At 40.0% G+C, this 123,820-nt stretch overlaps 1 protein-coding gene across 1 annotated transcript; it reads left to right on the top strand.

Moving 5' to 3' along the window:
* Positions 1 to 2,498: 2,498 nt before the first annotated feature.
* Positions 2,499 to 107,728, top strand: LOC122559088 (RING1 and YY1-binding protein). Its single transcript, XM_087994577.1, has 5 exons — positions 2,499 to 2,586; positions 2,808 to 2,949; positions 96,542 to 96,709; positions 98,488 to 98,583; positions 103,900 to 107,728. The coding sequence occupies exons 1-5, from the start codon at positions 2,499 to 2,501 to the stop codon at positions 104,150 to 104,152; spliced, it is 747 nt and encodes a 248-aa protein (XP_087850703.1). The 3' UTR covers positions 104,153 to 107,728.
* The last annotated feature ends 16,092 nt before the right edge of the window (positions 107,729 to 123,820 follow it).

Raw genomic sequence — 123,820 nt, 5'->3', positions numbered from 1 at the left:
CCCCTTCAACCCCCCACCCCCCCCCAACCCCCAATCCCCAACCCCTTACCCCCCACTTCTCCCCCCACCCCCCCAACACCCCACCCCCCCAACCCCAACACCCCCCCCCCCCCCCACCCCCACCCCCCCAACACCCCCCCCCCCAACCCCCACTCCCCCCCCCTACCCCACCCCCCCTTCACCCCACCCCCCACCTCCCCACCCCCACCGCCCCCTCACCCCCCCCCCCCAACCCCCCCCACCCCCCCAACCCCCCCCCACCCCCCCCCACCACCCCCCCCCAACCCCCCCCCAACCACCCCCCCCCCCCAACCCCCCCAACACCCCCCCCAACCCCCCAACACCCCCCCCCAACCCCCAACCCCCCCCCCCCAACCCCCCAACCACCCCCACCCCCCCAACCCCCCAACACCCCCCCACCCCCCCCCAACACCCCCCAACCCCCACCCCCAACCCCCCCCCAACCCCCCCCCCACCCCCCCCCACACCCCCCCCCCCACCCCCCACCACCCCCCCTAACCCCCCCCCCCCCCAACCCCCCCAACCCCCCCCCCCCCCAACCCCCCCAACCCCCCCCCCCCACCCCCCCAACCCCCCCCTTACCCCCACCCCCCCCTTACCCCCTTCCCACCCCCCCTACCCCTCCCCCCATCCCCCCCCCCACCCCCCTACCCCCCCCCAACCCCCCCAAACCCCCTTCCCCACCCCCCCTACCCCCCCTTCCCCAACCCCCCAACCCCCCCCTCCCCACCCCCCCTACCTCACCCCCTACCCCTTCTCCCCCCCCCCCAACACCAACCCCCCCCCAACAACCCCCCCACCCCCCACTCCCCCCCACCCCCCCTCCCCCCCCTCCCACCCCCCCCCCCACACCCCACCCCCCCATCACCCCCCTCACCCCACCCCCCCCATCTCCCCCCCTCACCCCACCCCCCCTACTCCCCCCTCTCCCCCCCCCCTCTCCCCCCCCCCCAACCCCCTACCTCCCCACCCCCCTACCCCCCATTCTCCCCACACCTCCCTACCCCCTTCTCCCCACCCCCCTTATCCCCTTCTCCCCAACCCCCCCTTACCCCCTTCTCCCCACCCCCCCCTTACCCCCTTCTCCCCCCCCCATCACCCCACCCCCCCTCCATCACCCCACCCCCCCTCCATCACCCCACCCCCCTCCATCACTCCACCCCCCCTCCATCCCCCACCCCCCTCCATCACTCCACCCCCCCCTCCCCTCCCCTCCATCACCCCACCCCCCATCACCCCATCCCACCCCCATCCCCCCTTCCATCACCCCCCCCTCCATCACCCCCCCATCACCCCCCACCCCCTCCATCACCCCCCCTCCATCCACCCCCCCCCATCACCCCCCACCCCCTCCATCACCCCCCCACCCCTCCATCACCCCCCCTCCATCACCCCCCCCATCACCCCCCCATCACCCCCTCCATCACCCCCCACCCCCTCCATCACCCCCCCCTCACCCCCCCATCACCCACCCCCCCATCACCCCTCCATCACCCACCCCCCCATCACCCCCTCCATCACCCCACCCCCCCTACCCCTCCATCACCCCCCCCTACCCCTCCATCACCCCCCCTTACCCCTCCATCACCCCCCCTTACCCCTCCATCAGCCCCCTTACCCCTCCATCACCCCCCTTACCCCTCCATCACCCCCCCTTACCCCTCCATCACCCCCCCTTACCCCTCCATCACCCCTCCATCATCCCACCCCCCTTACCCCTCCATCACCCCACCCCCCTTACCCCTCCATCACCCCACCCCCCTTACCCCTCCATCACCCCACCCCCCTTACCCCTCCATCACCCCACCCCCCCCTTACCCCTCCATCACCCCCGCCTGTCCCTCCTTCTCCCTCACCCCCCTCCCCGCGGTAGGTTTTTTAAATTCCTGCCGGCCTGATTGGCGGTTGCCGGGTCACGTGCGGCGCTCGCTCTCGCTGCGGAGGCTGGCGCTCGAGCCACAGACGGTCGGCTCGCAGCTTCGTTTCGCCCGGGCTCCGGAATCTGGAATCCGGCTTCAGTTTCCATCCCCCAGCCTCCCTACTACCTCCTCCCCTGCCGCCCGCCTCCGCCTCCCCCTCCCTTCCTTCCCTCCCCTCCCCTTTCCCCTCTCCCTTCCCCCCCACCCCCCCTCCACACCCCACCACCTCCCCGCTGCATCGGTGGGGGGGGAAAGCTTGTCGCCCCGGTTGTTCCCCTCCTGCTGGATAGATTCCCAGGCGGCATGGGGACAAGAAGAGCCCGAACAGGTGAGAGACACACACAGAGACAGACAGAGGGAGAGGGAGAGAGGGAGCTCGAGCCCGAGCCCGGCCCAGGGTAGACCTTTAAATGGCGGTGACGGCGGCGGCGGCGGCATCGTGCGCCTCTCCTCCTCCACCTCCGGCCGAGTGTCGCCGGCCTGGCCTTGCCCGGCCCGGCCCGGCCTGTGCTGTGCGGGGCCGAGCAGGGCCAGGCCGGGCTCGCTCACCGTGCAGCGATGGCGGCTGGGCTCGGACGGCAACCAGGGAGGACGGTCGGTTGGGGGGGAACCATCAGCGGCGCCGGCTGCAAGAAAGGGTCTGGGGGTAGCGGGGGGGGTGGGGGTGATGTCTCAGTCTATGTGTGTGTTTGTGAGGCGAGGGGGTGGGAAAGAAAACAGGCTATTTATTTTTTTGTGTGTGTGTCTGCTTCGGCGATGGGAGGTGAGCGGCGCTCGCTCGCTCTCTCTCTCTCTCACTGTTTGTCTGCAGCAATGCCGGAGTCTGTGTGTACATCGAGATCTAATGCTGTTCTTCCTCTTTGTTTTTATTGCAGTTTTTCAAGGCAAAGAGGCAAGCCAAACCTGGCTCCGAGGACGGCTTCTGGGACTGTAGTGTCTGCACCTACAGGAACAGTGCGGAAGCTTTCAAATGCAGCATTTGTGATGTACGGAAAGGGACGTCCACACGGTGAGCGATCGGTTCTCTTTATTTGTTGCCCTATTCTGATTTGTGTGTGTGTGTTTTTTTTGGGGGGGGGGGGGTGTAGCGGTAGTAAGGTTGTGTGTCTGGAAATAATTAAATACTGGCTGAATCCAGACTTGTTGATTTTTTTTGGTGTTGCCCTGGCCGGGCTGCATTGTGTTGCATTTTCTCTCTGTCTTGCTTTGTAATAGAATGGTTATATAATGCACCCTCCTCCACCTTTTGTAGATTTGGACGATCTTTTTAAAAATAACTTACACGGTAGGAATTGGGCTGCCGTGATATTCTGCTGTAAATGGCAGGCGTCTGGACTTGAATAGGATCGTGACTGAGGGGGAGGTATCTGAGAAATGATTTTTTTTGGAGGGGAGGTTTCAGAATGTTAACTCTCCAGCTCGTTGTAAATTGCTGTTATCATTCTCTTGGTTTCTGAGAATTTCACGTCGACGTGAAATGATCAGCTTGTGTTTGGACAGGTTTAAAATTGAATATGCCATTGTAGCTCGTGTGCCGAGGATGGTGCTTTTGTTAATGTTTTTTTATTGCGTAGCGACACAATGTATGGAGTAGTAGTGTGAGGATTTATTTCTCTTTGTGTGTATTTCCAGTTTTATCAGACGCCATAGCTTCAAGTAAATCATTTACCAATGGTTTGAGTAATTCTATTTTCTCAGTGATTGACACAGCACCTCTGAACTTAAAGTGATGAGTATGTGGAAGGTTTTCAGGAATTGCATTTACAAACTTCTGTGATTGTCGTCATTTACGAAAATATTTTTCTGTTCTTTTTAAAATGATGACATTTCTGTACATGCTTCCAGCTGTGAGTAATAATTGACTTTCTGCAGAAATCCCTGTGTGGGCTGTTTATTGTGATGTGGCCGAGTTACGACTTTATCTGACGCAGTGATTGAAACTCATTGTGGGGAACACTTTCAGAAAGTTTTCTGTTTTCTGCAGAAGCAACTGATGCATGAAAAAAATAGCCACAATGCTATAAGAGCCGTAACTGGACAGTATTTACTCCACTATGCGAACAAATACCTTTCCCTGTCTCTTTACATTATTTTGACGCGCTGGATGCACGTTTACTTAATTTTATTACCATTTATTTTTTAAAGTCTTATTGCTGTACTTTCCCAAGTGATGAATGTTGAGGAGTAAGACTTTCTGACTGACTGAATCTGGAAGTGTGGCCCTCAATGAACTGGCGTAGCTGCTATCCCGTGGGACAGTGAGGATGGAGAATGTTGTGTGTAGAAGCGTCACGGTGGAATACATCTTTTTCAGTGCGTTCATTCAGTGCCGCGATACTACAACAATGGTCACAAAAAATTAACCAGCTATCTCCCGGAATTAAATAAAATACGCGGAATGTCCGGGAAGACAGAATTGTCCCTGCTATTATGTATATAACTATTGGGTTTAAAATCGCACAACACCAGGTTATAGTCCAACAGGTTTAATTAGAAGCACACTAGCTTTCGGTGCGCCGCTCCTTCATCAGGTAGTTGTGCTATTGGATTTGTGAGATTAAGTCCTGCATTGCATTCCCAATTACTTTGTAAGTAAAAGCAGCATTTTATATATAAAACTGAAGTTTTGAAGCATTCATGCTGTTTGACTGGGAAAGGCAATGTTATTAATTTGCATTTTTGTATTAATAACAAGTTGCACAATGTGGTACCTTAACATAATGAAATCCCTTCTCCCAACCATTGTAAAATCAAATATGACACCAAGCCACAAATTGCGATGTTAGGTCACAGTGACCAAAAGTTTGTTCAGAGGTAGATTTTAAGGAAAAGAGGAACATGCAATAGTAAAGTAATTCCAGAGCTCGGCGTTCCAGCAGTTTAAGATATGGGTTATCAAATTGGGGAGACATTTGGTACCAGAATTGGCAGGGTCCAGATTTAGGTTTTGAGGCTGGAGTAGATTAGTGATCGGAGAGGGGGAAAAATGTAAAAGGGACCTAAGGGACAAATTTTTCACGCAGAGGGTGTGCATGTATGGAATAAGCTGTCTGAAGAAGTGGTGCAGACTGGTACATTTACAAAATTCAAAGGCATATGGATGGGTAGATGAATAGGAAGGGTTTAGAGGGAGATGGGCCAAGTGCTGGCAAATGGGACTAGATTAGGTTGGGATATCTGGTTAGTATGGGCGAGTTGGACCGAAAGGTCTGTTTCCACGTTGTACATCTCTATGACTGTAAGTGATAAAGCCATAGAGGGATTTGAAAACAAGGATAAGAATTTTGAAATAGAGACATTGCTTGGATAATGTAAGTCAAACAAATGTGGTTGAAGAACTGGAATTGCTGAGAATAACCCAAATTTAATCGAAACACAAATTAAAATTGTTCCCAGACAGGCATGAAGTAAATAAAGAAACACCTGTTTGAATTTGATTAGACCAGTTGGGTATTTCTGGTCCTCTAGGAGAAAGTAAGGACTGCAGATGCTTGAAAGTCAGTTGATAAAGCATGGTGCTGGAAAAAAAAAACAGCAGGTCAGGCAGCATCTGAGGAGCAGCAGAATCGACATTGCGGGCACGTTCCTGAATATGAGATCTGCTCAAAGCGTTGACTCTGTTGCTCCTCTGTTCCTGCCTGAAGTGCTGTGCTTTTTCCAGTGCCACGCTTTATCAATTATTGCTGGGCCCCTTCAAATTTCATGGCTAGTAGATGGAAAATACAGATTGGTCATTTTGAAAAACAATCATGTTATTGAGCATACAATACCTGTTTGTTCTCTCCTTTATCGAATTTAGATTGCGGACTATACAAGGTTAGCATTTTATAAATCTTCCTGTGTCTCAATGCACAGCCTGTCATGCTTCATGCGTTACAACAGTTAGTGTTAAAAGCTTTTAACACTAACTGTTGTAACGCATGAAGCATGACAGGCTGTTTGCATATAGCAGTGCCCCTCAAACAAGCATAATAGTCAAATGATGTTCCTGTGTTGCAAATCACTATTACCAGACAGCGGCGTTACCGCCGTAACTTTTCTTTGAAATGGTGTCGTAGGATATTCACCTGTGTGTAAGAAAGGACATCAGTTTAATGCCACATTGAAAAAGTTGTACTTCTGACAAAGCAATGCCTTCTCTGTATTGCGCTTCCTTTTAGCGAAAGAAATCTGCCATACTTATCTGGTCTGGCCTACATGTGAATCTTAACAGCCCTCTAGGTAAATAGGGATGGATAGTATATGCTTAGCTGGAGAGGCCCACGTGCTTTGAATTAATATATTTGAAACATCAGCCTAAACTTTTGTTCGCTCACGTTTCTGGTTTGGGAATTGATTGGAGACCTGGTGCTACAGAGATTGGGATGATACTGACCGAGGCATGGTTAGCAATGCATATCTAGATTGGAGATGCCAAGGTTGAACCCAGCCTTTGAGCATCTAGCTTGGAGATGCCAAAATTGAACCAATGCACACAACTTGAGTTCTCCACATGCTGAGCTGTGTTCCCAGTGACAAAAAGGGCACTCATTCCCTTTCACTATGAATTCCTCTCTTGGTCACTTGCTCAGGCTGAACTAGACCAAACGGAACTTAGATTTCCTTTTCAGGCCATAGCTAACTTCAAAGTCTACAGTTATCATTTTATTATTTCAGGCTAAGGTGCATTGAGATGTGTTTGTGGACATGAGGCCTAGACTTTGAAATGTATCATCTACCTATGAAGATCTGATGTGGGGACCCTTCATTTCTCCACTCAGCATCATAAGCCATGAAATTGATGGCTAAACTAGTCATCTTAAGATTCATAGAATTCTGATTACGAAATTTCCTGTTATATGAAAGTAATATTGGCTTTGAATGTTTCCTGGGTTAAATAGCCTTGGTCTTGGGGGACACAATTAGGAAGTTTGCAGATGGCAGAAAAAAATTGGCTGTGTAGAGGAAAACTGTAAACTTCAAAATTATATAGATGGGTTGGTGAAATGGGCAGGAAAGCTCGTAAGTGTGCAGTATTGCATTTAGGGAGGTCATAGAGTGAAAGGGAATGCACAGACAGAAATGTACTGTGCGGAGTAGATGAAGTGGAGAGAGTTTGGTGTCAACTGCACGTGTCTTTAAAGGCAGCAGTACCAGTAGATAAGGTCGTAAAAAAGGCAGATGGAATGCTCTCCTTCTTTGGCAAAGTGCGAATACAAAAGTAGGGATCTAATGAAACTGTATAATACACTGATGCCACAGCTGGGGTATTTTGTGCAGTTCTGGTCACCATGTTACAATAAAGACGGCAGCCAATTGGGCGGCACGGTGGCACAGTGGTTAGCACTGCTGCCTCACAGCGCCAGAGACCCGGGTTCAATTCCCGACTCAGGCGACTGACTGTGTGGAGTTTGCACATTCTCCCCGTGTCTGCGTGGGTTTCCTCCGGGTGCTCCGGTTTCCTCCCACAGTCCAAAGATGTGCGGGTCAGGTGAATTGGCCATGCTAAATTGCCCATAGTGTTAGGTTAAAGGGGTAAATGTAGGGGTATGGGTGGGTTGTGCTTCGGCGGGTCGGTGTGGACTTGTTGGGCCGAAGGGCCTGTTTCCACACTGTAAGTAATCTAATCTAAAAAAAAAGACGTAACTGCTGTGCAGAAGATATACTAGAATGTTGCCAGGGCTAGTAAATTGTGAAGAGAGATTGGAGACATTGGGGTTGTTTCTCTTAGAACAGAGAAGACTGAGGGGTGTCTGATTGAGGTGTACAAAATTGAGTAGAGAGTGGACAGGAGGAACCTCTCTATTTCCCAAGACAGAATTCAAAAACTAGGGGTCTGGCTAAATGGTAGAAGGAATGTGAGGAAAAACATTTTTATGCAGAGGGTGGTGAGCGTCTGGAATTTGCTGCCTGAGTTGATTAGTGGAGGCAAATACTGTAAACACTTTAAAATGTAACTGCACTGTAATTGCTCTAAGCTGCAGCACTATGCATCTTGTGCAAGAAGTTTGGATTAGAAAAGGCATCTCGATGTCTTTGTGTCAGCATGGACAAGATGAGTTGAATGTCCTTCCTTTTTATGTGCTGTATCATTTGTGTTTCTAAATATGCTGTATAGATGTCATGTTTAACATGTTTCCTGAGCTTGCTGCTTTTGGCTGAAGCTGCAGTATTTGGTATTCTTGCCCTTCAGTTTGAGTAGAACATTCATCAAAAGTTGCTATCCTCCTTATTCTATCTTAATTGATCCTGCATTATAGCACGTAGAAGAACCTCGATTATCCAACGAGATGGGCGGGCACTATTTTCGAATAATTGATTATTTGGCTAATTGACTTCCTCTGGTGTTCGGTGTTTTCTGTGAAGTCTGCTCCCTGTTCAGGAGATTAAGCAAAAGTACACTGTGCATGAGACCCCGCCCCCTGCCTGCCCCTAACCCCGCCCACTCTCACTCTGCCCCCCTCCCCACCCCCCCCCCCATCCACTCCCAACCCTGTCCACTCCCACACTGTTCAACACCACCCTCCTGCCTGCCGTCCGACCTCCATCCGTGCCCCTGCCCCCGACCCCAGCCTGTTCAGCCTCTTCCTGTAGCTCAAATCCTCCAACCCTGTCAACATCCTTGTGAATCTTTCCTGAATCCTTTCAAGTTTTACAACATCCTTCCGATAGGAAAGAGACCAGAATTGCACATGATATTCCAAAAGTGGCTTAAACAATGTCCTGTATAGCCACAATATGACCTCTCAACTCCTGTACTTAATGCACTTTCCAATCAAGGAAAGCATACCAAATGCTGCCTTCAGCATCCCCTGTGACTACACTTTCAAGGAAGTAAGAACCTGCACTCCAAGGTCTTTGTTCAGCAGCACTCCCCTGGACCTTACCAAAATGCAGCACCTCACATTCATCTAAAGTAAACTACATCTGTCAGTCCTCAGCTCATTGGCCCATCTGATCAAGATTCTGTTTTAATCTGAGGTAACCTTCTTCACTGTCCACTACACCTCCAGTTTTGCTGTCATCTACACTTTACGTCTTATGTTCATATCCAAATCACTTCTACAAATGAGGAAAGGCAGTGGACCCTGTGCCAATCCTTGTGGCACACCACTGGTCACAGGCCTCCAGTCTGAAAGTCAACCCTCCACCACCTTCTGTCTTCTACCTTTTGAGCCAGTTCTGTATCCAGATGGCTAGTTCTCCCTGTATTCCATGCGATCTAACCTTACTAACCAGTCTCCCATGAGGAACCTTTTCGAACACCTGACTAAAGTCAATATAGATCACTTTCACTAGTCTGCCCTCATCAATCCTCTTTGTTACTACTTCAATCAAGTTTGTGAGACAAGATTTCGTTTGCACAAAGCCATATTGAATATACCTAATCAGTCCTTGCCTTGCCACGTGCATGTAAATTATGTCCCTCTGGATTCCCTCCAGCAACTTGCTCACCATCAATGTCAGGTTCACCGGTCTATAGTTATGGAGAGAATGTGATCCTATGATTTGTGGTGCAATGTGAGTTGGCCCTTTTGGGGTGGAGTGAAAAACTTCATTTGCTGTTTTTCTCTAATAAGGACTACAGCAACACTTAAGACATTATGCAATTTTGTTGGAAAGGACTAAGGGACAGTGTAACCAAATATGTTTTCACTGCCTCTAGGTTGATGCCCATATGTTCAAAATTGAGAATCAAAAGGATGAAAGAGTCTTAACTCATTGGTTATAAATTAGAATAGAATTTTAGTATGCTGTGGGGAAAGAAATTGTCAACCTTTATCACTTTGGATGAAGGATGGAAATTGGAGGATGGTCAAGGTATGTTTTATTTGTCATTTTTTAGATCGGGTTATAACTATCAAACACAATTAACCAAAATTTGAGTGATGCTAGAACATATTTTCGAGTTATTAAATGTTGTCAATTGTGTCTTAATTGGTCATGCTCTTGCTTTTGAAGGTTGAAGACTCAAGTTCTCTTGAAGGACTTGAGTATAAAAGTCAAGCTGACACTTTTGTTCACTATTAGCTGGGGCAGTCTTTTGAGTGAGAAATTAAGACCCTGCCAATCCTCAGGTTCACAGAAGCTTACCTGCTGACATTTTGAAGAGGAGCAGGCAAGATGATGCCTGTTGCTCTGGCCAGTATTAAAACCTTTATTCCTTAACGTTACTCTCAGTTCTGGTCATTATTACATTGCTATTTGTGGCACATGGTTATGTGCTCTGTTTCCTATGTTATGACAGTGATTATGCTTCAAAAAGTACTTTGTTCCCAAATATAGAGGTCATAAAAAGTGCTATACAAATGCAAATTTGTTTTTAAATGTACTTTGCAAGCTATCAAATCTGCGTGATTTTTTTCAATTGAGTCTTTGGCTTTATAGCAAATGCTGATTTGTGTTGTGGTTGGAAGCTATTCTAACAGTTGAATTTAATTTCTGTCAATGGCTAAATAATTAAATATTTTGTCCTTAGGAATGAAACAATATAGTTTCACCTTTTTATCTGTTTACTTTTAATTGTAATGATCTCTTTATGTCCTACTCTGCTTTGGGAAATTCTGTTTTGCAGTGTTAAGAAACTTGTTTCTGAAACTTGTTTAAATGAATCACTGAAATTGATCCTTTTATACTGTCATTGTTTAAAAACGTGATAGGTAATAGAAAGTTGAGGGTACCAGCTTTACTACAAAACTAGAATAATGTGGTTGATGTGTCAAAGTGAAATTTCAAATGTCTGCGCTGAGTGTGCAGTAACTTTTTTTTTCAGTACTTTTTAACCTCCAAGGATGTCTTTTGACAAAGTTTTGTTACTTTAATTTCATTGTTCTAGCAAAAACCTCTCTCTTTTAGACTTGGTTGGCATATTCTCAAATTGATTTAAGTAAATTAAAAAAAAAAGTAGATTAGGAAAATCTTTCAAATCCTAGCTGTATGGAAGAAGTTTAAGGAATTGGGCATCCTACTGAACATGGAATAACAGTTTCTTGTATGAATACAATTGAGTGCACATTTTGACAGTGAAGTGTAATTGCACACTGTTCGAGGAAGAGGGCTCCCTGTAGAGTTGAGTGTACTCACTTCCTGTAATATATTTGTAGATGCTATGTTTTTCTATTCAAAGCACTTGACTGTACTCCTTTGTGATCATTTTGCACCTTACCTTGCAGTTTAATTTCTATTCTAGAACTTTCTGATAAGAAATTGAAATTATTATTGTATGTTGCATTGTTTCTTTTCCTCTGTACATCATGTAAGTTCCTTCGATTGATAGTTAACAACTATTTTGGAGGTAATTATGCGTGTAGTTCATCCAGTAAAACCATTTGGATTTTTGAAGTTAGCACAAACATGTTAATTTTAGTGTGCAATTTTTACTGCATATTTCCATTTCTGTTAGACATGAACAAGTTTGTTGGGAAGGCTGGAAACCTGGAAAGAGATTTTATTTGGAATTTCTAAATTTGCTTTTATAAGGCATGTTGGCTACTTGAAAACTTGACAGTGCTATTTTAAAGTTCAGATCATGTAAGAAAAACCAGTGTGATATTTAACCAGTTGACATGGTCATTGAACCCTGTGATCATTATAGATTGCAACTATTATTCCCATTTATTGTCATATCTGTGGTCGACAGCCATTTGAGGATATATTGGATTAAAGAGTCAAAAATTGATTACTATACGTGAATGTTTCCAACAATCTGTATTTTAAAATATTTGACGTGATTTGTGAAACTGGATGTATTTTTGCACCGTGCTGCCGTGGCATTGCTGCAACATTGCCACAGCTACCAAACCTACAACTTCACCTCTGCATGTATGCATATCAAAATTAACTTTTTCCGTGAGATTGTAGGTTTGAATTAACAAACTAACTTTGGTTAGCAGGCACACTTGGCTTTAAGAATTGAATTTGTTCTCACTGAAAAAGATTGAAGCAGAAACTTTTGAGGCAAGCATTTGTTTTCTGAGAACTATAATGGGTACTTCTGTTTACTATAAGTTTTTGAAGAGATTTGTGTTCATAATGAAAACAGCTGTAACCTAGCTTTTCACTTTTACTTGGCATTGCATGGTTGAGGTTCCTTTTGTTCCTGTGGCGTAACTATTATTTTCATGTATTAATAGAGAGGGCTGTTAATAATATGAATATAATTGCTATCCTTAAACTAAAGGTGATCAGGTACAAAAGACAGCACAAAATGCAAGCTCCTAGGTTCTTGGGTGCTACTGTTTTCTTTTCTTTGATATTTAATAACTGCACAGTGTAATTCTAGCAGATTTAAATAAACCTGACCACTTCACTTTAAAATGCATCGACTTGAAATTTCTGTTATTCATGATAGTATGCAGTAAGTTGATACTTGCTGATATTTCTCAGTGCATTACTTTAATGGTAAGACTCTGTGTCAATTTTAACTTGTAAAGCTATATTGAAGTCCATGGAATTATTTGTATCTCCTTCAATTATTTCTGACCTTCACAGGAGTGAATCTACTTCTAGCCTCAAAGGCAGAATTACAATCTGGAAAATGCAGAATCCCTGTTTAAAAATGGAAACCTTCTGAACAAAATATTCATAATGTAAATCTGTTGGAATGCTGGAAGGCAGTCAGGTCAGGTAGCTTTTCTAGGGCTTGTCCACTATTTGTCCAAGTGGGTGGTGTGGTTTTGCACTTCAGGTTGGCAGGAATACACTATGCCAACAGTTTTTATGTAAAATAACTTTATACTGATGTCTCAATTCTCGTTCTGAAATCCAGGGAATCTCAATTTGGTTGGTTCAACTTTCAGACTGCATTTATACCAGAATGCACAGAAAGGCTATGGGTGTAGTGTAAATCTGCACAGTAAATACAATAACCTTTGATGTTTAGAAGAGCTAAAACAGCTGCCTGCCCTAAAGAATCGGACCATCCATAATATAGTGTGATGCACAGATATATTTTAATGAACGAGGTGCCATTAAAATGTTCTTTCAGATCAATTTAATATCTTAGATTTGTATAGGTCCCACTCAACGTTTTGGATTGATGCAAATTGCATGATATAAAAGGATAAAATACTGGAAATATGAAATAGGAAATGAGTATTGAGAATGCCCAATGAATCAGGTACATATGTGGAGAGAGAAATTTAATGCAAATGATGGACATTTCATCAGAACTGAAACAAAGTTAAGTTGCAACAGGCTTGAAGCAAGTATGGAAGTAGGGAAAAGAAAAAGGCACTGGACAGAAAGCAGATAAGATTAAATGACAATGGCACGATAGTACAAAGTTGAAGGGATACAAACATGAATGAGCTTGCTCTGCCATTCGATAAAATTGTCTCGATTTCCACATTCCCATCAACCCTCGAAACTATGCTTTATTTCTTAAGAATAGAGGGGAACCTCAATTATCCGATTGTGACGGGCGGGCACTATTTGGTTCGGGTAATCGATTAAACGCCTTATCCCTAGGGCTCGGAGTTTTTAAAGTCTGCTCCCTGTTCAGGAGACAAGGCAGCAGCACACAGCGCACAAGGCCCTGCCTCCTAACCCTGTGCAACACTGCCCCCAAAACTGCCCCCTGCCCCCAAGCCTGTCCAACACCGCCCCCAGCACCACCTGCCCACAACCCTGTCGAACACTGCACCCCTGCTCCTGCCCCCGTCCAACCGCCCCCCCCCCCCCAGCCCCTGTCAGACACCACCCCCTTCCACCGCACACACCTGCCCCCTCTCTGGGGCAACCGGAGAGGACACCAACAACAAGATTGCTGCACATGCCTTTGTGGGGTAAGTCTCCAAATAGCGCGTGCACACACGCAGCCACAGTGTGTGTGTCTCAACGTTTTACTGCAGCCTTTTGACCGATTCCACCTTTGCCCTACACAGGGCAATTTTGGAGAGATCATCTGGAGAAGGGGGGTTTAGGGTACACTCCTGTGTAGAACTTCAGGGAAGGTGTGGGAGAGAGAGAGGGTGGGCAGACAGTCATTTGGCGATGGTGCCTGTTTAATCACTATAAACAAAAGAGGTAATCACTGTTGAAAACACGTGTTTGATGTAATGTTTCCATCGGGACTTGGCGATCTCCTTCGGGTAATCCGATTTTCGGATAATCGAGGTTCCTCTTTATCTATTTCCACTGTAAAAGTAGTCAATGACTATACTGTCTTCTGAGGTAGAGGCATCCAAAGTTTCTCAAATTTAAGAGGAAATAAAATCCCATCTTATGGCAATACATGTGATCCCTCATGTCTAAACAGTGCCCCCTAGTCTTAGACTAACTTATGAGTGGAAATCTCCCTTCCACATCCACTTTGTCAAAATTGTTCAGGATCTTGTATACTTCAATTAAATCTGCCCCTTTTAAACTCCACTGGAAACAAGCTTAATCTGTCCACTCTTTTAAGACAACTTGCTCATTCCAGGCATCAATCATGTAAACCACCTGAGTTGCCTCCAATGCGTCTGCATCCTTCCTTAAGGAGATCAAAGCTGCACACTATATTTGCGATGTAATCTCATCAATGCCCTCTATAACTGAAGCATAACATTCTCCCTTTTTTATTTTAATTCCTCTTTGTAATAAAGGATGATATTCCTGTAGCTGTATACCAACTTTATTTTTCATTCACCAAAACATCTAGACCCCTTTGCACTTGGGAATTCAACCATTGTTCTCATTTGAAGCAATAATCTGATTTTTTTTTCCTTCCTGCCAAAGTGAATAACTTTGTGCATTTTCCCACAAAGCGCATATGTCAGATTTTTGTCTACTCATTTTCCTTACATCAATTTGCAACCACATATCCTTTTCACAACTTGACTACCTGTTTGTGTCATCTGGAAATTTAGCTACCATGCTTTCGTTACCTTAGCCAAGTAATTGATATAAATTGCTTTCAAACTAAGGTCCCAGTACAGACCCTTGCAGGATTCCATCCGTCTCATCCTGCCAATTTTTAAATAAACACGCTGTTTTCTGCCAGCCAGTCTTCCATCTATGCTAGTAATCTGCCGATGCTGAGTTCTTAGTTTGTGAAATAAATTTTATGTGCATATTATCAAATATCTTCTGTAAATCTAAGTGCAATACATCTACAGACTCTCCTTTATCCTCAATGTGTGTTATTCCTTCAACGAACTTAGGTAGCTTGGTTACATGTGATTTCCATTTTACAAAAGCATGATGTCTTTTCCTGATTACCTTGAAGCGCTAATTACCCAATTATGACCTCCATAACTGATTCTAAAATCTTTATCATGGCAGACATCAAGCTATTTTCTGCCTCCTCTCCCTTCTTGAATAGATGAGTTAAAAAATGTTGGTTATCTTTGAGCTTGAAGGAACCTTTCCAGAATCTAGCAAATTTTGGATGACTTTACATCAAAGCATTAACACCATTATCTTATTAGTCACCTTTTTTTTTGAAAGGCCTCTCGACTGAAGTCCATGAGGATCCAGGGCCTTGTGAACTTGCATAAAAAGGGAGCAAGAGAATGGAGGCCCTGGAGGAATATAGGAAGTGCAGCGCGGATCTCAAAGCATTTAGGAGAGCAAAGTTGGTGTGTCAAAACACTGGTGGACAAAATTTGGGAAAATCCCAAGATGCGAGTGTATCAAGGAGAAGAGGACCAAGTGGGTGATCTTTGCATGTAGCAGAGAGACTAGTGAGTCTAACATCAGTGGTAGGGAAACTTTTGGAGAAAATAATGGAGAAAATTAATCTCCATTTAAAGAGGCAAAGTTTGATCAGGGTAGTGCATGACTTTGACACTTCATACTTTAAAAATCTGGAGGAATTTTTCGAGGAGGTGAACAAGTGTTTGGGTGAGAGTATGATTACATTAGATTCCTTACAGTGTGGAAGCAGGCCCTTCAGCCCAACAAGTCCACACCGACCCTCCGGAGAGTAACCCACCCAGAGCCATTTCCCTCTGTCTAATGCACCTATCACGACGGGCAATTTAGCATGGCCAATTCACCTGACCTGCACATCCTTGGACTGTGGGAGGAAACCAGAGCACCCGGAGGAAACCCACGCAGACACGGGGAGAATATGCAAACTCCACACAGAGTCACCCGAGGCTGGAATCAAACCTGGGATTCTGGTGTTGTGAGGCAGCAGTGCTAACCACTGAGCCACCGTGCCGGCATAGTAGTGCAGTTGATGTAGTTTATATGGATTTCAACTAAGCATTTGAGAAGATCCCACATGGGAAACCTTTTAAAAGGTAAAAGCTCGTGGAATCCAGGGTAACTTGGCAAATTGTATCCAAAATTGGCTTAGTGACAGACGACAGAGGGTAATGGTGGAAAGCTGTTTGATTGGAGCCTAGTGTACAGTGATATATCATAGGAGTCAGTGCTGGTTTCATTATTGTTTGTGATATTCATAAATTATGTAGAAGAGAATGTTATGGGGAAGGAGTGGGTGGCAATGATAGGTTTTGTGATGAGACAAAGATTGGCCAGGTGGCTGACAGTGAGGAGGATTTAAACAGATTGGTCAAATGGGTAGCACCAGATTAGTGGCAGATGGGGTTTAACCTTGATAAATATGTGATTTACGCCCTTTGGAAAAAAAAGCAAGACAAGGAAGTGCACAATGAATGGCAGGAGAATAGGAAGCTCAGAGGAACAGAAGGACCTTGGGATGACTATCCATAGGTCCCTGAAAGTGGCAAGACAGGTTAATAGGTTGGTTAAGAAGGCACATGGACACTTGCCTTTTATTAGTTGTGGCATAATTATAAGAGCAGGGCGGTCATGTTGGAGCTGTACAGAACTTTGATTAGGGAGCAGCTGCAGCATAGTGTGCAGTCGTGGTCACCACAAGATAGGATGTGATTGAAATGGAGAAAGTGCTGGTAAAGCTAAAAGGTCTTAAAATTGATAAATCTCCTGGCCCCGATGGGTTACATCCTAGAGTTCGGAGGGAGGTGGCTGAGGAAATAGTGGAGGCGTTGGTTGAGATCTTTCAAAAGTCACTGGAGTCAGGGAAAGTCCCGGATGATTGGAAGATCGCTGTTGTAACCCCCTTGTTCAAGAAAGGATCAAGACAAAAGATGGAAAATTTTAGGCCAATTAGCTTAACCTCGGTTGTTGGTAAAATTCTAGAATCCATCATTAAGGATGAGGTTTCTAAATTCTTGGAAGAGCAGGCTCGGATTAGAACAAGTCAACATGGATTTAGTAAGCGGAGGTCGTGCTTGACAAACCTGTTGGAGTTCTTTGAAGAGGTGACAAGTAGGTTAGACCGGGGAAACCCGTTGGATGTGGTCTACCTTGACTTCCAAAAGGCCTTTGATAAGGTGCCACACGGGACACTGCTGAGCAAGGTGAGGGCCCAAGGTGTTCGAGGTGAGCTACTGGTATGGATTGAGGATTGGCTGTCTGACAGAAGGCAGAGAGTTGGGATAAAAGGTTCTTTTTCGGAATGGCAGCCGGTGACAAGCGGTGTCCCGCCGGGTTCAGTGTTGGGGCCGCAGCTGTTCATATTATATATTAATGATCTGAATGAAGGGACTGGGGGCATTCTAGCGAAGTTTGCCGATGATACAAAGTTAGGTGGGCAGGCAGGTAGTACTGAGGAAGTGGGGAGGCTGCAGAAGGATCTAGACAGTTTGGAGGAGTGGTCCAGGAAATGGCTGATGGAATTCAATGTGAGCAAATGCGAGGTCTTGCACTTTGGAAAAAAGTATACAAGCTGGACTACTTTCTAAACGGTGAGAAAATTCGTAAAGCCAAAGTACAGAGGGATCTGGGAGTGCTAGTTGAGGATTCTCTAAAGGTTGCAGGTTGAGTCCGTGATTAAGAAAGCGAATGCAATGTTGTCAATTATCTCAAGAGGATTGGAATATAAAAGCACCATTGTGCTACTGAGACTTTATAAAGCTCTGGTTAGGCCCCATTTGGAGTACTGTGTCCAGGTTTGGTCCCCACACCTCAGGAAGGACATACTGGCATTGGAGCGTGTCCAGCGGAGATTCACACGGGTGATCCCTGGAATGGTAGGTCTAACATGAGGAACGGCTGAGGATCCTGGGAATGTAGTCATTGGAGTTTAGAAGATTAAGGGGAGATCTAATAGAAATTTACAAGATAATACATGGCTTGGAGAGGGTGGACGCTAGGAAATTGATTCCGTTAGGCGAGGAGACTAGGACCCGTGGACACAGCCTTAGAATTAGAGGGGGTAAATTTAGAACAGAAATGCGGAGACATTTCTTCAGCCAGAGAGTGGTGGGCCTGTGGAATTCATTGCCACAGAGTGCAGTGGAGGCTGGGACGTTAAATGTCTTCAAGGCAGAAATTGATAAATTCTTGATGTCACAAGGAATTAAGGGCTACGGGGAGAATGCGGGTAAGTGGAGTTGAAATGCCCCTCAGACATGATTGAATGGCGGAGTGGACTCGATGGGTCGAATGGCCTTCCTTCCGCTCCTATGTCTTATGGTCTTATGGAAATTCAACTCGGATGTTGCCTGGGATGGAGTATTTCAGCATTGGATAAACTTGGTTTGTTTCCTTTCGAACAGAGAAGGTTGAGGGGGGACCTGATAGAGGTGTTTAAGGTAACGAGGAGCATGGATTAGGTGAATACAAAGCATCTGTTCCCCTTAGTCCAAAGGTCTTAACAACAAGGGGGCATAATCTTAAAGGCAGGAGATTTCGAGGGGATTTGAGTTAGTCCCTTTTTATTAAATTCATGTTTTTTCTGATGCAACTGCCAATGCCAGTTTCTGTGAACAACAACCAAATTTGTTAAACACAGTACAGTACAAGCTTTCTGGAGGAACTTTTAACACACACCTCGCAGGCTTATGGCGTCATGGCAAAAGTTCTCCCCGAACAAAGGAAACAGTCCTTTCTTTACATCATAGTTAGTAATGCCCACAAGACAACCCCCAGCCTTTCCCCCATATCACATGCCATTCACGACACAATACAGGGACCATTTCATCCTCAGAAACAATGCAATGCAAATCATCCCTTAATGGCCAGATCTGGTGTGAATTGTATTTTAACTACAAGAGTAGTCAGAATTCCAACTATAATGTTCTTATTGATTTCTGAATAGGGGATGCAAATATAAATAGCTCTGAATGGCAAAGAAATGGCCATGAAAATAGTTCTGGATAATAGATGATAAGGTAATTTCTTACAATTTGTCTGTAAGTCAGAGGCATCCCACCCTAGCCTCAGGGCACCCAATTTCCTGCGGGTCAGCAGAGCAAGTTAACTCTTTCATATTACACTTTTTGCCTGCTGGGTGGTGGGGGTCGGGACTGCACTGTGTGGGAGGATAGTTGAGGTAGGAAAACTCAAATACTTGGATGAGCACTTGAAGTGTCATAACATTCAAGATTATAGGCCTTGAGTGGAAAAGTGCAACTTGTGTAAGTAGTAGTGTATTTCTGACAGTACAGACTCTATGGGATGAAGGGCCTCTGCTGTATGATTCTATGATCAATTTACTTAGTGCTGTTTCACTATATTGCAATTGCACCACGTTCCCCCCCTCCTTTGCATCTCATGATTTGCAACTATTTTTTATCCTCAACCCTGAAGACAGGTGACACTTGTTAACTTTATCTACCACTCCTTCTTACCACTTAATTCTCTTTTGAGAGAAATAGTATTGACTTTATTTACTGTTTCCTTTTTAAATGTTTGTGAAACAATTGCTACTCCGTTTTACATTTGTAGCTAGCTTTCTCTCAATCTAAATTCGCTCTCTGCATTAATCCTTTAGCCATTCTGTGCCATTCCTTATCCTGTCTAATCACAAACCTGTCGGTCGTCTTAGTGCAAATATGTACTTTATTCATAACTTCGTAAGTCGTCAGAGGCATATAAGGCTATGGGCCTAGTATTGAAAAATGACATGAGAATAATTAGATGGTTGTTTTTGACTGGTTTTGCACTGAAGGGCCTTTTTAATGCTGTCGATCTCTGACTCAATGATGGATCTTTCCATTAGCATTTTCCTTTACAGTTGGAATGTACTTAACTGTCTGCCCCGCTTCTCTATTTATTAATCCTCTAGCTTACTATCCCAGCTCACTTCAGCTCGCTTAGTTATTACGCCTGCATAGTTGCCCTTAACTTAAAAAACTTAAAATTTTTAAAACCCATTCTTTTCCTTTTCAAACTGAATGTAAAATCAAACACCTAGTAGTTGCTACTACGTAGGGGTGCCTTTATTCTGAGATCTTTAATTGTTTCTGACATATTACGTGGTGCCAAGATCAATATGCTAAGACTAATATGACGCATTTTCTGGCTGGCCTCAGTATGGAGAGCTTTAAGAAACTATTACAAATACATGCTGCAAACTCCTTGGCTCGGCAGTGGTTATGATTTGAACAGATTTGAAAAAGTTGAATACATTGAGTGTTGAAGGCTGCAAGTGCCGAAACAGCAGTTGCATTGCTGTTCCTTGAGTTGATATTGAGCTTTATTGGGATAGTGTAGGAGGCAGAGATTGGGTTAGGGTGGAAATCAGATTTCTAGACAACTGGAAGTTCTGGTTCAAGGTTGTAGTTTGAATCTAGGTATTTGTTAAATGGTCAAAGATTGTGCGAAGATTTGTAGCTCGGGTGCTCGTTGTTGTGGTTCTGTTCGCCGAGCTGGAAGTTTTTGTTGCAAACGTTTCGTCCCCTGGCTAGGCGACATCATCAGTGCTTGGGAGCCTCCTGCGAAGCGCTTCTTTGATGTTTCCTCCGGTGTTTATAGTGGTCTGTCCCTGCCGCTTCCGGTTGTCAGTTTCAGCTGTCCGCTGTAGTGGTTGGTATATTGGGTCCAGGTCGATGTGTTTGTGTTTGTGTTTGTTGATGGAGTTTGTGGATGAATGCCATGCCTCTAGGAATTCCCTGGCTGTTCTCTGTCTGGCTTGCCCTATGATAGTAGTGTTGTCCCAGTCGAATTCATGTTGCTTGTTGTCTGCGTGTGTGGCTACTAAGGATAGCTGGTCGTGTCGTTTCGTGGCTAGTTGATATTCATGTATGCGGATTGTTAGCTGTCTTCCTGTTTGTCCTATATAGTGTTTAGTGCAGTCCTTGCATGGTATTTTTGTACACTACATTCGTTTTGCTCATGTTGGGTATCGGGTCCTTCGTTCTGGTGAGTAGGGTCGCAGTAGTCTGGCTGTCAGTTCCGAGATGCTCCTGATATATGGTAGTGTGGCTCGTCCTTTTGGTTGTGGTATGTCCTCGTTCTGTGGTCTTTCTCTTAGGCATCTGTTGATGAAGTTGCGCGGGTATCCGTTTTTGGCGAATACCTTGTATAGGTGTTCCTCTTTTTGCAGTTCTGGTGTACTGCAGTGTGTTGTGGCCCTTCTGAATAGTGTCCTGATGCAGCTTCGTTTGTGTGTGTTGGGGTGGTTACTTTCATAGTTTAGGACTTGGTCTGTGTGTGTGGCTTTCCTGTATACCCTTGTAGTGAATTCTCCGTTTGGTGTTCTCTGTACCAGAGAATGGGAGTTGGCTATCCTTTTCTTCTTCTCTCGTGAATCGGATTCCTGTGAGTGTGGCGTTGATGATCCGGTGTGGTTTTTTTCTATTTCCGTGTTTTTAATGATTACAAACGTGTCATCGATATATCTGACCCAGAGTTTGGGTTGAATTTGTGGTAGGACTGTTTGTTCTAACCTTTGCATAACTGCCTCTGACCCGATACCCAACATGAGCAAAACGAATATAGTGTACAAAATACCATGCAAGGACTGCACAAAACACTATATAGGACAAACAGGAAGACAGCTAACAATCCGCATACATGAACATCAACTAGCCACGAAACGACGCGACCAGCTATCCTTAGTAGCCACACACGCAGACAACAAGCAACATGAATTCGACTGGGACAACACTACTATCATAGGGCAAGCCAGACAGAGAACAGCCAGGGAATTCCTAGAAGAATGGCATTCATCCACAAACTCCATCAACAAACACATCGACCTGGACCCAATATACCAACCACTACAGCGGGCAGCTGAAACTGACAACCGGAAGCGGCAGGGACAGACCACTATAAACACCGGAGGAAACCCCAAAGAAGCGCTTCGCAGGAGGCTCCCAAGCACTGATGATGTCGCCTAGCCAGGGGACGAAACGTTTGCAACAAAAACTTCCAGCTCGGCGAACAGAACCACAACATTTGTTAAATGGACTGTAGCAGTTCAAAAATACAGTTCACCACAATCATATTGAGGGCAACTAGAATGGTAATAAATTTTTGCCCAGACGTGAAAAACTAGATCCTCTGAATAATATTTAATAAGTATTATCCGTTTCTTTCTTTGATCTGCCAATGATGCAATGAAAATTGTCTCCTGCGAAGTGAATGTAATATGTTTATTTTGAAATGTAAGTAAAACATGTCTAGGAGTGAACGGTTGGACTGTTTTAAGATACTGTTGTACATAACGCATTTGATATCACATTGTTCAAACTTTATTGCAGTAGCTTGATATTGACTCATCCCTGTGTTAGTATTTATGTTTTTGTTTTTAAACCTAGATCTTTGCTTATATGCAAATTTAGTCACCAACAATTCTTGTGCCCATCTAAGCAGATTAAGTGGTCCTTGAGAAATTCAAGAAAGAGAAAGTACTTCAATTTACATTAGAACTTCCATGAACGCCGATAGACTTGAAGTGCTTTATGGCCAATATAGTTTTTGAAGTGTAGTCATGATGTAAGTTAGGGAAACATGGATGTCAGTTTGTTCCTAGTAAGATTCAAATATCAGCATGCTTAATGACTGTATAAACTGTGTTGGTTGTGGGATAAATATTGAACAGCAATATTAGTGTCTTAGACTAACTACCCAGCTGTTACGTTAAGAATTAGTGGGAAAGGAGGTGACTCATCTGTCAGATGACCCATATCTTTGGTCCATTTTTGGTTTGCTTTGGTGCCTGGAAGTTTTTGAAGTTGCTAGCTAATTCAGTAATCTGGCTACTTCATTTCTTGGTCAAGCAACATTTTCCCGAACAATGATCTCTCAACGTCATTTCATACAGTTAATAAGACTTGTACGTTTTCACTGATATGTCTTAGCTAGTTTAACTGCATGCCAATGATCTTTTTCCTCTGCCTCAAGGAATTACTCAATCTGCTTGTGATATGCTTTCTTGTTCTAGTGCTGTTTTTTTTGGATTTGTCTCTGTGCCATACTTTTCTACCCTCCAGGAACTTTGAATTGGCACGCAACCTCCTTTTTGTGTACCAATTCCAAACTGTACATGCTTTTTTGTTGCTGCTAAACAAGGTGGTTTCTAACTTTTTGGTATATTGTATTCACAGTTAAGTTCTGTTTTATTGTCTTTAAGCCTTGACAGCAGTCAAATTGTCGCACTTCAGCTATCTCAAATTGAGAGGATTCACTTTTGTCCCTGTAGAAGTGTATGTATCTGCTTAACAATTAATCTTGAATTCTTGTTTATAGCTCCTTGCAAGTGATATTGGATCCTGTCGTAATCTGCTGTGCCTCCTTTTGAAAGGTGGGAAATACACTGACAGAACACATATTTAAAAGCTAAAACTATGGTTCATTTGTAGATAATTTATATGTAAAAAATTGCATTAGATATTTAATTAGTACAAAAGGGTTAAAGCTCTGTTTTGGATTGTGCTTCTTGAATTTAGTGCTTGGTAAACCTTAGCTGGGTAGCATTGTGTTGTTCTGTGGCATTTAGTCTGAACATAAATGGTAGTATTACCTTGCATGGTATGCATTATTGAAGTTCTTGAGTTTTTGTTTAGTATGTTTTGCACTTCAGCTTGTAATCCATATTCCATTCAGTCAACATTTTAACATGGAATGCTGTAATTTTACCACCTGCCAGTGGTGGGAATTTATCGAGGAAGTGGTGAAGTAGTGGTATTGCCTTTGAATCTGTTATCCATAAACATAGGCTGTAGCTCTGGGAACATGTGTTTGAATCCCACCAAGGCAAATTTTCAAGTCTGAATCAAATTAATAAATCTAGAAATAAAAGCTAACCTGAAGTTGACAGAAGAAATTGCAGTTAAACCCATCGGCTCACAAAGACTTCAGAGTTTAGATTAGTTGTGACTCTAGATCAGGTTGACTCTTGACCACCATGCAAAATGACCTAGTGAGCCACTGAACTGTATCTAACTGCTACAATGTGTTTTGAAAGAAATTAAGCCAAATCAACTAGCCAGCATTGACCAATGCAGCAAAAACAACTGTGTAGCCCTGTGGCTCTGCTTATGTCAAAATTGAGAGAGCCGTCCCACAGCAACAGTATGGCAATGTCATTCTCAAGGAATCATTCTTGGCTGTGTCCTGGATACCAGATCATCGTCGCGAGTTCTATTCCACTGTTAGGACAGGGATGACAGCACAGTGGTGTATAGTTATGAGAGGATTATCCTGGGATTCTTCAACATTGGCTTCGTGAAGTCTTATTGCATCCATTCCAAGCACAAGGAAACTTCATTTCCCAGCTCGAGTTAGGACGTCCGTGAAGTGGTGTACTATTGGCAACTGCAGCAGAGCTGTATTTGATCACAGTATGTAACTTCATGAAGTGATATAATTCCCCACTGTAGAACAGAAATCTATTGTCCTGTACTTGTACATGAAATATACAGTAAAATATTCCATAAGTAGCCCTACCATAGCACTTGTATTAATGACAGAAGTCATACATAATATTAAAAAGTAAAATTTAAGACAAAGTTCAGTTAACTGCTCCTGGGCTTGAAAGGCTGATTAAGGAATGATGAAATACCCAGAAGATGCAGCCAGGACAAGACCACTACGCTGGGCTGCTAGAATCCTGGCGGGAATCCTCTTCCAAAGAAGACTACCAAGTCAGCCAGAGACGACCACTCCTGGACAAGATCGCCTGCTGGGTCACTGGGATATCTGGAGACTGACACTGAAGAGGACCACCACGCTGGGTTGCTGGAAGTCACCTCATCGCTGAGACTGGGCAAAGCCTTCTGCTGAAGCCATTTTGAAAAGGTAAGATGAATCTGGATAATAGCAATAATATCTGGAAAAAGCATTTTTTTGGAAAAGCAGAAAGAAAGTTTCTTTTACTTTTTTCTATGTAAATGCAGACCTACTAGATGAGCTCTGGGCTCCTGGGCTAAGGAGTCAGCACACTGTGCTGCTACTCTGCCACCATCTCTATCATTACCGTCAAGCAAAAGGTCAAGACTGCTTCAATGGAGTGTGCAGGAGGACACGCCAGGAGCACCAAGTGTTCCTCGGTGAGATGTCAACTTGAAGTCAGCATAAGGCTACTTGCATGGCAAGCTGCATAGGCAGCATGTGATAGTCATGGCTAAGCAATCGCAAAACCAAAGGTTCATATCTAATATTGGAATCCTGTCTCACATGAATGGTGGTGGGTAATTTCAAAGGTTTTTAATTGTAGCTAGGAAAAGATTGATATATAATCTGAAGGGGGGGGGGGGGGGGGAGGAGCGGGGAGGAGGAGAAGTCAATGATAAATGGAGCCCAGAGACACATAGTCGGACAGATGAAAGAATGGGTAAAGGTCAACCTGGGAGAATCAGTAGTTGCTAATGGGGACCATTAGTGGCTGCCCATGTATTAAGGTCTGGTGTGTGGGAATTGGGGTAAGGGTGTGGGAGAAGGTACTCACTCAGGCCCTAAAATTATTGAATGCTATATAGAGTCTTGAAGGTTGCAGGGTCCCAAAGCAGAAAATAGGATGCAGTCAATGCTGACCATGTGGTCTGCTCTATAGTGGGGACATGAATGCAAACTGGGTGATCGTTTTGCAGCACACCTATGTTCTGTCTGCAACAATGACCCTGAGTTTTCTATTGCCTGCCACTGCAATGCACCTCTGTCTTCCCTGGCTAAGATCTTCACCTCAGGCTTGATGGCATACTCCAGCAAACTCCGCCAGCTCGAAGGACAGCATCTCATTCATAGTATCTTTAGAAATGCTACATGAATGATCCATCTCTGCCTTAAGGTGCTGAGCATCACAGATGGCAGATTTCAGCAAACTGAATTGAATCTGTGATATGAAGGAATGGCTGAAGACTCTGGATACTGCAAAGGCCTTGGGCACTGTCAATGTTTTCAGCAATAGTGCTGAAGACTTGTGCTCCAGAAATAGCTGCATGTCGAGCCAAGCTGTTCTAATACATGTGCAACAATGGCATATACCCACCTAATGGGGGGAAAACATGTTGCTGAGGTATGTTCTGTTTGCAAACAAGAAAACTCTGACCGGGTCAATTTTCACCCAATTCGTCTACTCTCAATGATATGGAAAGTGATAGGTGTTGTCAACAGTACTAGCAAGTGGCACTTCAATAGTAAGCTCCGCTTTGCTTAATTTGTATTCTTCGAGGAGAAAGTGAGGTCTGCAGATGCTGGAGATCAAAGTTGAAACTTTATTGCTGGAACAGCACAGCAGGTCAGGCAGCATCCAGGGAACAGGAGATTCGACGTTTCGGGCACAGGCCCTTCTTCAGGAATCTGTATTCTACCAGGTCTATTCAGCTCCTGATGTCATTACAGCTTTGGTCTAAACATGGCCAAAAGAGTTGAACTTTAAGGATAACTGCCTTTGACGTAAGCCAATATTTGACACTGTATGGTGTCCAGAAGCCCAAGCAAAACTGGAGTCAATTGGAAATTCTGATAGGAGTTGTGCCAACCACACAGAAAAATGGTTGTGGCTGTTGTAGGTCAGTTATCTCAGCCATTTGCACCTCTACACGAGTTTCGCAAATAGCCGGAATATTTGCCAATGATTGCAAAATGTTCTGCATCATTGATTTAGAAAAGTAGTTTGTGTCTAAATGCAGCAAGACTCTGACAGTTTTTATACTCTGGCCAGTAATATTTCCTCCATACAAGTGCCAAGCATGGGCAAATCTCCAATAAAGAATCCAATGATTGCTTCTTGCCATGACCATCACTGAATCCCAGCATCCGAGGGAGGTTACCACTGACTAGATGCTGAACTGAGCCAGCCATATTGAAGACAATGGCTACAAGAGCAGGCCAGAGGCTGTGAATTTTGTACTGTGCAATTCACCTCCTTACTCCTGAAAGCTGACTTCCATCATTTCCTGACGCAAGTCAAAAGTGTGATGGAATACTCCCCAGTCGCTTGGATGAGGACAACTCCCAACAACACTCAAACTTGACAGCATCCCCACTCGTGTACCAAATCTAACACCTTTAACATTCATTCCCTTTACTGCTCAGTTGCAGTGTGTACCATCTACAATGTCCTTTGCAATAGCTCACTAACGTTGCTTAGTGTCTGTGACATCCATGACCTCTACTACCTAGAAGAGCAAGGGCAGCAGATGCTGATAGTAGTATTCTCATGTAAGTTACCCCCTCCAAGCTTCTTACCATCCTGACTTAGAACTGTATCATTGTTCTTTCACTGCTGTGACAATAATCTGACACTCTCTCCCTAATACACTGTACATCCAGAATATGGACTGCAACAGTTCAAAATGTCACCATCGTTGTAAAGGTATTGGGGAGATCCTGTGAATAAAAAAAAAATCAGAAGTTACTTGTTATCCCACAGTTTTCATTTTAAATGTGGATATTGGAAGCTATGTCTGAATATGGGCTTCCAAATGGGGTTGCATTGGATGTGAGAGCCCTGGTCTTGACTGTGTTTATATGCACTGGGACCTTATCTGAGTATTTGTAATGCAGATGATAAATAAATTGACACGTTATAATTTGATCCCTTTTCACAATTGATTATATTGCAGGTTTATTGTATTTATGTAATTATCAATTTTAAAAGAAGTTACATAATCATGTGGTAGCTTCAACCTGTAAGTGACTGAACAGGTAGGCCAGATGGTCATGAAAGCATGTGGCACACTTATTATTTAAGGATAGAATATAAACTTGTGTGCAAAACACTGTTTAAACCATAATGGCATGCACTTCTAGTCACCACAGTTGCACAAGAGAAGGTACAGATTAAATTTCTGAAGATATTGCTAACACTGGGACCTGGCACGAGCGGTCAGACCACGTGTGGATGTCCCTGCGCTCAGCTACTGCAATGTAATGTTCATTTGTAATTCGTTTAACTACATTTTATTTCTAACCTTATTCTTTAAACACTGAAGTAATGCAACTGCTTTTTTAAAATTCCTCTTTATACCAAAGATTTGCATCAAAGATGGTGCCATAAGAAGAGACGTTGTATAGGATACAATGAAAATTTTACATCTACACTTGGGTACACATGGCAATAAAAAATAGTCTGTTTTATGTGGGTAACAGCTGGGAAGTTTACAGGAGATATGAATGGAGATTTTTCCACTTGGACTGATGGGAAAGGCAGAAACACTCCATGATTTTAAAAAGTACTTGGATATACACTTGAAGTGCTGTAATCTCCAAGATTACAGACCAAGAGGTGGAAGATGGGGGTCGGGTGGATGGTCATGTGTTAATACAGACACAAAGGCTGCCTCTTGTGCTGTTAATTTCTATAATTCAGTGATGTTTGAAATTTTTGAAGCTAATTTCTGGTATATTTGGATGTTTTGTTTCTTTAGTGAAATTGCCTTTGGGGTTGGGGTTTGAATGATGCACTTAGCATTGTTTATGCACACAAGCAATAGTCAAATCTCTAATGTGAATTAATTTCTTGAATGTAAGGAAATTAATACACTATTTCCCAAAGTTTTAACGATTCTATTGTATCAGGTGAAGTGCAATAGAATTCCAGTGCATGTTTGTTGAGTTTATTCTTGGTTATTGGTCTCCTATATAAAAAAAAAACTCAACTTTGTTTCTTTTTAGGTTTTGCTCAACCTGGTTGAATCTAAATTAGAATGTTTCATTCAGGAAAAATGAATCTTTTACAGTAAACTATTAAAGGAAGATTTCGATGCTGGATTGAAATGGTTCTATGCAGCAGAAGATATTGACATTAATAATTTGGGATATGTTTTGTCCATTTTTCTGGAGCAAATTTAGTAATAGTATTGGCTTTGTTCCTTGTAAGTTGAAGACTATTTGTAAGTGGTTACTTTGCTAGCCTGTTGGCTAAAGTGTTGGACTATTTAATGAGCAGGAAGGATAGTAACCAAAAATGGCATACCTCAGAATGAAACCTGTCCTTCGGCATTCTCTTTTTTTTTCATTGTGGTACAGATTTTTAAGAAAATCCTTTTTTTTTCCTGGATCATTAAATGATAATTCTTCCGCTACTGATAATGTTGTAAAACATGCGTGGAATGTAATACCGATAATTATGCTATAGCATGCATTTCGTCTACACAAATTTGCTGTAATGTAATTGACAAATCGAGGGTACTGTTTCTAAAGCATGATTTTTAAAACTTTTAGCTATAATGCGATTGTATCGCCAACACTAAGTGCTATTTTTATTGTGATTTTTATATAGTGTGGGGCTCGCACAAGAAAGCGGTGGGGCAGTATTGGGCAGACTGCGGGGGCAGTGTTGGACTGGGTGGGGGGGGGTGGGCAGTGTTGTGGCGTGGGTCGTTGCATGCTGTGTGCTGCTGCTAGTCTCCTGAGCGGGGCGAAGACTTTTAAAAAAAACTCTGAGCCTCAGAGGAAAGGCATTTAATCAATTAACCGAATAATCGATTATCCGGAAGAAATAGCGCCCATCCATCATGTTCGGATAATTGAGGTTCCCCAGTACAGATATCTGGCAAACATCTTATGTTGTCATGAGTGTCATGCCACTGCCAGTTGTATAAACATCAAAATTTTGGGATCTGCAGATATTTGTTAGAAAAGCATAGCACAATTATTTAATTGGTCTGAAAAAGTTCAACTATGTTGAACACATTGCATTACATAATTGCAGAACATTGATTTTTCTGAAGTATATTGCAGTTTTTCTAAAATAAGAAGTTTACATGATTTGACATTCAGAGATGCCAGAAGTGATCAACTTTGAGCAATTAATGGTATGAGGCACCATTTCTTGGGTATTGGTAGTTGTGTGTCTTCTAGTTAAAATTTAAAACCGTGCAGTTTTGATCGGCCTTCTCTCGTTTTGGAATGCAGATTTCTAATTTGTAAAGATCTTCATTTCTGAGCTGCAAGTGTAACTGAACTAATGATGTTATGTAGATTGCAGGTTTTTGAGCATCATTACTTGCGTCCATGATGTCTTATGAAAAAAGTGCTTAATTTTCCAGTCTGTTTATTACAAATCTATCTTTTGACCTGGAGATTTTTCAATTCCAAATAATTTTTTGCTTCAATCCAAATAATCTTTTATGTTCCTCAATATAAAGTTAACAACACTTCCTTGTCAAGGCATTTTCATTTTAAGATTCTGAAGATGGAGGAGGACAAGTCTTTTTTGTTTGCTACTGCTCGCATTAGTTTCTACTCTGACAAGTAAAATCAAAGTTTATAACATGTCCACGGTTTTTGGGAATGCTAATGGTGGACAATTGGAAAGATGGCAAATAACACCAGAGCTCATTTAAAAAGCTTTCATTTGAAGCTTATGATCTACTCTTCAACCTTTATCACAATACTGAATAGTACCGAAAGAAGCAGTTTACTTGCATGGGATTCATGTTTATCCAAGTTTAGACAGGAAATACTGCCTTTTTTTGGCAATTTGATATAAAAGGCTTATGTCTTGATAGTTGTGCACAGTTTTTCTGAACAGTTGTGTATTATTGGAACCTTCAAGTGGGTTCAAACCCTTTTTATTTTCAATGATAAAGTCACTAATTAAGTAAACTGGAGTCTGACATCCACTTAACCCTAAAACAGAATTATCTGAGCAAACAGTCTGCATGTAATGGGGGTATATTATTCTGCTTAACTATTTGCAAAAAGTCCTCTGTACTCAAACATTTAAAACATTGTACTGAGCAAAAAATGAATCTTTTTTGCAAGTCCCCCACTCAATGGACTTCAGGACTTGGAACATCATGACCCTGATGGACAACCCCAGCAATCACAGACCAGACTGTTGCACTTTTTATTTAGTCTGGGAACTTTATTGCCATCTTGAGCAAGACGTGACTAGTGGGAGAAGGCCAGCTTGAAGACCAAGGTGTTGATTATCCCTTCTGAAAAAGCAAACCAGAAAAAGAATGCTGTCTCTGAAATTTGCTTTGCTGTTTAAAAAATGAACATCTCAAATCCTCCGAGGGGATGAATGAATATGTCATGACCATGTGGCTTACCTTGGCCAGAAACAGAGCATCAGTTGTCGCCATATAAACCCTGATACCAGACTTAACAGATGAGAGAAGAAAGGCATTCTACACCACCTTGAACAATTGCTGTCCCACATTCCCCAGGGAGACAAGTTGACATTGAAGTCAGAGGAGAATGAGAGTCAGGAGGCATGCAAAGCTTTGAAGGAGATGGGGAAACTAAGCTCCAATGCAGTCTGTCTTCTGACAAAGTGCTTAGTACGTGACCTCGTCAGAGCAAATGCTCTCTTCCACTAGAGAAACAAGCAGAAGACCTCTTGGCCACACTCATATTCAATGCACTGGCACTTAATTGACTGCATTGTCATTCAAGCAGAGGACCACCAAGATGTCTATACCACCTGCACCATGATCGCCACCGACGATTGTTGGACTGACCACTGACTAATCTGCTGTACCATCTCCATCAGCAAACCAGCAAAGGCAGGGAACTCTGTTGAAAGAAACTCAATGTTATTGGACTTGACCCTGAGAGAAGAAAGACCGACTCAGGTAGCACCTCACAGCCAGAGTCACAGAGAGCTTACAATGCCTAGTCCCCTAAAGCCACGAGAGTCAGCACCTGCATGGAGATGCTCGATTTCTCAACTAGTAATCAAGAGTGGCTTGTGAACGATCAGGAGATAAAATGCAAGTCTTTCCTGAACTAGCTGCTCCACCAAAACTCGAATAACGAGAAAGAAGTTTAAAGGCAATTGGGGTGCAACAAAGGATTCCAGCTCTCCAAATAGATGGGGGATGACAAGCGCAGAAGACTCAACTTGCTGACAACTACAACATATGCAATTTCTTAAATGCAATCAAAGCCACCTATGATGAGAGTATTCTGACCTCCTTCACTGAAAGCCACAAACCGAATCACTTGGGTTTTTACAAATACATTAAGGACAAAGGGGTAACTAGGGAGAGAATAGGGCCGCTCAAAGATCAGCAAGGTGGACTTTGTGTGGAGCTGCAGGAGATGGGGCAGATACTAAACAAGTATTTTGCATCAGTATTTACTGTGGAAAAGGACATGGAAGATATGGAATAGATGGTGACATCTTGAAAAATGTCCATATTACAGAGAAGGACATGCTGGATGTCTTGAAGCGCATAAAAGTAGATAAATCCCCAGGACCTGATCAGGTGTACCCTAACTCTGTGGGAAGCTCGGTAAGTGATTGCTGGGTCTCTTACTGAGATATTTGTATTATTGATAGTTGCAGGTGAGGTGCCAAAAGACCGGAGGTTGGCTAATGTGATGCCACTGTTTAAGAAAGGTGGTAAGGACAAGCCAGGGAACTATAGACCAGTGAGCCTGATGTCGATGGTGGGCAAGTTGTTGGAAGGAATCCTGACGGACAAGATGTACATGTATTTGGAAAGGCAAGGACTGATTAGGGATAGTCAACATGGCTTTGTGTGTGGGAAATCATGTCTCTCAAACTTGATTGAGTTTTTTTGAAGAAGTAACAAAGAGGATTGATGTGGGCAGAGTGGTAGATGTGATCTATATAGAATCATAGAATTGTCGAGATATACAGCACAGAAACAGACCCTTCGGCCCAACCTGTCCTTGCCGACCAGATATCCCAATCCAATCTAGTCCCACCTGCCAGCACCCGGCCCATATCCCTCCAAACCCTTCCTATTCATATACCCATCCAAATGCCTCTTAAATGTTGCAATTGTACCAGCTTCCACCACATCCTCTGGCAGCTCATTCCATACACGTACCACCCTCTGTGTGAAAAAGCTGCTCCTTAGGTCTCTCTTATATCTTTCCCCTTTCACCCTAAACCTATGCCCTCTAGTTCTGGGCTCCCCAACCTCAGGGAAAAGACTTTGCCTGTTTATCCTATCCATGCACCTCATAATTTTGTAGACCTCTATAAGGTCACCCCTCAGTCTCATTAGAGGTTCCCCATTGGGAGATTGGTGAGCAAGCTTAGATCTCATTGAATACAGGGAGAACTCGCCATTTGGATACAGAACTGGCTCAAAGGTAGAAGACAGAGGGTGGTGGTGGAGGATGGTTGTTTTTCAGACTGGAGGCCAGTGGAGTGCCACAAGGTTCGGTGCTGGGTCCACTACTTTTCGTCATTTATATGAAATGATTTGGACGTGAGCATAAGAGGTATGGTTAGTAAGTTTGCAGATGACACTAAAATTGGAGGTGTAGTGGACAGCGAAGAAGGTTACCTCAGATTACAACTGGATCTTGATCAGATGGGCCAGTGGGCTGAGAAGCGGCAGGTGGAGTTTAATCTCGATAAATGTGAGGTGCTGCAAATCTTAGCAGGACTTATACACTTAATGGTAAGGTCCTAGGGAGTGTTGCTGAACGAAGAGACCTTGGAGTGCAGGTACATAGCTCCTTGAAAGTGGAGTCGCAGGTAGATAGGATAGTGAAGAAGGCGTTTGGTATGCTTTCCTTTATTGGTCAGAGTATTGAGTGCAGGAGTTGGGAGGTCATGTTGCACCTGTACAGGACATTAGTTAGGCCACTTTTGGAATATTGTGTGCAGTTCTGGTCTCCTTCCTAGCGGAAAGCATTTGTGAAACCTGAAAGGGTTCAGAAAAGATTTACAAGGATGTTGTCAGGGTTGGTGGATTTGAGCGAGAAGGAGAGGTTGAATAGGCTCGGGCTGTTTTTCCTGGAGCGTTTGAGGCTGAGGGGTGACCTTATAGAGTTTATAAAATCATGAGGGGCATGGATAGGATAAATAGACAAGTCTTTACCCTGGGGTAGGGGAGTCCAGAACGAGACAGCATAGGTTTAGGGTGAGAAGGGAAAGGTATAAAAGAGACCTAAGAGGCAACTTTTTCACTCCGGGTGGTATGTGTATGGAAGAGTGGTGGAGGCTTGTACAATTGCAACATGTAAAAGGCATTTGGATGTGTATATGAATAGGAAGGGTTTGGAGGGATATGGGCCAGGGGCTGGCAGGCAGGACTAGATTAGTTTGGGATATCTGGTCAGCATGTTGGACTTGTTCCTTCAGTCCAATGACTCTGACTTGACAAAGATCAAGAGGCAACCCACACATGACAACATCTACAACCAAGATACAGTCTTTGTAAGCCCTTTAGACACCATGTAGCAACACAGTATTCATCGCCATCTTGGCCTGCCTCCAATCTGCTGAGGGTTGCAAAACCATCTGACAAACAACCACCATCGGAAAATCACGAAGGTCTCTTGCATGGATGGAATCCTTGCAGTGAGGCACTGTTAATACGAACCCACAAATTAATTCTGGAAGGAAGGGAGTATGCTTGGACATCTTGCCAATGCCATAATTGTGATCATCATCAAGAAAGGACACTGCTCTGACAGTAGCAATTACAGAGGGACTAATGAAAACTGTTCAACCTTCACCTCGAGGCAGGACGAAGATCACCTTCACTTCTGGCATCAAGTTATAAGCCTGCATCCGAGGTACAAACTGTTTTCGATGCATTCACCAAGGAACTATGAGACAATAGACCTCAAACTAAGCATCTGGTAAACAAAGATTCTGTATCAGCTTGCTTCCGTCAGACAACCCATCTAGACAGCCTGTTTTGGTGTGAGCAGAAATTGATTGTAAAATCCAAAATGGACCCCTGTGTATCCTTTGAACCCCTGAGGAACAGAGCATTGAAACTAAAGACCTCAAACCCAGCAGCAGTCTCCTGACCTACATGGCACCTGTGGTCCACACTGTCCTGAGGCAAAAGAAAATCAGAAACATGAACCATGTACAGCAATTACCTCAAATCCTTGGAGAATTATTACTTTGCAAAATCCTGCAAATCCACTGCCAGAATAGTCAGACCAGCATGAGCGCCCCCTCTCAGGCCAATATCTTAACAATCGAGGCACTGATCATGTGTGATGGGTGTCCATGCTGTTTGCATGTCCTGACATAAGAATCTCTGAGGGGCTTTACTCCAAGTTCTGCAATGATAAGTGATCATTAGGAGCGCAGAAGAATTCGATGTGAACACCCTAATGCTGCCCTAAACAAATACTACAACCCCACTGACACAGGTCACTTGCCCTCGAACACAAATGAAAAAGGAACCACTTTGTGCCTCTCTGAAGGGAACATGTGGAAGCCAAGTGCAAATAGTGGAAAGAGTCTAGAATCTAGAGCATGACACTAACTGCCCCACGTGTGGCTGACTCTGCATCTCCAGGATTGGTCTAATCAGCCACCGCAGAAACTTTATTTTTGCTCTCTTTGCTCCTCTTTCCCCCCCCCCCTCCCCCAAAGTGGAAGAAGGTTGACCTTGACCTTAAGGGGTTGCCTAAGATGGTGGTGTTTTCCATTCTGGCTGATCTGAACTTTTGGGACCTGCCTCCTTGACCTAGCTTGTAATAAAAGTGAATATACAGAGGAACCTCGATTTATCCGATTATCCGAAGGAGGTCTTAGGTCCCAATAGAAACACTAGGTCAAAGAGTTGTTTCAACCCTGATCACATCTTTTGTTTTAAGGTACAATGATTTAAAAATGAACACTGCTCACTGAAATGTGCCGAGAACAGTCCAGGCACCATCTCCAAATGACTGACCTCCCGCCCTCTCTCTCCCTCCACACTTTCCATGGAGTGCTGGACAGCAGTGTACCCTAAAACCCCCTTCCCCAGATAATCTCTTCAACATTGTCCTGTACAGGGCAGAGGTGGAACGAATCAAAATGTTGGGTGTGCGCGCTATTTGGAGATTTACCTCACAAAGGCGGCAGCGGTCTTCCTGTTGTTATACAGTCTGGTTGTCCCGAGGGGCGTGGGGGGGGAGGCGGTCGGGGATGGGGGTTCTCGCACAGTGTGCTGCTGCCTCGCGTCCTTAACGGGGAGCAGACTTCCCAGAAAACTCCAAACCCCTGAGAAGACCGATTTAACCGAATAATTAATTATGTGAGCGGAATAGTGCCCGCCCATTTCGTTCAGATAATCGAGGTTCCTCTGTACTATGCCTCCACTACCCTGAACTAATTGGAAGTATGAGGTGCTACTGGGGATCATAGAAATCTTCCAATTAGAAGAAACTGAAGGCTTTTCACACTGTTTGACCAACTGGCTTTGTCATTCAAGATGATCATGGCTCATCTGATTTGTGTCATCTCAGTTCCACATTCCTACTTCGCCCAATAACTAGATTCTTGACTTGCTGTAATTCTACCTCTTCCATGCCCATTTAATAATTCTACCTCCACTATTATTTGGGGATTGGAGTTCCAAAGAGTTAATGATTCTCTGAGAATAAAATAAATTCTTCCTCACCTCTGTCCTAAGTGGGGCATTTTATTTTCAACTGTTTCCCAGGTTTCATATTTCCCAGAAGATGTAACCCTTTCAATATCCAGCTTGCCAGGTCCCCTCGATGCTGTGATCAGTAAGATCACATCTCTCCTCTTTCTAAACCCCAATAGATATGAGCCCAAATTGTTCAATCTTTCCTTGCAAGATAGCTTCTGCCCAATCCCAGATACCAGTCATGTGAATATTCTCTGAGCTCATTAATGGATGTAAATCCTGTATTTGGACACCAAAACACTGCAGTATTCCAGGTGTGACCTCACCAATTATCTATACATCTGTGTCAAGTTTTCCCTACTTTTGTATACAAATTATTCCTTGAGTTTACATTGCCATTCAGCCAGATTGTGATTGAATATTCAATTTCTGCTTTTCCTGATTTAACTTTGCATACCCTGCTTATCAATAACCTATCTTCCTCTGCCATAAAAATATTGAAAGTTTCTACTTCCACCTCCTTTTTAAGAGCTCCAAAGACTAGAGATCCTCTGAGGAAAAAGAAATGTTTTTGAACTATGATTCCTAGTTTTAGATTCTCCCAAAATAAGAAACATTCCTTCCACATCCAACCTATCGAGATCATCCTTTCAAGACTCCTCACCAAGGATCTTGTTTCAATCAATTCATCTCTTATTTTCTAAACTGCAATGGGTACAAGCCTCACCTGTCCACATTTACCTCATTAACGACTCACCGTTTCAAACATTAATAAATCTTTTCAGAACCTCTTCCAATACAATACTCTGTGCTCCAGATGTGGTTTCACCAATGCTTTATATGATTTGAAGCAATAACCATTAAAGTTTATACTTAATTCCTTTGTATTAAAAGATAGCATTTAGTTGTCTTTCCTAATTACTTGCTGGTCCTGCATATTGATCCAGAGCCCCCTCTGTCACTGAGCACTTCAGGTTTTCACTATTTATCGTAAATAAATGTTTCCCTTTTTATTCTTTCTTCCACATTGTACTCCATTTTGCCAGATCTTTGCCTGCTTAACCTATCTCATCCTTTCATAGCTTGCTTATTTGAACATCTTTGCATAATCCACAAATTTAAAAATGTTGTTCTGTTCAGCAAAGTAATTTTTTTTAATTTCTAAAATGTTGAGGCCTTAGCACAAGTGCCTGTGGCACACACTCGTTACATCTTACCCCCAAATGGAAAATGACCCATTTATGTCATCTCTATGCTTCCTGTTAGCTCGTTTCTTTTCCTTAGGTGCCACACCCAGACTGAACAAATAAAACTGTGAACTGATGCACACAGTTGAGCACTGAAAATCTGAACAATTCAGTCAATACTATACAATATGCATGGTCATCAAGCATTCTTTGTTTGTTAAAGATTATGGAAATAGATGCCTAACCTTGTTTCCTGTTAGCTAACCCATGTTATCTTTACATGAACTTACATTTTTCATAGTAACTGTTGACCTAATGCCATTTTGCCTTCTGGAAATCAAAGTACTGAATATCCACCAGTTCCTTTTCATTCAAAGCTCATGCTGCCATTTAAAAGAATTCTAATAGATTGGTTTAATATGAGATTTTTGTTTGACAGAACCATGTTGACTGTGCCTTATTATCTCTAATTTGTCCAAATTCCTGGCTGTTGTGTCTTTAGCTTCAAACATTTTCCCTGTGACAGATGTTAAGCTAACTTGTCTTTAGTTTTCTGTTGTATTTCCCGGCTTTGAAAGGAGGAGTTATGCTAGGTGTTTTCAAATCTAATAAAACCTTTCCGAATCTAATGAATTTTGCAAAATTCAAACTGTGTTAACTATGTTAACAACCACTTTTTTGAAGATGGCAGGATTAAGTCCATCAGGATCTTGGACATTTCAAGCGCATGGTTTGCTCAGTACTAGTTCCTTGGTTGCTGTAATTGTGTTCAGTCCACATTCTCATTGTCTCTTATCTCCTTTTCCGCCCCCCCCCCCCCCCCCCAAAAAAAAAGGTGAACCCAACAAGTTGGTGGCGGAGGACGAAGCTCCACCTCCAGCTCATCCGCTCCATCTGTTTAGATTAGATTAGATTACAGTGTGGAAACAGGCCCTTCGGCCCAACAAGTCCACACCGACCCGCCGAAGCGAAACCCACCCATTCCCCTACATTTACCCTTTACCTAACACTACGGGCAATTTTAGCATGGCCAATTCACCTGACCCTGCACATCTTTGGACTGTGGGAGGAAACCGGAGCACCCGGAGGAAACCCACGCAGACACAGGGAGAACGTGCAAACTCCACACAGTCAGTCGCCTGAGGCGGGAATTGAACCCGGGTCTCTGGCGCTGTGAGGCAGCAGTGCTAACCACTGTGCCACCGTGCTGTTCTTTTCCCTTTTCCTTTTCTTCCCCCTTAGTGCTTTGTTTTTGCTTCTCCTTTGTCTCCTTTTTTTTTCAACTCCCAGCCTCTGGTGTGTGATGACTCCCAACTGGCTCAGCATCCTCCTGGTGCGGTGTGGAGCCAGGGCCTGGTGCAGATTGGAAGCTAGGTATCAACATGCTCCGCTGTACTGAACTTTTACTTATGTAATGCTGGACATTTTATTTCAATATTTTCTAAATCTTGTATCTAAAGAAAGTATGCCTCGGAACCTTTGTATCTAAGTCGGTGCTGTAATTGGTGGTGTATAAACTTTTCACTATACTCATTGGGTATTCCATTCTCTATTTTCTATATTGTCTCTTCTCTATTTGCTATCCTCTCCCTGCACACCTGCCTGCCTCCCTGTTTTCACACCATCCGCATTGTATGTCCTTAGCAAAGGTAGGAACAGAGATCTTACATCTGGCTCCTGGCTGTTTCTGTTTACATATTATTTGCAAATTTAGTGTTAAGCTGCAGCTGGACCATTCTGAAAGCTGTTACCATGCTGAACGTGCATGCATCATTGTCAATTTAACTGAACACTGTTCCTAAATGGTGATGATGTCACATGCGTTACTTAGTTTCACTTGTCTTCTGCTTCCTCACCCTCCACATATACACCCCATTGCAACCATCATTTTGCCAAACAAACGGCTGTTTTTTAAGTGCATTTTCAGTACACCGCCGAAAGTAAGGTAGTTTTTATACATGTCAAATTGGACAAGTTGACAATTTTTCACTTTTCCATCTGCCAAATTATGTCCCCTTATTTATTGCTTTGTAGATTTTTTTACTCCCTGTTCAGAATATGTTTTTCTATTTTTCTTTGTGTCGTCAAATTTAATGTCAATATGTTCAGTCCCTTCATCTAAGTTATTGATAATGTGATAAATAGTTGAGGCCTCAACATTGATTCCTGTGGTAAACCACTTGTCACTTTCTGCTAACCTAAAAGCTATTCCTCTTTGCCCACGTTCTACTTCCTATTAGCTGACTGCTAGATATTCTGTCCATGCTAAAGTTATTCTCTGCACGTTATTTGAGCTCCTACTTTGCATAGTAACCTTTGTGGCACATTGTCAAATGACTTCTGGAGATCTAAATAAAGTGCATTCATGGTTTCCTCATTACATTGAATAAGTAATAGTCCATGATCAATATTTCACTTTGACCAGTAGTAGCAGCAAAATAATCTTGAAAAGAAAACAGGAGAAGTTGAAAGCACTTGCAATATCATAAGACTTTTGGCCAGTGTTGACTGGTCTGCTGTACATATACAGCATTCTCTCAAGAAAGTAAACTTGGGAGACTTGTTAAGGCCAACTGATGGAGCACTCTGCAGTGTGGGAGACAAGCATGCACATTTGTGTGTGCACACGTGTGCACACAATACAATGAGCTAACAATAGAAATCCATGTGTTAGAATGCTGCAGTTTTTATTCAAAATATCTGTTTCTGGAGAAAACTTTGCAAGAATGTGGATATAATAAGCACATTTGTTAAAAGGCTGAATGCATGTGAAATAGAGAGGATACTTAAACTGTTGCTCATTGTTCAGTTGTAACAAGTCACTTTTGCATCATAGAGTGCTTTCAATGAATTTCCACCTAGAGTGCACATATTTGCTCTGGATTGTAGAAAGGCAAATAACGCATTCATAGGAGAACTAAATCGTCTGGTTACAATTAAGCTGTTACTTTTTAGGCATCTTAGTTTCCTTTCCATCTTTTCACTGGCACAAATGTTGATTGGGGTTAACAAGACTTTAAGGCAAAAAAAACAGCAGATGCTAGAATCCAAAGTAGACAGGCAGGAGGCTGGAAGAACACAGCAAGTCAAGCAGCATCTAGATGCGACGTTTCAGGTGTCATCCTTCAAGACTGGGGGTGGGTGTCGGGAGAGCTGCAGACAAAGGGGATGATGGGGGCCGGGTGTTGAAGTGGAAGTAGGTCAAGACAGGTAGAGAGTACGACCTGGTTGGTTAATGGGAGGAATGAATCTGGTTTATGGCAGGGAGGAATGCATAGGAGGGGCTGGGAAGGGAGGTTATTTGAAATTGGAACACTCAATGTTGAGTCCTCCGGGCTGTAGGCTGCCCAGGTGGAAGATGAGGTGTTGTGCCTCCAATTTGTGATTTGGTTTGTTATGGCATTGGAGGAAGTCAAGGATGGTCATGTCGGGAAGGGGAATTCAAATGGGTGATGACTGGGAGGTTCGGTCGGCTCCTGTGTGGCAGGGTGAGATGCTTGGTAAACAATTCCCTGATTTTACCTTTGGTCTCCCTAATTGTAGAGAAGACCACAGTAAAGTAGGTTGGAAGAGAGGCAGGTGAACCTCCTGTCTCACCTGGAAAAACTGTTTGTGGCCCTGGATGGAGAGGTGGTTGAAGAATCAGTGTTTCGAAAGCAAGTGCTTCCAAATAAACCTGTTGGACTATATAACCTGGTGTTGTGTGATTTTTAACTTCGTCCACTAGGCCAGCAACGGCTCCTCCAAATCATATATTAATGATGTTAAGCTCACTGTGGGCATATTCTGTCTTTGAAAAATATTGGTAACATGTTTGTTATCCATGAATCTTGTTACTAACCCTTTTTTAACAGATTATTAAATTTCACATGTTGGTGTCATTACCGGCCATTTAGATTCTTTTATAATATGAAGGTTCAAATGTAAGGAATCCTTTTTGTTCCACTGATCTGGACTGGATGCAATACTCGGTTATGTAAGAGACCTCAGTTTTCGCTTTTGGAACTCCTAAACTGAAATAGAAGTTGGACTACTATAGTGAAAAACCATTGGAGTTATGTAACACATGATTTTCAAGTTACAAATTGTTGAGGTCTGTAATATAATGTTGCTATTTGGAAACAGTAAAATGGGGCATGTGAGAATTTTTGAGTTCAGGAAATTCTGCCTGACAAAGCCCTCTGGTTGAGCTTGGTTAAAAAAAAAACTGAGTGCCAAGAGTAGCAGTGTGGGAAAAGGGGGGGACCTTTATAATCTGGATTTTTAATCTTCAGAATTTTTGGGGAAGAATACACAAAATACGCTGGAGTCTCCACAATCTAGTGTAGTGCATATTTCACTGTTCCACTGATCAAGTTACATTTGTGTCCAGCTCCTCAAAGTTTCTTTATCTGATCTGATAATACAGTTTGGTGTCGCCAACTTTTGCATTTCTAGTGAACTAATGGTCCTTTTTGCTCCCACCTGGCATTAAATGCTTGCTCATTAACTCTTAAACTCTTAAGCATGCATGCAAGCAACAAATAGTATTTAAATAAAACCGACACATCATAGGGAACAGACATTGTATAAACCTGCTGGGAATTGAATGTATCTCTTCATTTCAGCACTTACCTGCCTTACAATCAAAGATCCAGATGTAGATCAGTATTGATCATCTCATCTCCTCTTTAGACAAGAGATGCAGCTTTTTCTTAGAGAAACGTATAATGTAATATGGTTCATATTGATTGATCGAGTTGTAGTTGAATAGGAAAGAGGCAAATTAAAATGATGTTGTGCTTCTGTTATATTGGGAGAGCACACGGCTAATTTGGTGCCGGTACAAGGTAAAATTAGAGCTCCAGTTCAGGAACTGGTATCCATAGAAGAAAGATAAGGTGACGCCAATTGAACTAAAAAAGACTGGCCAAATTAGTATAGTGAATGGGAAAATTTGTCTTCTGCGTCCAATGTACAGGCTGAAATGGGATAAAATACAAAATTTTGTTGGATATAATGATTTTGAAAATCAGGGGTGTGTAGATGAACTAAAATTGAATTGGTAATTGGCTTGGGTCAGGGATAGGAAAAATGAAAAAAGTGGTGCTGGGCCAGGTAGGACTAGATTGGGTTGGGATATCTGGTCGGCATGGATGGGTTGGACCGAAGGGTCTGTTTCCATGCTGTGCATCTCTATGACTCTACTGTGGGTAATAGAAACCTGAAATAAAACCAGGAAATTTATTTTTTTTTCAAAAGCTATTTTCACTGGGGAACTGTTCTGCTGGGAAGGTAGATGGGATTTGGTTTCATCAGTGTTTAGATATGGTGTCATTGCTGACTGATATACCAGATGTAGAGTATAATGATGGATTTTAATGCACTGATTCTCCAGTTTAGAGCTCATCTTTTGATTAGTTTAGTTTAATCTCTCAAAGTCAAATATAAATGCACAAAATAAACTGAAATATTTTAATGTGAAATTCAGCAATTAATGCTGATGCAAGAGTACATGAGCTCCATGATTTTAACATCTGACCCAGATTCAGCTTGTTCATATCAGACTGTACCAGAACTTGCTTTTGATGATCCTGAGGACCTGGATAAGCATCAGGCTCTATTTAACCCTCCACTTACCACTTGCTTTCCCTCACAACCTTTAAGTGTTCGTATTAAGGGTTTTTGTGGCACAGTGTTGATGTCCCTACCTCAAAGCCAGTAGGTCGGAGTTCAAGTTCCACCTGTCCAGAAGTGTGTAATAGCATCCCTGAACAAGTTGATCAGAGAATATTTGCACGTGTGCCTAGATAGCATTTTTGTGATGGATTCAACTCCATGTACTATTTCCCCTTATCCATAAAATATTGCATATCCCAATTCAGCTCCTGCTGGAACTCAATCCTTTTTTTCATAGTGCTATAACCTCCAGCATGACCGTGTCAAGTTCTTCTGTTCTTCCCGTTTTGGCCCAACAATTCCTCCCTTTCCATTTAAGCTTCAAGCATTACCTCAACAGTTCAGGAAGTAGAGAAGGGGGGAAGCCAAGTGTTTTCAATGTTTTTTTTTGTTCTAACCTTGTTTTTCATGAACAGCATTGCTTCACTTCTAGGAAGCAGATCATCTCCTATATTCCATTTTTAAAATAAGTCTGAAAATAAGACTCCATTCATAAAGTTGTCCAATCAATTCATTTCATAGTGTTTTAATACCATGCACTAGAATGTTTCAATGAGTCCAGGTTTTAACAGTTAAACGATTATTGCAGCTTGGTTGAAAAGCAAGCAATAACAATAAATTTTTCATTGGGAAATCACAACAGTTTAGTTTGCATTCATGAGTTTTACTTACTGTATGTTGGTCAAATCACTTTATTCATGAAAACTGAACATAACTTAAGGCCATCTATTATAGTACATCTAATTGCTTTTTGGGAAGATAGAGATTAGCTGCTGCCTTTAATTGCTGCAGTCCATCAAGTATGGGTACCTATGTAGTGCTATTTAGAAGGGAATTCCATGGTTTTGATCTAATGACATATCAGGAGAATTAGCATAGTTCTAAGCCTGAATGGTGTACAGCTTCAAGGGGAGTTGCAGATGATGTTCCCATACATCCGCTGGCCTTGTGCTTCTAGATGGTAGAGCTGTGGCTGTGGTGCATCATATAAGTATGCATCAGCGATTGAGGGAATGGAGTGCCAACAAATACTGTAAATGTTGTTGAGCTACTTGAGTGTTGGAGATCCTGTCATCCAGGCAAGTGGAGAGTATTCCATAATTTACCAGATTTTATGGGGGGGTTGGGGAAAAGGGCAATGAGTTTCTAATTAAATATAGAATTCCCAACCTTTGACCCCTCAAATGGAGGCAACCATATGAATATTAAGTTTCTAGTCAAAGGTAAAATGTAAAATGTTGTTGATTTTGATATTGCTCAATCCTCTATGTCGAATGGTGCGCTACCAAATGATTGTCAGTGTTGCCTGACACTTGTCATTCCAAGCCTGAATATCGCCCAGATTTTAGCTGAATGCAAGCATGATCTGTTTCAATAAGTGTGAAATTGTAAGCGCTCCTGAACATAGTGCAAAGGTCAGTAAATATTCCCACTTCTAGTCTTTATCATGGAGGGAACATCATTGAGGCAGCTGAAGATGACTGGACCCAGAACACTACCCTGAGGAACTCTGCTCCATTAACTAAGGAATCACTTTGATTAAGTAAGTGATCTTTCATTGGGTTATAGTTTGTTGTTATAGCAACGCACATAGGTTTTTCTTTCCACGCTTGTTAGTCAGATCCATGTTTCTTCTCTAAATGTGGGTCTTTTTCTCACAGATCTGTGCTGTAAGCAAGATCAAAAAGAATTATTTTGTATTGGTATTGAACCAAATAAGTTTTTGTTTCGCACTTTGGTTTTAATGAGCAGTATTGTCTGCATGTAGTTATTTAGTGACAGTTGGGGAAAACATAACTAGCTCCTAAATAACTCAGTGGGAGAATGAGACTGTACAGTGGAAATCCTTTATTGTATTAATAGTGGGGGGGGGGGGGGGGGGGTCAAAGACTCTAGATTTAGGAGTCTTTCTATGCTGGGAAAAACTGGAGTTATAGTTCACATATGAATTCTCCTAAAATTTGGGATATTTTTGTTTTTCCTTGTGTTACCATGCCGGCTTTATTGATTTTAGAATAGTTGATTGAAGTATGCATATTGTTTTTGCAAAAGGGAGAAACTCTAGTGAACACCATATTGTGATTTTAATGGTAGTCAGTGGATTGGGCACCTTGCAAGGATTAAATGTCAACTATTGCAATTAATAAATGGTTAACAGCTGACTTGGCTAGCACTAGTTTACACTTTTTGATTAAAGTTACTGTCTACATTTATTGCAGCTTGTTTTGGTGTGGAGGGCTCTATTGATTACATACTGTATATTCTGTATTTTTCAGACTTACAGTACTGAACCCAAGTCAGTTAGCTGTACATCTTTGACTTGAGCTGTGCTCCGTTTATGACAATTATCTGCAGAGGTGTTGAATAGTGGTCTTCGAATTTTTTAAGACAGCAGTGCCCTTAGCTGCAATATGCATTACCCGAACCTTTGGTCATGTTTTCTTTAGTGGCCACCAAATACCATTTTCAGTGATCAGATAACCATAAGTTGGAGTTGATCATAATTGTTTGCTCTGTTTTACTCTGCACTGCAAAATTAGCCAGTGATTTTGAATTAATTGGATGGGTTTCTTTGAAGGTGAATTGTTATAAGTTGTTGTGTACATCTCGTAGTGGCTGAGTTAAATTCTTTTTTAATCTGACAAGTGCTGCTCAGCAGAGCCAGATGTATTCTAATAATTGCAGGAAATGAGAGTTGGCAAAGTGACAGAATGGTGCCCCCAGCACACATTTTCCACGTCTTTGGCAGCAGCGTGTACCTTCTATTTGACTTTCTATATTTCCTGCTGTAGATGCTTCATAGATATAAAGTTAAATATATGAAACTTAAGTGTTTGTTTGTATTCTGCATTCTTGGACCTGGGATTCAGTATGGACTGCATTTCATATCCAAATAAATATTTCAATTTTTTTTCTCTTAACACCCCACTTGCTATTTGTTTGTGGAATATCTTTTTGTCAAATACTTGGACATGTTGGAAGTTAGTTTGGTGATGTTTTGATCTTGTTGTCCCAATTGTTTTGGGGTAATATCCAGTTGCTATTTGAACTAGGCAAATGAGAGGAGTGATAAGAATCTGGCTAAATAGATTATTTTTTTAAAACAAAAGTTACTGAAGATATATTTTACTAAGCATGAACACACTGCTGTAGTCTTGTGTTTGAACAATAAAACAATAGTTTATCAACAGAACTGAAGATAAACAAGAGAAATCTACACTTCTGTTCTACCACAGATTCAAAGATTTTTAAATGCAGGGTGAATAACCCAAGCTCAATTTGAACATAAACCACTTTTGAATCGGAATCAGTGCACCTTGGTACAGCTTATACAAGCATTGTTGGAATTTTTAGAATATCTAGAGATGTAACTTCAGCAAGACTCAGTCCAGCTCATTTCCAAACAAGAGATTTTTGAAAATTCTTTGGGCTCGAACTTGAAGGTAGTCCCCAGGCTGCGCACAGGTTCTATTCTTGAGTCTGTTTGCAAGTTGATTTCTGCACAAGTCAACACAGCAGAACAATGTGAAGCAACCGTTTGAAAGTACGGAAAGTGTATGTTGGATCTTTAAAATTTATACCTCTGTGTTCTAGCGCTCGTAAGTACGGGTGTTCCTAAATGGTGGTGGGGAAAGTACTCTCCCCAATTAAAATTTCAATTTGTCTGGAACTGTAGCTACAGAGGAACCTTGATTATCCAAACGCAATGGCAGGCATTATTTCGTTCGGTTAATTGATTCAATGCCTCTGTTCTGGGGCTTGGAATTTTCTGAAATTTCCTTTTTCCCTCGCTCTGCCTGTCTTGCTCCCTGTCTCCGTCTCAGGGTTTGTTTCTGAGCAGACGCAGACTTGTGTGCAAGGGGCCTGCACCATTACTGAAGCCCGCCAAATCAGGTCAATGGGATTGACACAGCAAGCATTTGCTAAGTACAGTCCCTGTTCACTGCGTGTGACCCCACCCCCGAACCCTGTCCACCCCCGAACCCTGTCCACCCCCGAACCCTGTCCACCCCCGAACCCTGTCCACCCCACCCACTGTCCGACTCCCCCAATCCTGTCCACCCTGCTCCCGTCTGATTTCCCCCCCCCGCCCAAACCTGCCACCCGTCTGCTCCACCCCCACCCAGATTCTGTGCCCCTGCCACCCATCTGCCTTCCCCCATCCCCCAGCAGTAACACTGCTGCTGCCTTTTGGGGGGAGTGGTGTTGAGTCGCCAAATAGCATACCTACACATATGCACACCTTTTTACTGCGACGTTTTGTCAAGTTCTATCTTTGCCCTGTACAGGACAATTATCTGGGGAAGGGGGAGTATGTGTTCAGGGTACACGTCTGTTAAAGGTGTGGGGAGGGGGAAGGGTAGTCCATCATTTGAAAACGATGCTGGGACTATTGTGTAGGACTATTGTCGGCAGCATTTCAGTAAGCCGGGTTCATTTTTAATCATTGTAAACAAAAGGTGTGATCAGTGTTGGAAACACCTCTTCGACGTAATGTTTCTATCGGGACTTTGAGATCTTTGGATAATCTGAAATTTGGATAATCGATATTCAGATAGCCGAGGTTCCTCTATAATTATTATCACGCTCCTGACTTGGCTTCCTTTCCGTTTTACAGTATCCCTGATAATGCTTCCCCTTTTTTTGTTTGAATTTCAAAAATTTGAGAGTTCACTTCGGATCTATCCCAACACACTGTTAAGGCCTTAATGAAAGCTCCTTTGGAATGCTGCTAAGCATATTTTAGTTCATTTCAACATTTTGGAGCTTGATATTCCTCTCCAAATGACTTTGCAGCACAGACTAAAAACTTGGAGTCAGTATGGAAAGTTCTCCCCAGAACCCTCTGTTAAATTTCTTAGGAATTCTGGGTAACTTCATTTCACTTGGAGTTATGAGTAGTGTTTTTTAAAAGCTAATTATTACGTCCAAATGCACAAGCTTGCGTGTTAAAAATGGAATTCCATGAATCAAAAGTTGCAGTACATTTTATAAATGCTAGAACATGCAGAGGTATAATTTTAAAGCTATGTCATGCAAAAATGTCCCGTACTTTCAAACAGCTGCTTTACATTGTTCTGCTGTGTTCTGATTTGTGCGCAAATCAATTTGCAAACGGACTCAAGAATAGAACCTAGGCACAGACTGGGAACTACCTTCAGTTCAAGCCCAAAGTATTTAAAAAAAGGTCTGTCTTTTGGAAATTAGGTGGACTGGATCTTACTTGAGTTGCATCTTGAGATTAATATATACAGGTTGTTATGCTATAACACATTTAATTAATACAAATTCACTATAATGTGATTGACGAATTGGGGCTATGGTTTCTATTGTGGAAATGTTTAAAACTTGGGTTGGCTGTAACATGATTACTTTGCCTGTTTCTAAAGTGCAATTTTTCTCTAATGTGGAGTTGCACAAGAGCTACCTGAACCCATATTTCATAAAAGGATTTCTATTCTAGATCCAGTGAACAAACATCAAAACATTTATATTTTCTGATCTAATTACATAAATGTTTCCTTCTTTCATTACTTGGAATATTTGAAGTTTGCTTCAGCACTGATTCTAAGATCTGGATTGGTTGAGACTTTCTAGTGTTTGTGATGGTATATGAAACTACATTCAGAAAACTACTTGAATTAGTTTTGTATTCTGAGATTTTTGAAGGGTAAAAAAAAATCTGATATTTATCAGAAAGGCAAAATTGAGGCAAATGATCCTTTTTGATTTTCCTTGGATGTCAGTGAGCACCTGTCAGTGTTTAATATAATTAGTGTTGTTGTCATAAAGTGTTTCTCTTGAATAGCATGAACAAACAATGTGTATGGTCGTCTTGATTCTTATCGTCAAGGAGATGATAAAATCAAGGAATTGATAGAACAAAACGTTTCATTCTGTTAGTTCAACTTGGAATATCTGGGACTTGAATGGTGGATCAGGCTTGAATGGTTGAACAGATTGGTTTCTCTTATGCTTCTTTGCATTGAGTTGCTCCATTTTCTTTGAGTGCGGGTGCATTGGGAGAATAGTTAGGTCAAGGGATGTTAGGTGTGCATGTGGAGAGTTCTGTGAACTCGGATCTCACTTTGTCAATAAAAAAAAGCAGTAGCCAAATATTCCCAACAAATAAGTGAATGGGGCATATTGATTGTGGTACTGATGGAATACAGGTCACTGCTATAATGTAACAATTATGTTCCTCTGCAATCTCACTCGATAGAAAATTGCACTGTAGAAGATTGCTATACCCATTCTGTAGAAAGTTCACGTTATCCACAACAGCATCCACGATTCGTCAATCACATTACAGCCAACTTGCGCTGTTCAAACCTGCGTTATAGCAAATGACCTATAATGTAGATGCGCATTTTGCATATCTATACTGAGAATGTTTCAGGGTGTGAGCAACATTCTCTTTCAAATAAGGAGACCAAAATTATACACTACTCAGATGTAATCTTACCAATAACCTGTATAACTGGCAAACCTTCCTGCTTTTACGCTCCATTCCCTTTTCAATAAATGCCAACAATCCATTTATCTCTCTAATCATGTGTTGTATTTGTTAACATTTTGTTATTCAAATGCCAGGATACCCGGATCCCTCTGCACCAACAAGATCTGCAATCTCTTCCCACTTAAGTAATGTACTGTTTTTCTCCTCCTCTTGTCAAAAAAGGTTAAATGGTGAATTTGTCCCCTATCAGTATACTTTTCTTCTTAATGCTAAGATAGATAGAAGAGCAAGTTGCCAACAACGAACCTAGCTGTCATAAGTTTTATCCCTTCATCCAAGACATTGATTTATGTTGGAATCCGCTCAGACCCAGGACAAATCACTGTGGCAGTTAACTGAAATCACCCATTTATCTATTCTCTCTACTTCCTGTTAACTAACCAGTCCTTTAACTATTAGTGTATGTAGTAACCTCTGATGTCATTTTGCATCAAATACCTTTTGGAGATTCATATATACTCCACCCTCCGTTTCCCCTTTATGTACATTGCTTGTTACAAAGTCAAGAGCAGCAGATGCATAGGAGCACTGCTGCCTCTAATTTCCCCCTATGGTTGCACACACTCCTTATTTGGAACTATATTAATGTTCCTTTAACAAAAACTAGATGAAAATTCTGGAGTTCTTGCCAAACAGTATTATGGGTATATCTTCACCATATGAACTGTAGTGGTTCCAGAGGGCAGATTACAGCCATCATCAAGGCAATTAGAGGAGGAGAATGGGTGCTGGCTAGCCAACAGTATTGGTAGAATTTTACATGAAGATATTGAGCAAGTCACAAGTCTACCATTATCTCATTGAGTTTGAGGAGCTGAGTTATCTGTTTTGTTCCTATATTTTTATAGAGGGGAGGTGGTGTAGTCAGCTTGGGTTTTCTGTGGTAATGTTAGTCATTTATATAAATGATTTTGGTGAGAATATAGAAGGCATAGTTAGTAAGTTTGCAGATGACACGACAATTGGTGGCATAGTAGAGTGTGAAAAGGGTTTTCTAAGATTGCAAAGGAATCTTGATCAAATGGGTCAATGGGCTGAAAAGTGGCAAATGGAGTTCGATCTGGTATTGCATTTTGGTACAACAAAGGTAAAAGAGTGTATTGGGTAGTGTTGTAGAACAGTGGGAACCGGGGTTCAGGTGCACAATTCTCTGAAGTTTGTGTCATATCGACAGCGTGGTTAAAAAGATGTTCGGCATGCTTGCCTATTTTTTGAGTTGTTTAGGATGTTACATTGTGGTTGTACAGGAGAATGGTGAGGCCTCTTCTGGAATACTATGTCCAGTTCTGGTCATCTAGTTATAGGAAGGGTATTATTAAGCTGGAGAGGGTTCAGAAGAGATTTGCCAGGTATGGAAGGTTTGAAGAAAGGCTGGACAGGCTGGGACTACTTTCACGAGAGAGGCAACCTGATAGAAGTTAATAAAAATAACTAAAGATAGAATTAATGATAGTTGTCTTTTCCCTATGTTTAGGATTTCAAGACTAGGGGGTATGTTTTTCAAGTGAGAGGAGAGAGATTTAAAAAAAGACATGAGGAGCAAACTTTTTGCACAGTGGTTTGTGTGTGGAATGAACTTCCTGAGGAAGTGATGGATGTGGATACAATTAGAATGTTTAAAAGAAATTTGGATAAATACATGAATAGGAAAGGTTTGGAAGGAAATGGGCTGGGAGCAGGTAGATTGGGCTTGTTTAGTTTGGGATTATGTTCAGCTTGGACTAGTTGGACCGAAAGGTCTGCTTCCGTGCTTTGAGTCTCTGTCTGACTCTATGTTGATCTCTTTTGAACACTTTGTTTAATGTTGATGCGGAGGTGTCGATGTTCGACTGGGTTTGGCAAAATTAAAAATCACAGCACCAGATTATAGTCCAAATAGGTTTATTTGAAAGTACAAGCTTTCGGAGCACTGTTGTTTAAAATTGCTCTAATGCAGGAGATACAGAAAATACCAAGGATGTATACCATGATTCACTGGGGTAGTGTTGGAAATTGGGCCTCTATATTCCTGGAGTTGTCGCAAATGTGGGATAGCTACCTATCCAAAGTCCCCAATTTACCTGACTAACTGATCAAAAGAAAATGCTCATCAGATTTCTACTCACTAATACTCATGACTTGCTTGTCTTTAAGATGGGACAAGCAAACAAAATTAGGGAAGCACCGTTAGAAAAGAGGATAAGACACCAGTCTGGAAGGGAAAAAGTCAAAACGACAGTTTTAAAAGGGAGAAGAGCAGACAAAGGAAGCACATGGTGAGGACAGTGCAAGAGAGAACCTGCACAGTTACTGCCTTTGCTGTTTTTGAATTCATGTGTCGCTGGACATCGGAGTGCATGTGGGAAAATTAACAAACAATGAATTTCACAACCAATCTTGGAGGAACCTGTTTGGGCGAAGTTCACAACACAATCAGATAAGCTAATTGTTTTAAGTCTGTCCAAGGGAGGGGCTGTATTAGTGAGTACAGTGGGTTCTTTCTTGATTATATGTTTTTGGAGATAAGTCTCTTGATTAAACTTAAAATATAAGCCATAGCTATTAATTTAACCTGGTGCAGTATTTTGTAGAGGAATAAGACGGTGTTATTTTCTGGGTCTGTAGATTGTGAAGGAGCAAAAATGGCCTTTGCAGTGAGATGTATTACTTGTCAGATGTGGGAGTTTAAAGAGAGTTTAAGCGTTACTGCGGACTATATCTGCCATAGATGCTATTGATGTGAATCTTATCAGATCGAGTGGATTGGTTGGAGAGACAGACAGAAGCGATGAGGAATTTGCAACAGCAACAGGATGTGATGAATGGCAGTTATAGGAAGGGGGGAAAGTCTCAGATACAGTCACACAGATGGGTTAACTCCAGGAAGGGTAAGAGAGGTTGGCACCTAGGGCAGGAGTCTTTTGTGGATATACCCATTTCAACAGGTATACTGTTTTGGAAAATGTAAGGGGTGATGGATTCTCAGGGGAATGTAGCACGAACAGCCAAGTTTCTGGTATTGAGACTGGCTCTAATGCAACGAGGGATACGCGGGTTTCAAGAGATCAACTGAGTTAGGTGGTTCTCCAGTCCGAGGTACAGACAGACATTTCTGTGGCCAGGAGAGAAAAAGCAGAATGGTTGTCGTGTTTCCCTGGTGCCAGGATCAAGGATGTCTCTGAGAGGGTACAGAAAGTTCTCCTGGGGGAGAGGGGCCAGCAAGAGGTCATTGTCCACATTGGAACCAAGGATATAGGAAGGGAAAAGGTTGAGATTTTGAAGGGAGAGTACAGAGAGTTAGGCAGAAATTTAAAAAGGAGGTCCTCAAGGGTAGTAATATCTGGATTACTCCCAGTACTATGAGCTAGTGAGGGCAGGAATAAGAGGATAGAGCAGATGAATGCATGGCTGAGGAGCTGGTGTATGGGAGAAGGATTCACATTTTTGGATCATTGGAATCTCTTTTGGGGTAGACGTGACCTGTGCAAGAAGGACGGATTGCACCTAAATTGGAAGGGGACTAATACACTGGCAGGGAAATTTGCTAGAACTGCTTGGGAGGATTTAAACTAGTAAGGTGGGGGGGGGGGGTGTGACCCAGAGAGATAGTGAGGAAAGAGATCGATCTGAGACTGGTACAGTTGAGAACAGAAGTGAATCAAACAGTCAGGGGAGGCAGGGACAAGGTAGGACTAATAAATTAAACTGCATTTATTTCGATGCAAGGGGCCTAACAGGGATGGCAGATGAACTCAGGGCATGGTTAGGAACATGAGACTGGGATATCATAGCAATTACAGAAACATGGCTCAGGGATGGGCAGGACTGGCAGCTTAATGTTCCAGGATACAAATGCTACAGGAATGATAGGGAGGCAAGAGAGGAGGGGGAGTGGCATTTTTGATAAAGGATATCATTACAGCTGTGCTGAGGGAGGATATTCCTGGAAATACATCCAGGGAAGTTATTTGGGTGGAACTGAGAAATAAGAAAGGGATGATCACCTTATTGGGATTGTATTATAGACCCCCTAATAGTCAGAGGGAAATTGAGAAACAAACTTGTAAGGAGATCTCAGCTATCTGTAAGAACAATAGTTATGGTAGGGGATTTTAACTTTCCAAACATTGACTGGGGCTGCCATAGTGTTAAAGGTTTAGATGGAGAGGAATTTAAGTGTGTACAAGACAATTTTCTGATTCAGTATGTGGATGTACCTACCAGAGAAGGGACAAAACTTGACCTACTCTTGGGAAATAAGGCAGGGCAGGTGACTGAGGTGTCAATGGGGGAGCACTTTGGAGCCAGCGACCACAATTCTATTTGTTTTAAAATAGTGATGGAAAAGGATAGACCAGATCTAAAAGTTGAAGTTCTAAATTGGAGAAAGGCCAATTTTGACGGTATTAGGCAAGAGCTTTCAAAAGCTGATTGGAGGCAGATGTTCGCAGGTAAAGGGACGGCTGGAAAATGGGAAGCCTTCAGAAATGAGATAACGAGAATCTAGAGAAAGTATATTCCTGTCCGGGTGAAAGGGAAGGCTGGTAGGTATAGATCGAGTGAATCCTTAGAAGAGTATAAAGAAAGTAGGAGTATACTTGAGAGGGAAAGGAGGGCAAAAAGGGGACATGAGATAGCCTTGACAAATAGAATTAAGGAGAATCCAAAGGGTTTTTACAAATATATTAAGGACAAAAGGTTAACTAGGGAGAGAATACGGCCCCTCAAAGATCAGCAAGGCAGCCTTTGGGTGGAGCCACAGAAAATGGGGGAGGTACTAAATGAATATTTTGCATCAGTATTTACTGTGGAAAAGGATATGGAAGCTATAGACTGTAGGGAAATAGATGGTGACATCTTGCAAAATGTCCAGATTACAGAGGAGGAAGTGCTGGATGTCTTGGAACGGTTAAAGGTGGATAAATCCCCAGGACCTGATCAGGTGTACCTGAGAACTCTGTGGGAAGCTAGAGAAGTGATTTCCCGGTCTCTTTCTGAGATATTTGAATCATCGATAGTCATAGGTGAGGTGCCGGAAGACTGGAGGTTGGCAAATGTGGTGCCACTGTTTAAGAAGGGTGGTAAAGACAAGCCAGGGAACTATAGACCGGTGAGCATGACCTCAGTGGTGGGCAGGTTATTGGAGGGAATCCTGAGGGACAGGATGTACATGTATTTGGAAAGGCAAGGACTGATTAGGGATAGTCAACATGGGTGTGTGCGTGGGAAATCATGTCTCTCAAACTTAATTGAGTTTTTTTGAAGAAGTAACAAAGAAGATTGATGAGGGCAGAGCAGTAGATGTGATCTATGTGGACTTCAGTAAGGCGTTCAACAAGGTTCCCCATGGAAGACTGATTAGCAAGGTTAGATTTCATGGAATAAAGGGAGAACTAGCCATTTGGATACAGAAGTAGCTCAAAGGTAGAAGACAGAGGGTGGTGGTGGAGGATTGTTTTTCAGACTGGAGGCCTGTGACCAGTGGAGTGCCACAAGGATCGGTGCTGGATCCTCTACCTTTTGTCATTTACATAAATGATTTGGATGCGAGCGTAAGAGGTACAGTTAGTAAGTTTGCAGATGACACCAAAATTGGAGGTGTAGTGGACAGCGAAGAGGGTTACCTCAGATTACAACAGGATCTGGACCAGATGGGCCAATGGGCTGAGAAGTGGCAGATGGAGTTTAATTCAGATAAATGCGAGGTACTGCATTTTGGGAAAGCAAATCTTAGCAGGACTTATACACTTAATGGTAAGGTCCTAGGGAGTGTTGCTGAACAAAGAGACCCTGGAGTGCAGGTTCATAGCTCCTTGAAAGTGGAGTTGCAGGTAGATAGAATAGTGAAGAAGGCATTTGGTATGCTTTCCTTTATTGGTCAGAATATTGAGTACAGGAGTTGGGAAGTCATGTTGCAGCTGTACAGGACATTAGTTCGGCCACTGTTGGAATATTGCGTGCAATTCTGGTCTCCTTCCTATCGGAAAGATGTTGTGAAACTTGAAAGGGTACAGAAAAGATTTACAAGGATGTTGCCATGGTTGGAGGATTTGAGCTACAGGGAGAGGCTGAACAGACTGGGGTTGTTTTCCCTGGAGCGTTTGAGGCTGAGGTGTGACCTTATAGAGGTTTACAAAATTATGAGGGGCTTGGATAGGATAAATAGACAAAGTCTTTTCCCTGGGATCGGGGAGTCCAGTACTAGAGGGCATAGGTTTAGGGTGTGAGGGTAAAGATATAAAAGAGACCTAAGGGGCATCTTTTTCAGGCAGAGGGTGCTAAGTGTATGGAATGAGCTGCCAGAGGATGTGGTGGAGGCTGGTACAATTGCAACATTTAAGAGGCATTTGGATGGGTATATGAATAGAAAGGGTTTGGAGGGATATGGGCCAGGTGCTGGCAGGTGGGACTAGATTGGGTTGGGATATCTGGTCGATGTGGACAGGTTGGACTGAAGGGTCTGTTTCCATGCTGTACATCTCTATTACTCTCTGAAGTGCTGAGTTGTTTCCTTAAATTCCTACCATTTCTTTGCAGTTAATACGGATGTTTACACACTGATGCTCTCTTTAATTCACTAATTGAGAAGGTATCTTTTCACTATCTTTTAAGGTATTTTATGCCTCCTTTTTAACAGGAGATTTGTGGAGAAAGGTGAGTGGAATGTAGCAACCTGTCAGTAGAGATTTTCTGGTACCTCCACCGGGACAGGGACTGAGTTTTTTTTTCTGGATTCTCCTTGCAGGCTAAGTGTTTCTCTGCTGCACTGGTCCAATACCAGCCACTATCACCTGGCCAGGAGCCCAATCAAAACATTATCAAGCTCTGCGGTGTCAGATATTGCTCTCACGATTCCATGGGACAGCAACATTGTATCTAATTCACTACATGCTCCACTAAACGTTTTTTAAAACTACAGCTGTTTCTTTTACATTTCTTTGTTTAAAGTAGTATCTTCCTTATTTTCACCTGCAGTCCAAAAATAAAGACAATAAAATAATGTGCTTACATGCCTCAGTGTTGAGACGAAGCATCATTTAAAAATAAAAGAAATGTGACACACAGAACCAAAATGAGACTAGCATATATTTATCCTCGTTATCCCTTTTTACAAGTCTGAAGAATCTTCTCTCCATTTTTAAATGGTAAAATAATTATGATCAGTATTGATTAATACTGAATTACACTTCAAAGTGTTGAAAAGTTAGCATTACTACCAAAGTTTGTTTTCCCATAATGGAGTACTTCCTCTGATATTGGTTTAATTTCTTGGAAGCTAAATCTTTCACACTCACTCGTTTCTCTGTACCCAAATGACCATCTCGCAATAAGACTGTACCTACTCCAAGGTCACTAGGATCAATTGCCATTTTAAAACATTTGAAGTCAGAGGCACCCAACATAGGTTTATTTATTAGGATTGCCTCCAGCTTCTCAAAAGGTTGCTTGGCATTACACTGATTATATTATTTTTGTCTGTTTCTGTGACAGATTTGCAGTACACCTGTTGTGCTGAAATTAGGCATAAATTTCCTATAAAATTCACACATACCAAAAATCTTGATTCCGTGTTCAGTTTTAGGAATGGGGAATTGTATCCGTGTCTTCACGTGCATCATGCTTGGTAAATCTTGCCTATGTCCTTTGATATACCTTGGGTAATTTAGGAATGCTTTTGCGAAATCACTTTTGGACCGATTTGTCATGACACCAACTAATCACAATTGCTTCAACAGATTTTCTAATTGCTCCCATGCTTTACTAGATATTGTTATGGTTCTGTTCGCCGAGCTGGGAATTTGTATTGCAGACGTTTCGTCCCCTGTCTAGGTGATATCCTCAGTGCTTGGGAGCCTCCTATGAAGCGCTTCTGTGATCTTTCCTCAGGCATTTGTAGTAGTTTGAATCTGTCGCTTCCGGTTGTCAGTTCCAACTGTCTGTTGCAGTGGCCGGTATTTTGGGTCCAGGTTGATGTGCTTATTGATTGAATCTGTGGATGAGTACCATGACTCTAGGAATTTCCTGGCTGTTCTCTGTTTGGCTTGTCCTATAATAGTAGTGCTGTCCCAGTCGAATTCATGTTGCTTGTCATCTGCGTGTGTGGCTACTAAGGATAGCTGGTCGTGTTGTTTCGTGGCTAGTTGGTGTTCATGGATGCGGATCGTTAGCTGTCTTCCTGTTTGTCCTATGTAGTGTTTTGTGCAGTCCTTGCATGGGATTTTGTACACTACATTGGTTTTGCTCATGCTGGGTATCGGGTCCTTCGTTCTGGTGAGTTGTTGTCTGAGAGTGGCTGTTGGTTTGTGTGCTCCTATGAGTCCTAGTGGTCGCAGTAGTCTGGCTGTCAGTTCGGAAATGCTCTTGATGTATGGTAACGTGGCTAGTCCTTTGGGTTGTGGCATGTCCTCGTTCTGTTGTCTTTCCCTTAGGCATCTGTTGATGAAATTGCGCGGGTATCCGTTTTTGGCGTATACATTGTATGGGTGTTCTTCTTCCTCTTTTTGCAGTTCTGGTGTACTGCAGTGTGTTGTGGCACAATTTCATCAACAGATGCCTCAGGGAAAGACAACGGAACGAGGACATGCCACAACCCAAAGGACTAGCCACGTTACCATACATCGAGCATTTCCGAACTGACAGCCAGACTACTGCGACCACTAGGACTCATAGCAGCACACAAGCCAACAGCCACTCTCAGACAACAACTCACCAGAACGAAGGACCTGATACCCAGCATGAGCAAAACCAATGTAGTGTACAAAATCCCATGCAAGGACTGCACTAAACACTATATAGGACAAACAGGAAGACAGCTAACAATCCGCATCCATGAACACCAACTAGCCACGAAATGACACGATCAGTTATCCTTAGTAGCCACACACGCAGATGACAAGCAACATGAATTCGACTGGGACAACACTACTATTATAGGACAAGCCAAACAGAGAACAGCCAGGGAATTCCTAGAGGCATGGCACTCATCCACAGATTCAATCAATAAGCTCATCGACCTGGACCCAAGATACCGGCCACTGCAACGGACAGCTGGAACTGACAACCGGAAGCGACAGATTCAAACCACTACAAATGCCGGAGGAAAGATCACAGAAGCGCTTCACAGGAGGCTCCCAAGCATTGAGGATGTCACCTAGACAGGGGATGAAACGTCTGCAACACAAATTCCCAGCTCGGCGAACAGAACCACAACAACGAGCACCCGAGCTACAAATCTTCTCTTAAACTTTACTAGATATTGCTACACTGTCTAACTAAACTGTGCCCTTAGATATTTCAGTAACAACTTGCTTTGTAAATCTTTGGAATGTAACTGGGGTATTTTAAAACTCACATGGCAGGCCTCGACATTGCCTTTGTCACACCAAAAAAATTATATCAAATATTTCTTTAGCCCTGATATTAATGCCAGTATTTCTGCAGTAGATCAATTTCCAAAAAGAAATGAGGCATTGCTAGCACTATCAGTACAAAAATCTAAGAGGAACTGGGTAAAAATCTGTTTTCATGACTGCATTTACTTTTCTGTAATTAGTGCAAAATCTAGTTGATCCACGCAGCCACCACCAGTGAACTCAATGTGTTCGGTTAGTTTCAATCAAATGATTCTTTGTTTCCACCTGAGTTTGCGTCTTGGGCTCAGCCAGTATGAATGTTGCTTTATAGATGCTGCCTTTCCCCCTCCCTATGTCCATATTGTGTCTAACACAGACCCAGATGTATCTTTGCAGATTGCTTCAAAGCTCCTAAGTAACCTCACTAGACCTTCCCATTATCTTTTGATTAAATACTAAAACAGTGTCTAACTGTCCCAATATTACGGGAAGTGATGATCTAGTGGTGTATCACTGGACTGTTAATCCAAAGACCCAAGTTCAAATCCTGCTAAGGCAGATGGTGGAAGGTGAATTCAATAAAAACAAATTCTGGAATGAGAGTCTAATGATTGTCATAAATCAGTTGATTATTGGAAAAACCTACTTGGTTCAGTCATGTCCTTTAGGAAAGGAAACTGACATCCTTGCTTGGTCTGCCCTGCATGGACTCCAGACCCACAGCAATGTGATTATGTCTTAACTGGCCTCTGGACACACAAGGATGGGCAATAAATGCTAATCTTGTCAACATTGCCCTCCTCTTGTAACAGGATATATTTTTAAAAATCCACTTTTGGTAAGTTGAACTTTGGAAGGAGAAAGTGAGGTCTGCAGACGCTGGAGATCAAAGCTGAAACTTTATTGCTGGAACAGCACAGCAGGTCAGGCAGCATCTAGGGAACAGAAGATTCGACGTTTCGGGCACATGCCCTTCTTCAGGTTTCCTGAAGAAGGGCATGTGCCCGAAACGTCGAATCTTCTGTTCCCTCGATGCTGCCTGACCTGCTGTGCTGTTCCAGCAATAAAGTTTGAACTTTGGAAGGGCCAATTTGTGAACAGTCTTTGTCATCCAGCCACTCCTACCATCTTACACATTTCTTATCTCTCTCTGATTATATTTTAACATTTTGTGACATAACTGATTGCCGTATATACTTATGTAAAAATCAAATTTTTAAGACTTTTAAGCTGAAATTAGGGGTCGACTATTATAGGAGTATTGTTTTTGAGGGAGTGAAATTCATGATTGGTATGAGTCAAGAAATGGACAAACCAGAGCCAGATCTCTCAATAAAATAATAAACAACAAAAGGAAAAAAGAATTATGGCCATTATTGAATATTGAGCTGCAAAATAACTGTCTCTATTCTGCCTGCTTTGGTACTGTCATACCGTATTCCAGTTACCAGTATCATAAAGTGCATGTAGGTTTACACATGTACAAACGTTAATAGGCATACCAGCAGGTAATCAGGGCGTCACATAATTTAATACCGTAATTTACTGGTATCCTACTGATATTCTGAAGCATGGTCATCAAAAGCCTACCATAGAGAGTACATATTTACCATAGCTTGCTTCACCATATTAACACTCTTACCGTATAAACAGCTTCGTTCTGTAGTTTATCGTAAATGCCAACACTTCAAGCTTTCTTGTACCATAATGAAAGTTTGAGGTAACTATGTGGTATGGTCTGGTCGTATCCAAGTACTGTAGAGTTTATGACGATAGCGTCTCCATATTGTAAACAAATACAGCTCAGCTTTACCATAGGGCTACATATGTGGTCAGGAAGAGAGCCCTGAAAAACTAGTGTCATTTTTTACATGAGGTATATGAAAAGATTTGTTTTTTTTTTTGGGCCACAAGTAGGAGGTTGACTTTTACATGAGATTGACTTTGTCACGAGTATATATGGTATTATACTTGCAATCAGTATTATTTCGCGAAGTCACTTTAACAATCCTCTGATTACTTTGTACACACCACTGAGGTTCATCCTGTAAAAGTCGTGATATCAAAACATCATCCCCCTGTATGAAATGTTCTAATTGTAACATGTTTGCTTGCCCTGTCCTTCATTTTGGTTTGTGGTGTTTTCAAACACTCATATGTTATCTTGCATGTTTGTATGAAATTCTCTTTGTGGGGGGAAAAAAACACATCCAACATTAGAGGATTTAGTTTTCTGCTTTAAGAACATTTTAAATCCATTTTAATGGATCACTTACCTCATGGCCATTAATCAATTTGAAAGGATTAAACCCATTAGATTCAGTTGGGAAATCTCTGGGTAGCAAACAGGAAGAAATCTTAATCCTGTGTATTCGTGACAGTATGCTTTAAAAATTGTTCTGAGATTCTGGTGTATCTCCAAAGCTCTGTGTTTGCAGATGTGTGGTGACTTCAACTATTTAGTCTCAAAAATGCTCATTATGACCTGGAACACTCTTGACATAAGTAAGAACCCCAATTGGATTGTATTTGATTTTGGTAAAGAGTAAAATGAGGATTTTCCATTGCTACCTTTTCTGTATTTGTCATAAAGGAATAGCTTTTGGAAATCAAGTTCTCATGTTTGTAATTGTGAGGTTATACTGACATGTCTCTTTCCTTTTTGGTAATGGTCCTGCATAATTTACCAACACTCTACTGAACTGGTTCTTCAAAACTTCTATGAGTATTTATGGTGCTAGTTTGATTAAATATTGAAGTTTCTCTATTACCTAATATGTATAACGTTTTACATGTTGAATTGAATCTTCTCCTTATGAAGTCTGGGCCACACAAAACACCTGTTTCCTGATAATGATCTGTTTCCTAAATTTTTTGCCATTGGAATTTCATGTGCTACTTTATATCTCCTTTACAATATCTAGGTGGTAATACCATCTAATAAACAACTGTCTGTTTCTTGTCTGCAGGTCTGTAAGAGTGTCTCAATTTATAAGAATTTTGTTTTTAATGCAGTAGCTATCTGGAACTAGTTCAGCTTGTATGAACTGTCTAACTTATTTGAACTCTGGATCTGTTTTCAGAATTTTAATTAATAAGACCTGCTAAACACTTGTATTATCCTCATGAATAAGGAAAGTTTTATCCTGTCAAATATTTGCCTCCAGTGATAAAACTTCATTTAGCTCTTTTTTCCAGAGACATACAGCACAGAAACAGACCCTACGATCCAACCAGTCCATACTGACCATAATCCCGATATTAGTCTCGCCTGCCTGCGCTTGGCCCATATCCCTCCAAACATTTCTTATTCTTATACTTGTCTAAATGCCTTATAAATGTTGTAACTGTGTCTGCATCCAGCACTTCCTCTGGTAGTTCATTCCACGCACTAACCACCCCATGTGTCTTTTTTAAATGTTCCTCCTCTCACTTTTAAAATATGTCCCATAGTCTAGAAATCCCCCACCCTAGGGAAAAGACATCTGCCACTCACCTTATCTACAGCTTTCATGATTTTATATACCTCTCGGGTCACCCCTCAACCACCTCTGTTCCAGTGGAAAAAATGTCCAGCCTACCCAGCCTTTCCTTCTAACTCAAACCTTCCATTCCCAGCAACATCCTGGTAAATCTCTTCTGAAAGCTCTCGATAGGAAAAATACTGTCTAACCTCCTTTATGCTTTCTGTGATTATACGTGAAGGTATAATTATCGCTCTGGTCAAATCGTTAACCAAATGTTAGTCCACTTTGTCAATGGTTATTATTTTAAGAACTTTTATAACACTGGTCCAGGGAATAAGTCACATTTCAATTGCACTTCATGCAGTGGAACATCCCAGTTATGACCACTTTGACTTTCATTGAACTTTCTAGAGAGAAAAGTAAATCCTTCTGCAGCAAAAGAGTTTAAGAAGTGCCTGTATCCCTTAAAATAGTTATGGGTTCTGCTGCTTTGTTTGAAGTAAAAAGAATTATCTTCCCTTGAACAAAAGCCCATCATGTCTTTAATATCTATTAACCTCTTCTGTACTCAACAGATCTTACCTCTAGTTCCCCATTTTCATTAAATCTACAATTTGTTCTGTGGTATTTCATTGAGTTCTGTATAGAATCATTCTTAAGAATAAAATAATTCTCATGAGTTTCCCCCTCAACCTTCAACACTTTAAGTGAAGGCTTATTTTAGTGGGAGCCCTTAGGCCTTAGGTTTTGAGGATGGAAGTGAAAACCATCCTTTCTGATCTGAGGAGATTTTTGGGCGTTCCAGCAGTCTCCTTTACCCTAGCTATTTGCCTTTCCTTCACTCTCCCAATATCTCAATTCTTCTCCAGCTTGTGGGTGACAAAAAAAGTGGTTTAGCTGCTGCCTGTCCAGTAGTTGCAACTCTCTGATCTTCAATATGGGTTGCTATTACATAAAGTAGAATGTTCATGGTTTTAATTCTTAATGCCTGTATCTATAATTAACTAGTCAAATTCATCATGGGTTTGTTCAGGCTGTTCCCCTAAAATTCCAAAACTTTTGCTGAGTGCTTCATGAAGTCAGGCACCATGTATAGCTTAATGAAGCACAAAATTCATGTCAATGTCTAGATTATCTTTGCCCAGTTAATTTGTATTGCTATTTTCTCAAATGTCGTGAATCGTGCCTCCACATTCTTCAGTTCAAATTTAAGCAGTCCAAATTTTAATTTTTCTGTAATGGACTTTAGATTATGACCTAAGATTGTTCCCATTAGATCCTGCATTGCTATCTCTCTCATAACTGTAATTTAAACTGGTATTTTCTATATTTTTTCTCCTATTTTGCGATTCTAATTCAAGCTTTCTAGCTTGCTTTGTCTTTATTCCAAAGGATCCCAGCAACAAGCCTCCAAAATTTGTCAAACCCAGCTGACCATTCTTAAAGTTGGAACAAATATGCAAAAACGTGTTCAATCTATTCATAGTCCTCAATTTACCCAACTGCTGAACTCCCAGTTGAAAGAAAGCACTGACCAGTTTTCTGTGATTAACTGTGATTTTATTATGATTCTTTCTATAGCCAATAACAGTTAGGAAATACAAATTACTAGCTTACAGTTCTCTTTTAGAGATTGGAGAACTCAACTTTGAGTCCTCTGGCCTATAGGCTGCCTGGGCGGAAGATGAGGTGTTGTTCCTCCAATTTGCAGTCTGATTCGCTGTGACAGTGGAGGAGGCCAAGGATGGTCATGTCGGAAAGAGAATGGGAAGGGGACTTAAAATAGGCGGTGACTGGGATGTTTGGTCAGCCCCAGCGGGCCTGGCCGAGATGCTCGGCAAAATGTGCCTTGAGTTAAGTTTGACCTCCCCTGATATAGAGATCACATTGGGTACAGTAAACTAGCTTGGAGGCGAGGCAGATGAACCTCTGTCTCACCTGGAAGGACTGTTTGGGGCTCTGGATAGAGGTGAGGTGGAGTGCTGTCCGTTTTGCATCTTTTACAGTTGCATGGGGGAGGTATCTGGGGTTTGGGTGTTGTCGGTGGGGAAAGTAGCGCGAACCAAGGATTAGTAAAGGGAACGGTCATTGTGGAAGGCAGAGAGGGGTGGGGAAGGGAAGATGTTCTTAGTGGTGGGGTCTAATTTTGAGTTGGCAGAAGTGTTTTAAGAATGATACATTGCACTCCCTTCCTGGCCCCCTCCCCCTCCCTTCCATTCCTCTGATCAGCCCACCCTTCCAGCTACCAACTGCATTCATTCCTCCTATCGACCAACCAGGTCGTACCCTCTCCACCTTCCCTCTTTATCTGCAGCTCCCCTTACACCCACCCCCAGTCCTGAAGAAGGGTTGCACTTGAAACATTGACTTCTCCACCTCCTGATGCTGCCTGGCTTGCTGTGTTCTTCCAGCCTCCTGCTGGTCTGTTTTTCTAGTCCACAACTTTGGCAGTTTAGTTATAGTTGATATAATCGGTAGCCTTTATTTTATTTGAGTTCCGGCGATTTGTTTAGGATTTAACGACAGCAATGAAATACATCATAACTTGTTTTTTTTTGCAAAGGTTAAAATGTACTTTACCAAGAGGTATGAATCTATACTAATTTGATGTATTTGTCTATATATTCTCCAATTCTCATATATTTTAATGTCTTAAATGGTCAGTAGATATCATATACTGGTATGATGTTGAGGAAAACCATAACTTTTAAAAGCAAATTCAAACTTTGCTGCATTCTTTACAGAGTTATGACCCAAGGTTTTAGGCTCAAAACAAAACTTACACTATCCAAGAAAAAAATAAATCAAGTAAAAAGTTTGTATTTTCAGAAACACTCATTCTTCAAAACCAGAAATCTTAATTCCATACTACTCCCCAATATGGCCGGTATGTGCAAATCGTTAGAATCATAGAATCCCTACAGTATGAAAACAAGCCATTTGACCCGACAAGTCCACACTGGCACTGAATATCCCACCCAGGCCAACTTATTGTATTGAGATTTTTTTTGTCACTTTGCACTGGGGTTGACTGAGCTTGTGTGACCTGATCTGTCCAATTTTTGGATCCATTTCTCCTTCCCTAGGTCTCCTGCTCCGTGATATACATACACATACACACACACACACACACACACACAAACACTTGCTGCCCTGAGCCACCCGTGTGCAGCTTCTACTCCTCTCTTGCTTGCTATGTTCCTTTTGCCACCCCCCTCTGCAGCTTTCATTTAGCTGTGAAGGTTCAGGAGATGGACAGGGTGTCAGTAGAGAACTCCATTGCAAACTTCTCTCCAGCCCAAAAAAAGTCTATTAACCACTGTACTCTCTTTCTTATCATTCAGCTAATTTTGTATCTGTGATTCCATGAGTACTAACTTCTCTCGTTAGACTATTGTGTGATTTGGATGTTGATATACACATAAGCAACGTTACTCTCATCAACCCTTTCTATTACTACTTCAAGAAAAATACTCCAAGTTAGTTAAGCACAGTTCTGTTTAAATCCATTCTGGCTCTCCTTATCCACAATTGTGCATGAAAAGTTACCAAATCACAGGAGTAAAATCAATCTGGAATTGGTGGGCTTACCCTTGCATGCTTTGAATAAAAGCATAATGTTTGTAGACCAGAGGTCAGCCCAAGTCTAAGCAAGGCTGACTAAGTATGTATGGCCAATGCCTCTGAAATTTCTAGTTTGTTTTTTGTATATTTGGATGCATCCTATTTGCCTTGTCAAGTTTAAGTAAAGGCATTATATTTGATACCACCTCCTTATCAATTTGGGACTTATTAGTGACTTAATTCCCTCCTCTTTCACTGGTGATGCTATTATGTTCTTGTCTTTTTGCTTAAGCTGAAATTTACAGGATTTGGTGTTCTGATATGTTTCTGCAACATATTAGGTTCACAATTGCATAATTAATGTTGGAAGTTACTTAAAAGGTGTATGATGTATAGAATCACAATTGAAGATAAATTTGTCATCTTTTTTGTTGAAGTATTAACAAAATACAGGAAGACAGTAAGATGTAAGTGCAAAAGTCAGTCATTCAGCCCATTGATCCTGTGCTGCTGCTCAATGAGATCATGGCTGACCTGACAATCCTCAACTCCACTTTCCTGCCTTTTCCCCCAGGGATTAGGGGGAAAGTGCAGATCAGTGGACGTGTTAGATCAGCCATGATTGTATTAATTAGCAGAGCACACTCAAGGGGCAGATCAACCAACTTCTATGGTTTATGGTTTAAGCCCTTAATTCTCTTTCTGATTAAAGAAATGTCTATGACAACCTTGAATATACTTAATGACCTAGCCTCAACAGCCCTCTGTGATTAAGGATTCTACAGATTCGCAATAAGAATCCTTCCATACTTGGCATCAGCCTTATGAACCTTCACCGTACTGCCTCCAATGATTATATCACCTTGTCTTTGATAAGGAGCGCAGAGCTGTTTTTCATTATTCCAACTGTGGTCAGACTAGTGGTTTGTATAATTTTAGCAAAGCCTCACTACTTTAATACTTCAGTCCCTTTGAAATAAATATCAACATTTCATAAGCCTTTCCTATTACCTGCTGAATTTGGATGCTTTTTTTTTTGAGAATTTTTTTATGATTTGTGAACTCCCAAATCCATCTGTACCATAGCTTTCTGCAAATGTTGTGGGATGTAATTGAGTGAAACTGGCCTGTTGTTGAAACTGACCATAATTGTGATATAAACTCCATCTTTGCAGTTGAAACATTACAACCTTCTGTTATGTTTCAGTTAATAATGTGAAGAACTACTTTTTCAACAGTGTGAAGAGAATATGCCCCCATTCCTCCAAAACCACAATCTCTAATTTAACTATATCCTAAATGAGGTGTCACTGTTTAAGCATCTGGCTTGTGGAAAACTGAGGTGATTTGTGAAAACGTCATGATTACTAAGACAAATTATATTGTTCCCTGTGCTACCATAAGAATTCATTTTCAATACAGATGAACATTTTTCCATGTCTGCCTCGCCGTTGTATCATCGAATCTTTGGGAGGTAAAGGAAGGAGATCAACTTATAAGTTTTTAACTGTGTCATTGTTAAGTGGATTGCAGATTGGTTTTGCCATGTGTGAAGTTGTCATACAATATTGTGGTACTTTGCTCATGATTTTCCAACAGTAGTGGCGAAGACATTAAGTGTAAAAGAGGGATGGAATTTTTAAATGCAGATTCAACTGCCATTGTACATTCTGTGATTGAGTGTCAGTACCCAGGCTGTGCACGTTTTCCTTGAAACCTTCGTAAGTGTATAAACAGCTCAGAGAAAATACCACAGATGCTCGCGGTCTGAAATTTTTTTAAAAAGTTGCAGAAACCTATCGGGTCTGGCAACATCTGTGGAGAGAGAAACAGAGTAATGTTTTGAAATCAGTGACTCTCAGAACCTGAGGGAAGAGACATTGGACATGCTCGTGCACTCTTCTCCCCCCCCCCCCCCCCCCCGTCCCCATGTCTCTCACGTACTCACCCTTTGCTCTCGCTATCTATTTGTATAATACATTTTAAAAGTGATGCTATAAAGTTATGCTATGACTTTAAGGTGTATTTTGTACTTTGTCTCAAGTAGAACAGTTTGCTCAAAGCTAATAAAGAAAACAGCTTTTGAGGCCTTGGGTTTTCTTAAGGTGGAAGAATATAAGCACCCTAAATGAATGGGATCAAACTCCCAAGAATTAGGAGTTTTAGTTTTCACTTTCAGACCCCGGGGTCTATGTTATGAAGATGTGGGTGTACTGTACCTTTTTAATAGGGTTAAAAGCTGGTAGAGCTACCTGACAGCACCACATCTTCTCAATAAGATACAATATAATATGTGCTCCAGCTACTGGGGTAGCTAGGGTTGGTGGTTGCCTAAAAATGACAAAACAGATTCGAATTAGGCCAATCAGTTTAAATTATACCCCGAAAAATATCAAACTCCAATCCAGTTGAATTTGGTGTATTGACAATCTTAAAAGCCAATGACTCAATCTGATGCTTTGGGGTATAAGACTGGGGAAAATTGAACAGTTGAGAGGAGAACTGCCAAGCTACCAGCATGTAAAAAGGCTTCCTGAAAAATAGCTCTCAAAGTACTTTTATCGATCACTAACCTTTGAAGCAGAATCCCTAAGAAGAAAAGAAGTCAGGAAGATCCAAATAGAAGAACTGAAAGCTGCCTAGTTTTGAGCTGAGATAAGTTGCATTTTGTAAATCTTAATTGGGAATTTTATCAGACTAGTATTGTGGAAGGGAAAGATAAATAGGTTAGAGGATAGAGTTGTAAATAGTTGTTAGTTAATTATTCTCTCTTATACTTTAAGAAATAAAATTAATTTTTGCTTTAAATAATTCTTGGCTTCTGATTTTCACAGATTACTGCATGGGCTAAACCTTTTCTGTGTTGCTGGTTTTAAATTAAGCAGGAGAGTTTACCCCTTGTCGTAACACCTTGAAGCTGAATATGGAATCTCTTATTTCCCCTCTCTTACAGCAAAAAGCAGGGATTCTCTTCCTGTTGAAGTTGCATGTGAGACAATCGACTGAGTTTGCCTTTGCCAAGGGATGTTATTATATTGGAACAGTTGGTTAATTAAGAATTTTGATAGTTAAACTAATATTTTTCTTCTGTCTATTTTAATTGTAGTGTAAAAATAATGTTTTGCTTAAAGTCGAGTAGTTTGATTAATTTAATTGCATCTGGAAAGTAATATGTTACACATAGCCTAAACCCTGACTTTTTCTTATTTTAAAAGCTATTTTAGTATATTTTGAGGGGATTTGGTCTGGTCCATAACAGAATGCTGCCAGGCCTACTGAGTTTCTCCAGCACTTAGGACACATTTTTCACTGGGCTCCAAGATTTTGTCAGATTTTTAAAACTAAATTAGTGGTCTTTATAGGCTATCCCAACTATCTGGGAAGATGTATACTTTTAACAACAAAATTTAATTGCAGTCGTTAGCTGAAAAGCTGTTATCTTTTGTGTTGGTGATGGTCTCATGGTTGCTGCCATGTTGATAATTCAAATAAAGAATGTTAACATCAGATTTCACAGTCAGTGGTGAAGTAAAACTGCTTGCTACTGACAGTGATAAATACTGTCCATAAAGATCAAATGGTCATCATGGCATAGATCTCCTTCCTGAGAACTGTTTAAATCTGTGAGCGCAAGTTGAGAGGGTCTCGGACATGCAGTAACAGTGATGTCAACAAGCAGGATAAATATCCAATCACATTGAAGAATTGTCTCTGCAAATCAGGTAGTTTAAAACTTTGAAACCCTTCAATTGGAAAATTTGTAGGTAGTGAATGTATTTTTATGGTTAAGATAAAAGCTAAGATGCAGGTAAATTTAAATTTTAAGTGAGAAATTTGACATTTCACAAAAACAAAAATGGCTTATTTGGCCAGTTGAGGGTGTTTGGCAGTGATTGTGCAATTAATAGTGTTAAAACATGTCTCTTTCTAACTGATTTTTGCTGCCCAGTTGAGTTTGAGTGGAAGTTTACAATTGTCACAGATTTAACAGTTTAAAATCTGGGAACACCCCAGTCCTTTAAAAAGTATAGATTGGTAGATGACAGCTTTTGAAAGTCATCTTCTGTATGTGCTGTGTGCTGACTTCTGAAGGTGCTGTCACTTTCAACTAAGTAAATGTGGTGATGCTGACAGTGTCACCTAATTACTATTGTGAAATCAGGGCCACTGTTTGTTGACTGACATCTTGGCTTGCAGTTGACAAGTGCTGTCTTCTGGAAATATTGAATGAAAAATAAGAATCAAGAGTGTAAGGATTCTTGCAGTATGTGTGCATTTCCTTTTTTAAATGCAAAAAACCTTCAAGCACCGGGTTAGCTTTTTAGTCCTAATTTGATTTGGAGTAATGTTTGATTGCAGTGCTATCTTTTTTTTCTCAAATGCAGATCTTAGTGAGTCTGATGTAAAATTTAAGCACAGGAAAATCCAGTTGTTTGAATAACCTAAATCTCTCGGCATATCTTTTGCAAATTCTGAGACTCTGGCTTGGTTTTGAATTTTCAGTCTCTTCCAGGCTGAGCTTCTGCATTGATTATATTGTCACCAAAATAGCTCAACATATTGGTTATTAAAGCTGTTTACATTGTTGTAGATATTGATAGTGCTTTTATGGCAGGGTGCAAGTTGGAAAATACAATATAGTTAAAAAGTAGCATGTTTCATGCAGAAACAGCCAATTGTATTGGAAATGTCATTGCAATGTGCTTTAATAATATTTTACCTATCTTTGTTAAAGGCTTGTATTTTTGTCCTCAACCTACCCCTCTCCCCCGTCTAATCACTAGGGCAAGGATTAAATTCAAATCTTAATCCTCTCAGAAATTCCATGTTTGTGTTTTTATTCTGCCACAGCATAGCTTTGAGATTTTCTGTTCTTTGTCAGGTGGCACGCTTTAACATTAAGCCTCATCTGCAAATTGCTATTTATGGTCTGACTTCTCTTTTTTGACTTTGTATTCTGGTCTTATAAAATGACAAAAGCCGTTTATGTGCTTTGCACCAACCAGTTGCTTCGAAGATAGTTACATTTAGTAACTGATCTAATGATCTTTTTCTGGATGTCTAGGTAGACTGAGCTGAGGTTTGGTACATGCCAAAAAAAAAAGTTCCAGTAATACTTGCAGATTTCCATCTAAAATAATGTCAGTGCCATTTGAAGTTCTATGATATTTTTAGGCTTGATACTGAAATGTTGAAACAAGTCGCAGCTGGGACTGCAGGTCATTCAATACTAACTTCTGGTTCTGCACACCTGCTTCACTTTAGTCCTTGAACATGGACCAGATCTAATGTACATAGCTTAAGAACTTCACTCTTCTCTAACTGTCCCTGAATAAAACACCCAGGAACCTTTCCCTTTTCTTTGTATCATAATGTGTATAGCTCAAGACTCCAGCACACACATTCTGAGCCAAAGTCACTTGAACTACAGATATTTAAATTCAAATACAGTTGCTTGGGCTCACATTGGTGTCTTTGATAGTGCTTCCAAATTCCTTTCCTCCTGTGACCCCCATTTTGGTAATTGTCAGTAGCAGTTGCATCTGTGGGGTGGCAACCTATGAAAATCAGGGAGTGTTGTGTGGACATATAAATTTGATCTCTGATTTAAAAGCCTACACAGTTATTAGCAATTGTTCAGAGCTCCATAGCAGCCATTGCTGTTTTACGAATTAGAGTTCCAGTTTTGGAAATGTCACTTGATTTGTAGTTTTATCAATATATTTATCAAGCTGATCTCAGCACTTTAGACTGAATTGCATCCCTGATTTGAGTTGAAACTTGAACCCAAGTTTGGAGAAAAGGGGGGGAAAAAGTGTGAAAACTGATCACCTGCATGTTTTCCTAGTTAATGCCTCTGGTTTTCAGCTCTAAATTATTATGATCTCGATAGAGGTTGGTACTTGAAATTTGAACTATCAGTTAGGAGCTAATTAAAAAAAAATACATGGAGTTTCATTCTTAGATATATATGGATATATATTTGTACCCAATCTGCTCAGACATGTAATGACACCTCTGGAGCAGATGAAAATTTAACATAAGAACTGAGCAGGAGCAGGCTGTCTGGCCCTTTTGATACTTATCTTTTCATGGACTCAGCTTCACTTTTCCGCGCGCTCATCGTATCCCTTAATTGTTTAAAAAAACCTATCTTAGCTTTAAAAATGTTTACTGAGGTCGACCACGTCACTCTGCAAGGAATTCCATAGATTTACAACCCTCTGGGTGAAGAAGTTCCTTCTCAATTCAGTCCTATATGTGCTCCCTCTAACCTTTTTGAGGCTATGCCCTCTTGTACTAGTTTCACCTCTACTCCTATCATATCTATTATGTGTTTCTATAAGATCCCCTCCAATTCTTCTGAATTCCAATGAATATAATTCCAGTCTACTCAGTCTCTCTTCATAAGTCAACCCTCTCAACTCCAGAATCAACCTGGTGAACCGTCTCTGCATCTCCTTTGGTGTCAGTACATCCTTTCTCAAGTAAGGAGACCAAAACTGCACACAGTACTCCATGTATGGACTCACCAGCACCCTATACAGCTGCAACATAACCTCCCTGCTTTTAAACTCAATTCCTTTAGCAATGAAGGACAAAATTCCATTTGCCTTCCTAATTACTTGTGCCTGCAGACCAATCTTCTGTGGTTCATGTTCAAGGGCACCTAGGTCCCTCTGCATAGCAGCATGCTCTCACTTTTTACAGTTCAAGTAGTAATCCTTTTTACTTTTACTCCTACCAAAATGATGACTTCACATTTATTAGCGTTGTATTCCATCTGCCAGACCTTTGCCCAGTCATTAAAATATCAAGCTGAGATGTTCCTTTTCAAATTTTCATAGTCCTCTGCGCACTTCACTCTGCCACTCATCTTAGTGTCATCTGCAGACTTTGACAAACATGTGGTCCCGAACTCCAAATCATCTATATAAATGGTGAATAATTGCGGTCCCAACACTGATTCCTGAGGCACACCTTTAGTTACTGATTGCCAGCCAAAATAGCGCTCATTTATCCCCACTTTTTGCTTCCTGTTAGTCAACCAATCCTCTATCTCGGCTAATACTACACACATAATGCCATGCATCTTTATCTTATGCAGCAACCTCTTATGCGGCATCATATCGAAGGTCTTTTGGAATCTAAGTACACCACATGCACTGGGATCTCCCTGAAGTCCATCTTGTTCATAATATCTTCATTGAATTCCAAAAGATTTATTAAGCATGACCTGCTCTTCATGAACCCATGCTGCATCTACCCAACGGGACAATTTCTATCATGATGTCTTGCTATTTCTTCCTTGATAATAGACTCTAGCATCTTTACCACTACAGAACTTAGGCTGATGGGTCTGTAATTGCCCACCTTTGTCTACCTCTCTTTTTAAACAGTGGTGTTACATTTGCTGTTTTCCAATCTGTTTGGACTGCCCCAGAGTCAAGCAAATTTTGGAAAATTACTACCAGTGCACTTGGTATATCTCCCGCCATCTCTTTTAGTAACCTGTGATGCATTCCATTAGGACACTGAGTCTTGTCTGTCCTTAGCTCCATTAGCTTTCCCAGCACTACCTCTTCCATAATAATAGTCTCCAGGTCCTCACCTACCTTTGTCTCTTCGTCAATTACTGGCATGTTATTAGTGTCCTCCACTGTGAAGACAGATACAAAATACTTATTCGATGCCTCAGCCAGTTCATCATATCCTGTAACTAAATGGCCCTCCTTAACCTCTAAATAACCAATGTTTACTTTTGCCATTCTTTTTTGTTTAAATATTTATAGAAACCTGGGACTTCTAGCCCAGAGGTAGGGATACTACTACTTTGTCATAATGAATCTGTCTTCAAAGAATATCCAATTAACAGAAAATGACAGCAATTTCTATCTTGTACTTCCAACCCAATAAAGCAATGAGTCTTCCTTTTACAACCAAGACTTAGTGGCAGGTAGACTTCAACATAGGTTTGATTTGTTCCAAAATATAATCTTATAAACCAAAAGATACAGTTCTAAAACAGCATAATCTTGGAAACTTCATAACTGTCTCACAAATTTCACTAACCATCTTGTTTTACTCTTCAACATTTCTGCTTTTCTTTGGTTTGACACAATTGAATGACTTGTGTGTCTGAGGGCAGTTAAGAGTAAACTACATTGCTCTGGGTGTGGAGTCACACCACCATACTGGGTCAGTAAGGCAGGTTTCTTTCATGAAAAATGTTTGTGTGATTCAGATAACATTTCAACTCTTGCTTCTGGAGCAATAGTCAAGGCTTCTGGATTATGAGTTCTGTAAAATTGTTGTTATGCTATCAAAGTTGTAAATGTATATTATTTTAACAGAAAAATGAAGAAGCTGTGCTCTATATAGCATCTTATGCCAGTATCACCACTTAATGCGATCATGGCTGATCATTTGCTTTAACTGCAGGTTCCTGTTTACTGCCACATTCCCCTCTGCTGTGAGAGGTCTAAAATCTGTCTTGTCACCCTTAGTATTCTAAAGATTCTTTTGGGAAGAAATTTCTTCTCCTCTGTCCTAAATCCTGCTATCCTGAGACTGTGTCCCCATGTTTTAGATTTTCCCCTCCAATAAAAACAAGGTCTCAGTAACTGCCCAAAAAGTCCTGTTTAAAATACTGTAATGCTTAAAAAAAATCTACCAAATAGACATAAAGACATTTGGTAAGATATTTGAATAGGAAAGTTATGGAGGGATATGTGCCAGGAGCAGGCAGTTGGGGCTAGTAGTTTAGTTTGGGATTATGTTCAGCATGGACTGGTTGGACTGAAGGGTCTATATCTGTGCTGTATGCCTCTGATTCTATCATTACCATAACCGCAGTTTACTCAATCTCCTCACCTGGCATCCCTCTTCTGCTTGTAACCAATCTAGTGAACTTTTGCTGCGCTTCTTGCAAAGTATGCATATCTTTCCTCAACTTGGAAAACCGAACCATGCACTGTATTCCATGCATGATTTCACCAAAACCTTGCATTTTCTCACTTCTTTTACTCCAAACCTCTTGCAGTAACATGCCATTTACCTTTCTAATTGACTGTTGTATCTGCATGCTAATGTATTGTGTTCCTTGTCTAAGTACACCAAATTACCTCTGTACCTCAAGCTTTATAAGTTTTTAAAACTATATTAAACTTAGTGCAAAAATGAAAAAAGCTCCCACTTACCCACATTATACTCCAATCTGCAACCTTGTTGCTCTGTTCATTTGACTATATTTCTTTACAGCCTCTGTTCTTCTCACTGCTTATATTCTGTCCTGATTTTGTATCATCAGCAAACTTAGACCCATCCATGATATCTGCAGCTACCTCTTCTACCACTTCCGGATGGAGTCAGATGGTCTTGGGGATTTTTTGGCTTTTAGCCTCCCGTTTCTCCAAATTGTTTTCTCTGCTATTTTAACTTCTGTTCAAGAATTAATCTGTATGCAAGAATTGAGTTTATAATTGATATATTTTCAGCCACATTGGAGAACGGAGTTTCTTGTTTAAATTCGGTCGAGGAAAGTACCTTTTTTGGATTACAGCTTTTCAGATTTGGATATTTGTTTCAGAAATGGAACACAGTGATGAATCAATTTGCAATTCTGAAACAGATGAATTAGACTGTATAGATCTCTTAAAAGTTTGGTGCAATAATTTATGGTCCAAGAGCTAGTTACAGACTCAACACTAGCATTTAGGCTGGAATTGCTTTGTGTCTTTTCACCTGAATTTGATGTTTTGAGAAATGATTTGGAGATGTTGGACTGGGGTTGACAAAATTAAAAATCTCTCAACAACAAGTTAGAGTCCAACAAGTTTATTTGGAGGCACTAGCTTTCAAAGCACTGCTCCTTCATCCAACCACCTGATGAAAGAGCAGTGCTTCGAAAGCTAGTGCTTCCAAATAAACCTATTGGATTATAACCTGGTATTGTGATTTTTAACTTTAGTTTTGAGAAATGTAATTCTCAGTATGCATAGGAAATGTACATTGCTCCTAATTGCGTAAAGGTCCAATTCTAAAGTGTGGCAGTGTTTGTGAGAGTCTTGGAATCGTGCCAGAATACCACTGTAGAGTTATTCCATAATCCCAGGTTGTCTTCTGTTTCTTCTGCCCCTTTTTAATGAAGAGGCATTCAAGATTTGTGTAAAGATCAGGGGTAGCACGGTGACTCAATAGTTAGCACTGTTGCCTCACAGCGCCAGGGACTCAGATCCGATTCCAGCCTCTGGCAACTGTCTGTGTGGAGTTTGCACATTCTCCCCGTGTCTGCGTGGGTTTCCTACGGGTGCTCCGATTTCCTCCCACAGTCCAAAGATGTGCAGGTCAGGTGAATTGGCCATGCTAAATTGCCCAGAGTGTTAGGTGCATCATTCAGAGGGAAATGGGTCTGGGTGGGTTACTCTTCGGAGGGTTGGTGTTGACTTGTTGGGCCGAAGGATCTCTTTCCACACTGTAGGGAATCTAATGTAAAAATTTATAGTTTGGGTGCCGGTTGTCGTGGTTATGGGTATGTTTGCAGAGCTAGAAAGATGATTTAGGATGTTTTGTCCCCTGTCTAGGTGGCATCTTCAGTGCTTTGGAGCCTCCTGTGAAGCGCTGCTGTACCCTCTCTTGAATTTATTTGGTTCCGTTTCTGCTGCTTCCAATTGCCAGTTCCAGTAGTTCATTGTAGTGGCCGGTATATTGAGTCCAGGTCAATGTGCTTGTTGATACAGTCTGTGGATGAGTACCATACTTCTAGAAATTCTCTGGCTCTTCTCTGTTTAGCTTGTCCTATGATCACTGTGTTGTACTAGTTAAATTTGTGGTTCCTGTCATCTGTGTGTATGGCTATTAGGAACAGTTGGTCATGGTGTTTAGTGACTAGTTGGTGTGCATGGATTCGGATCAATAGTTGTCTGCCTGTTGGTCTTTTATAGTGTTTCAGGCAGTCTTTGCATGGAATCTTGTAAATTACATTAGTCTTGCATGTGATGGGTATTCCTTTGTCGTGGTGAGTTGTGTTTGAGTGTGGCTATCATGAATCCCAGTGGTTGGAGAAGTCTGGCTGTCAATTCCAAGACTACTTTTAAGTAAAGTAGTGTGGCTAGTGAGTTAGGTCATGGCATGTCCTTGTCACGTTTGTCTGTTAGACATCGACAGATGAAGTTGTGGGGATATCCATTCTTGGCTAATACTCTGTAGAGTTGGTGTTCTTCCCTTCGTAGGTCAGGAAGAGGCATATCTGGAAGTGTGCATATAACTGCACCCTTTTTGGCTCATGGACATTTTCAATTTTGATTACATTAAAAGCATTTTAAAGAAATACTTTGAAGTATTAGCTTGGATCTTCAAATTATATTAATCAAATATTACTCCTAATTACTGTGCAGTACTTTGTCTCTGTCTCTGGAGTGCTTTGGCATCATTATTAAATATTTGAGGCGTTAAGCAAAAGCTCAAAGCCAGTTTGAAGCATTAGTCAGCAAATGGTAGCTTTCCAAAGAGACAACATGCGAGCAGGGCATGTGAAGTCTGCTTTTCTGGATTAGCTGAGGTGGCTGGACAGTTGGTTTGCGATGCAGAATGATGCCAACAAGAGTTGAATTCCCATACTGGCTGAGGTTACCACGAAGGCCTCTCCTGCTCAACCTCTTCCCTCACCTGAGGCGTGGTGACACTTTACTTAAACCACCACGAGTTGTCTCTCTAGAGAGCATCCCTGTGATCTGCTAAGACTATGGTGACTTTACCAATAGTGGGGCAGTAGGCAGTTCAGCATTTTATTTTGTACGTTCTGAACATGTGATAAGCCCGTAAACAAACTTGAGGGAAGCCTTTGATCACTCATGTCAAGTTTTTGAAGATGGATGATACCATATGTGATCTGATCCTGCTTAATATTATAAACTGTGCCTTTACATTAATTGGAACACTGGCTTGAGTTTAATTTCAACCTGCCCCTCTTTTTGTCTGTACTTCTAAGGGGATATTTAACTCCCTTTGAATTGAACATGTTAAGGTGCCCACTTTGTTGACCAGGTGAGAAGGGATGAACCAGCTCCCCTCATTTTGAGCTTTCTCAGTTGGTTGCAATAAATATTTAAGTTCTTTTTGTCACAAACTATATATTTTTATTTCAATTAAAATCTGAGCTGATTTCTTGCCATGAGAATAAGGAACTAATCACAAGGCCTTCCTGAGTTACCAAGAGAGCATATTTATTGCCTGTTAATCCCAGAATTATGATAATGACATGGCATCCAGCATATGTCCTTGTGCAGTCACTTCAATGCATCAATGCATATATCGATGCAAAATGTTAAAAGACGGTAGTGCCCTGTACAGAAGAAAGGTTTTGAGACCTTTTGTAGGTGAAAGGTTTTAAACTGAGACTGTGGTTGATTAAGTGATTTCTTGGATCATTAGCAGTAGTGAACATTGCAACTACCATATATACTCGAGTAATAGTCGATCTCGTAAAAGTTGACTCCGTATTTTTGGCCAAACAACCTGGAATTTCCCATATATCTCTTGTAAAAGTTGACCCTAATTCTTCACAGGTAACAGATCAATGTTTGAGTTAGTGTGCCAGCTGTCACATCCCCCTCCAACTTTCCGGTCGGCCAGTTGTTCCGCTTTGCTCCTTGTCTTCCAGTCCGCAGTCAGTTGCGTTCCGCTGCGGGTTTTCAGAGTTACCATAATTCGTTTTGTTTTTCCCCCTTAGATTCGTTTAGATTCGGAGATGCCGGTGTTGGACTGGGGTGTACAAAGTTAAAAATCACACAACACCAGGTTATAGTCCAACAGGTTTAATTGGAAGCACACTAGCTTTCGGAGCGATATATATTATATAATATATAAATAATCCTTCATCAGGTGATTGTACTGATGAAGGATTGTCATCAGGTGACAATCATCTGATGAAGGAGCGTCGCTCCGAAAGCTAGTGTGCTTCCAATTAAACCTGTTGGACTATAACCTGGTGTTGTGTGATTTTTAAATTTGTTTAGAGATCAGTTGGGCTTCTGATAATGATACGGTATGAATTTTTACAAGCATGAATTTCAGCCCCTCAAAAGTGGTATCTGTGTAATAGTTGACCCCATAAATTTAATCTTAAAATGTAGTCAAAAAATTTGACTATTACTCGAGTATATACGGTATCCATTTTCTCCTTCACTTCAGTCAGTGATGAAGCTAATGCTTTAATTCTTGAGAGAGAGAGAGCCTTTTTCAAATTGTTCAGTTCTGCATTCATTTTTTCATATATTCATTTGTGGGATGTGGGCATTGTTGGCTGGCCAGCATTTATTGCCCCTCACTAATTTCTTTATCTCTGTCTAAAATAACTTGAAATAGTAGCTTGGTGTATATTCAGTCTACTGAAGGTATTTTTTAAGCATGACAATTAAAAGCAAGATTTCATTTCCACTGTGATTGTAATAATGCCAATCAAATAGGACATGATCTTTTACTCTTCTGTGAAACGGTGTTTTGCATTTCAGGCTAAAATGAGAGAACGGTTTTAAAACCATGGACTGCAAGGGTTGTTGCATGCTTTGAAAACAAGTAATTTGATAACTGTTGTGATCGTGGTTACAGCAGTGATTGCAGATGTATTGGAGCTGGAGGGTTGTGTGCAAAATAGAGCTTTGGTTGGCAAAAAGTAACAGATTGATTTGTGGACCAGTGACCAGTTAGCAATGATGAAAGTCTCCTACCTGTCAAAAAATTATATATTTTGGTTCTCAGCTGAATAACTTAGGGTTGTGAACAAAATTCAAGAAGCAATTTAAACCTGGTTTGTTCTCTGCGTAAAATACACTAAGTCTGAAGAAAACCAGTTTATCTATCTTTTAGTTTCTGTAGGGTGTGACTTTTATAAAAGGTATTTGGCTTATTAATTAAGTGAACTAGCCACCCACTGTCTCCTTGCAAACCAGTAGAGTCATCCAGAGATAGATGACTGAGGAGCAGTGTTCTGATCGGTTCAAGAATCATTAGAATCATGATGAACAATACAGATTTTAATGTAAATGTCTTCAATGGTTCATCTGGACTTGTATTTTTTTTACTACTCATCTTGCAGCACAAAGTGATTTAAGTAGTATTTGAATTGCACTCTGTTGATTACGTATTCCTTTCTAAACAATACTAATCTGTTTAATATGTCAGCATCTTCATAATTTGGTCAGCATGTCTTCAGAAGCATGTGCCAAAGAGATAATATAGTGAAAACAGTTGTCAATTTGGTGAACGTGGTTACAGAAAATGCTTGTTATTGAATCATATTACAGTAATGTGGTTTGCCTCAAGTTTATTGAACAACTCCAAGGGCTTTACGTTGTTCAGAACAAAATTATCATAGAATTCTTCGTGTGGTAAAAAGCCAGTCGACCAATGAGGTCCACACTGACCCTCTGAAGAGCATCCTATCCGGAATCGGTCCCCTGCTCTATCCCTATAACCCTGCATTTATCATGGCTAATCCATCCAGCCTGTACATCTTTGGACTGTGGGAGGAAACCAGAACACCTGATGGCAATCCAAGCTGACACTGGGAGAATGTGCAAGTTCTACTCAGTCACCCAAGGCTGGAATTGAACTCTGGTCCCTGAGCTGTGAGGCAGCAGAGCTAACCACCCTTATTTGTAATATTTATAGTACTTATAATATTTATAAATATCATAAACCGCATAGGTACATTTACATCAAGACATTGCTAACCCATCGGAAGTTAATTGGAGCAGATTGTCACTATTCAGTAACCTCCGAGGTGAAATGTCATTTTCTCATTCTTTCTGTGACAAGTGTTTGTTGGCAACTCTTGCTACTGAAAATCCTTGGCACTGGTAGCTGACATTAAATTCAGACGTTGCTACTAATTAGTCAGAGTGTTTATCTAGTAGCTTTTAACTTGCGTCAGGCTTTGCCTAACTATTTCGAAGGAAAAGCCTTGGCCTGGGTTAGCATTCTAGAGCTGCACTTTTTGAGGAAAGACAGAACCAAGCCTAAACATGGCTCAAAGGAATACTAAGAGTGTCTGCAAGCCACCATGTTGTTAAAAAACTGTCCAACCGTTCAAATGTGTCTTTTCCTCCCGTACTCTGTTCTCATTTGACTTAATGAGGCATTCCTACCCCATCTCTTGCCAGAAGTGTTTTAAACGGTCTTTTTTAGTGTTACAATTCTCCAGAATTTTCAGAATTTATCATTAGTAAAGCAAGCATAGTTAGAATTAGAAGGAAAACTCTTCGCTGATTAAGTCATTATTAATGCAAAAGAAAACGTTTTTTTGGCTGCAGGACATCACTACAAACTTTTCTCAGAATAGTGAACTAGGCTCAACCATCTGCTTTTACTGAAGACCATCCTTCACTCATGTCATTGTGCAAAACATCAGATGACATCCCCACTGTGTTCAGCACCTGTTACCACCACTCAGATACTGAGGCAGTTCATGTCCAAATGCAGGAAGGTGATATCCAGGCTTGGCCTATCAAGTAGCATTCTTGCCAGACAAGTGGCAGACGGTGACCATCTCCAACAAGAGGGAATCCTAACCATTGCTGCTTGATACTCAATGGCATTACCATTACTAAATCTCACATTATAACATCCATGGGGTTACCATCAATCAAAAAACTTAATTAGACTAGCTGTATAAATACTGTGGCGTGAGATCAGGTAACAGCCAAGAATATTGCAGCAAAAAACTTGCCTCCTCACTCTCCAAAGTCTGCCCATCTACAGGGCTCAAGCTGTTTGTGATTGAGTACTGTCCACTTGCCAACATGAGTTTGTGGTCTGTGTAGAACTGACATTAGATCTCCAATGGGTAATGAGTTTTTAACATCTTGAAATGAAAATCTTCAGTGTAGTATTGTTGAAAGGTCCATTCTTTGCAAGAAGTGTTTGATATTTTGGGCATAATTATATGTAATTAAAATTCCATCCAGAAGTATGAGCCACACTATTCTACAGTGCAATTAGAGAGCTGGAGAGTTATGTCATATCTTTTCCATTATTTATCCAGATTGTTTGGTCATTTGTTTCCTTTTTTTTTCTCTTCAGCCTCGTGAAATTATGGTTATCAATGTACTTTGTGGGATAAGTCATAAGTTTGAGAACTGTTGCTATAACACTATTTAAAAAGTACTGGTTTAATTCTTTCTGCAAGTTTACAGTGGAGCAAATCATCCATGATGACTGCCCCTAATTTACTTACCCCTTTCGGAAGAAAACTTGGCACTTTAAAGAACATTTGCAGTCATTCATAAAAAAATTACAGCTTTAAGTGAAACAATTTTAAACTAATCAGAATGTTTTGTTTAGCCCAATGTGAAAGCTATAGTTATGTTCCATAGGACCGCTCCCTCATCAGAAAATAAAACATTGAAATATGAAATACTGTAAGTTGAAATATTGTACATACCTAAATTGTTTGCAAAATATGTAAGCTGCTTATATGTTTTAAAATAAACGTTTATAGTGTTCGTTGCCACTTTTATTTTCTCAGAGTGAGAATGTGTCAGGGAGGAAGGGAGTGAGAGACTGTAAGCTTCAGGGTTGGGAGGAAAGCGGTGAGCAAGAATCGAGCAGAAGTTGCCAGAATGGCACAGGTTGCGTTTCCTGATGTGACATCAGCCATACAACAATTTCAACATGGAAATCCTGATGCACAGTATACGTACTGGCCCAACTATATCTGTTAAACGGGAATGAAGTCAAATGTGCAAATTGAAACAGACTTGGTGTACTAATGGTTCTTCATCAGTGATTATGAAAATTCGAGACAATGACACAATACTAAACTGTTCAAAACACTTTTTTGGCGAGAGATAATCAAATTGCTAATGGTGCCTAATCAAGGCACAGGTCACTTTTTTTGCAAGGTTTGTGAAGGTTTGTAGCTCAGGTTGAGGTTTAGGGTGTAGGTTTGCTCGCTGAGCTGTAGGTTTGACATCCAGACGTTTCATTACCTGGCTAGGTAACATAATCAGTGGTGACCTCCAAGTGAAGCAAAGCAGTTGTCTCCTGCTTTCTATTTATGTTTGTCCTGGATGGGGTTCCTGGGGTTTGTGGTGATGTCATTTCCTGTTTGTTTTCTGAGCGGTTGATAGATGGTATCTAGATCTATGTGTTTGTTTATGGCGTTGTGGTTGGCGTGCCAGGCTTCTAGGAATTCTCTGGCATGTCTTTGCTTAGCCTGTCCCAGGGTAGATGTGTTGTCCCAGTCGAAATGGTGTTTTTTTTTTCTTCCGTGTGTAGGGCTATGAAGGAGAGAGGGTAGTGTCTTTTTGTGGCTAGTTGGTGTTCGTGTATCCTGGTGGCTAACTTTCTTCCTGTTTGTCCTACGTAGTGTTTGTGGCAGTCCTTGCATGGAATTTTGTAGACGACGTTGGTTTTGTCCATGTGTTGTCCTGGGTCTTTTAAGTTTGTTAGTTTTTGTTTGAGAGTGTTGGTGAGTTTGTGTGCTACACAGATTCCAGGGGTCTAAGTAGTCTGGCCAACCACAACGCCATAAACAAACACACAGATCTCGATACCATCTATCAACCCCTCTGAAAACGAACAGGAAATGACATCACCACCAACCCCAGGAACCCCATCCAGGACAAACCTATAAATAGAAAGCAGGAGACAACAGCTTCGCTTCACTTGGAGGTCGCCACTGATGATGTTACCTAGCCAGGGAATGAAACGTCTGGATACCAAACCTACAGCTCAGCAAGCAAACCTATACCCTGCACAGGTCACTATTTTGTGAAAGGAACAGAAGGCAATCCTGAAATATTTGGGCCGTGTTGATAGAATGGAAATGAAAACCCCATTCAGATTTTTTCAAAAACCTTTATTCCTTGTGTGCCGTGCTGGTTCAATAAAAAAGTACATTAGAGAGAATATAATAAGATTTTTCCAAGCTGCTACAACATATGACAATGCAAGTACACAAATGCAAAGGACTTGAGAATTTGGACTTGAAGAATACAGGTTTTGAAGAAATAAATTGAAAATCATGAAAAGAAAGGGGCATGATTTTTTTTTTTGCAGTGGTCCAGCATAAGATACCATAGATATCAAATTGAATAATTAGATTTAAAACAAAGACAAAAGAGAATTTAATGATGTTGAATTCGTTTTTGGGATTAGATTTTTGAGGCAAGAATGGGTGCCAATATTCAGGATCAAATTAGGTATGCAGTTGAAGGAAATCAGAGCAATACTATATGTCAGAGTAATTACTTGTTCAGAAGATAAATTCTGAATTTTAATCATTTGGGAAAATGGGCCTTTCTTGTAAATTTTTCTGAATTATTGGTAAATGCACAAGTTAATGCTTCAAGAGATTTGCTTTCCTTTCCACAGAAATGACTGGTGCCTTGATTAAGCTCCATAAGCAGTTTGACGGTAGATGACAAGTAGTCATTCTGTTCTGAATGTAGATATTAAATATGAGCTATTTAGTTTTAGGGTTATATGGAGTGTCATGTTTAGGTCATGTGCCTATTCCCAGGAATTATTGATGCATTTCAATCAGGCAAGGAGCAGAACTTTACAGATGCAGCGGCATGGCAATCTCTGAAGTTAAGACTAAGGAATCTTATTGGACCTTTGACATTTCATATTAAAAGTGAGAATGGTAGCAGTGAAGGGAAATGTTTTGATGTTGTCTTGGGTTCTTTTGAGTGTTTTAGATATTAGGCAAGAATTTACTGGGATATATGAATATTTGTAGGGACATTCCAAATTTGAAGCTAAATGTTAGAGGGTAAGGAAGTATTTACTTTTCCAGCAATATTAACTTTGACTGCAAAAACCTCAACTTCCTGTTTTCACATTTGGGGCATAGAACCAAAGTGCTGACCTTGTCTCAGAAAATGAATTTCATTTGTGTGGAAAATTTTGGTTTGTTTCAGAACAAGTTGAAAGATGCCAGTATGCAGGCTTGCAGCACTTTTGACTTATTACTGTCGCATGTTCCAAGATTTAATACAATGAAAAATGTTGCCTTACATGCTTTACAGGCAGAGATTACCATATAATTGACAAAAATACAAGAAACAGGATCAGGAGTTAAGCTTGCTCTGCCATTTTCTATAAGCAAGCCTGATGTCTGCCTAAACCTTGAAACACTAAAGGTCTATCAATCTTTAAATATATAAAACAACGGAGCATCCACACTATCTGGGAGTTGTAAAGATTATCACCCCTTCGAATTATTACATTGCTCCTCATATCAGCTACAAATGGTTAATTCTTTTATCCTGAGACAGATGTTATAGATTACCCAGTAAGGGGAAACTACGTCCGTGACTATCCTAACAAGTCCTTCAGAATTTGCATGCTTCAATTAGAGTAATCTGTCATTCTTCAGAGAGTTTAGGTCTAATTTACTCAATGTAGGGAAAGTCCTTTCAATTCGAACTAATCTAGTGAGCTTTCAGTGTAATGAATCAAAGTATCTCCTTTTAGCTGTGTAGACAAAAATGGCACGTGGTCTTGTTTAAGCCTTTGCCAATTGCATCAATCCACTTCAAATCCTTTGCAATAAGAAATGGCGAGTTATATGCTTTCCTAATTGCTGTATCAGTTGGAAAATTTTCAGTTTATTGTACAAATAGGCCAAAGTCAACCACCTGATGAAGGAGCAGCACTTTGAAAGCTAGTGCTTCCAAATAAACCTATTGGGCTATAACCTGGCGTTGAGATTTTTTAACCTTGTGCACCAAACCAATACCGGCTCCCCCACATCAAAGTCAATCTGAGCATCAGTATTCAGTATTTGAACATCTATTAAAAAAATTGTGTTTTATCTTGTAGAAAGATGAAAAGTTCTCGTACTCCATGTTATACTCCATCCACAACATTGCCCACACACTCAATGTGTCTATATCCCTTTGTATGATCAGGGAAGAGGCCTTTTTTGGCTTTTGGGTTTGCTCTGTATTCAGTAAGTTCATAGCTGGTCCAATTGTGGCATTAGCTGTACTTTGCAGCCTGACTTCCTTAACTCTCTTGCCAATCAACAATCTGCCTAATACAGTCTAGCCATATATTTAATGATCTGGCCTCCACACTACTCTCTGTTAAAGAGGTTTCTAAAGATTTAACAGACTCCTTAGGAAAAAGAATCCTTCTTGTCTTTGTCTTAAATCATTTAATTTTGAACTATGCCATTAAGTTATACATACCTCAAACGACGAAGTATCCCCTCAACATCTATCCAATCGAACAGTCTGAGAATCTTGTTTGAGTAAGGCCACCTTTCATTTTCTAACCTCCAATGGTTACAGGTCCAACCCTTCCTCAAAGTCATTCCTTCCATGAACATTAGTAATATCTGTTCATGTTTATCACACGCGCATTGAATTTCCATTTTGTACAGGGAAATAGACTGGATAGAATTTCTATTCCTTTGTTTAAGGATAAATCAGTACAAAAAATGTTAATTCACGGTATTGTTGTGAATATCTATATATCTATACTTAATTAGGAATCACTTGAGATTTAGAATTTTCTGAAAGTTTGAATGCCAAAGATCAGAAGTAGTGGCCATTTTGACAGTCTTGTCAAGTTTAAAAAAAAAAGTTTGTAATATACTCCATGTGGAACATTGAGATCTAGGAATCAGATCAAGTATCACAGCATCGAATTTTATGTTGCTTAGGCTAAAATTGATTTTTAAGATATTTTTAGTAGATAAGTTTGAAATGATTGGACATGTGCACAGGCACACTGGGTCTTAGTTATGTGAAAACTGTATATTGTGCTTCTAATTTAAGATTACTCTTGATTTAATCCGCTTTATTTAGGCATAATTTTGTACATTAGATTTACCAAAAATGTCCTGTTGTTTTCAAAAAATTCGCTGGAAAAAAATAGCACGTCATGTAATTAAAGCAAAAACAGCGACTGAAGGAATTTTCGTCCTAAGTAAATTACCACGTATTTGAGGCTTAACTTTGTCCACAGCTATAAAAATGATAGATTACTTATAGTGATATAATTGTGTAAAGAATTTGTAAATCAGGTTACCAAATGAAAGCTATTGGAACTTTTATTTTGGCCAAAATTCTCTCAATGGATAATGCAGGACCACTCATGGCAAGCCACGTTCAGCAGATAAGATCAAATTGAAACAACATTGAGAAACTGTTAGCATTTCAGATCAGATACTACAGACATTGGACTTCAGAATCCATTGGTAAAGGTGGCATGAGAAATTTAATATGAAATTAGTCATAATTTTATATAACTTACCTGGAAATGGACTTGACAAGACTAGTAAAGATATATCTGTTTGTATGACATTTGGATATACAGAGGAAACTCAATTATCTGAAAATCTGATTGTCCGAAGGAGATCTCAAGGTCCCGATACAAACATTACATCAAAGGCGTTTTTCCAACAAATGACTGACCTCCCGCCCTCTGTCTCTTCCCATACTTTCCATGGAGTTCTACAGAGGGGTGTACCCTAAACCCCACCTTCCCCAGATAATCTCTCCAACATTGTGTGCTATTTGGAGACTTACCACACAAAAGCAGCAGCAGTCCTGTTCGTGTACAGTCCGGCTGCCCTGGAGAGGAGGTTGGGGTGGGGTGGGGTGGGGTGGGGGGGGGGGCAGAAAGAAACGTTGGACAGGGCGGGGTCTCACGCGCTGTGCTGCTGCCTTACCTCCTGAATGGGGAGCAGACTTTTAAAAACTCTGAGCCCCAAAGGAAAGGCATTTGTAAGACTAAGTTGTTTCATGTTTAGTTTGAGTATTCCATTATTTCCAAGTTTTAAGTAATAGAATCATTAATTGTAAAGAAAATTGAATTGTCTAGAAATTTCTGGGTTGAAGAGGGTTTACCATATGATTTCTCAACTGAAATATCAGAAGATGGTTGTTATGTATTTAGGAAAAGTCAGTTGACTTGTGGAAAGTAGACAACCAAACTCTTGAGAGATAAGTAATCAGTTTTATGGCTTTAATTGCTTGACAAACTTTGGAAAAGTTAAAAATCGCACCACATCATGTTATAGTCAAACAGGTTTAATTGGAAGCACTAGCTTTCAGAGTGCTGCTCCTTCATCAGATGGTTAGTGAAAGAGGCCCTGCGCTGAAGGTTGCCTTGCAGCAGCAATGGCAGCAGCCTCTTATTGTTCTTCAATAAGCACCCAGTCAGTTGAAGAAAAAATCTCCTAGAATTTGTCAGCCAAAAAAAAATTTCTCTCCTGAAAATATAACCATGCATAGGACAAGCTGCACAGGTCTTGCTCAGTTGATATCGTCTGGGAGCCTGAGAAAATTCTTAAATTAGTATCTTTTACCTGCCGTTAAACTCTGTGCTGAACAATTAATTTCATTTTAAGATGTCATTTGAATCTAAACCTGGTTTAAAGGTCTGCCATTGATTCTATGGCTGTCAGCATTGTGATCTTGTCTCGACTATGAGAAGTCTTAACTTGATCCTTTTGAATTTTCACCCTTAGCTCCACCGAGACTACTTCCATTTACTTTATTCTTCAAAATACATGTAATTTCTGCAGTTGTATTGTCCTGTATTTGGGTGTGAAGTGGTATTTTAATTCTAAGTAGTATTAGCTTGGTTGTTGATCAGATTTTAGCCTCTTACTGTAAGCACAGGTTGTTTATAATAAAGTTAGTTTTGAGGTTACTGAAGAAACCTGATGAAAGTCTCCCTTTTGTTCTGGGTGACACTAAGAAGGAGAAATAATTTTATTATTTTAGTGATTTAACTAAAACATTTTTACATTTTGGTATGGTGTGTGGAGTAGTAGGACTTGATTTCCAGTACAGTCCTCCCATTAGAGTCATAACAGGCTGCATGTGAGTCATCTTTAAACATTTGCATTGGATTGGAATGGAATTACCCAGAATGACAGAAATTGCAAGTTCAGCACTTCAGTGCTTGCTCCAATGCACCTTTGATTTGGTAATGTGCACATCTTTCTCAGACCGCATCAGTTTAATCTTCATCACTTTTGTTGCATTGACCTGTTAATGCGGCTGTGGTGATATAGAACGTTACATAATTAGATTAAGAAGTGAATGACCGAATTAATTTTATTATTTCACAGATTATTTTAATATTTTAATCAAAATAACTCAAACAGTAGTTGATGGTTCAAAATGGTGTAGCTTGTGTACTAGCTAAGTTAGTGTAAATGAGTATAAACTAGTGTGCTGACAGATACATTGCTTTACATTGCACCTATTTATCTCTGTGCTAAAATTGTTTCTTTTTCCCTCCACTATTGCTACAGTATATTGGTGAAATATAACTATAACTTGGAAAATTTTGAGATCTGTAAGAAGGAAGAGTGGATTCATCCTATGTCCAGTGTGTCTTTTATGTTGTGCTAATCTAGTCTTTCAGGACCAAGTGCCTTTTTCTCCTTATTGATTTTAAATATCTGTGCTATGCTTTTTAAATGATTTTCTATTTATTTTTATTAAAAACCATTCTCCTCAGGTACAAAGAGACCTTCTAGCGAGTCATACTCTCTCTGGCACTCTTTCTTATCTCCCACCACCAATTTGTTAACTAAGATGTTAGGTGATCTGCCTTGGCTTCTACATGTCAACCAACTGCTTGCAGCTTTGTAAAAATTACTTGTTTGCTTTTCTTGCCCTCACCATCTTAGATGGTGCCAAACGTCAGTTTAATGCCTTCCTAATAACATAGCCAAAATTGGAATTATGCAGAGAAGTAAACACAAACCTTGCTGCTACCACTTGTTGGCACGTCAGTGATCTGTGTTGCAACATCTGCTAAGTGATGTTTTCAAAGTAATAAACTTGGGAATTGTTTATTCCCTAGTGTAACACGTTTGTTTCCTATCTAGTAAATATTGCATATATAAGGTCATATTTTGTTTATGGAAATGCAATACATAATGTCTCAAAATCTCTAGAAGGAAGGTAAAAGTAATGAAAAAAACTTTGCATGAAATATGATTGAATATTGCCTTAGGGTTAATAGTAAATAAGATTTGAATCATCAATCTGCTGAAAAAGAAATCTACATTATAGTTATGGTAGGGCTCACTGAAAACAAATATTGATAATATGTCTGATTGCTGTGAGACAGAATATTGCTAATACGTGAAAAGTCTTGCCTTTACCCAAAGCAGTACTCCCTTTTGTTGTTTTGATAAGAGGTTGTTTTCTGCATTACTCTACAGTCATTTAGATTAGATTAGATTAGATTACTTAAATGTGGAAACAGGCCCTTCGGCCCAACAAGTCCACACCGCCCCACCGAAGCAACCCACCCTAGTCTCAAATTGAATGAAATGTTTAGAGCAGATCAGTGGCTCAAGTCAGAGTTTAGATCAAAGTGGTGCTGGAAAAGCACAGCAGATCAGGCAGCATCAGAGGAGCAGGAAAATCGACATTTCAGGCAAAAACCCTTCATCGGGAATCATTCCTGATGAAGGGCCTTTGCTCAAAACATCGATTTTCCTGCACCTCGGATGCTCCCTGACCTGCTGTGCTTTTCCAGCACCACTCTGATCTAAACTCTAGTTTCCAGCATCTGCAGTCCTCACTTTTGCCCAGTGGCTCAAGTCATCTCATTCAGTTCAAAATGTCCCGTGATTGGCATTCTGAAAGTTTCCTTCAAGGCATTTGCATTGCATCTCTAATAGTTTAAGACATAAGTCAGGCAGAATCATGATTCTTTGCAATAAAAGCTGTTTTCTAGAATCATATATTGGACTCAACGTGGAGGCTATTCAGTTCATCATATTTCTGTCGAGTGTTTGACCTGTCCAGTTAGATACTTTCTTCATAGTAACCAATTATTTTCTCTTGAAGCTTTCACTCAATTCTTATTTTGAATGTACTGTCCAGAGTTGGGTTTGAGGCACTGCATTCCAGATCACAGCAGTTGTTATATATTTTTAAAATTCTTTTGCATCCCTGGTTATTTTGGCATCAGCCTTAAATCTGCACCCATGTTTACTAAACTCAGCTGGAAGCAGTGTCTCCTTAATTGCTTCAAAGCTTGTTATAATCTTGGGCACCTACATAATCCTTTAACATTTAAAGCCTTTATTCAAAGTAGAATAATCTCATCATTTCTCTTCTTTCCATGTACTCCTGAAATTATCTTTGTAAATCGTTTTGTACTTTTTCCAAAGCCTTAATATCCTTCCCAAGTAGTGTCTAAAATTTGACTGCAAACAATTGGAGTAGAATATAACCAGTAACTACCAAAGTTTAATAATTTTTTTGCATTGTATCCCACATCTTTTATTATGAAATTTGCCTGACTAGGCTCCAGTAGGGTTCCTAGTTAAAGGTCTAATCTCGCTGTGTGCACAGGAGCATTTCCAGCTCTGCATGCTCTATTTTGGGCCTGTTTGCGTTCGTATTAAAGAATTCAGTCTCTGATATGACATGAAAACTAGGTGTTGTGAGATCCAATCTAGACTTCATAAAGAAGAGGCTACTGGACCAAAAGTGGTGTTAGAGCATGGAGAAAAGCTGGTTCCAAAGGTGGTTTGAGACATTTGAAGAGATGTAGTTATGAAAATGGTAACTGGAATAGAAATAAACACCAAAGATCATATCCAGGAGGGGTTTGGACTTTTTGAGAAAAAAACAATTGTGAAACCAGAAGAAAGTAAAACCACCAAAGTTAACAGGAGCCAGGAAGAAAGACGAAACCTCCTGAGACACTGAACAGAGCCAAAAGGATGTGACCACCAATAGAAGAATGAAGAAAATTATTGGTGATGTGAGCAGTTCCATGTAAGCAGGGCTCAGGCAAAAGTCCTGGTGAAGCTGAGAAGGAGCTTAAGATAAAGCAGGGAGTTGTTAGCAATACCATTCGGAAGCTGAGGTGGAACCTTCAGGTGGTGAAAAAGTGTTCGCTTTCCAAGTCAAAGAGACATTCGAGGAAAACGAGAAATGGAGTATTAAGGTTGAAGAGTGAAATCCCTGAGAAAGATTTGTGTTGAAGAGCCTGGTTGTGACTCAGCAATCCACCCAGTTGGCAATTACTATCAAATCTGTGGGATTCATCTTGGCTGTACCTGCCATTCAACATGCAGGGCATTGTGCCCAACCAAAGTTTGTTGGTAAATCTGTTTGTCTGCTAGTATATTTGAATGTTACCTTGCAATATCTATCTTGGATTCTATTTTACTTTGTTGATTTGGAATTATAAATGTTGGTTGTACAATCCATAAAATTGTATAGACCATTTGATTACTAAAAATATTGGATTCCCAAACTTTATTTCGGTTGCTAGTCTGTAACGGAGTCATAATTAAATTTGGGAGTTTCATCCAAGGTGGTTTCAGAATTATAGAAGCATTTGACTCATTATGTTCCCTAGCTCTTGGAGGAGCATCATGATTTAGTGACATTCACTTGTCTTTTCCATACCTTTTGCTAATCAAGTAATCATCCAGTGCCCTACTGACTGCTTCAGTTGACTCTGTCTACACCACACTTCCCAGGCAATGCACTCTGGACCCAAACAATTTGAGTATGAAGTTTTTTTTTCTATATTTGTAATTTTAAATCATTTTAAATGTGAGCCCTCTCATTCTTGATCCTTTTGCAAACAGAAACACTTTTTTCTCGCTATCTGTTCTATTCAAACTTCCCATTATTTAAAAAACCTGTATCAGATCTCGCTTTCTTGTCTTTGCATCTAAGGGAACCATTGCAACATTTTAATCTATGACAAAAACTGAAGTTTCTCATCCTTGGAATCATAATTATAAATTTCTTCTGTACTTTGTCTCCAATGAGTTCACATCCTTTGCCTATAATTAAACACAATACTCAAGCTGAGGTCTAATAGTATGTGTTAACCCTAATTATAAAGCACAGGGTACTTTAAACTTTATATTTTGTTCACACCACCTTCACTGATGTGTATGCACATATACCCCAGGACCCTCTGCTCTTGTACCTGCTTAAGCTTTGTAAACCCTGTTTTTTTTTTGGTCTTCTGACCAAAATACATCATTAATTTCCATCTATTACCTCGCTGCCCACTCTATAAATTTGTCTTTGTCCTTTTGTAATTTCACACTGTTGTGCTCCATCTAAAAGTCTAGTGTTATCCATAAACTTTGAAATTGTTCCCTGCACACCAAGTTCCACTGATATACGTATTAGGGTAGGCAAGGGTCTCACTACTATTAACTGCTGGAGAACTCCACAAAAACCTTCCACTTGTCTGCAACATTCCCATTAACCACTGACTGAATAATAAGAAACAGTAGTGTTGTATTTACATTGCTATCGTCCCATTTATTACATGAGCCACAACATTTTTTGCAAGTATACTTTGTGTGCTGTATTGAATACCTTTTTTGAAGTTCATATACGCCATGCCTTAACTTTGTTCTTAAGATTCTGTATCTAGGCACTTTTACCTAAGATGGGTGTCTCCTGTGGCTACATTATCCTCTCACTGCACTCCTGTGCTTTTATAGTAGAGTACACGTGACAATAAAATTAACCTGCATCACCTTCGTTGAATCTTTGTTTCCTTCCTTTTTAAAAAAAATTAAACACAATTTCCCCTTTCGAAATCCGTGTTAGCTCTATTTTAAAAAAATCACACTTCTCCATGTGACTACAAATTCTACCCTACAGATTTGCTTCTAGAAGCTTGCCCACCATTGAAGTTTCGCTGACAAGTTGGTTAGCTCAGGTGACTGGATGACTTGTTTGCATTGCTGTATGAGGCCAAAAGCACGGGTTCAGTTTTCCTGCTACCTGTCACCAGGAAGGTCCAGTCTTAGCCTTGCTTCTCACCGGAGGCAAGCTGATCTTCAGATTAAACTCCTCACCAACTGTTTGTTTAATGAGAGAACAGTGCTATGGTCCTCTGAAACTAAAGCCAAGGATCTCGAGGTTTTTTAAACCACTAACTTTGCCTGCCATGTTTACAAAAAACCTGTCTCCATTTATCCTCAAACCTTTTTAAAATTGTGCATTTAATTTTGTATATTTTGGGAGGAAAAATGAAAGGAGTTAATACCTCTTCATACTTCTCTTCACCAAATTTCTTCTGCTATATGTCTGCCCATTTTGCCAGTAAGCCTGTTGTAATGACATCTTTAATTTGCCTCCACCTCATTGTTTGCATAATTTGAGATTCATGTCATCTGTGAACTTTGAAATTATGCCCTGTGTATCCAAGTTCAAGTCATTAATATTTATCAAAGACAAGGTGAACAAAAAAGTGAGTGGTGGTGCATGAGCTTGGGTGAGAGATGAGATGCAAAGTGGCTGAAGTTTGGCAAAGGAGGATATTGCAACAAATGGGTAGGTTCTGCAAAGTGAGAGAACAGTTTTAAACCAGTCAACAAAAAAATATGCACCGAATTGGGATCCAGAAAAACTTAATACGCAGAATGAATGTGTGGAGTATCTACGTTAGGATGCATAAGTTCAGGGGCTGCTGTGTGGAAAATAATTGTGGGAAAGGCTTGTATAATGAGCACCATTAACAAAATAAGTTAGTACTGAACAGTTCTGTTTATACTGGGGGGATAAAATGCATTTATGTTTAGCACATTTCAACATGTTTCACATGTAATAAATTGAGGTGCAGTGACCATGAAACCATTTTATATATACTAAAACTCCAAACATAAATAAAACACTTTCATTTTTGTGTTTTTTTAATGACCTAGGTCACCCCAAAATGCTTTACAATCCAGAACTAGTTTGAAAGTATATTTACTGTCTGTTGCAGTGAAAGACATGTATTAAAGAAAATGATCAATGAATTTAAAAGTCTAGGACAAGGGAGCATGACCAAGAAATTCAGTGAGAGTTTTTAGGAGCACAAGCAGGAAATATTCCTACCCACATACGCTGCAGCGGTTTGACATCTCTTCTATAAACAAAAGCTGTGCTAGATTAATATGCTAGATCAGTTGTTCTTTTGTGTGTGGGGTAGTGATGGCCTTTGTAATATTACAGCTGGACTATTAATCCAGAGACCTAGGTAATCCCACCATGGCAGATAGTGGCATTTGAGGTTTATAGTAGAAAAAGCTGGAAATGAGAGCCTAATAATGACTACACAACCATTATTGTTTGTCAGGAAAACCCACCTGATTCACTATTGTCCTTTTAGGGAAGAAAACTGCCATCCTTACCTAGTCTACCATATGCATGACTCCAGACCTACAGCAATATGATTGACTCTTAACTGCTCTCTGGGCAGTTAGAAATGGGCAATGATGCTGGCCTAGCCAGTCATGCCAGCATCCTGTGAATGAATTTTTATTTGAAGAATTTGAAATTGAGTTCTGAGATGCAGTAAAAAGAGTAATAGCTATTAAAATCTTTCAGCTTTGCACTAATGCAATGAAAATGCTTTGCCATTGCTGAGGACCACAGCCAGGCAATTTTAGGGTAATTTAGTTTAGAGCAGAATTGCGCCTAAGTTATTTCAAAGATTAAAAATTTGCTGTTGTTAGCTTATGATTTTTATTTCAATTGGCACAATAAAACACCATGGCCTGTGGGATATTCATGCTGTACAGTCTTGGTCTCCTTATTTAAGAAGGGCGTAAATATGTTTGAGGCAGGTTTATTGGATAGGTAATTTTTTTTAAAGGTATTATGAATTCTTTTATCTCTTAATGCCTTAAGTCCATAGCCCACAAATCAACAAAAATACAGGTTGTCATGTTGCTACATGACAATACTGAGCAATGATAAAGAAACCTCTTTAAACCAAATGTTAAAAATCAACAATTGGCCTTTATGAAAATCTCATGAGCCCTCAAAGAAACTTTGACCCTATTTTTGTCATTCCAGGCTCTGAAATTTTGGTTTTCTACCTGTGATGTTCAATTATCTCCTTATAATCTTCTCTCGCCTCACATTTTATTCTCATTCCAAACCCCATGTATTCACCTTTTTCCTACTCCACCTGGGTGGAACATGATGTATAAAATTTATCAAAAAATATTATAAAACTCTAGCTCGAGAATTGCTCATTTGTAATTAAGGTCTTAAAAATATTTTGGAGTTTGAAAAATGTTCAGACATCCAGGCCTCCTCCTCAAGAACTTCCTGACTAAATCCTTCCACCTCTTTGTTCTTTAAGATCACCCTTAAAACCTGGTTGTTTGATGAATTCATTGGTCATTGCTGCTAGTCATTATTTGCTTCAGCATCACCTTTGTGTACAGCTGTGTGAAACTTCATGGGCAGTTACGTAATTGTAATATAATATGGAGAGAGAGCCATATTTCACACATGTGGCTGAATGTTTTCAGATCAAGTTAAGTATGAATTTAGCCTCGGAGTATCTCCTTGATTTTTGTAAGCTGCCATGTTATGTGTAATGTGTTTGGATAACTGTTGATGCACTTAGTAAAACGAATGCCTCATTTTGAATTGCAGAAAACCAAGAATAAACTCACAGTTGGTTGCACAACAAGTAGCACAGCAGTATGCAACACCTCCACCTCCAAAAAAAGAGAAGAAGGAAAAAGTTGAAAAAGATAAGCCTGACAAAGAGAAAGAAGTAAGCTCAAATGCAAGCAAAAAGAACAGCAATAAAAAGATAAAGTAAGTGGAATTATCAAACTATTTGAGTAGGTTCTGGTTTTTATATGTGGCAATAAGCTTTCTCTAGTTGAATTATAGATGAACTGAACGCTTTTAACTATAATTTCGATTTTGAGGATATTTTTGGGAGGTTTGTTAATAAGCCCAATAGGTTATGATCTGTCAGGTTTTACACTCCAATACTTGCTGACAGTTCAGAAGCATTGGAATAGTAGTATGTTGGTGCAGCTTTCTCCAGAAACATACTGCAATGTGCTTAAGTTCAAAAGGGCACGAGTAATAGGATCAAAAGTAGTCCATAAAGCCCTTTTGGAGAAAGTGAGGACCGCAGATGCTGGAGATCAGAGCTGAAAATGTGTTACTGGAAAAGCGCAGCAGGTCAGGCAGCATCCAAGGAGCAGGAGAATCGACGTTTCGGGCATGAGCCCTTCAGCGATTCCTGAAGAAGGGCTCATGCCCGAAACGTCGATTCTCCTGCTCCTTGGATGCTGCCTGACCTGCTGCGCTTTTCCATAAAGCCCTTTAGACCTACTCTGCCATTCATTAAAGCCGTTTTGCTTTTTTTTTAATATCAGCTCTACTTTATTCTTCTGTCCCTCTGTTCTTTGTTTGTACCAATCTCATTCTTGATGCTGAATGAGTGAGTGAATATATTCCACAGTTCACTGGAGTAAAGAATTCGAAAGATTTATTGCCCTTGATGAAAACATTTGTTTCTCATCTCAGTCCTCACTGATTATGCCCTTTATCCTAGTTCTAGAGTTCAGCCCAGATGATCAGCTTTCCTGTTGAAGAATCATATACATTTCAATAAAATGACTTTATATTCCTCCATATTCTCGTAAGATAGCCCTCATCCCAGGTATCAACCAGGTGAAAACTTGTGCCCCACCCCATCAACCGTTCCATGCATCTGCTCTTGGGTCAAGAGACTAAAATCAATACGTAATATTTCAGAGATAATCTTAACAAAGCCCTACATCATTGCGACAACGCCACCTGTTCTTATACTCAACCACCTTGTAATAAAATGCCATTTGCCTTCCTACTGCTTGCTATACTTGTTAACTTGCTGAATCATCTACAAGGGCACCAAGCAGCTTCAAATATCAGTCTTCCCTGGTTTTTCATCTTTTCAAAAGAAAAACACTCCCACTTTGGAAGGAAGAGTGAAAATTTCATGCTTCTTCACATTATACTCCATTTTTGTGCTTGTCCACTAATCTATATAAGCTGTATGAAGGCTCTCATTTTTGTTTAACTCGTGGCAGGCTGGCTTATGGTATGCTTTCAGGTGGTCAGCAATGTGACGTGTAGTATAGGTGTACCATTCTCATCAAAAATTGTGCCAGAACAGCAGTGAACATTGTGGTAATGTGACAACTATGGTAATGTTGATTATGCATCATTATAACCAGGGCAAATTCAACAAAGAAATTACAGCCTGAAATTCCATTGAAAGCAGTTTTGTACCTCAAGGCATAGAAAGTGGCTTGATTTGTTTTTTCGAAGTAGTCATCACAAATTTTGATCACTCAGTTTTTAGTATAAATCTATTTTGAATTTAATGAATGATTAATGGCTTATTAAATGTTAGGGAGCATATTTACTGTTTAGGATTCCACTGGTAGATTAAGTAAAATCCAATTTTCGAAATATTTGTGCTTCGTCGAAAATTGTTTCTCGATCTTTGATAATTAGATAACATTTCTGTCATAGAACGCAGTATTGGTATACTTTGGAATTCAGTGAAGACAATGGTGTGGTTTTATTTTCAGGCCGAAAATGGAGCTTGAAAAAGGACCTCCTAGTGAAATTAACAGTATACAGTCCGGGAAAGCTGCAACAAAAACTGACAGCTTACACACTTCAAGGTAACTTGTTCTAATTGCCTCCCAAAGTGCAGCGTGAAACATTTTGTTTTTTGACCTTAATTGGAGTGCTGATGTTCTTAATTAATAGAAAACAACTATGTACTTAGTATGGCTTAGAACTTGCTTGATGGATCTGGTAAGGCTGGAACACAACTTCTTTGCATAATACTTTGAGTAGTATCTCTTCAGCATCTTAAATTGATTAAAAATAAAATCACCCCCTGGATCTGATCCTCTTCACTTATGCATGCACCTTTGACTAATTATGTACTATTCTGAAATAAGCATTGGTGATGTTATTATCTCAGATAATCCAATATTTCTGACATCAGAAGTGTTACTTTTCATATATTGCCCTGGTGTTTCTGTTGAAAAAAGTAACATATTTCCATGGCTGGTCTTTTGTCATTTTGGATTCTCCCTCCAAAGGCACTCCCATTAAAATCAGTGAGGCTACAAGATCACTGGTACAACTCTATTTGAATTAATGTGTTAATTTTTGCCTAGTCTGGATATGGTATAAAGCTACCAGAACCCAGCGAGCACATCATTAATTGTTTTTAATAATACATACATGGGATGTGGACATTGTTGGCCAGGCCAGCATTTGTTGTACATTTCTACTTGCTCTGGAGGAGGTAGTATTGAGCTTTTTGAATCGCTGCAGTCCTTGGAATTTCGGGGCAGTCATTGTACTGATAGGGAGTTCCAGGGTTTTGTTGCCAGGATTCCAGCATCTGCAGTATTTTCCTCTGTAATCTTGATTCAGTACTTGTTTTACATAAACATGGAGATGCATTTCAGGCAGAAAACTATGATCTCATAAGTTGAGACTATTCTGTCTTCACAACAAATTGAACATTGAAATATGTGACCTGATTTGTAATTTTATGCAGTTTGACAACTGCTTTTTCAGTATTGTTAGCATTCAGAATTTTGCCCTTTGCTTCCCAGTTGCTGGTCAAGGGAATGAAGCTCAAAGTCAGGTGCAGTATGCCAAGGTACTTCTGTAATTCCTGGTTGTAAACATTGATTTCACATGGGAAGTATTGACCTACAGAGTCTAAGGTATAACAATAAAGCAAACAAAAAAGAAACCATGTTTATTGTCGTTTATTGTACCACAGTCAATGATATACAGTTGTTTTCCACAGTGAGATTAGCGACCTTGAAATGAAGCCAGTCTTATGAATTGAATATGTGGATATGTCTACAAATTGATATGCTACCAAATTATATCCTAACAAATCATAGATTTGCACTAGCTTAAGTTCATTGCTTTAAATGCATCTGTCAGTTCACATTCCTGACTTTGTGAATAGGGACAACATTCAAACGCTAGCTCAAAGTTACTAAAGTTTAGTGGAAACCAGTTTAACCAAAGAAGATATTTTCAGTCATAGTCTTAGAGTCATAGAGATATACAGCACGGAAATAGACCCTTCGGTCCAACTCACCCATGCTAACCACATATCCTAACCTAAACTAGTCCCATTTGCCAGCACATGACCCATCTCCCTCTAACCCTTCCTATTCATGTACCCATCCAAATGCCTGGTTAACATACATTAGTACCAGTGATTCAGTTGATCTTACACTTGAGAGATTTGAATTCTGAGTTAGAATTTTGTGGGTTTGAGTCTAACACTACTATATCTGCTTCATCTAGTCATAATTTGACAGGAAGCGTTTTGACAAAGAGACAGCAAGCCAAACCAAGTCAGCCTCCCACTCCCTGGATTTGCAACACAGTAACATTAAAACATTCATGACCCTCAAAATTGCTGAATTGTTCCTAACCAGACTTTAAAACTAACAGATCTTGGACACCCAAGATTATAACTTAAAAATTAACAATTTATTGTCAAGAATGTGACTTTAGCAGAACACAAACTACAAGGCAATCTAGTCAACAAATATCTATTGGAATTGTAATTTGCTAGTTTGATCGTTTCAGTGATAGATGCCAGTCCTCCATGAGACAGTTTAATGATGGGTTGTATTAAAGGCATTCAGGACACTATTTTTTACTTGAATTCCAAAGTCATTGGTCAATGCAAACAACTTGCGCAGACCTCTAGCGATTTGTACTTATTTCATACAGACTCTGATTCTTTTTTCAGTCAATAACTGGAAAATAACTGGGGAGAGTGAAGCCAATACAACTTCGCAGTCCAGCAGCTTCTAAAGTAAAGCTGCACCCTACCTAGAGGCAGTTAAGTTTGTTTTCTCTTTCGTCCGTCAACATTGTGTGGTTGGCTGACCAGTACTGGTCCTTCCTTGAATGACCAATTCAACATACAATGAGTTGCCAGCCTCTGCATCTCTTAAGGCATTAGAATTGGAGGGCTGGAAGGGATTGTGGACTTTGAAAGAAACGGATAAGCATTGATATTATTGAATAGAATAGTAGAGCAGGATCAAGGACTGAATGGCCTATTTCTGCTCCAGTTTTGTGTGTTGTATGCCATGGGCCATGTGTTCATCCCTCAGTCAATCCTCCAGTCTGTTTTCCTTATTTGAGGACTGCATCTTTTCTCAATTTTGTTTTCCAACTTTTTGAACCTCTGTAGTCATCCAGAACATACCTGTCCAGTGACTCCTACATCTCATGAACAGGTTTGAAAAAGCTTTTTGGCCATCTGTTTCAATATCTGTAGCTCAGTATAATTTCTTTTGATCCATGTTCTGAAGCACTTTTGTAATGTTTAATTATGTTAAAATGATGCATAAAGTTATGGTCATACTTCTGCTTTAGTCATTACATATTTCCTGGATCTACCTATTAATTTTATTAAAATTAAAATCTCCTTTTGTTATCTGCTCTTGTCTTCAAACCTACTACAGACCTTAGACTATACTTGTTCACTCAGAGGGTGGTACGTGAATGAAATGAGCTGTCAGAGGAAGTGGTGGAGGCTGGTACAATTGCAACATTTAAAATGCAGCTCGATGGGTATATGAATGGGAAGGTTTGGAGGGAAATGGGCCAAGTGCTTGAAAAAGATTAGAGTAAGTTAGGATATCTGGTCGGCATGGACGGATTGGACCAAAGGGTCTGTTTCCATGCTGTACATGTCTCTCTATAAGACATAGGAGCAGAAATTAGGCTATTCATCCCATTGAGTCTGCTCCACTATTCAATCGTGGCTGAGAAGTTTCTCAACCCAATTCTCCCCACTTTTTCCCTTGATACTCAAGAACCAGTCTACCTCTGTCTTAAATATATTCACTGACCTGGCCTCCACAGTTTTCTGTAGCAACGAATTCCAAAGATTCACCACTCTGGCTGAAGAAGTTTCCCCTTATCTCTGTTCTGAGAGATCTTCCCTTTACTCTAAGGCTGTGCCTTTAGGTCCTAAGTCTCTCCTACCAGTGGAAATATTTTCCCAACATCTACTCTGTCCATTCAGTATTCTGTATGTTTCAATTAGATCCCCCTCATTCTTCTAAACTTCGAGAATAGACCCAGGGTCCTCAAACGTTTCTCATATGTTAAGCTTTTCATTCCTGGGACCATTCTCATGAAATTCCTCTGAACATGCTCCAAGGCCAGTATATCCTTCCTGAGAGATGGGGTCCAAAACTGCGCACAATACTCCAAACTTTCTCCCTGGCTCTGCACTACGCTAGCTGTTCAAGCTGTGCATCCAGCTCCAAGGAGTCTTGAGTGTTAGCTTTTTGTTTTCCAGCTATTAGTTCTATCTAACCGGAGTGTTTCCAGAATTTTCTGTCTTTTCAGATTTCTGGCATTTGAAATATTTTGCTTTTTTTGGATGAAAAGTAAAAGATCTATGGTGTTTCATTTTAAGAAAGGGTTTACCCAGTTTTGTGCCCAACATTACCAAATATAGATTAACTAGTATTATTTGTTTGAGAGATCGACCTGTGCACAAATTGACTGCCGTACTTGCTTGTAACATAAGTGATTATTGTTCGGAGTATCCTTTTGTAGAGTAGTTTAGGATGTGGATATAGAGAACAATATTAATCAAGTTCTTCTCTGGTTTTATATGTAATCAGTATCCTCATTGTAGCTGGCATAACATTTTTATGCATTCACAAGAAACAAAATACTAAAGTATTAAAGCTAATCAAGCAATTTATTGACATTTGATGAAGAATTCCCCTCAATGTTTTACTCTTTCAACAATAAGAAGCTTTCAGTGCAATATAGTGTTTGCCAGCTTGAGTCAAACGAAGGATTTTCTTTGCAATGGGCTTTAACTGTTCTAAAATATTAATTTCATGCAGATTTTGTGCAAGGGTAGCGATTTAATGGAAATGTACTAACATTGAGTAAGAATTTTGTGGTTCACCATGTAATATTTGACCAAAAAGAGCTGTTGTTATTTTGGTTTCCTTAGAACCGGTAGCATTTGATTTGGCAGATATTCTCTGTTTTCTTGTTGAATTTAGAGGTTGTGAAGTGTTGTGAGAGATAACAATATAGGTGAATTTTACTACTCATTGGTCAGGCGTTTATATTTGTAATGGGACTGCTGATTTGTAGACTATAAAACAAGAGTAGCCAGGTCTTATTGAGAAGTCAGTTTTGAGAGATGGTATTGTATTGGTACATCTCCCTGATCCGTTATCACTGGTGTATCAAGTGCATAAGTCTGGAGTTGGACAGTTGGATGTGGTGGTTGTGAAGGTGATCATGCTCGATTGTTGATTTGACCCATTTACTATTTAAAGTATAATTGATGTACCTTAACAATACGTCATAAGCTGCAGCCTGCTTATCCTAATGTCGAGTTTGTTATAGCATGGCATGTTGTAAGTTTCAGGTTTATGAAGGCTTCTTCCTTTTGTGGTTATGTTGGAATGGAGTTTCTTAGATGACACATGGTGGATGTCTATATCTCCTGATTTGTAAACGTCACTGTCTATGTGATGTATAGCCCTTGTCTGAGTGGAAGTATTTATAGAATGAATAACAGGCAGTCTTGTGTGAAGGGTTAGAGTAGATTTAATATGAACTTGTTTAGATGTCATAGAGTAGGTATTTCTAATAGGGGTTACTCCATGTTCTCAAATTCATTTTACTCAACTTTAATGGTTTCAGCATGAAAGCCCTTAAATGACTTTTACATTAATATTATTTCCTTGCTTTAAAGAAATGAAATAATATGTACATTGAGTGCCTTTTGTAAGTTGAGAAAGGATTGTCAGGAACTCTTAAGCTGTGACTTTCACAAATATTGGATGTTGCAATTAAGAAACTTTGCTGCGAAATTATTCTTTTTTACCATACAAATATTTTGATTTTTGAAATGATACAATTCTTGTATTTACTTATTTCTTTTACAGGCCCAAGCTGAAAAATGTAGACAGAAGTACTGCACAGCAGCTTGCAGTGACAGTGGGTAATGTTACAGTAATTATAACAGACTTTAAAGAAAAAATACGTTCCTCTTCCACATCATCATCAACAGTCACATCCAGTGCTGGATCTGAGCAACAGAACCAAAGTAGCTCTGGATCAGAGAGCACAGACAAGGGTTCATCACGTTCTTCTACACCAAAAGGTGAAATGTCAGCAGTAAATGATGAATCGTTCTGAGCTTTGCCAGGCTGCAGACCTGCACATGCAATGTGAAAAGTATAAATGAATACTTTTGACATTTTTTATGTATTCCCTTGGTTTTATATTTTCCTAACAATCATTTATAATGGATGTGCTCCTGAATCTACTTTTTTATAAATCTGCTGTGCACAATTTCCATGTACATTATGTATTTTGTTACATTTGACTTTTATTTATTACATTTGCAAATTCCACCCTTTCCAACATGTACTTTTTTGTAAGTTTTGTTGCCAGCAACTATGCTGATTATTAGCAATTTTAGAAATGTTAAATATCTAACTGGTTTAAACAGAATAAAAGTTTGTTAGAAACCAACACATAAAACACTGGTGCTTAATACACTGTGAAATAAATGCAGCATTTAACGGATAAGATTAGGACAGTGCATTCCAGCAGAGATGATCACGTTCTGCAAACTATTGTAATGAAAGCTGTCTTGTCCTCAGGATTAACTCCTCAGAAACAGAAAAGACTGAGAAGTAGTACACTTGAGGCAACTGAACAATGGCTTAATTAGTTCAGTGTCTATTAAGCAATAGATGTGGGTTCCTCCTTACATTTACCTGAAAACTGTGTCATTGTGTGCTGTAAATGTAATCACTTTTAATGCTATAGTTTCCCAGCTACCTAACTAACCTATAGACACATTGCCTCATAACTGGCAGCATGATGTGATATTGACATGCAAACTGAAACAGCTTACCAATGGGGAAGAAAGATATTTAATCTTTCAGTGGCAATCCAATGCAGAACCCCTTAGCTAAAATGCATCTACTGCATTCTACTAATGGTAATTAATTTCTTTTTAACCAAGGAAGTAAATATCAGCAGTGTATACATATTTGGAAGCAACATTGGTAATGACTAAGAATTTGTTTAATTTCTGAAGAAACAGTATTTTCACCTTCAAGTAAACTGCTTTAGTTACACTTGTACAATTAAAATATGGATTGGTCATTGCGACTTTAAAATTTTGACATATTTAATGTCCACCTTCAGTTTTGAGCAGCAGTCAGCAACATTTGTATTTTACCCATTATTTCAGCATCTGTTTAGTTAAAGCTAAATCTGTAAATCAAAAAGGGGGACAAACAATGGGAGCCGGATTCAGAAAGTTGTGCTGAATCTCTTGGCATTCCATAAATAAAAATAATTTGCTTCTGTTGGATGTAATAACAGGAAATCTCTAACCAAATGTGGAAGCAAATTGTAGCTTGGTATTCTTCTCGAGTCCACACTGTTCATGGCCATGCTGGTTACAGAAGGTCACTAAATTGTGGATAATTTAAATTGTGGCACGTAAACCAACATATTGCAATTTATCCTGTCAGTTCGTTCTTGTACACTCCATGTCATTTTTTTAATGACTGGCTTTGGCAGCCCGTTTTGTTAAAATCCATTAAAAACTTTAAAGTTTTTGGGATTTAAATGCCATGTTTTGTTTTCTGCTTTTGCCCCTGTTTAAAAGAAAGTCCTTCTGTTATTAAATAACTAGTTTCAGTATTGGAAGTAGTGCTTCTTTCTTCATGATACGTTGAGAAACTCAATGATCATCATCTGATTATAAAATGAATTACAAGCCTTATATGATGATGCAGTGGGTGTGATCAGTTATCTTGATAAATACCCAAGTGCATGATTTTACAGAGACCTTAACCTAGCAGTTGCATACCATCGCTACATGACAGTACAGAGGTTCTCTACTAAGTACTGTGGAATATTGCTTCCACGTTAATCGTAAGTCATGAGGAAAGATAAGTTAGCACTACTAATTGAGTTTCATGGAAGAAATTTATTCTAAATTTCAATTAAAATATAAATTACCTATTTAATACTATGGTATTTGTTGCATTTGGAATAACTCTTAAATTATCTAAAATACATTATGTAATGTATTGAATTTTAATCTTCAAGTTTTGATGTTAAAGTTGCATTTAATTATCAAATATTAAGTATTTATTTGATATTGTCACTAACAGGAAGATATTCCCATTGCTCCTTTAATATCTAAGTGTTGAGGTGGATAGGTAACAGATGAAGGCTGGGATATAGTGTATACATGTCAGCCCCATGTAATAATTAACCAATTGCTCCCTTCTGTTAAGACTTGCGTAACTTCCATACTGTGGTTTATCTTTGTACAAAACAATGCACTTAGATTTTGCAAACTTGGATGTTTTTCTTTCTTGTAAATTGGATGTTTTTCTTTCTTGTAAATTGTATTTCTGCAATTTAATACTTCTCTGTGCAGTGTTAATACTTAAATTGTTTGAAATAAAGTTTACGCAAAATGCTTTACTTGATATTGTGGTCTCAGAAGGTGACGAACTTGAGAATGATTTTTATTTAAATATGATGGCTTTCAGAAACAAATGAACACTAGCTGTATAGATACTACAGCATCAGAGTGGAAGATGAAGTTTAATAAATATCACACTGATGCTGGGACAGCAAAAACTAAATGCAATTTTCATGTAATGTAATGAACCCGCAATCTATTGAAGAACTATTTTCATTTGGTTAGGTGCTGTCCTGTAGGGTAATAGCCAGCTTCCATGTGCTGCTTAGCCTAGTTTTTTTTTAACTTAGGACCTGACAGCTTTTCTGCAGTGCCTCCTGAAGTGAAACTACACAGCCAAATAGGCATGTTGTTGATGACTTGGAAACTAGTCACTATTTTAATGTTATATTCTGTAGACTGAATTGGTGCACAGACTTTTTTTAAACCGTCTTTAAAGCAACAGTAATTCTGCAAGTTGAAATTGGTTAAGTGTTTAAATATAGTGAGCCACTTTCAAAGTTAATAAAACTTGTATAAAAACATTTCTAACTATTTCTGGAAACTCCTTATTGGAAAGAGTGGCACTTCATCTGCCTTACCAAAAATATTTCAGTCTACTTTTATAAACTATTGTAACTTAAATTATTGATAAAATGTTTGCTGGAAATATTAAAATGCTTGTAAGTAACTTGAAAGGGTTCGAGAGCCAACATTTAGAAAATGACAACGAACTGAACAGTTTTTTTAATGCGCAAGCAGTTCTGTTCTTGTGTATGACTTGTAACCTTTATTTACTGTGTAAAGATGGTTACATTGTTATTTCTTAGCTTTGTTCTTTGGAGACCCATATAGAATGCTTGTTTAAAGTGGCATAACATAATCTTGTGAATTTTGTTATTGTATTATACAAGGTATATTTTCATTTGCCCAGAAAGATGTCCTGTATAATGCTTTGAAAGTTTTTTGCTCTGTAAATTAAATAGGGCTGACAGCGTGCTAGATTTGTTTTCTTTAATCTTCATGCTGGTGTGTTCATGGTGGTTTTGTGAGCTGGTAAAATTATTTCCAGGTCTTAAATGTTTTGGGGACTTTATAATCTACACTGCTTTTTGTCTAGCAAATAAAAGATGTTAATATATTCCTGTTACTGGCATGTGCACGAATATGTTATTAGAAGCCACTTTATTATTTCCTCCTTATCTGCTTCAAATAGAAATGTCTATTTATGAATTCTGCTTGTAGTTTTTCACAAATAAAATCGTTAAAATTGATTTAGTTGTAATTTATTATTTAGTGCACACTAAACTGAAAGATGAAGATTGGAGTTAAGATAAACATACACTATAATTAAACCTTACTAGTTTTCATTTATTCACGAGATTTTGCATTTGGTATGTTCATTCTGTATGTTAGAAAATTCATAGTGCTGTGTTACAACTACTTCTATCATTACCACTTCACATACACATCAGGCCAGTTGCCCTTTTCCTCACAAATTACTCCAGATTATAATTAAACTCCATTTTGCCCTATCAGAACTTCAGACTATTTGGATGGTAATTTACTTCTGGAAAAGCAATATCAGTTCAACTTACTGTAACTTTTTTTAAACATCCACACATCTGAAGAAATTGAGATGTTGTGGTCACTACCAAATAAGGTAAATTACTTGTTTTGTATATTTACAAAATGTGATGGATTAACATGTCATCGTTAATACCAAACCTATTTCTCAGGCGGACACATGGCATTCTGAATGTATTTGTAGAAAATAATATTTCAGATCAAACTCAGGATTTATAATATGTCTGTACTGTTGCTTCTCTGATAGTATAATTCAGTAATAGGTCTCTTCCCATTTTTTTTCACTCTTTCACAGATTTGGGCCGCATTTGATTCCTATCCTTAATTGCCTTTAACTGAGTGGCTTGTTGGGACGTGTTAGAGGGCAGTTAAAACATAACCACATGTAGGCTAGACTGGGTAAGGGTATTAATGAGCCAGATGGGTTTTTTTTAAAAGATTCATTCATGGGGTGTAGGTATCACTTTTGTTTTTATTGCCTGAGGGCAGTTAAGAGTCAACCACAGCTGGGGGTCTGGAGTCACATGTTGGCCAGATCAGGTAAGGATGGCACTTTCCCTCCCTCAGTGGACCAGATAGGTTTTTCCAACAATCAGCAATGGATTCATTGGACCCTTAAATCCAGATTTTTATTGAATTCAAATTCCACAATCTACCATGGTGGGAACTGAAGCCTGGTCACCCAAACATTATTTGGGTCTCCGTCTTGATAGTCAACAAGAAGACCACTGATCCATCAACTGCCCATACTTGCTTAATAATTGACCCAGTACTTTTCCAACAATAGATTTTAGGCTAATCCAATTTTATTACCTGATTTTTGCATCCTTTTTTGAATAAGGGTGTCACATTAGCAGTTTTCCAATTCTCTGCTTCCCCAGAATCCAACAATGTTTGGCAAATTAAAACCCATGCACCTGCTATCTCTAGCTGCCTCTTAGGATCCTAGGATGCAAGCAATCAGGACAAGGGGTCTTATCTGTCTTTAGCCCCATTAGTTTATCTTATACTATTCCTTTAGTGATGGTTCTTTAGTATTAATGGATTATTTGAAGTATCTTCCACTGTAAAGATTGATATAAAATATCTTGTTAACTCCTCTGCTGTTTCCTTTTTCCCCAAAAACCATCTCCCCAGATTTATTTCCACAGGCCTATTTTACTTTGACCTCTCTTTTCCTTTTTATATATTTAAAGAAACACTTTGTCAGTTTTTATATTGTTTGCTAGTTTGCCCTCAGTTTATTTTCTGTCTTTATCTTCTCCGTCCTCCTTTGCTGGATTCTGAATTTATCTCAGTCATTGGGCCTATCATTGGCTTTGGCCTCCTTTTAAATGTTTTTTCTTTCAACTTAATACTCTGTAACTTCATTAGCAATGATGGTTTATCCCTCTCTTAGAATCTTTCCTCCTTACTGGGATATATTTTTGGTGAGAATCATGAATTCCCTTTTAAATATCTGCCACTGTTTGCTTGTCCATGAAGTTAATCTATCCATGAAGTTTGCTTTAGCTAATGATATCTCCATCTTAATTGTAATTCTCTTTATTTGAATTAAACACAATTGTTTCTGACCATTTCTCTCAAACTCAAACTCTAACTGAATATTAAATTCAATCATGTTAGAAACACTACTTCCTAGGCGATCCTTTACTTAGGTCATTTATTAAATCCGTCTTATTATCCATTACCAGATCCAAATTAGCCTGCTCCCAAACTGCCTCTATAGCATCTTGCTCGAGGAAACTATCCGTAGTGCACTCTATAAATTTGTTATCATTGCTACCATCTCCAATTTGATTAACGCAATTCACATGAAGATTAAAATCACAATTAGTGCTCTTTTTACATGCTCCCATTAAGTGTTCATTTACAACCTTTCCCATAGAGTGACTTGTATTTGGGTGTCTGTGCACTGCTCCAATATCTTGCTGTTTTTTTTTAACCTCCACCCAAATGGACTGTACATCATCTCAAAACTGTCCTCGTTTCTTATTAACCGTGCTAACCCACCATCTTTTCCATCCTTCCTATCTCTCTGAAAGATCAAATCTCCCTGAATGTTAAGTTCCCAGTTTTGATCTCTCTCTGACCATGTTTCTATAATGGCTATGAGATCATATTAATTTACATTGATTTGTAGCATCAGTTTGTCTACTCCAAATGCTTCATACATAAAGATACAAAGCCTTCAAGTTTGTTCCATTATCGAATTACCCTACAATTTGATGGTTCCCTGGCACAATATGACATTTGCACATTCTATGCTTTCCTTTTACTTACGAATACAATCAACTCCATCTGAACCCATAGAACAAGACCACATACGTGAGGTTAGTAAATAAAATTAAGAAACGTGCAAGGGCAGGCAGGAAACATGAAGACAGAATATTTTTAAAAAGATGTGAGATTGATGTCTACAGACACCTTGGCATCCTTATTAGTGGATTATTTAAAAACTAGCTTGCAGGCCGAGCAAACAATTATGAAGACAAATGGTGGCATTCATTTCAAGGATATTTGAGTACAGAGGAAGAGTTGCCTTGCTGTAGTTTTGGTAACAGCTCTTCTGGAAAGCTGTATAAAGCTGTGATCATATCTAAAGGATGTATTTTCCATAGAGGAAGTGCAACAGAGGTTCATAAAATTAATCTCTGAAATGGCAAAATATCATTTATGAGGTAAGACTGAGGAAAATGGATCTGTATTCTAAAGAGTTTCAAAGAATGAGTATCATATTGAAATTTACAAAATTCTTACAGGACATGACGGTGAATATTGACATAGAACGTAGAACATTATAGCACAGGCCCTTCGGCCCTTGATGTTGCACCAAACTGTGGAACCAATCTGAAGCCCGTCTAACCTAAACTATTCCATAATCATCCATATATTTATCTAATGACCATTTAAATGCCTTTAAAGTTGGTGAGTCTACCCAGGCTGGTGACTGCATAGAATATAATGTCAGGATAAGGGGTAGGCCCCTTAAGACATGAGAAATTTCTTCAGTCAGGTGGTGGTGAATGTTTGGAATTCTCAAATTCTGGGGGGCTGTGGAAGCTCAGCCCTTTAGCATGTTCAAGACAAATTTAAAGATTTCTGAAGTCTACTGACGTCAAAGAATCGTGCAGGGAAATGGCAAGGAGGAGTTGAGGTGATAAACCGTGATCTAGAATGGTGCAGTCATCTTGATGGTTTGAATGGCCTACTCCCGTTCATATTCTCCATTTACCAGGATTGGTGCAGCTCCAACGACACATGAAGACAAAGATCCATCCAGGACACAGCAGTGCACTTGATTGGAAGCCCCAACATCTTCAACATTCATTCCCTCCACCCTCAAAGCACAGTGACAGCAATGTATACTTCCTACAAAATGTACTGCAACAAGTTAGCTCCTCAGACAGCATCTTCTGTCTCAAAAATAGGACATCACCTTCTAAGTTCCCCTCCGAGTGACACACAATCCTGACTTATAACAACATTGCCAGTCTTCCCTCCATTGGGTCAAAATCCTGGAACTCATTCCTTAACACCACTCTTCAAGAAAACAGTTCACCATCGCCTCTCTCAAGGACAATAAACTGGAAATACCAATCATTTAAGTGATTTGAAATTTTCATGCCAAACTTGAAGTATGTAGAATTGTTGTATTCTTTAACCTTGCTTCAGTCTTCCTTACTTAAAGGACATTTTAACTTGTATTTGCCAGATACTTTTAATGTATACCCACTATCTAGAATGACCCAACTGAACAAATCTGCAACTCATAATCTTATTACCAGACTGAAGTTTGTTACCAATATAATTCCTTCTGATCGGTCAATATTGTTGCCTTCCTTCTGCACCTTTCACATCACATCATTTCAACAATTAGGTATTTTTGGGTGATTTAATGCATAATGATGGTTTGTGTCACATCTTATGCATATACTCATTGCACACTCTTTTGGAAATCATTCTTCAAAATTGCCTCATGCCTTCCTGTTAAAGCTGTCAAAGAGTTTCTACTTATTAGAGTTTCCTCTTTCATGTAGACCTTTCACCATCTACCCTTTCAAGCTTCATAAGAATCTTATGTTTCAATTCAGTCTTCTAAACTCCAATTAGTACAAACCCAACCTTCTGAACCCCTCCTCATAAGAAAGTCCCTCCATACTCTGAATCAACCTGGTGAATCCTAGCTGGACTGTGTCCAATGCCAGCATATTGTTCCTTAGATAAAGGGCCAAATATTGTTCACAGTATTTCAGGTGTTGTCTAAATAATGTCTTGTGTAGTTTTCATGAGACTTGCCTATTTTGAGGCCAGCAATTTATTCGCCTCCCTATTATCAGGTGAACTTGGAAACTTTTGTGATTCAAACACGAGGAATCTCAAATCTCTCCATCCTGCAGCTTTCTGCAGCCTTTCCTCATTTAAATAAATTCCATTCCTCCTGCCAAATATCATACTTTCCTATATTCTATTCATTTGCAAAGTTCTTGCACATTCACTTGACCTGTCTCTCCTCCTCTTCAGACTTTGTGTATTCCTCACTACTTGTCGTCTTTTTTTCTCTATTATCCATAAAAGTGGTGATACATTCATTACTGTAATTTAAATCATTAAAATGTATTGAAAATAATTGTAGACTGTTGTTCCCTAGTTACAGGATGGCATCCTGAAAATGCCCTCGCTTCTGTTTGTTAGGCGACCCTCTCTTCATGCTAATACTGCCCCATCATGAGCTCTTAAGAAGTAGCCTTAATTGCAGTACCTTATTGAATATCTTTTGGAAATCCAAATATGTTATATTTATTTATTTCTTTTATTTAACCTGTTTGTTACTCCCTCAGATAATTTATTTGTCAGACATGGTTTCTTTTTCATGAAACCATTCTGACTCTGCGAGTTTATCTTATGTATTTCGAAATGTTTTCTATTATATCCTCTATAATATACCCGTAACACTTTCTGAATGACAGATGTTAAACTAACTAGCCTATAGTTACAATGTTTCTTGTCTCCCTCACCTTTTGAAATTGACAATTTTCCTATCCTCTGGGACTTTTCAGAATCCAAAGATTCTTGGCGATTACTATTAAGATATCACTACTTCTGTAGCTACTTCCTTTAAAGTGCATCACATCAGGTCCAGGGGATGTGCTGGCCTTTAGTTTACGGAATAAATTATTTTTCTAGTAATAGTTACTGTGTTTATTTCTTCGGCCTTCCCTTTAGCCCTTTGATTAATTAGTATCTTGGGAAAACTGTTAGTGTCCTCTACCATGAAGCCTGGTATAAAGTATTTATTTAACTCATCTGCCATTTCCTGGCTCCCCATTATTATTTCCACAGACTTGTTCTTCAGTGGCCTGCGTTCATTTTGGCCACTCTCTTTTTTAATATATTTAAAGAAGCTCTTAGCATTTAATTTTATATTACTTGCCAGTTTGCCCTCATAATTGATTTTCTTCCTTTTTCTGTCATGTAATGTTGGCATTTAAAACTTTTCCAGTCCTCTGGTTAGTATTAATTTTTGCAACATTGCATGTTTTTTCTTTCATTTGTCAGTTTTTTTTAAAAACACTCTTCTATTTCAGTACTTCCAGAAAAATACTCCAATTTAAACCTGCTTTCTGGAAGTAGTATTTAGTATGCAACATTGACTTTCAGGCATTCATTCTACTATTGTTAGAGGATCTTTGAGTCTATTTGTGAAGAATACATAGAATACTTTGGTCGAGAATGTTTATTGCTTGCCACAAAGCTTAAATGTCTATGCTAAGCAATCTCCCAGTGTTTGCTGGGTCTACATTACATGTGCATCAAATTATAGTTACTTAATCAATACTCAAAGCATGTTTAGTACCTTCAACTGTTTGGTATTTAACACCTACCAACAGAATCCATTTGTTATGAACACTGACTATTTATTTGGGAGAAAGTGAGGACTGCAGATGCTGGAGATCAGAGCTTAAAAATGTGTTGCTGGAAAAGCGCAGTAGGTCAGGCAGCATCCAAGGAACAGGAGAATCGACGTTTCGGGCATAAACGTCGATTTTCCTGTTCCTTTGATGCTGCCTGACCTGCTGTGCTTTTCCAGCAACACATTTTTAAGCTCTGACTATTTATTTGGAAAGGTGTGGAGATGTTTGATGTTAATAAGAATAGTTCCAAGGAATGGAGCTGGCATGGATTTGTAACAAGGTTATATTGAAAAGGCTGAGGTTGTTCTCAACAAGATTGGGTGGAGATTTGTAAAGATTGTGACAAGCTTATATAAGGTAAATAAAAAAAAGTTCCCATTAGCTGAAAGATTCAGGATTAGATTTTAAGCAATAAATGAAGTGAGAATGTGAGGACAATTTTTTATTTTTTGCAGTGAATAGTAATGGTCTGAAACTCACTGTCCATGAAGGTCGTGGAATCAAAAATAATCAATGGTTTTAGAAGAAAATTGGATGAGTACTTGAAAGCAATAAAATTGCAGGGTTACAAGAATTGAGTGGTAGAGTGGGACTGATTAGCTGACTCTGCAGAGAGATAGCATGGTTTTAACTGACAAAAAGGCCTTGTTCGATGCTGTAAACCTTTCTGTGACTATGAATGGTCAAAATCAGTGGTCCTTTAATGTTTCTATAATAATAGTATTTATATTGCACTATTCATATCAAAGCTACATACATTAATAGATATTTAGCTTCCCTATGCATTCTCATGTTAATCAAACTTTTTTTTTTAAGTACAGAGGCTATTGTGAAGGCAAGCAATCTAAAGGTCAGTCCGGATTTTAATTGCTTCTTGTCCTTCAGACTTTCCATTTCATATTTTACTGGGAATTTTTTTTCAATTTCCTGATTACTAGCAAACATTGGAAATTTGTGTACATATTAAATTTGAAACACAATGGATGTATTTTATTGCCCTTATAATTGAGCATACATTTTGTCCATTTCCTGAAACAAACTGGTGAAATAATTGGCATTCGCAGATCAATTACTTTAAGAACATACAAAAAATGTCACACATCTCTTTTAAAACTTGTGGCGATTTCATAGAGGATTTAGTATAGTCTTTCATGTAATACCAACCAGTAAGATGTGAATTGGATTAAGCTCTTGAAGGGTTTGTGGATGTTTTCCAGATTACTGTGTGGTTCATCTTTTATGTGCTAAACCTAAGAAACTATTTAACTGTGCATCCTGATCAACAGAACATATTACCATGTAGTCTAGTAGCTAACTTTAAAGTTAGGAAACAATCCCCTGTTGGAAACCTGAAATTGTATTCTCTCAGTAAGTTATTGATTTTTTTTTTGTTGAACTCAAGAACCCAAATGTAAGTAAAATTTATTCACCTTTATTGCAGATAAATCAAGTAAAAGTCGGACAATTTAAATCTGGATGCACAGACTCATATTCAGTGTCTGAAATTGATATGTTTGAACAGAAAAGACAGATTTTTCCTTGTGGCTTGACTTCTGTGTTCAATGAATAGATTAAGCTGCAGGGTATTGAAGCTTGGCAAAGCCCAGCTGCTCGGTACATAGTCTGCCAGATGATGTATTTAAACATAGATTTTTATTGTTAAGTATGCTTGGCTTGTACTACAGAAGCATATGCTTTACTTGTGTCATTTTTAAAGAAGTTGTGCTGTCCCTGCCAGCACAGACATTTGGGAATTACTGGGCATTGATCATTTGGACTGTCAAGTGCTGCAAAGACCTTTTACTGTGGGATAACATGCAGTTTGGCAAAGTATGTAACTTTGTGGCACACTCGTCCCAGTTCCTGGGGAATAGTTGACTCATAATCGTGTTTTACAAAAACAAATGAAGTATATTTTGTTGATTGGACTGTGCAAGTACAACTGGATCTTCTCAAGCAAAAAAAACCTCCACAACTACCCTCTGTGCCTTTCATGGGCCAAACAACTTTGTATCCAACTTGCCAACTCACTATGGATTCCATGCGATTTGATCTTCTAGACCAACCTACCATGAGGTAGGTTATCATTAGCCCTTCCTGAAGAAGGGCTAATGCCCGAAACGTCGATTCTCCTGTTCCCTAGATGCTGCCTGACCTGCGCTTTTCCAGCAACACATTTCCATATCATATGCCTTTTGACATTCAATGACTTACCCTCATCAATTCTCTTCGCCACTTCCTAAACAAAACTCAATCAAGTTTGAGACAAAACCTCCACTTCGTAAAGCCATACTGACTATCACCAAGAAGTCTTTTCTTCTCCAAATGTGAATAAATCCTGTCCCTAAGAATATTCTCCAATGATTTCCCTACCACAGATGTCATTAATCGATAATTTCCTGGATTATCTCTGATGTCTTTCTTGATGGCCTCTGGTTGTTGAGATTCAGATTTACTGTTAGCTTTCAGTGTATGTGGAGTAAATAAAACTGAAAAGACGGGCCATCTTTACTCTGTATTGTGTGATGAAAAAGGCAATCGAGTTGTGCAAGGCACCTTGAGGATGTGTTGATAATATGAAAGAATTCTTCAAGGTGGGACCACATTTGGAGTTCTGGTCACCCTACTGGTGAAAGGATATTATTAAACTAGAAAGAGTGCAGGAAAGATTTACCAAGATGTTACATGGACCAGAAAATTTGAGTTATAAGGAGAGACTGGATAGGAAGGGACTGTTTTTTCCCTGGAATGTAGGAGCCTGAGGGGTGACTTTGTAGGGGCATATGGAATCATAAGGGGCATAGCTAAGGTAGATAGCCAACAGCTCTTCCCCATTGTAGTAAATCTTAAAACTAGAGGTATTGGTTTAATGTGAGGTGGGTGGGGGGGTAGATACAAAAGAGTCCAGAGTGGGATTTTCTTCACATAGAGGATGGTGAGTCTCCGGAGCGGGCTTTCAGAGATAGTGGTGGAAGTGAGTACAGAAACATTTAGACAGGTACATGGATGAAATAGGTGTGGAAGGATATAGACCAAATGCAGGCACTTTGGGATTAGTTTAAATTGTGAAAACTGAGCAGATTGGGCAGGTTGGGCCAAAGGGTCTGTTTCCATGCGGTAGATCTCTTATGACTTTATGACTAATTGCTGTTTCACTTTTCTTCGACATCAGGTACTGGTAATGATTCTGCAGTAACCACTTTGACCTTTTTTGGACTCTTCTTTGGTGTCTTTATTCCCTTGTTGTCTTGTGTCATCATACTTCTGGCATTTAATCAGTCCTGCTTTATGCCCTACCTCAGACCTACACTTCTGTTCCTTTGTTCTCCTCTTTATCCTACCTAGCCTCCTTTCCTACCCTGACTCTGTACCTGCTTATAAACTGTCAAATCACTAACTTCTGGTGAAAGGTTGTTAACTTGAGGTGTTAATTTTATTTAATCTGTATAGATGCTGTTTGGCCTGAGTGTTTTAACCTTTCTGATTTTCTACCAATTACCAGTATTCGTAATCTTTTGCTTTGTAGAAATCCTTTTAGAAAGTGACATTGTTTGTTCTAATCTTGTCTGGAATTAATATTGTTAAGAAGATGTGAGTACACTTTGAGAGTTAAAAGCAGCAGAACTATCGAACACAGCATTAAGTATACTCAAAAAGGTGACAATGTAAAACTGGGTCGAACAACTCGATTAGTTTGTTGCTTGGATGCAAAAACAAATTCAAACTCGAGCATTCAGTTTAAATTATACCCGAAACACATCAAACTCCAATCAAGTTTGAATTGAGTATATTGACAATCTTCAGGGCCAATGACACAATCTGATGCTCTGGAGTATAAGATCAGGGAAAATTGAACAGTTGAGAGGACAACTACCGCGACCTAGCATGTAAACAGACTGTCTGAAAAATAACTCTCTTCAAAAGGCACCTTTTCGATCAATAACCTGTAAATTCCGAACCAGAAGAAAAGAAGACACAGGAAGATCTGAAGACAAGAACCAAAAGCTATCTGGTTTTGAGATAAGAAGTGTTGTTTGTAAATTTTAATTGGGAGTTTTATCGGATTAGTATTAGAGAAGGGAAGGTAAAAGATAATTTAGAGAAAGAAATTGTAAATGGTGGTTAGTTAATTATTCTCTGTTATGCTTTAAGAAATAAAGTTAATTTTTACTTTAAATAGTTCTTGGCCACTTTATTTTTACAGATTACTGCACGGGATAAATCTTTTCTGTGTTGCTGGTTTAAATTAAGCAGGGGAGTTTACCTCGTATTGTAACAGTATTTACTAGAACTGGAATATACTGAGAATTGGTATGTGAATTTATTCAACACGTGTGAGACAACCTGCCCAGAATGCTATAACAGCTTCTTTACTTAATAGATTGTGTTCAATAATGCCACATCATTGATGCATCTTGTGACCTTACAGAGATTTACTTACACTATAAGCAAAGGTGTTGATCCAGATTGACAAGGATGGAGAGAAAATTCATTGTTGTATGTTTGATGCGGCATTTGAATTCAGCCTTCAGGTTATACTTGAATTGAAATGATAAATTTAAAATGTTTGGTTGTATGTAAGCTATTACATTGAAATCCAAAATTATGTGATATTCCTAAACAATCGATCAAGGCAAGAAAAAGATGAACAGTAATCTGATACAATGGTTAGAATATTCTTGAATCTTCAGTGACTCTGTGAGAAACTTCTTGTCCACCCGTACCCCGTCCTCCAAACCCCTCAAAAATATTACACTCTAAGAGAGACATTCTAATATCTATTGTGTATCACTATTCAGTGATAACTTTCCTCAAAAGCTGTGGCAAGATGGGATCTAATTGAACATATGGAATACGATACATGAGGAAAGAGAACCTAAAAACTGGAGACACTTGTGCCTTTTTTAATGTTCTCAATTTTAAGAATTTCTAACCTCATTTTGATTTTTAAATAAAAAATGGAGCTTGATGTAGGAAGGAATAATATGAAGCTGCATTTTGTACTTTGGAAGCTAAGCTAGTGCTTTGTTTTGATTTTTGCGTAAACTTGAATTATACTCATCTTTATAATTTTATGAAAATTTATACATGTTAAACTGCATCTTATGTAGTAAATATCTTGCAACATTTCATGGAATAGAATGACTAATTGACAAAATTAAACATTTAGTTGTAGTAGGTGATTTTTGAGATGGTCAAATTACAGTGGGGAAGGTGACAGGACTAAATGAATGAATAACTGGAAGATCGGAGATGGCCAAGTATTGGGAGGAGTTTTCAATAAGAACCTTTATTTGTGTATGGGGAAAGAGGCAGCCAGGGGAGCACAATGGTCTTACTTGAAATTTGGGAAGTATGAGGTTGGAGAAGACTTCCCACCTTTTTCTCTCTTTTTCTGGTGTCCTGGCCAATATTAGTCCCTCAGTCAATGTCATAAACATACTGTCTTGTCATTCACGTACTGTTGATTGTGACAGTCTATTAGGCATAAATTAACTACCTTACGACAATGACCATGTTTTAAAAGGCACTTTTTTTTAAAAATAAGTAAAGCACTTTGAGATATCCAGTGATCATGACAAGTGCAATATAAATGCAAGTCTTTTTTTTTTACTACTGATTAAATGAGCTGCTGTATTACCATTGGCTCTAAGGGGGGTTACCACTTTACATTTAGTTATGAGAGTTGTTATGCAATGAGAAGGACTAAAATTAAATCACACATTAAACGATTTATATATAACAACATAATGGTTGGGATTTACAATTGGTGTGAACTTCAAAAATAAATTATTTAAAAATCCATCTTTTAAAAAAAAAGTAATCATAATGGAGACATTTGAAAGCATTCCACCAACATAAAGTTACTTTTTGACGATCAGATCACTTGTTCAGCAGTAACTATTTTTCAGAACATTCATTGTTCCTCAGTGGAAAGGGCTTAACATTCATAGAATTTCTAACAATGGCCTGTTTGGCCATTCCAGAATGTGGTTGATTATCTACTTTAATGTTACTTATCCACACTTATCCCCCTACGCCTTGATTGATGCTATTGGTATCCAAAATAATCTATGGATTCTCTCTTCTTCAGGCTTAATGGTTGAGTTTTCAGATCCATCTGGGGTAGCGAACTCCCAAAGGTTTATCATCTGCTGAACGGAAAAGTTCCTGTTCATCTCAATTTTAAGTGGTCCACCCCTTTGTCAGAGACAATATTCCCTAGTTCTCAACTCATCAGCCAGGATAATCAACCTACTTTCATCTACCCTGTCACGTCCTGTGCAGAATTTGCAAGTTTCAGTGAAGTCACCTCTCATCATTTGAACCTCAGAAAAATTTAGGACTGAAATAAGGATTATGTCTTCAACCAGTGATAGGGGAGCTGTGGGATTCCCCACCACGTGAAGGAGTTGAAGCCAAAACATTGAATGTTTTCAAGAGGGACTTATGATTTGGAGGTGCCAGTGTTGGACTGGGGTGGACAAAATTAAAAATCACACAACACCAGGTTATAGTCCAACTTGTTTATTTGGAAGCGCTAGCTTTCAGAGTGCTGCTCCTTCACTAGGTGGTTGTGCAGTATAGGATCTTAAGACACAGAATTTATCACAAAAGTTTCCAGTGTGATGCAACTGTGATGATATATTGAAAAGAGCCTGGATTGTTTAAGTTTCTCATCTTTTAAATGACAATATTGGTTTCAGTTGTAAATCTGTAAATCCCAGAACTTTTTAAAGTTACATTCTCAAGAACTTTAACAATAGGTGCCATGTACCATATCAGCTCAGATAATACATTGAAGTGTGAGGTTAAAGTCTGTCTCTCTGTGTCCCAATGGTCAGACTGATTCTAATCTTAAAAAAGGGATTTACAGAATGTTACATGGATTCATGCAATTTTTGAGCAAAATAAAATGTAATTCTGTTGGTACAAATTCACCCCACAAACCTTGTGTGTGGTGGGGGGTGGGGGAGGTGGTGAGTGTCTATGTGTGAGTGTAAAGGGATATAAGTCTGTGAGAGGGTGCGTGTGTGGGGTGTGTATGTGTGAGCATTTGAGACAGAGCTTGTGTATGAGAGGGGGTCTGCATGAGTCCAAGGATCTGTCGGAGTATGTGTGTGAGTGTGTATAGTACAGTAGGCTTACCTGTAGTGTGACATGAACCCAAGATCCTGGTTGAGGCCATCCCCATGGGAACTGAACTGGGCTATCAGCCTTTGCTCGGCCACTTTGTTTTGTTGCCTGTCCCAAAGTCCACCTTGGAGAATGGTCACCCGAAGGTCCGAGGCTGAAGGTCCCGGACTGCTGAAGTGTTTCCCGACTTGGGGGAAGGAGCACTCCTGGTTGGTATTTGTTGTGCAGTGTCCATTCATCCATTGCCATAGCCAATGTGCCATGCCTCAGGGCGTCCCTGCCTGCAGCGTATAAGATAGACAACATTGGCCGAGTCAAATGAGTACCTGCCACATACGTGGTGGGTGGTATCCCCACGTGTAATGGTGATATCCGTGTCGACACGCTGACGTGTCTTGCAGCGTTTGCCATGACAGGGTGTTGTCCTGAAGGCTGGGCAGTTTGCTGCAAACAATGATCTGTTTAAGGTTTGGTGGTGTTTAAAGATGAGAAGTGAAGGCGTGGGGAAGGTCTTAGCAAGGTGCTCATCCTCATTGATAACGTGTTGCAGGCTGTGAAGAACATGGCATAGTTTTTCAGCTTCTGGGAAGTACCGGATAATGAAGGGTACCCTGTCAGTTGCAGCTCATGTCTGTCTCTTGAGAAGGTCATTATGGTTAGATATAGTTCAGAAAGCAGGAACAGGATACGGAGCTGGGTCATTAGCTATTGTATTGAACAGCAGAACAGGCTCAAAGGGTCACATGGTCTACTCCTGTTTTCTATGCCTCTGATCAACTTATTCTCAGAGCAATCCCACCATCCCAAGGATTAACCTGGTGAACCTCCATTGTAGTCCTCCTATGACAAGTGTATTCTTGCTTACAATACTCCAAGTGCCTATCTCTCAAATGTTTGATACAATTGCTGCAAGACATCTTTTCTCTTGCATCTGGTGGTGTCTGCAATGGTCCAAGTTTCATAGAATCCCTGCAGTGCAGAAGGCCATTTGGCCATGGTTTACTTTTTTAGAAATCTTTTAATTTTAACAACTATTAAGTTATAAATTCTGCTTGTGAGGAAAATGTGCTCGATTTCAAACAACATCTGCCAATTAACATTAAAATTAGCAGGAACAGGCAGGTCGGACTATTTTAGTTTGAGGCTATGTTCAGAATGAACTTGTTTAACCAAAGAGTCTGTTTCCGTGCTAGATGATTCTATCACTCTATTATACAGTTTTTGTTCAAACTTTTGTTCAAAGAGTAGCTGTAATATTGTAATGTACATTCACTAATACATTTCAGAATTTTTGATTTTCTTAAAAATATATTAGAGATTTTCAAAAGAAATCTCTCAGGCAACTTTACATTAAGTGTTTACAATGTAAGCATTGGCCCCTTAGAGAATTAGGCTGGGGGAATACTAATGGGAAACCAGGAAATGGCAGAGGAGTTGAACAAAATACTTTGCATTAATCTTTACAGTTGAATATACAAATAGCACTCCAAAATGACTAAATAATCAAGGAGCAAATGGAGGACTGGAAATAACTACAATAATCATTACTAGTGAAAAAGTGCTAGGGAAACAAATGGAACTAAAGACTGATAAGTCCCCCTGGTCCTAATGGGATGCATCTATAATATTAAAAGAAGTAGCTAAAAAGATACTGTATGCACGATGGTAATCTTCCCAGAACTCTTACATTCCAGAAAAGCCCCAGAGGATTGGAAATAGCTAATATAACACCTTTTTATTTAAAGGATGGGGACAAAAAAACAGATAACTAAATGCTAGTTAGTTGACATTTGTTATTGGGATAAGTTTGAATATATTATAAAGGATATCAAAGCAGAGCATTTAGAAACACTATATGATCAAGCATCATGAGAGAAAAATTATGCCTGACAAATTTACCAGAGTTCTTTGAGGAGGTAACAAACAGGATAGACAAAGGGGAAACAGTGGGTTTAAAATATTTAGATTTTCAGAGGCATTTTCTAAGTACCACAAGTTAGGCTACTTTAATAAGGTAAGAGCCCATGGTGTTGAAGGTTATATCTTTGAATGGATAGAGGATTGACTAACTAATAGAAGACAGAGAGTTAGAATAAGGTGGTGGGGGAGAGCAGAGATTTTCTTGATGGCAACCTCTAACCAGTGGAGTGTCACAGGGATCCATACTGACATCACAAGTATTAACAATAAGTATTAATGGCTTGAATGAAAAAAAGGAATGAACTGTTACCAAGCGTTTGGATGATACAACATTTTGGAGGGATAGTGGTGAGGTTGACACAGTCTGCAGAGGGATTCAAACAGTAGACAATTGGCAAATGGAACATAATATGGGAAAATGTGAGGTTATGCACTTTGGCTGGAAGGACAGAAAGGCTGAATATTATTTAAATGGAGAAAGGCTGTAAGAGGGCGATAGCACAGGGGGATCTGGGAGTCCATACACATGAATCATAAAAAGCTCACATCCAAGTTAAGTACTGTGAAAGGTGTTTGAAATGTTGGCCTTTATTTCAAAGGGAATGTAGTACAAAAGTTCTGAAGGTTTTGCTAAGGCTATTGCTAGTCAGACCATAGCTGGAATACTGTGATCAGTTTTGGACTTCTTATCAAAATGAAAATGTCTTAGCATTGGAGGCAGTCCAGAGAAGGTTGAATTAGACTGGTCACAGAAATGGAGGGAGCGGCTTAGGAGGTTGGGCCTGAATTCATTACTGTTTAGAAGAA

Source organism: Chiloscyllium plagiosum, unplaced genomic scaffold, assembly GCF_037043375.1.
Source record: "Chiloscyllium plagiosum isolate Xiang-an unplaced genomic scaffold, Cpla_swu_hap1 HiC_scaffold_14, whole genome shotgun sequence".
Taxonomy (NCBI): domain Eukaryota; kingdom Metazoa; phylum Chordata; class Chondrichthyes; order Orectolobiformes; family Hemiscylliidae; genus Chiloscyllium; species Chiloscyllium plagiosum.
This window is presented reverse-complemented; position numbering and strand designations above follow the sequence as displayed.

Coding starts and splice junctions, on each gene's coding strand:
- LOC122559088 (XM_087994577.1), top strand. CDS start 2,499: ATGGCGGCTGGGCTCGGACGGCAACCAGGGAGGACGGTCGGTTGGGGG. Junction 96,710..98,487: donor AACAGCAATAAAAAGATAAA/GTAAGTGGAATT, acceptor TTTTATTTTCAG/GCCGAAAATGGAGCTTGAAA. Junction 98,584..103,899: donor GACAGCTTACACACTTCAAG/GTAACTTGTTCT, acceptor TTTCTTTTACAG/GCCCAAGCTGAAAAATGTAG.